At 38.4% G+C, this 144,179-nt stretch overlaps 1 protein-coding gene across 1 annotated transcript; it reads right to left on the bottom strand.

Annotated features, from left to right (window-relative positions):
• Positions 1-69,836: 69,836 nt before the first annotated feature.
• On the bottom strand, positions 69,837-129,108 carry LOC128739619 (ataxin-2 homolog). The gene is given in 4 exon segments (XM_053835114.1): positions 69,837-70,758; positions 92,592-93,283; positions 119,857-120,141; positions 129,097-129,108. Coding segments are annotated over 4 exon segments (1,911 nt in total).
• Between the last annotated feature and the right edge of the window lie 15,071 nt (positions 129,109-144,179).

Below are 144,179 nucleotides of genomic sequence, written 5' to 3'. Positions count from 1 at the left end.
AATCTGAATTTCATTTGTATGGGAGCTCCCCTCTTAAAAGGGGAAGGGGTCGTAATACACCATAGAAAAAGTTTCTGCCATCTAAAACTCCCACATGCCAAATTTGGTTCCATTTGATTGATTAGTTCTCGAGATAAGAGGAAATTTGCATTTCATTTGTATGGAAACCCACTCTCTTAAAGGGGAGATGGGCCATAACTCGCTTTCTAAAGAAGAGAGGGGTCTCAATTCACCATAGAAAAAAATCTTGCGTCCAAAACCACTTACATGTCAAATTTGGTTCCATTTGCTTGATTAGTTCTCGAATTATGAGGAAATTTCTATTTCATTTGTGTAAAAGCACTCCCTCTTAAAGTTGGGAGGGGTCCTAATTCACCATAGAAAACATTCTTGCCTTCGAAAACTTTCACATGCCAAATTTGGATTCATTTGCTTGATTAGCTCTCGAGTTATGAGGAAATTTGTATTTCATTTGTATAGGAGCCCCCCCTCCTAAAGTGAGGAGGGGTTCTAATTCACCATAGAAAATATTCATGCCCTAGAAAACTTTCACATGCCAAATTTGGTTCTATTTGCTTGATTAATTCTCGAGTTATGAGGAAATTTGCATTTCATTTGTATAGGAGCCCCCCTTTCTAAAGTGGGGAGGGGTCCCAATTCATCATGGAAAAAAATTTTGTCTCCAAAAACACCCACGTGCCAAATTTTGTTCCATTTGCTTGATTAGTTCTCGAGTTATGAGGAAATTTGTATTTAGTTTGTATAGGAGCCCCCCCTCTTAAAGTGGGGAGGGGTCCTTATTCACCATAGAAAATATTCTTGCCCTCAAAAACTTTCACATGCCAAATTTTGTTCCATTTGCTTGATTAGTTCTTCAGTTATGAGGAAATTTGTATTTCATGTGTATAGGATCCCCCCCTCCTAAAACGAGGAGGGGTCCCAATTCATCATAGAAAAATTTTTGTCTCCAAAAACACCCACATGCCAAATTTGGTTCCATTTGCTTAATTACTTCTCGAGTTATGCGGAAAATTGTGTTTCTTTGGTACAGGAGCCCCCCCTCTTAAAGTGGGGAGGGGTTCTAATTTACTATAGAAAATATTCTTGCCCTCAAAAACCTTCACATGTCAAATTTGGTTTCATTTGCTTGATTAGTTCTCGAGTTATGAGGAAATTTGTCCCCCCCTTTTAAAGAGGAGAGGAGTTATAATTCCCCTTATAAAGAGGGGAGGGGTCTCAATTTACCATAGAATAAATTCTTGTCACCGAAAACACCCACATGCCAAATTTTGTTCTATTTGCTTGATTAGTTGTCGAGTTATGCAGAAATTTGTGTTTCATTTGTATGGGAGCCCCCCCTCTTAGTGGGGGGAGGAGTTTATAACCATCACTAAAACCTTTCCTGGCCCCAAAAAACCTCTACATGCATATTTTCATGCCGATTGGTTCAGTAGTTTTCGATTCTGTAAGGAACATACGGACAGACAGACAGACAGACAGACAGACAGAAATCCTTCTTTATAGGTATAGATATAAAAATGGATTTCTGTCTGTCTGTCTGTCGGGATGTTCCTTATAGAATCGAAAACTACTGAACCAATCGGCATGAAAATTTGCATGCAGAGATTCTTGGGGCCAGGGAAGGTTCTTATGATGGTTAGAGACCCCTCCCCCCACTACAAGGGGGGGGGGGCTCTCAAACATATGAAACACAAATTTTTGTATAACTCGAGAACTAATCAAGCAAATGGAACAAAATTTGGCATGTGGGTGTTTATGGCGACAAAATTTTTTTCTGTGGCAAATTGAGACCTCTCCCCTCTTTAGAAAGGGAATTATGACTCCTCTCCCCTTTAAAGGGGGGGGGGGGGGCTTCCATACAAATGAAATACAAATTTCCTCATAACTCGAGAATTCATCAATCAAATGGAACCATATTTGGCATGCGGGTGTTTTTGGAGGCAAATTTTTTCTATGATGAATTAGAGAATAACTAGAGAACTAATCAAGCAAATGGAAAGATTGAGCAAAGATTTTCCGTGAAATGGTACATCCCGCGTAAGGTTTTTCGCGAAATGGTATTCTGCAAAACTCTATATTCCGCGTTATAGTCAACCGAGGATTGGTGTTCCGCAAAATGGTATGCGGCGAAATGGTTTGTAATGATGGCGAATGTTTAAATGATATCCGCTTTATTTTATCAGGCTAAGCAATGGGGGGAGTTGTTTTCTACTTTACTGTGAGAAAAATTTGTATATTAAAACACCCATGAAATCAGGAACCCTCAGGAACTTGCAAAACTCGAGATTGTGATAAAGGTCATCCGAAAATCAGGATTTATGTACAACACAGTACAACACAGTGGCAATACGAAGTTTGTCGGGTCAGCTAGTATTCATTTAAATATTATCTTTCGGTAAATATCGGACTGGATGGATTGACATCTTCGGCCATTCAGGCTCCATCATTAAGTAATAATTTCTTTTGCTTTTTAAACCCTAGCTGTCAATGCAATTTTAACATCTAATTCGCTTTTGGGACGAACCAACCACCGGTTGAAAGCCCCATTAAAAAGTAAATAAATAAATAAATCCAGTTCGCCTCATTTAATTCTAAACTGGTTTTAATAAAGATCACAGAGTGCATCCTGCACATTATTGTCGATATCTTTCATGGTGACTTCAAAGCTATTTGAGATGAGTGGTAATCCTTGATAAATTGACATTTGTTCCGCATGCTAACTAGAACCTGATCAAAGGTAGAACAGTAATTGGTATCGCTTAACCTGACTAGTTGCCATATTTGTGTGTTTGTGAATACGCGAATCAAAACACGAGTGAAGTCGTGAGAATTATTGTAGTGAAATTTAATGTAATTCTCTTCTAAATTTCTCGTTGATTCGTGAATTCTATTGAGACATTCGTGCGTTACCCTCGTAGTAACGTTTGACTTATTCTCGTGCGTCGTCTAGGTGCTCAACTGGCCTACGGGTGGGATTTGTACAGGCAGGTTTGACCCAGTTACGACGAAACCTCTTGTTTATCGTTCAGCAAACAATGTCCGTTTTCCTGAACGACTGGATTGAAAATTTTTGTTACAGCAACAACACAGCGGTTGCATAAAAGGGCTGCAACTATGTATCGAGGGTTGAACTTCAAAAAATCATGTTGGACTTGGTAACTCGTTGTATTGTCTGCGCTGATATTTTCGACCAGTAGTTTGCATTCGCCGGTAGTAGGTAGCAGCTACTTTAATTCATTTTTCCTCTGTTTGTTGTTAACAATTATGCGGCTAACAAGGGCGCTGTCTGTCACCTGGAGGAAATTATATGTTGCAATTCGGTCGAAGAAAGGTTCACCGTATTTATCCTCTGCATTCAAAATGAAACCGAAAAAAATCTAATTTACAACTTAATTTCTATGCTGTTATCGAATAGCGGCACAAAACAAAGCAGCACCAACAGCAACCGGTTGACTGATTATGCAATTTTTCGATTTATGCATTCGCATATGTGGACCAATCTTGCCACTCAGTGCTATGAACGCAACGTAAAAGAAGGTGTTGTCTTCGGCCCTGCCGGCACAGGAGTCACCGTTTCGCTCTGACGGCAACCGGCATGTGGTTTATTTTGAAAGGAATCCATAAGGAAATTGTTGCGAATCGGTTCCATACCGCTCTGGAAGCTATTCAGTATTTAAGAAAAGATTGTGTTTTTTGTATAAAAATTACGTACGCACTTTCAGTCTCTATAAGGAACATTTTTCCAGTTGCTGTTGATAATGTGTATGACAGTGCTTTTTTAAATCTTGAAGATCGTGACATATTTATATCTTTCCGAAGTTAAACCAATTCTATTCGGCTCATTGACATAGAGCATTAAAATTGATAAAACTTTTTATGAACCTTTCAATGAATACGTTGAAAAATAAAACATTGCTATTTTCTATTTTATGAGCTGAGTCGTCAATAAGAATTGATGGAACTGACGTTAATTTTAAAACTGAATAGGCTGTTTGTCGCTGTAAAATTTTCATACGCTTGTTACGATACCTGCTTGCTGAAGTGAATTTAACACAACCGCTTTTCCTATTCAGTCACGCAGATGGTAATTGCATCTATATAAATATGATTTTATACCGATTGGAACCGGTTAGCCTAACCCATCTTTTTCCGTTGTGCGCAATTAAAACATTGAAGACGGGGTGGATAAATCAGCAATCAGTGTTCGATCGTGTTGTTCGAAGGTGGTTATCAATTGTATCTAATCGAGCAGGAAATCGAAACATAGCGCTGCGCTGAGGTTGAAGTTAGGTGCTTCCACCTGTAAAAGCTATTTCCAATCATAATAATCAATATTGTTCAGGAAACTTGCCTGTCATTCAATGGTAGAAAAACTACGTTTAGGTCAATTTAGGATCAATAATAAGCCATTTCTATGGGTTATGTAAGAAGTCATGAACAGTGGACAAGCTGAAGTGGTTGAGTGCTTGAGTTTACACAAGAAATTGCAATTGTAGCTAATTCACGTTGTACATCTTTACCATCTTTACTAAGAGACACTTTGTGTCTCTTGTGTCTCTGTGTAGTGGATACAGTAGCATAAGCATTGGCTGCATTCAGTGAAGGGGCTGTGACTGGTTTGCCGGTCATGGGGGCTTCCCCATCATTTGGATTCATGTAACCAGGCATCGCTTGTTTGAAAACCTGTAGGGCAACTAATCTAACTAAGGTTGCGTGGTGTGCTCATCATGTCGAATTAGTAATTATTTGCGGGAGTACTTGCAGCTTCGTTTTTCGAATTTCCAGTATGAGTATCTGGCCTTAGTGTTGATGCAGATTGAGCGAAGAAACGAAATTGATCAGCTGAACTGGCAAAAATAAATCTTCAACTAGTTTATTTTGTACTAGTAAACAATATAACTAGCTCTTATTGTAGTTATTGCATATAGGGAGAGTAAACTAGTTGATTGATAACCTGAACCCTACATTGCACAGTGGTTCAAAGTCGCAAAAACGGCCATTAGCAATTGGGTGAAAAATACATAAGTTTTCAAGGGTTTATCTATGGAAAAGTTTATTTATAAAATATGGTGCTTCTTTCTGCACTATTAAGGTAACGTGAATCCACCTATAAGTGTGATACAACCTTTGTTTTTAAATATGTTAAAAAAAAATTATAAAAAAATGGCGGAGCAGGAACATCGAATGACGGTAATAGCACACGCCGAATTTTTCCCATTCGGAGAAAGTCAACTATGGCCAGACAAAACACTGTAATACATATGTAGGGTCTGTTGCTGCTTCGTCGTAACTGTCTATTCCCGTTTTATCCATCAGAAATTATCACACTTGGGAAAGAATAAACGCTTAATGCGAAAAATATAGATTTGGGCAACTTGATATTAGACCAAAAATAGAGACTTATCGAAGGCGAGAGTCGAACTCACAGCTCTCAATCTCTAGCTGAGCGTGTTGTTTAACCAATTACACCACCAGACCCGACGGAATGGGAACTATCATTTAAAATCGTTACTGATAACTATCAGTCGTTTTCAGTACGCTACTGATAACTATAAGTAAATATCAGCAACTTTACCCATCACGGCATTGAAGCAAATAAATAGGAAATTGTAATGTTATAACTGCGTTATTCATTGTAAGTTGATTTTGTAATTTACCAAGCGAGTTTCATGGGGGCATGCGCAACTACGGACCAGATATTTACCACCCGGCAGAAATGTTGGAAGAAGAGCTTCCCACGCATCACATCTTGATTTTAAAGCAGCATACGATACAGTCGATCAAGACCAACTATGGCACATAATGTACGAACACGGTTTTTCAGATAAACTAACGCGACTGATCAGAGCTATATTGGATCGAGTGATGTGTTTCGTGCGCATATCGGGGATACTCGAGTCCTTTAGAGACGCGGCGAGGATTGGGACAAGGTGACAAGATGATTTTGATATCATAGTCAGGAACTTTGCGACAGCGGAGGCAATCTACGCCAGACTGAAAGCGGAGTCTAGGAGGATCAGGTTGAAAATATATGCGTCGAAGATCAACTACATTCAAGTCTCGTTTTACGTCCACTATTGAAAATAAACGCGTGCCTCCCATGGACGATAACCGTTGACGGCGACGAACTAGAAGTGGTAGATGAGTTCGTGTACTTGAAATCGCTGGTGAGAGCGAGGAACAACACAATATGGAGATCCAGCGGCGTTTGAAGCGGGAAATCGGGCTTACTTTGCCCTACACAAAACGCTGCGGTCAAGAAGAATACGCTGTCGTACGTAGTTAACAATGTACGAAAACTTTTATCACAGACAAACAGACATATAACTTTTGGAAGAAAAATCAACCAAAATTAACGTACCTAACATTTAGCCTGAAGACTAGCACCACCTATGATCGACATTCCCAAATATCAAATAGCAACAGGAGTATTCCTCGAAGTAGCTAGTATTTTTTATGGGGAATTCCCCTTCTTTCATCAAAAAGCGCCACTTTGACCAAAACGAAGACATTCCCAACTAAGCCCAAATTTGAAATGACGGTTTATAATCGGTACGAAGAATGGAAAACGAGTGTTATGTCTGTTTGTCTATGCTTTTATTATGCCAGTAGTTTTTTTATGAACTTGAAGTCGTGAGGCTGCTCACGGAGGACATACGCGCCCTTTGCCGTGTTTGAGCGGAAGGTACCGGGACGATATTTGCTGGAGTGCAAACCGAAAGTGTGGAGTAGCGGAGACTATGAATCACGAATTACAGGCATTGTTTGAAGAGATTCCCATCGTACATTTGGCGAAAGCCAGAAGGCTACGGTGGGCCGGACTCATCGTAAGGATGCCGGACGACAGTGCGATGAGAACAGTTGTCTTCAATGACCCCACCGGCGCTAGGAACAGGGGAGCTCAAGATGGCTCGACCAGGTCGAAAATGAATTATGACTTTTGAGTAGACTGGGAAATTGGCGATAAATGGCCCAAGTTCGAGTTAAATGGAGACGACTACCTGAAATAGCACGAGCCAGCCCGGCTCACAGCGAAACCTTACTGATACTTAGTGATATTATTGTTTACTGATAACTATCAGTAGTTAATGATAGTTTTCCCATACCTAGAAGCGACATACCCCATCAGGTTGGTAATCGTCGAACGTTTATTCACAAACCTATGCTACTATTCCGGAATGGTGTAATAATTGTACCGTAATTAGTTGATTTTATCACCAACGCATGTTTATTCATTAAAATATAAGATATTATTTAACTGTAGATAGACTTAAACTATTTCAATAAAAAAAATTTGGAAACCAAGAGCAACCAATTTGGCAACACTTTCCGTGTGTGTACATGCCAAGGGGTTTTCAACAGGTTATCATTGTTTGCTGATTACCTACAGTCAACCAAAACAGTATTCGGACAGCAGCGCATAAAATTTTCTTTTAGTAATTTTGCACAGTATTTTTGCAAAGAATGGTAACACATATTTTTTAAAACAATGTTTAACTAAAGCATATTTAGATGCACAACAAAAATTCGGAGAAAAGCTTTTCGTTTTAAAGATAGGGTACATATAGTTTGAATTCCTCAAAAATGCAGCCAAAAAGTATTCGGGCAGTTAACTATTAGTTGAAACAAATTTCCTTTCTCGCTCATCTACTACCTCGTAGGACCATTTACAATCTTGATGACCTGTTTTAATCTGTTTGGGATAAAATTAACAATTTTTCAAATATCCCTCTGTGAATTGCTGACCATTTTTTTACAAGAGCTCGGTTTAAGTCATTGTGATAAGAAATCGAATGATTTCTCATTTAGAAATTAAATTATCTAAAAAGATGTTCAAAAGGGTTCAAATCTAGACTGAATGCTGATGTTTCGATAGCTCTAGGACAATTGTATGGTGCCTACCGCTTACAAGTATCGACAGTATGTTTAGTTTCAACATCCCGGTACAATATGTATGTACCGCACAATTACAATTTTGCTTTAATTTCACCTAAAATTGTTCAGATAATTTAGTTTACACTTAGTTCTATCCAAAAATATATATCTTTGCTACCTCGGAGCTTTCCAAGCATCCCAACAAGGTATGACACTAACCGCATTGCTTGTTTACTTGCTGACGAGTGATTTTTCGCTTGTAACCCTTCTCTTTTAGTTATTCTTGCATAAGGGTTGTTGACGTCATACCTTGTTGGGGTGCTTATTTTCTTTTCTTTTGACGTCAGTTGCATAGAAATCGATTGAACAACAATGGAGATAGAGCCGAAAGTGTAACTGCAAGTATCCTTGTTTCTGGTATCGGGACGTAAAGGTTATAACCAATCGATTATTTCGACTAATCGATTATATAGCGCCGATTAATCGATGTCGATTATTGGCCGCCCAAAAAGTAATCGATTATTAGCTAATCGATTAATTGGAAAAATCGGACATCACTACTAACTGTCCGAATACTTTTTTGGCTGCATTTTTGAGGAATTCAAACTGTATGTACCCTATCTTCAAAACGGAAAGCTTTTCCCCGAATTTTTGTTGTGCATATAAATATGCTTTAGTTAAACATTGTTTTAAAAAATATGTGTTACCATTCTTTGCAAAAATACTGTACAAAATTTCTAAAAGAAAATTTTATGCGCTGCTGTCCGAATACTTTTTTGGTTGACTGTATGATTAATACCAGTAATTTTTGATAATTATGCTCTTGCCATTAATAAAAATTAACTAAAAAACCCATTAATATGGATACGAATGATTACTTAACATTATCATTTATCATTATACTAGCTGACCCGACAAACTTCGTATCGCCACAAATTAAACTGTGTTGTACATAAATCGTGAATCTCGGATGACCTTTGTCACAATCTTGAGTTTTGCAAGTATCTGAGGAGTTCATGGGTGTTTAAATATACAAATTTTCCTCACAGTAAAGTAGAAAACAACTCCCCCTATTGCTTAGCCTGATAAAATAAAGCGGATAGCATTTAAATATTCGCCATCATTACAAACCATTTCGCCGAATACTATTTTGCGGAACACCAATTCTCGGTTGACCATAACGCGGAATATAGAATTTCGCAGAATACCATTTCGCGAAAAACCTTACGCGGGATGTACCATTTCACGGAAAATCTTTTCGTAGAAAGTACCATTTCGCAGGGGTGACCCAACTGAAGGAAAGTAATAGAGGTCAGTAGATTTAGGAAAATAAATAAACCTAGATAGAGGTGATCTCTACGGGGGGCTGTCTCCCCGCAGTGGCCGGCGAATTCGACGGCAGGTCGCCGGCAACACTTGCGGCCTGTGGCCGTCTCGCGCTGAATTATATAATGTTACTATTGATAGTTTTTGGTGGTCTTGTTATTGATTAATGTGCTATGAAAAAGTCTAAAATTTCTCGAGTTCGATTAGTTTTTGAGTTACGCAAAAATTTCTGTTTTATTTGTATGATAGTCCTTATCCCCCTACTACAGGGGTGAGGGGTCTCAAACCATCATTAAAAAAATCCTACCTCCAAAACCCCCCACATGCCAAATATGGTTCCATTTGATTAATTAATTCTCGAGTTATGACGAAATTTGTATTTCATTTGTATAGGAGCCCCCCCCTCCTAAAGTAGGGAAAGGTTTCAATACACCATAGAAAAATTCTTGTCTCCAAAAAAACCCACATGTCCCAATTTGGTTCCATTTGCTTGATTAATTCTCGAGTTAAGAGGAAATTTGTATTTCATTTGTATGGGAGCCCCCCCCCCTCCTAAAAAGGTAAGGAGTCCTAATTCATCATAGAAAAAATTCATGCCTCCAAAAACACCCACATGCCAAATATGGTTCCATTCGATTAATTAATTCTCGAGTTATGACGAAATTTGTATTTCATTTGTATAGGAGCCCCCCCTCCTAAAGTGGAGAGAGGTTTCAATTCACCATAGAAAAAATTCTTGTCTCCAAATACACCCACATGTCAAATTTTGTTCCATTTGTTTGATTAGTTCTCGAGTTATGAGGAAATTTGTATTTCATGTGTATGGAAGCCCCTCCTCTTAAAAGGGAGAGGGGTCATTATTCCCCTCCTAAAGAGGGGAGTAGTTTCAATTCACCATAGAAAAAAAATTGCCTGCAAAAACACCCACATACTAAATTTGGTTCCATTTGCTTGATTAGTTCTCGAGTTATAAGGAAATTTGCATTTCATTTGTATGGGAGCCCTCCTAAAAAGGCAAGGGGTCTCAATTCATCATAGAAAAAAATCATGTCTCCAAAAACACCCACATGCCCTATATGGTTCCATTTGATTAATTAGTCTCCGAGTTATGAGGAAATTTGTATTTCGTTTGTATAGGAACTCCCCCTCCTAAAGTGGGGAGAGGTCTCAATTTACCATAGAAAAAATTCTTGTCTCCAAAAACACCCACATGTAAAATTTTGTTCCATTTGCTTGATTAACTCTCGAGTTATGCAGAAATTTGTGTTTCATTTGTATGGGAGCACCTCCTCTTAGTGGGAGGAGGGGTCTCTAACCATCATAAGAACCTTCCCTGGCTCCAAAAACCCCTATATGCAAATTTTCAAGCCGATCGGTTCAGTAGTTTTCGATTTTATAAGGAACATTCGGGTAGACAGACAGAAAGGGAAGGGATCTCTAACCGTCATAAGAACCTTCCCTGGCACCATAAACCCCTACATCCAAATTTTCACTCCGATCGGTTCAATGGTTTTCGATTCTATAAGGAACATAAAGCAGACAGAAATCCATTTTTCAGGCATAAATTTGTATGGGAGCCCCCCCTCTTAGTGGGGGGAGGGGGCTTTTGCCATCGAGAGAACCTTTCGTAGCCCCAAAAACCCCTACATGCAAATTTTCACGCCGATCGGTTCAGTAGTTTTCGATTCAAAAAGGAACATAGGGACAGACAGACAGACAGACAGAAATCCTTTTTTATAAGTATAGATTGATTACCATTGATTTCGTAATTAAGACACAAATGTTTACAAAAATAATCTACGATTATTATGCACTGATATGCCTTATAGAAAACCCCTTGGTGCATGTATTGTCGAGATTTTTGTTTCGGGCGATGAAAAATTTTGATGTATGGATTTCAAAACGGTGCGACGAATTTAAAAATATAGTCAGTTGCGAAATTTCAATAAAATGCATTATAATACTATCTTTTTAGTGAAATTAAAGTGCACGGATTGGAAGGTAATTGTGTTTGAGTCAAACCAGTACAAAAACTTTTGGATTATTCGTTAGAATCCATTCAAAAAATAATGACTATTGAAGAGGCTTTCCTTACTACTAATTGTTGTCTGGTTTGCGCGAAGTTACCCGAAGCTGAAAATTTTTTTTCGAGCATTTTTATAATATTCTATAACTTATTGAATATGCGTCCTAGCGAGTCTTTAGAGAAAATGTTTATTTTAACAGCCTGAATAACTTTGTATGTAGAACATTTGACAGCAATGAAAAAATCATATGCAAAGTTATTCAGCATAATTGATTTTTAATCACTCTTTCTAAGGGGGACTCTACTTTGGAAGGTCGAAAACTAATGAATTTTCGTGATTTTTTTAGATGTTGGAATTGAAGTTAAAAATGGTGGTATTTTGGTCATTTGATTAGATATATTTGTAGAGTAATATTAGAAGAGTAGAGATTATAAACCAAAAAATGACCGATGGGGTTTCGTGATTCATTTCTCGTTTATTGTATTCAAAAAATGCATACGCCAGTTTATGCGAATAAACAGACAGTTTTTGGAACGTTTGTTCTCATAGCTTGGCGTAAAGTCCGTGAAAATCAGATTGCTATGCTAGTTGATTTAACAGAAAATGTATGAAAAAACTGTCAAATTGCCGCAACGTAATAAAATCCGTATGCATATCTGGGCCTTTACGTTAACTATGAGCAACTATGTCGCTCTATTTTCTCAAATATTTTCGAACAAACAAATGTTGTTTGAGTATTGGGCATGTAACACGTAAAAATTTTTTTTGGGGCGAACAAAACCAACGGTTGAACGCCCCATCAAATAGTCAATAAATAATGCAAAATTTTTGCGATGTAACATTAGATCTCGACCTTCCATGTATAACCATTTGGCATGAAAACAAATTTTCAAAATCCCTGATTTCACGTAGGGAAACTGGGGGGAAAATGAACACCCTTAGCAATTTCGCCATTTTCTCCCCCAGGAACCAACCAAATGCTGATCGCACTATATGAATTGAAAGCTGGATTCATATTCCACGTAGCAATATATGAAGATGTTTAAAAAAGGACTATTTGTCATGAAAAATTCCTTTTTTTTCGAAAGCGTCACATTGGCGCCTGATTTTTTTCATGTGGGTAATGAACATGCAAAATGAACATGCAGTGAGGGCAAAATGAACATGCCATAGAAAACTAAAGTTAACATGCAGTTTGGATAAATTAAACATTATTTTACATTATCATTGTTCTACATAAGCCGTAGGTATTTAACAGGGCGGTTGGAATTAAAATGGGAGTCCACAAAGTTAACATAATGTATCTTCGCCACGTTCATACAATGCTTGACTTTTAGCTCGCAGAATTTTTCAGCACTCGGTCATTTTCCGTCATTTTTCGAGAGACTCGATCATTTTTGTTGCTTGAATTGTAATTATTTCGTACCTGCTGATAAATGGAAAGCAAAACATCATGATACACACTGTTCATTTTGCCCCCATAGTGAAGTGTTCATTTTACCCCCAAAACACCAATTGTTTTCAAGTGTTTATTATAAACAAACAGTTGATAAAAATATTTGGAATTTTCGACAGATCCGTAGGATAGTGATAAGTAAACAACACTGAATGATACCAATAGTCGAAATTTAATTTGTTTCGCCAAAATAGCTTATTTACTAATAGTGGAAAATACCATCGGCGTCAGATTTCAGCAAATGTTTTTTACTTTTTCAATTTTTTTTCACATTGAAAAGGTTATGATCACCACATATTGTCTCAAACAGCTTGAAATATTTCTAGGAGAAGATATCTATTGATCTGGAACAGATTTTAATCGGTTTACTGGGAATTTGGCTGCCTGTTCATTTTACCTCCCCTGTTCATTTTTCCCACAGTTCCCCTATGTATTGGTAACTACAATACTGAAACAATATCTCGTTGGCGTTGGTTAGGTAGGTTCAAATTCATACCTCTATTCCTTAAAACCCCTACCTGTCATGCCTACAAAGCGAATCGTTTTACAGAGCCTTCATCATTTCAGTTACGAGTGTCTATCTAGTTTGATCCTAAATCTAGCTAACATGCATTCATCTCGGAGCAGCGAACAGTTTAGCAACTTACCGTTGCACATCTACGAAAATATTTTCGGATATCTGAGAATTTCGGATCAGTTGATTGTTACATTGGTTTGTAAAAGTTGGGAAGCAGCCATATGCCAGTCGCGAAAGTTTACCGATAAGTTATCAGTGAAAGCGTACCGTTTCGACGAGGAGGAAGACCTGGAGCCAATTGATTTGGAAATAATCAAAAATAGTAGACGGGATTACCGGTGCATAACATTCCCGCAATTCGATGATACCACAGAGCTGCTTCGTACAGTCGATCAGCTTCAGTCGCGTTATCGTTTTCAGTCAGCGAAAGTGGAAGAGTTTTCGTTTTATTCCTCGGAGATAGGTGTCCACTTGCCTGATCTGCAGCACTTGGACATGGATGTAAAGTACGACGAGTTTAACCTTGACATGTGGTTGACAACATTCGAGCATCTTTCGACACTCACCTCGCTTACTATGCGGCAGGGTCACGATGCCGTTCTGCTATCACTGCAGCGGCATTGTCGAAAACTGACCAAATTGCACCTGATAAGGTTCGCGCCCACGGCACCTATGAGTTGCCTTCTAAAATTTCCGGAACTCGAAGAATTATTCATCGATCGACTATACCCCCTGCCGTACCTTCTAGTACGAACACCGAATGATACGCTACATCTACCTAAATTAAAGCATCTTTCAGTACAGATAACGCGCAAAATGGTAGGAGTAACTCTACCACTAGCTTATTTTGATTTGCAACTGCATGCTCCTCAGCTTCAAACGATAGACATGACTATCCTTGCACATCAGGCCATCACCATCGTTGGATCAAACGAAATCCAATCGCTAACATTGGATTTTGGTAGAGGTCCTTCGGTAGACATCTACCAATCGTCCTGGCTAGCTGCATTACGGCGAGTTTCGCTGTTGTTTCGAAATTCATCGAGCAACATACCACAACAGTTGGCATTGGTCGAGCAGTACTGCCCGCGGCTTGAACGGCTATCTCTGGACCAGTCGGTGGAACCGAACCACCTAGAGTCCTTGATTAAACGCGGAGTTCAGGTGCAAGTACGCAACCCGCAACGAAATTTTTACGATAGCAGAGCAGAAGCTGCGAGCCAGTCGCACGCCTTTCGAAATTTTCTGTTGCTCCTGACTCCTGATTAGATAAGACTGTTGAATTTTTTATATTAAAATATGTACATTCAATTCGATTATTTTGAGAAAATAAAAGTATAATACAATAAATAACTGTTTTTTCTTTATTTCAAAAAGTTTTTTCTCTTTTCGATGGTGTGCCGGATTGCGTGATGACTTTTAAGGTCACTAGATTTCAGAGACATTTTCGACGTTCAGAGCACCGGAATTGCTTTTTCAATATTTTATCCTTGTGTAATTCATACACATGTGTTATCAAAACTGCGCTTTTGGAAAATATTCTAAAATTGTTACTCATCTTCGTTTTTGTAGCATAATTCGCCAGAACTGAAAATACTGATATTTTCTCTTACTTGTACCGGTGTATTGGTACTACAAAATTAGCCGGTAGTACAGGTTTTCCTAGTTTCGGTATTCCCGCTATTGCAATCCTAGTTCTGATGATCAACTCATTTTATACGGGACAAAACGAAAATTATATGCGAGGCATGCCTTGCGAACGAGCTATACAACCCCATAAGAAAAGTGTAACTACATAGTTTGAAGTAAGGTGGGAAGTGGGCAAGTGGGCAAGTGGGAATACAGGGTAATTCTATTTTGGTCGCAGGCTTTCGTAAAAGGACATGTTTTTCTGAACGTAAGTCAACATAATTAACGTATTAACAAGCTACACACGAAAGCTAGTTGTATAATTTGACTAACGGCATTAAATATATGTGTCGAAGTAAGGGCAGCACTTTAGAGCACCCGTGGCAAGTAATAAGTAAAGTGTTTCAGAACAAAACTTCCTGTCTTAATACATTTTTTAGATATACTACTGAGCATTTTCAGTTCAATTACATCAGTAAAGCTTTAAAATAAAACCGAGAACGACTAAATTATGAGGACCCAAAAAAGAAGTCCATTAGCATGGCTTATGAGGGAGCAAACAGTTTGGACACATTCCAGAGACACCTAATCGATGGAAAGGCAAAGCTAATATAATTAAGATAATTTGCAACTGGAAGTGAAACAAAAAAAACATTATGGTTGTTAGAGCGTAACTATTTCTAACTATAGTTTCACTACTAGCTTTATCGTATTGGGCATGGCAGAACAAACAGATCATAATCATATTTTCGAGCTATTAAATTCAATTAAAACTATTCCGAATTATAATGCGGAGTTTCCACCTATTTAGAGTCTCACGCGAAAATTATTAGCGTGGTTATTTTCTGCGTTTACCACACATGTTTGCAATTTAGCAATTTGAACCATCAGTTTTTCATTATTGCCTCCCCACTGCACCCCTCCTTGCTTGACAAGCATAGTTTCAGTGTATTTAGCAAGTACAGGATAATTATTATTAAAAAACGTATTTTCGTAGGACTCCTAAAATTGCTACAAGGTACGATAGTGGTCTATTGACCATTTTTATAGAAAATGAGTTTTTTGCACAAATCGTACCTTTTTCCATAGATGTACTTTGTCAACAATAAAAATTTCAAAAAAGTAGCCTTCCAACCTGTCTTTTCATGTTGAATTTTTGGTTGGGAACAGAATGACTATTCTGTTTCGAAATATGGTGGACATGACACATGTACATGCGGCCATTTTCAGAAAATCGGAATATCGCCTCCGATAGTGATGGTAACAGAGGTTGACAACTAATTTTGAAGGAAAATTTATACTGGACACCGCATGTATTTAATGCTGCGCAGTATGATGTATGCAGTGTATTGTTTCCACTCTTTCGTTTATCGTAAAAAATAAGACTATCAATAGACAGAATTTTTTCTATCTTACGTTGGCGATAAAAAAAACGAACATCTTTCACTGTCTACATCCCACATGCAACAATTACTGAACTGAAGCATACAACCGTATGATTGCGTGATTCTTACAGCTGTTCTTAAATTTGACGTAAAATCGAACCAGCAAGCCTGGCTCAAACAGCTTCAAGAAAAATGTATGAGAATGACGTTCATGCCAGGGATATGGGTCCATATAAGTAAAAGGGGTTGCGTTAGTTTTGCATTTAGACTGATTGCAATTGTTCAAGTGACTGTGCGAAAAGAGGGTGGTTCCACCGAGAAGGGGTAGGGTAATTTGCCAATTATTGCACAATTCCTAATGTTCGCACCTTTTCACGACGGTTTATTATGTTAAATGTAATTTGACAACAACATCGGCTAGATAATTTCATTATCCACCAGAATGTTACTATTTTCCTAGTAAATCAGCATGATTTTTAAGCGTAATAACAAATTTTCTAACACGTGTCCCAATTTCACATTCACCAAATGATTTTCTTGTCAAAATTATTAAGAAAGTTGATTTACAAAATAAGCTTTCATCAAACGTTAGATGCAAATAAACATGTTCTGTGGGTTTTGTAGCATTGTACTATACTCAATAAATGAGTAAAGTCTTTCTAACATAAACTGACGATAAATTTGTAAGTTCAATTCAAACAAGTACCGAAACTCCTTCCACGCCTGTTTTGCTTGTCCTAATCCGTGTATTTCTGCAACTCTCTGTATCCTAAACTTTGACAGTTCACTTCTCCGCGGTGTTGCTTTTTGTTTATCAACGCAAGTGGTGGGAGCCGTAGTTTTCCGTATTGCGATTTTTCCCGTTTTCGCCGTTTATTGCAATGTTTCCAGGTTTTATGAATGCTAAGGTAATCCTTTGGTAATATTAAAAAATGACTTTCTACCAGACGTGTTCACTATTCCACAAGCTTTCAAAATTGCTATACCATACCTCCTCTCGATTGTTTTTCAATAGTTAAATAGTGCATTTTTATAAACAATTGCAATTTTTTCAAAGTTGGAACTTTTGTTCTCGTTTTTTTTTATTTTAAAATATTTGTTCAAATTTCTCGAAAAAGTATGCAAAATTTGGAAATGGAGAAATGAAAACTCTGGAAGTTATGAGTGTTTATGTCTCAGTGCGTGTATTAATGTGAAGCGAGCGGTGTTGCTCAATCGATGTTCTAACCCACGGGCAGCTTCATAACGAGGCCGCCTTTGATGCTATTAAGTGTAATGTGTCGTTGAAGCACGCGCGTTCGTCCGCTCGTTTGCATTAACGTGCGCACTTCGATATAAAAATTCATAGCTTCTAGTTTTCATTTCTCCATTTCCAAATTTTGCATGCTTTTTCGAGAAAGATTAACAAATATTTTAAAGTAAAAAAAATCGAGAAAAAAAGTTCCAACTTTGAAAAAATTGCAATTGTTTATAAAAATGCACTATTTAACTATTGAAAAACATTCGAGAGGAGGTATGGTATGCCAATTTTGAAAGCTTGTGGCATAGTGAACACATCTGGTAGAAAGTCATTTTTTGATATTACAAACTATGTTTACAATCAGTATTTAAAAAATAGTGATTTTTTCGCATTACAATACTTTAAAAAATCATATCTTACGAATTCCAACAGTAACATCGAAATACAAAAATACGTGTCGATTTTTTTGAACAAAGAACGTAAAAAAATATTCCGAAGAGAAAAAAAATTTTGACTAAATTTCCCGTGGAATGACCCATATACAACATTTACCGAAGAAGACCGCGATCAGGAATATTTCTCATTTATCCCTGAATTTTCTATAGTCATATCTGTCTCTCTACTATCAGAAATTGACGTATTTAAAGCACTCAAAGGCCTTGATGTGTCAAAAGGACCAGGGCCGGACGGAATAGCACCCATATTTCTCAAAAACCTGGCAGAAGAACTTACTACACCATTACAATGCCTATTTAATATGTCTCTGAAAATTCTCGGAAATATGGAAATCTTCGTATTTAGTCCCTATCTTCAAATCAGGAACAAAATCAGACATCCGAAACTACCGTGGAATTGCCATAATCTCTTGCATTCCTAAACTATTTGAATCAATTGTAAATGAAAAAAAATTTCAACAAGTAAAACACAGAATTACAAGTCAGCAACACGGCTTTTTTAAAGGCCGCTCTACTGCCTCAAATCTTCTGGAATTTCTAACTTTTACTCTGAATGCAATGGACAATGGCAACCACGTAGAAGCTATTTACACGGATTTTAGTAAGGCATTTGACAGAATAGTTTTTTTTAGTTTATGTGTCCATGTCCGCCGGTCCGGCAGAACAAAGGGATGAAATCAGAGATCTCCACTGCTGACGGTTACCCGCCATGGCTTTTACCTGTCGCCAGGACAGGTTCTCGCCTACAGCCCGGATGTCGTTGGCTAAGCTCCGTCGCCATGAGCCTCTGTGTCTGCCTCTTCTACGCTGTCCTTGTGGATTCCAGTCGAGTGCTTCTCTGCAAACCTCGTTCGCTCCTTTCCTCAAGGTGTGTCCGATCCACTTCCACCTACGTTCACGAATTTCTGTGGCTATCGGCCGTTGATGACACCGACGATGGAGTTCCTCATTGGATATCCAATTATCAGGCCACCAGGCACGAATGATGTATCGCAGGCACCGGTTAATGAATACCTGCAGTTTTTGCGTTGTCTCCGCTGAGATGCACCACGTTTCGCAGGCATACAGCACTACGGATTTAACGTTTGAATTAAAGATTCGGGTTTTCGTACGTAGAGTGATCTGGTTTGAGCGCCAAATGTTTCGCAAACCTGCAAAGGCACCCCTGGCCTTCCTGATCCGTGTGACTATATCAGTCTTGGTACCACCATCGGGCGTTGTTTGGCTACCAAGCTATTGAAAGGCATCTACCTGCTCTACTTGTTGTCCCGCTACTGTGAAGTTGGTGGCATTGTCAGTGTTCACTACCATAGACTTAGTTTTCGCTACATTGACTGTGAGACTTGGGAGCTCTCGGAGAGGTCATCTAACTTGCTCTGCATATCGTTTCGGCGTTGTGCGAGCAAGACAATGTCGTCGGCTAGGTCGAGGTCATTTAGCTGCTACATCGTTAGAGGATTCCAAGGCAATTCTCGATTTGGTCTACTGTCAATTGTTCCAACTAATATCTCATCCATAACGATGAGAAACAGAAGCGGTGATAAAATGCAGCCCTGTCTCACGCCAGCAGTAACCCTTATGGGGTCGGACAAGACGCCGTCGTGCAAAACCTTGCACGAGAACGCCTCGTACTGAGCCTCGATGAGATGGACTAGCTTATCTGGAACTCCTCTATGCCTCAAGTGCGCCCCAGATGTTTTCGTGATTGAGTCGGTCGAACGCCTTTTCGAAGTCAACGAACACCAGCAGAAGAGAGTCCTGGAATTCGTTGATCTGCTCCAATATAATGCGGAGCGTAGTGATATGGTCTACACATGATCGGCCAGCATGGAATCCAGCTTGCTGCCGCCAGAGTAGCGTCGATCTTCTCCTGGATCCGGTTGAGGATTAGCTTACAGAGTACTTTGAGAGTATACAGAGCAACGTGATGCCACGCCAGTTACCGCATTCAGTTAGATCTCCTTTTTTAGGTACTTTGACCAATATGCCCTGCATCCAGTCCACCGGAAAAGTTGCGGTTTCCCAAATATTTCTGAAAAGCTGATGCATCATCTGGGCTGACAAAGATGGGTCAGCTTTGAGCATTTCGGCTGAAATACGATCTATCCCTGGCGCTCTATTGGATTTCATACTCTTGATGGCTGCTACAATTTCATCCAGCGATGGCGCCTCCGAGTTCACGCGATTTATTCGACGAACTGTAGGCGTCGTACACTGCTGGTTTTGTTGGTTTCTGACATTTGAAACTCGGAAGAGTTGTTCAAAATGTTCAGTCCATCGCTTAAGCTGTTCTGTACGGTCAGTCAATATCTGACCAGCTCTGTCCTTTAGCGGCATCTTTGTATTCATCCTGGCACCACTAAGGTGGCGAGAAATATCCTACAACAAACGGATAGCACCAATGGCGGCGGCGGTTTCTCCTTGTTCGGCTAGGGAGTTAGTCCAGGCTCTCTTGTCCCGCCTACAAACACGTTTAACAGCCCTCTCCAGTTCGGCGTATCGTTGACGGGCAGCTGTCTTAGCCGATCTGGTCCGCGCTCGCTCAATGCCGGCTTTCGTCTCTCCCCAAGTAACACACAAAACAAGTTAGAAAATAATCGTCATGGAAAGTAGTCGTTTAAGAGTACTATAAACGTACTTTGAAAACATGTGTCGTTATTATTAAGGTTTTGAGATGTTTTGTGATAACATGAATTTATTTGACAGCTCATATCAAATGAATAATGTTTGTTTTTGTTAACATGTCAACACGAAGTGTTTATTATGTCTCCATTACTAAATTTAAACTACTGGAAGAACAAGTTGTAGCTTATGCTATAATAACGTTTTAAAATGGTACGAATTAACCTGATACATACTTCTTTCAATTGTTGTTTCATTAGACATCAATTTTTTGCGCTTTTCTGGTAATAGAGAAGTTCTGATGTATGTAATGTTATACTACTGTATAACAAGCTGTGTTGCTTGGGTCTCCGCTCGTCGATCTTCCTCCAAGTTTCATCCGAAATCCACTCCCTCCGCCCACTGCGCGCTTTGCCGAGGGTTTCATCACTGGTCGTGATAAAGGCGTTCTTGATGCCGGTCCTGTTTCTGTTCGGCGCTGTTCAGCTGGCTGTAAAAACTCTCTTTCTCCTGCAGGTCGGCAGCATCTGTTGGCGCATAGCACTGGATTGCCGTAAGGTTCCTAACCCGTGTTCTGAATCTGGCAACGATTATTCGCTCATTTATTGGTTCCCACTTCATCAGGGCCGCATGTGCCCCTGGGCTCAGTAGGAATCCAACTCCTCTTTCTCGAGTAGCATTTTCACCTCGTATGCCAGAGTAGAGCAAGACTTGCCCGGATGATGTCCTGTGTTCGCCAGTACCCGGCCAGCGGACCTCGCTCAGCCCCAGGATTTCAAGCTTCAGGCGGCTAGCTTCCCTTGCAAGTTGAGCCAGCTTGCCCTGCTGGGCAAGGGTCAGTATATTCCATGTTCCGATTCGTGTCCGTGTTTTCATGCTAAAGGTCGTTGCCAATAATCCGGACAGATTTCTTCTTTCATTTTCGGTAACTTTTTGTATGTTCTGGTACAGTAGGCTGTTAACCTAAGGTCCTTTGACAGAATAGACATACCATTATTGGAATAGAACCGAAGCTCTTGAAATGGCTTCAGTCATATTTAACGGAACGCAAACAAATTGTTCGCTTCCATAATGCCCTCTCGGACCCTATTCAAATCACCTTTGGGGTTCCCCAAGATTCCCACTTAGGACCACTTCTTTTAATGTTGCACGTAAATGACATTTCGTTTATACTTAACCACTCAAAAGTACTTTTATATGAAGACGACATGAAAATATATATGGAAATAAAAAATGTCCATGATGTCGCAGTATTTCAGAATGAAGTCAATGTACACTCAAAATAATCCACACGTCCTTTCCACGTGAAAAATCGCGTAAATTTCTCTACAGGGATTTACGCGACTTTCAGGTGATTGTTATTGGAAAAAATAATAACATCTATCTGATTTTCACGCTAACGCATTAGTATGCGTGCAAACTACCTGAAAATCACGTAAATAGTACAGGAAAAGCTGGGTGGAAAATATTCACATAATTTTTCAGGTAACTTCGACGTGAAATATATTTTTAGTGTATTCAACACTGGGCGCACCAAATCTTTACTAAACCTGAACGTAAAAAAATGTAACTCAATAGCATTTAGCAGGAAAATTCAAACTCTCTCTATTGACATATACTTAGGATACAATATTCTATCAAAATGTAAAATTGTAAGGGATCTAGGAGTAATCTTAGACTCAAAACTAACATTTACAGAACATTACAATGCCATTATTAACAAAGCAAATAGAATGCTGGACTTTATCAAATGCTTCAGTCATAATTTAAAAGACCCGGACACAATAAAACTTTTATACATTACATATGTAAGACCTATTCTGGAATATTGCAATATTGTATGGCACCCACACACTGCGTTACACGAAGGACGCATTGAATCTGTTCAGAAACAATTTCTACTATACGCGCTTCGAAAACTAAACTGGACAGTATGTTCCTTCCCATCCTATGAATAACGTTGCATACTCGTCCATATACAAACAAATAAAGAAAACCGCGAACATGTAATGCTTTATTTTCACAATGACATTATTTAACAGTGCATCCAATCAGCCGAATTGCTTTCTCAATTAAACTTTTATGCGCCGGTTCCTTAGCTTTGAATTTAAATATATATTTTTGGAAAATTTATAAAGAATAAATTGCGTGAAAACTGGAAGAGTGACAAGCATGATGCGTTTTTATAATAAAAATTGCGAGAAAAAAAAAGACAAATCCAATTAAAATGCGACCTAGTCATAAGAATAATGTATAGTATGTATTATTGATTGCATAAGCAAATATTACCATCAAAAGTACGCAATCGCTCATAAACGTGTCATTTTAGATTGACTGGTGTCGATGTCTTTGGTGCACTTATTGCTTGGAATATAACGAAAATACCAAGCACCGAAGATACCGCAATGATTCAATCTAAAATAGCACTTTTACGAGCGATTGCGCACTTATGACGGGATAATTTTTCTTGCAAACAACAATAAGCAAACAGTGTAACATCATTATTATTGTATGTCTACTTGACGCAAAAAACATAAAGTAAATTAACTTGAAAGCTGATAAGTAGGAGTTAAAAATAAATTACGCCAATTTAAAAGCAATGTGACATGATTTAGATATGACTGAGAAAATTAGTTCGAGTAAAACAAAATTATAGAAATGGAGCCTGGTTGAAGAGAATTCATGGTATGAAAGTCGTAAAGCAAAGTAACTATGGGGTTAGCGAAGTTTATAGGGAGCGAGCCCTGATCTAGTTGCATATGACATCGACCGGTCAGATGCAAGCCTCTTACTCATAGTAGAGAAGGAAATGCGGAATTAGGTAAATACGCGAGCAACGTCACAATACATCAGAGTGCTGAACTCGGTAATGAGTACACAAAAATAAGCAAAATTTTACGACACAAAATTAAGAAAAGATTAGTTTTAGAGAAAAGTAAATTCCGAGACGAAATTAAGTTGAAACATAAAACATAATATGCATGAACTTTGAGACAGTTGAGAAACCCGAACCGAACCACTTTAAACACGTACACACTACAACAAATGGGCTATGTGTGGGTAAAGGACATTTAGTACTTCATCTTTCGATTAAGGCACGGGCACCGCGGTGGGTCTAAGTGAATAGTAAATCATCTACAGCAAATATGTATAGAGATAGAAGCAAATAGACGAAATTGTAGCAATAATAGGGCATCGTTATATGTAAGTAAACAATAAAAATTTTAATAATTTTTTAGATTTATTTATTATTTCAAGCGATGGGAATATGTATCGCTAGAGATGTATCGATACGCAAAGGAAACCAACAGACTAAAAGTGATGATTATTTTGACTCGCGTTCGATAAAATGAAAAGCAAAGCAAAAGATAATCAAATTTATTCATTATCAAGCATTGTTTTAGCTACGAACGACTGAAAGTAAAACAGTATAGATAAGAAGTAATGAACACAATTATTTCAGCCAAGAGTTGGTTTTGTTTATTTTTACCGTGTACATGATGAAGTTTCCTGCGAGTTTTTCTGAGTGAGAAAATGAGTAATTTTTTATACTGTGAACTGTTGAACCTGTTAGCAGATAACGTACGTTTGTTCTCATGCTCGGTTGTAATTATAACGCAATGAAAAGGTAGAAGCAAGCGGTTGAAATGGATGAAAATTACCGAAGAATAAATAAAAAAATATTACGACTGGTTGGTCGTAAAAAATTTATTTAATTGCGCGATAAAATACAGCGAAGCTGACGTTAGAAGAAGGAATGGACAAATGACTTGTCATTGCCCCAGGGAACAATTTCGCGTTCTTAATAGTATATTTAAAATCATTATACAATAACTTTAATACGCATCAGTTTGATCATTGTACCAGCCCTGTATAGTTTTACTAAGAAACGGTTGTAAAGATTTTGTGCCTTCCTTGGCCTAAGTAAAAGTTTTATGTAACGGATTTTTTAAACTCAATCACAAATAATTTTGGGATGTACATTGCACGTAATCCTTTTCCTAATTGCGAGTTGATCCTTTTAGTTTATCTTGATATAAATTAATGTAAAACAGTAAACGGTTGTCGGTGTTTTAATTCAAAATAAATAAAAATTGAGCTTTCACACTCATCAATTTCCATTGGGACCAAGATTATTTGATTCGAATAAAATCTCTAAACAATGATTATCTTTCTATGTTACCTGTAGTAGAATATAAACATGTTTCATTGGCGATAGTGGAGTAACTAAATTTTATCGTTGCATTCATAGAATACATCGAAACATCAATTGCTAGGCAAAAAAACACTTCCGAACCATAACACCTACACCACAGTAGCATAATTTCATTTGTAAAGTTTCGCCATGGGAACTGATTCGAGCATTCAACAACATCTTCGAGTCACTTTCACTGTTCTATCGGATAACCGTCATTCTCTACCGAACACCATAAAACCATGCACATAGAAAAAGAGAGTAAATCAAACACATGGCGCGTAGCGTGAATCCACCAGTAAACCGCAAACCTGCACATGACGCAATTGCATAATCGCTTATAACATCAGCAAGCGCCCAGTTTCAGTTTCAGATCCTTGATCACTCTAATGGAAAATTTGTCGCAACGCAACGCTTGCACTTTATGCATTCATTTTTTTTGTAATGTGTTTCCATGTGCCATCGGCAAAAAAATTCTTCTCCACACGACATCACCAATTTTGAATGAATTTCTACACGCAATCGACTCTTCTGCTGTTCAACGGGGTTTCAACCACAGGTAGCACGCAATTATTTCAATCTTCATCCTCCAGCTGTCGGTAATTGCACCAGAATGGACACTTTCAGGGACCGGCTAGGTCCTCGGTAAGTGCCAAGAAAAACGACCAATTAACATACCACGATAATCCACTTCATTCTGTATCAACAGTCCATACGGTACTAAGAGGTGCTAAAATGCGGAATAACACTTTTATAAATTGCTTTCAAATCAACGACCCACTCGCGCCTTTCTGGGGTCTTCTGGAAGCGCTCACTCTCACTATCGACTGCTCCACCGTTCGAGCGTGAGGTCTTACTTCTAGCGTCTAGTGGCACTCTCCCGAAGTACCTCCTCGATACTAAACTGTATCAGTGTGTAATGCGCTAGTTCGCAGCTACCGAAATATCGCTTGATTAGCACGTGGAACTCACGACAACCAAGGCACGTGCTTAGTAGATACTACAAGAAACCGAAATGCTACTGACACTAGGGCAGAAGAAAGTACGATCGCACTCTAGCGCCAAGACGGTTCGTTGGCGTCTGGCGTTATGGTGGAATCGACAGCGGCTAGCAAGCATGCTCTGCGGATTCCTACGATGGGGTTCGTTCATACATTTTTCAGGCCTCACTGCTCGCTGGGTGTTTGTGAGAGCGTCGCAATGTTTCGGAGCGCACGACGCATCACGTACCCCCCTAGTTGAGAGTGAAGTGTTTACATTTTCCTGGGAGGGATCTGACAGGAAACTTGAATGCTTCGAAAGCGACAAACTCTCACGATGCCAAAGGAATTGTAGATTTGTTTATTGAACATGCAAAATTGATCAAAAACATTCGATTCTGCCACAATCTCACGATTTCAATGACGTTAGATGTATGCGGTTTCTGCTCAATAGTAAATTTTAAAATTTTCTCTAAAGAAATTTCAGCTTGATTTCTTTGCTTGGCTGTATCTATTCCAAAATTTGTGATTATCTTTTGCTCAAGACATTGTACCTACTCAATTAAAAAATGAAAATAATAAAGGTGTAAAAATTTAAAAGACTTTGTACAAATTAAACTTGAAAAATAAAAAAATAACCACATTAAATTATATGTCACCCAAACCCAATCATTGATGTTAATTTTGAATTTAAATTTACTCCAGATTTCCTTCCCCTGTGAAGCCATAACATAACTGCGTCCATTATGGGAAAAATTTAAATTCAAAATAAACACTCATTAGTTATACAATTTTTTTCAAATTTTGCTTGGCTGATACGGTACTATCAAATGAATTAAAATTGAGTCAAAATGATCGAGCCATCCCTGACTACGAAAGAACACTAGTATAAGTTTTGATATAGATCTGGCAAGGCAACAATGGATGGAAAAATGAAGGAAGGAAAACATACGTTTGTAAACCAACGCTTGGGTAATCAATAAATTCTGCACAGGGAGGCTAAGGAAAAAATAACTTTTTAGAGCGTTGCTTAAGAGTTAATATTGTGCGTGCATTCCGTTACTGGCATTGGCGAAGCCAGAAAATTTCCCTGGGAGTGGCCTAGGGGATGCCTTCCAAAAAAATTTCACTTTGTATTAAACTTTTTCTTGCTTTCGCGCCACGTATTAAAACTATTAAAACTATAAACGCTATCGCCGTCGTTGTCGTCCGCAGCATAGAGCCGGAGTGGCTCGTGCTAAGCAGTCGTCTTCCATTCTTGGGCCACTCGTCGCCAGTCGTCTCAGAAGTTGTAAATCACTTTCGACTTGATCGAGCCATCCTGCAAGTAGAGCCCCGTTGTTCCTGGTGCCGGTGGGGTTGTTGAAGAGAACTATTTTCATCGCATTGTCGTCCGGAATTCTTATATGTCTGGACCACCGTAGCCTACCGACTTTCGTCAGACGTACGATGGGAATCTCTCCAAGCTCGTGATTGTACTCCGCCAAATATCGTCTGCAGCGCTTTCTCGAACTCTTTCTCGAGTTCGAACACGGCAATGGCGCGTATGTCGTCCTCTGTGACCAGCGTCCAGGCTTCAACTCCGTAAAGAACTACCGATCTTATAATGGTTTTGTAGATTGTCAGCTTCGTACGGCGGCGATCGTAGCTTTTCCATCGTAGTGCTTTAGGTCGCAAAGTTGCTGGCTACGAGTTGGCTACCCTTGGTAAAAATTGTGCTTCTCGTTTTGATACCCGCTCGTCGGATTACCCCCTCAAGAGCAACGTAGAACAGCATGCAGGATAAGCCGCCACCTTGACTCAACGCTCGCTGCATCTCGAAGGGACTCGAGGGTGTATCGGAGATGCGCACGAAACACAAACTCGATCCAATGCAACTCTGATCAGTCCCGTCAGTTTATGCGAAAAACCGTGTTCTTGCATCTGCTGAACTCTGGAAGGGGACTGGTCCCCTAGGCACCCCCTCTATCCACACCACACATGATTACTGGACAGGACCGTTCGGAACAGTCCTGTTTTGAACCGTCGTAAAAATGGTCATTTTTGCTTTTGACAGATAAGAGTGCCCAGCTAGCACCAACTCGAATATCAATGTACGAAAACTATCGTAAATATCTCCTAACAAACTCGAAATCGTAACTAAAGCTGGATAAAGTGGGACCAAGTTAATTATTTATCGTATATAACGATAATGACTGACATACATACGATTTTCAGCACAAAATCGTAGAGTAGTACGGAGCGACTCACGCTTAATCGGATATTATCGTATATAAATACTTATATAGTCGTAACGCTCAAAATTATTCGTAATCACGTATATCGCCTCCAAAATAATACGGATATGCCAATTTTGCGCATCAAATACGATTTATTTAGCATGTATATCTGTACGTAATGCTGATTTTTACCTTTTTTATACATATGAAAATGCTAGCTGGGTGTCAAAAATGACAGGCCTTGTCATCGCCACTGTAGAGTTATTTTGCATTATTTTCTAAACATTATCCATCAATCCAAAAATAAAATGTTTTGTCGCGAATTCTCATTAAATTTCATCTTGCAAATATCATTGTTTGTATGGCTACTACTTCCTCAGATTATCACGATTACAGTTACCTACAATCTATAACAAGTCAAAATCCACCGTTAGTTTTTGGATAATCGAATACGAACAAGAAGGAACTGTATCTCACAGGAAACGACAGAGAACCTTCAGGAAGTTTGATGCTGACAAACGAGCCTGGCTTATAAATCAGTACCGGAAAAATCCCATTTTGTATCACGATGAAGCTCGCCAAAAGTGTACCCTACACTTTGGAGTTTCAATTAGCGCATCGTCCATCTGTTATATATTGCGCTCACGTGGAATGACTTGGAAAGTGCTGGAGAGGAGAGCTATTGCAGATACGCCAAAAAGACATTGAAAGATATACTTCAAATGGGATCTTCGTCAACTATTATTTCTTGATGAAGTTTCTTTTGCAAACAGAAAGCTCGTACGAAACCGAGGATATAAAATGAAAGGACAAAACTTAGTGGTTAGAGGTGAATTTTGGCGAAAGCCAAGAGTTTCTTGTCTTTGCTTTTTAGGACAATGCGGCATAGTCGAGTTTTCGAGACAGAGGGCACATTCACATTCACTAGTCAAATATTTTTCGATTGTTGTAGGAAAATGGTGGTCTGTTCAACAATAATGTACGATCATATCCTGGTAAATTTTCTGTATGGGTGATGGATGGTGCTTGCATTCACTGTGATTCAAATATCATACAATATTTGCGTTCCTTATAGGAATAATTCCTCTTTTTTTGCCGGCCTACTGCCCATTTTGTAACCCGAATGAAGTGATTTTCGGATTAAGCATAAGCATAGGATAATCCGATTGAAGTGATTTTCGGAATGGCAAAAAAGTATTTAAAGAGAAATCTTAGAGTATGCGAGGCGATAAAACACCACTTTCAAATATCATTCAAGCAGCACTAACTAATCTTCTGCTAGACTCATTTTCTTCTGGCGGTAAGGATGCTTTCATTGCATCCAATAATGAACGAGGTTCTTTTTGACGTAGGATTACGTCTTTCAGGAAGGTAGCTGGTAGAAGGTAATTCCAAAAAATCAAAAACTGCGGGCGTCACGAAAAATGAAAGATTTTGAGTGCTAATAACTTAGTGGTTTCCAGATCGATTTTAAATATTTTTACGCCAATTGATCGGAAAACCAGCACCTTCTACGCATCCACTCTAATAATGAAACCTATTGATTTTAAAGTATGTACTATTGAAAAATTGAAAATAATGAAGCATTGTCCAACTGGAAATCCTCGCTTCGTGATTGGTTGGAAGATTCTTTACGATGATCTAAACCTATACCAATTTGATATCTGTGCTTGGGAAGTAAGCCACCACAACAAGTGACAAAGCTCCCTCATCTCAACAGGATTTCTTAACACCGCGATTAAACCTAGACTATTTGGTGTCCTTGGTTGGGAAGTACGCCAGAAAGAGTGACAAAGCCCTCTTGTGCCAACAAATTTCTATCGAACGCGATTAAATTTGTCCAATTTGATGTTTGTGTTAGGGAAGTGTGCCAGAAAAAATGACTAAACTTCATTGTATCAACAGATTGCAAATTCTTTACGGCGAGTCGATTAAACCTAGGAGAATTTGATATCTGTGATGGAAAAGTGCGCTACAGCTGATGCACATGTTTGACGTTTCATTGGAAGTGTAGTGAAAAGATGTACAGTTGATAAAATGAGATTGAATTGGTAAAACTCCGTCAACGTGGTGAAACGATTGGTGATAAAATCTTTAATTTCTGTAAGGTAACAGGAAAATATTAGTGTGTGTTCTTGATTTTGTTAAATTGTTTCCAAATGCACATAGAAATAACTCTGAAATATACATCGAGTATTGGACGTATACAATATTACTACTTTGATAAATGTTACATATAACGCATGTAGCATGTATTTATGCTGCATATATCGAATGTTTTCCCGCATGGATACATGCTACTAACACTACAAAGAGACTTTTACGTAGTCCTGCTTTACCTAGATATGCGGTCGTGTTTTGTACACAGCGTGTGTGAAGTAATCGCTACAGAGTGCTAGAAAATGTGTACTTGTACTTCGCTCCCACACCATTTTGATAGTAATTTGCTGTTCTCGCCATTGGCGGAATTAGGCGGGGGGGGGGGGGGGCTAGTCCCTAGAAAATTGGCCGACCAAAAAAAATGGTCGAAAAAAATGCCGGGGACTCTAGCCCCCCCTAGAAATGTGAACTAGTTCCGCCAATCGTCCAGTGTATAAAGCTTTTTTGTTTTTCCATGTTTTAGCAGAATATACTTTCCAATATCGGTCATATCCAGAGTCTGTTTGGTGGCCCATCGTACATGTTTTCCAGTTTCCAGAACATCAAACGATAATTTCACGGGAAACAAAATTTTTGGAATTTTGCCAAATGCACTGGTGTAATTCAGATAATATTCTTCCATATACATCGCGTTTGTATACGTAATCTGACGTATGTCGCTTCCGGAACAAACGAGCGTAAAAAACTCCAACGAAGTGAAACTGATATTTTTTGTAATCCGCCGCTGAAAGTTTGACGGTGATTGTCTTTTGCTAGGATTTATGATTTATCATTTTTGGTTGGTTCTTCAGCTGAATCTGATAATGAATGAGGAATTACATCCATATTCTCATATTATTAGAATGCTCTATTCCAGATGCTCGGTTTCCGACAATGCATCGTTACTTTCATTGTTTTTCTCGTTCGTGCTGTTTCCTTCGGACTCCAAAAATTCAACTTCGCGAAACTAGACCTCGTGTTCAGGAACCTCGATTGGAGCTACATCCATCCTGTAACAATTTTTGTCTTGATCACTACGAGTTTGCAAATGATTGATAATTACTTTGCCTTAGATTTGTAGATTATTAGTTGAATTCGCTGCGATTTGTGGCCTCAACTGGTGATAAATTTTGTTTTGATTCGCATGTTGACGACATTTGAAAAAGTGTTAATAGAGTCTTATTGTATAGAGTTACGCAATGTCGTGAATGACGCTTGAACCAATTGAACCAAAGCGATTACCGCAGACTGACACTATTTACAACCAGCGAAACAAATGCTTGCGGCGATATGTTTACAATTTTAGGCTGCCGATTTTGACAATTGCACTATTACAAAATCTGGAATATTTTTTTATCTGTCAGCCCATAGACGTGGCTACTGAACTGTTGACGGTATTCGTCTTTCTCAGTTTTCTTCCCTTCAAAACAATTCATTCATGAATTGCAGTACTGAATGACTGATCGACAAACCTGTCAGTCAATTTTGTTGCTCTTAACCAGGGATGGCACAATCACTTTGACTCAATTTACATTCATTTGACAGTACCGTCTCAGTCAAGCAGAATTTGAAAAAGTTATACATGGGACGATCGAAGAACAAGTTATTTTCTACAACTTTTCTGAATGAAACTGGGCTGTATCTTTTGTATTTACGTTGCTACAATGCTAGTAGCTCATTAGTAGCCAAGTGAACATTCACTTGTAATTGTAGATAATATCTAATTCTACAAACATCCTATATATAACTTTGTCAAATTTTGCTTGGCAGAGACGGTACTGTCAAATGAATGTGAATTGAGTCAAAGTGATCGTTGCATCCCTGCTCTTAACTGATATTTTTGATCTCAAAGCTTAGTTTTTCAAATTGTCCGCTTCTTAAAATTAACCAAAACCTGGCTGAAGAAAATTAATTAAAGCTTAAGTGATTCCCTTGAATCGTTGGTTTCAGGTTGGCAATGCTGAGTTCATATCATTTGTACTAAAAACAGCAAAAAATGAGCAGCATATTGCCTCAATTCAGGTGTATTGCATAAATTGAATATGAGATTTCTGCGGACTGTCCATAACCATTAACTGATTGCGGCTCAATTGACAGCAACAGGAACATTAACAGTAATCAGTAACAGACGCAGCCGTCTCCATCTTTGAAAAGTAATAACCAACAAGGCCATTGACGGCCTGCTTACTTCTCACTACTTAATTCTAATTGTTACTATTGTTACTATTAATTGTTACTATTCACTTCTTAGTACTTATTTTGCATTAAAAATAAGAAATATAAAATTAAAAAAGAAGAAAACTTATCCAATTTAATTCTACTATGTATATTTTATTCACGACAGATACGTATTTCGCCTACGACTTGCAGGCTTCCTCAGTGTCTGTTTTCGAACTTTAATTTAATTTCATTTTAATTTTAGATATTGCGAGCATGCTTTTTTGAAAGATGAATTGTTCTTGCATAGACCAATTAACTGTCCCGCCTGTTTGCTTGGGGTAATACTGCTAGATTATCGTAATCGATTTGGTTTACACCGTAATAAAATATTCGAAAGAATAAATAATAAATTTTCAACAGTTTCCGTTGTTGTGCAGCATATCCGACTTAAATTTCATCGTGTGTTTTGGATCTTCTTTACATATTCGGTTTTCCTATACCTTTGATCGGTTTGATTCCTATACCTTTATACTATATATTTAGCAAAACGTATAGAAGTCAGAATTGAAGACTCAAATTTAAAATGAATAAATACGAAATCAAATTGTTATGAACAGTTGGAATCCATTTTATGTCAGTTATCATGAACAAGGCAAATTCACCAGAAAATAGAAAAAATTAAAGATTTCAAAAAGCGCATTAAGTATATTATTGGAAATGAAACATTTTGTATTGCCCTAAATCGAGCAATGACAAAATGGAAATCCTACTGTATTAAGATGCAGGTGAAGTTAGGGAAAGTGTGAAAACGAATTTCATCTATTTCCGTTTGAAATGTATGCTTTAATTTTATCTGATGCGTGCAAATATAAAAACTGTTTAACGGTTTGAGCTTTTATTGCTTAAGGCTACGAAAATCAATACAGCTTGCCAAATTTTGCACCATTTATTGAAAAAATTAGGAAAATAATTGAGTGATACGCGTGAAAAAGTATCCATAGCCAAATTATATGCAACACCACGCTGGATTTTTTGCGCTGTCCTCTTGAGGAACGGTCTTATAAATTACCAGTCCGTACGTTAATCGCGGCTGATCGGACGACATATGGACGACCGTATAATATCGGCAAACGTGACACCACCGATTTCGCACGAAACGACTCCGATGATGGCGGTGATGACAGATTTAAAATAATCGCACCAGCGCAGCGGGGAACCCAAAGGCTAACTTAATCGTGATCCGTAGCTTGACTAATGAGCCCTGACGATGTCCGGGAGCCTGTCGAACCGGATAATAGGCCGAGCTCATCACGGTACGATTGCATAATATTGAATGGGTTTCGTCGTCCTGGCCCGAGCGAGCGAAGCATGCACCAGTTTGGCACATTGTGTTCGTTAAGGGTGGTCATCCGGGCACGAACGCAATAATAATCAACGAGAGGCATGATACAGAGCAATCAATTACGCGCTTAGGTGCGTTCCCTGCGCGGGGTCCCACACTGACATCGGTTGTATTACTTACTCTTTCCTACCGTTTTATACCTTACTATAAAAGTAAAATTGCATCAATTTAAAAATCTCGTAAAATCAATACAGCATAATTATCTTTATACCACCAATTCAAATATGTTTAGAGCTGTTACAATAATGACGAACTGCCGCCATTAGAAGGTAATCCCATCTAATTCGCTCCGGTAAAATTTTCAAATTAATTAAAAGTATCAAGACTGTGTATGCGAATGTGTTTTACAACTTACGACAACCTATTCATGGTAGAAAAACATACCATGAATAGGAAAATAAATAATTGAAATGTAAAAAAATACAAAAGTAGTTCGTAAAGCAGACACTTACCCGTAAAGCACCATTAACCGAGATAGCACTTCACGTCGATATGGTGTACTTGCGAGCGATAATATGCCATGCTTTACAATCACTTGCAAAACTGTATTCCGCCCACCTGACGGGCTTCAGAATCCGCGTGCTTATTTTATATAACTTAGTAACAAACTAAGTACCTACTTACTGCCGGTTCCGAAGAAGCCAACAAAAAAGCCAAAAACCGGCCTGCGGCTAAATTAACTGTCAAAAATCATGACCAGCTGGAACGCAACATTGGCGGAGAAGCGTAAAAAAAAGCGACGGGAAACCGCATGACGCTGAAGCACCTACCCGGCTGTGAGTAGTGCTATCAGCTTATCCTTAGTAATGCTGAAAATGATACTTTATCACGCACACTTTTGCGTGACTGATTACCAGTGCCGGACGGTGGGTGGCGTTTAAAGTTTAGCGTAATAAGTGGAAGTGTGTTTAGATGGTTCATTTTCCGGCACATTGCAGTTAATTACTTGTATGCTGAAAAGTTTTACATTCATATTCATCCATATTTTTACAATATTTTACGTATTTGTATATCGTTGACCTTTAGTAGAAAAGGCCCTAGTTGCACATTTCCGTCGTATTCGGCCTGCTTTATGACTGTTTCTGATCATAAATCGGAGGCAGAGACTAAATGAGAAGGAAGTGAGCTACTTGGGGAGCGACCTGTAACATGGTCCGTTATAAAGCAGTATAGTGTAGGCATGGTGCGGGCCAAATCAGATCTCCCTAAGAAAGCTACGGGGTGAAATAGCCATAACTGCTCACGACAAAATGTCAGATATATGGTCTCAACTAATATTTCCCAGGTCTTTCATAGCATTCATCTTTACAACATGCACAAGACATTACGACTAAAGCGGATATCCCTCAGGTATCATCAAATTTAACTTATAATCCCCCTTCACCACTGGCGTGCCCAGCCATAAACAGAAGGTGGGGCATGTTTAAGGCCTAGAAAATTCTAGTAGTCGTAAGTTGCCAGATATATTTTGATGCATTTAGTTAACTTATCGCAAAAATACCGTCTGATTAGAATAAAAATTCAATGTTTCCGAATTACAGAAAAGACTAGCCATGGCACCTCAGTTAGTGATTTAAAATTATACATAAAATTGGAATTGGCCGATTTAGGCTTGTAGACTAAGCTTAAATTAAATCGGAAATTAAACTTTAGATTGAACTGGACTAGAATTAGAATTTTGAATTCAAATTGAAATTAGACAGGATTCATGTCACATGAACTTGAAATAGGAATTGGTCTTAATAAGAGTTATTTTATTTATTACTACAAAAACTTGGACATAGTGGACAAACAAAATGGACTTGTAATTGGATTTGAAATCTCACTTTAAACCGGAGCTGAAATTGGACTTGGAATTAAACACGAACTTTTACTTAAAATTAGATATAAAATCATAAATTTCTGGCAAAGGGATAAAAATTGGTATTTTATTTGAAAATTGAACTTATAGTTGAACTGGCATTTGGAGTAAAACCTAATTTGAAATTGAAATAAAAATGGGATTTGAAATTGGACTTAGAATTAAATTTGAAATTATACCTAAAATTGAAAATGAAATAAGATACGAACGTTGGAAGTTAGACTTTAAATTATCTTATCTTATCTTATCTCACACTAACGCAGCCAATACTTGAAGGCATCCTGGAAAATGCCGATTGCTTAAATCGGACATTTTTCTTGTCAACGGCCAGGCCAACTGCGCAGCATGTACCGCTGAGAGAATTCCAAAGAATTAAGTGGAATTAAAAATGATACTTAATTCCATTCAACTCATTGAAATCAAGGGGAAGGAAGAAAGCGTGGACCTCCCGTACCAAACGCTTCCCTTGAAGATATTGATTAATTTACAGATTACAAATTGTAGTCGTTGGGAGTATCTTTGCTAATAAAGGTTAAGTGATACTCCGGACCCTCGGGGATGAACTTATGGCATTAACCATAGTCTGGCTGCATTAGGCCAAGGTTATAGCGCCTTTTTTTCGCTCTCTGAAAATTGAAAAATTCCGTCTACCTGGCATCATTTTAATTACTTAGTAAAAGAATAAAATTTAGAAATAATAAAATATATGAATGCAGGAAAATCAAATAGATAAACGAGTGAAGTTATGAAACGACCTCACTGGCATTTGTTTCTTCGTCCATTCCATTAAATCCCGCCACTGAACAGCATTTTCGATTAAACTTGAAACAGTTTAAAGTCCTATTCGAAAGCTAGGTTTTGGGTGCCTCCGGGGCAGAACTTCATAAACCGCAAAAGTCACTACCGTATGCACAAGCGTAAATTCGGACCGCTTCCAGTAACAGTTTCCTCCAGTAATTCCGTCTGCATCCAAACATGTAACTAGTTTGTCACTATCTTCAAGGCACATGCTAATTCTATATCTGCTGCCGCTGGCCGAAAAACTAATCTGTTTGATTATTTTAACAACTAATCTGCTTGATTATTTCCAACTTCCCAATTCGTACGGAACCGATAATTCGTTTTATTAAATTTTGTTTTACAAACTCGTTGGAAGTTAGACTTTAAATTAAACATAAAATTGAACTCGAATTTACACTAGAATTTGGTTTTGAATTGAATTTGAAATTGGACATGAAATAGCAGATACTTGAAATGGGATTTAAATTGCAGTTCCATTTCTGCGGAATTTTACTTACAATGAAAAACAAATCTTCCACACGATTGTGAGGAACGTGCTGCTCTAGCCAAAGATGCTGATACAATTGAACTTGAAACTAAACCTGAAATTGAACTCGAAAGTGGACTTGAACTTGAATTTTTTGGCACGAAATTAGCATGAAATTGGACTTTAGCCTGGACCAATTTAATGTTGGTTTTACCTCAAACTAAACTGAAAGTTAGATTTTGAATTAAACTAGAAATTTTTCAAGTCCAAGTTTTTCAAGTTAGATTTGAATTTGGACTGTAAATTCAACGTGAAATATAATTTGAAATGGAACAACCAATTGGACTTAAAATAAATTTATAAACTGAATTCTTATTTTCACTTCAAATTGAAATTGAAATTGATCTTAAAATTGGACAAAAATTGAAAGTTGACTGAAACTGAACATTGCGCTTGAAATAGGACTTAAAATTGGAATTGAACTTAACTTTAAAATTAGACTCGAAATTTTACACAAAACTTTATTTGAAATTAAATTTAAAACTGAAAGTGACATTCGACTTAAATTTTAACATTCGACTTCAAGTTTTATTTCCGGTCGAGTTGGAAGCTGGATTATAAATTGAACTTGTATTGAGATTACGAATTGGACTCAAAATCAGACTTGTAATAGTAGGGGAGATAGCTAAAGATTGAGACAAATTTTGTTTTCGGTCCATAAAACTTCATCAGAATGTTATAATTATGAGTGTTATACATCATTGGAAAAGTCATTTCCGTGAAGGTACTTAAAATTCGCGAAAAAAATTGTTGCTGTAGGTTGAGACATTTTTCGTTTTTACAATAATAAAAACAAAATCCATATTATTTGTACATATGGTATTCCTCGAACATCAAGCATTAAATTTAGACCGATTTCTGTCGAAAATAATGGGCGAGACAAGACAATAGCGACCGGTAAGGATGCCAATGCTTATTTGACCGTCAACTCAGTATAAAGCATAAAAAGGCACAACGCATATTACAAAAACCTTTAACTTACTTATACAGCAGTTTACAATCATAAAAAATGGATAAAACTTTGAAAAACAATTTTCGACTGACCAAAGTTTGGATATCTCAACCTGCAGCACAGTAAAGCCATTTTAACATAATCATTGTAAATCATGTATGTAAATAGTTTTTGATGTTGAAGAGCACTTCAAAATTTATTAAATATCATAAAAATCCCTTAACCTATTCTTAGAGGAAAAGAAAAAAATATTGGCTCGAAAAAGTTTCCAATAATTTTTTTTTGCCATTTTTTATGACCCATTTGGCTTACAAAGAAAATATGCATCTTTTTCTTCAACTTGAACATAAAGGAAGGCTTCCCAAGCAACCAAAAGTTAGGATTTCACTTAAGGAATGAACTCAGAAGTTCATATTTGGTTCAAATTTAGTTCCGCAGGACTTTCTTACTGAACAACATGATACTACATTTCCAAACCGAACTTGATTCCTAATAAAGTATCGTCAATATTTGTAGCAACTTGAAAGTTCATCATGCGACTTGAGAGTTCAACATGCGCCTTCAAAGTTCAACATGCGACTTGAAAGTTCAATATGCGACTTGAATGTTTAACATACGATTTGAAAGTTTGAAATTGAAGCGAAACTTTGACGCAGACACTGAAACAGTGTTGAATAGTGAAATTTATACTCCGGTATTAAAACAAAAAATGGATTTTTCTAAAACAATAAAAAGAAATGGTTTGTTCTATGCCTGCGGTAAAGCAAGTGATGGTTGAATTGGTATAGGTTGTGGCTGCAACGGTGCGGCGTTTGGTGGTAGTGAAGCGACTGGTGGTTCCAGCTTTGCATTTACTGGAGGTAAAGGCAGACCTGCACTATCCAGAACCAGCATGTTTTGAAAGCTCACAGGATTCTGGTTAACCTTTTTCTTGTGTTGCCTGTTGACTGGCCGCGCATCTGATGAGGACTCACCGGAGAGTTCCTCACATAAGCCCATCGCCTCATCGTAGGACCGGATGCCATTCCGCTTGATCGTACTTTTATATTTTAGCCATGCTTTTTAGGGGTGCTGTTGGCTTCCTGAAGCATTTTTTCACATCTTGAACTCGCTGTGAATTGGGACACAGGATAATGTTTCCGGATTTGGAGCTTCGGATCCATTTTTCTGGCACCGCCGAAAGCTCATTGAGGCTCCTTGCGTTCATAGTCTCGATAACGGCAAACGGCATATCTGTAATCAATGAAGCTGTAATTATTTTGCGTCAGTCAATATTGTTTGCATTGCCTACATAATTACTAACCTGGATTTTGCGAAAAATGTTGCTGCAGAAAAAATTACCGCTTGCTGCTGCTGAAACATTCAAAACAAACTGGTGAACTGTCAAACGCAAGTTCACATAAAGCTTCGCGCGTATTTTTTTCGAACCATCCAGTTCGAAAAATGTTTCGCGCGTACTTTTTCTGAACTGTCACGTGCTGGCTGTTAAACGTGCTTGTAGGTGGGACAAGAGAGCCTGGACTAACTCCCTAGCCGAACAAGGAGAAACCGCCGCCGCCAATGGTGATATCCATTTGTTGTACGATATTTCTCGCCGTCTTAGTGTTGCCAGGATGAATACAAAGATGCCGCTAAAGGACAGAGCTGGTCAACTACTGACTGACCGTACAGAACAGTTTAAGTGATGGACCGAACATTTTGAACAACTCTTCCGAGTTTCAAATGTCAGAGACCAACAAAACCAGCAGTGTTACAGCGTTTCTACAGTTCATCGAATTATTCGCGTCAACTCGAAGGCCATCGCTGGATGAAATTGTAGTAGCCATCAAGAGTATGAAATCCAATAGAGCGCCAGAGATAGACTGCATTTCAGCCAAAATGCTCAAAGCTGACCCATCTTTGTCAGCCCAGATAATGCATCAGCTTTTCATCAATATATGGGAAACCGCAATTTTTACGGTGGACTGGATGCAGGGCATATTGGTCAAAGTCGCTAAGAAAGGAGACCTAACTGAATGCGGTAACTGGCGTGGCATCACATTGCGTTGTATTACTCTCAAAGTACTCTGTAAGGTAATCCTCGACCGGATCCAGGAGAAGATCGATGCTACTCTCCGGCGGCAGCAAGCTGGATTCCGTGCAGGCCGATTATGTGTAGATCATATCACAACGCTCCGCATTATATTGAAGCAGATCAACGAATTCCAGGACTCTCTTCTGCTGGTATTCGTTGACTTCGTAAAGGCGTTCGATCGACTCAACCACGAAAATATTTGGGGCGCACTTAGGCGTAGAGGAGTGCCAGATAAGCTAGTCCATCTCATCGAGGCTCAGTACGAGGCGTTCTCATGCAAGGTTTTGCACGACAGTGTCTCCGACCCCATAAGGGTTACTGCTGGCGTGAGACAGGGCTGAATTTTATCACCGCTTCTGTTTCTCATCGTTTTGGATGAGATATTAGTTGGAGCAATTGCCAGTAGACCAAATCGAGGATTGCCTTGGAATCGTCTAACTATGGAACAGCTAAATGACCTCGATCTAGCCGACGACATTGTCTTGCTCGCACTACGCTGAAACGATATGCAGAGCAAATTAGGTGACCGGCCAGATAGCAGGTCTCACAGTTAATGTAGCAAAAATTAAGTCTCTGGTAGCGAACACTGACAATCCCACCAACTTCACAGTAGCGGGACAACAAGTTGAGCAGGTAGATGCCTTTCAATATCTTGGTAGCCAGACAACGCCCGAAGGTGGTACCAAGACTGATATAGCCACACGGATCAGGAAGGCCAGGGGTGCCTTTGCAGGTCTGCGAAACATTTGGCGTTCAGACCAGATCACTCTACGTACGAAAACCCGAATCTTTAATTCAAACGCTAAATCCGACTACTGTATGCCTGCGAAACGTGGTGCGTCTCAGCGGAGACAAGGCAAAAATTGCAGGTATTCATTAACCGGTGCCTGCGATATATCATTCGTGCCTGGTGGCCTGACAACTGGATATCCAATGAGGAACTCGATCGTCGGTGTCATTGTCATCAACGGTCGATAGTCACAGAAATTCGTGAACGTAGGTGGAAGTGGATCGGACACACCTTGAGGAAAGGAGCGAACGAGATCTGCAGAGAAGCACTCGACTGGAATCCACAAGGACAGCGTAGAAGAGGCAGACCCAGAGGCTCATAGCAACGCAGCTTAGCCAACGACATTCGGGCTGTAGACGAGAACCTGTCCTGGCGACAGGTAAAAGCCATGACGGGTAACCAGTGGAGATCTCTGATTTCATCCCTTTGTTCTGCCGGACCGGCGTACATGGACACATAAGTAAGTAAGTAAGCCGGTCCGGCTCTTCGTTAAGTTTGGACCAATTTAAAGTTGAAATTACACTTCATACTGAACTGGAAGTTTGGCTTCAAATTGAACTAGAAAGTTTCCTTGCGATAGGACTTAAAATTGGACGTCAAATTGGGTTTGAATTTGGACAGCAACACGTTGATTTGAGATCTAACATAAAATAAAACTTGAAATAGGACAATTTGTATTTTCACTTGAAATTGCAGATAAAATCATCACTAATCATAAAAATCATAAACATTTACAAATTTCAACAATTTATATCTCATAAACCATTCAAATGTAAATAATTTTTTTTTGCAATCCGGAAAGTTTTTCAAGTCTAAGTGCGCGTGCAAAATATCATGAAATTTGGTCCAAATCTGTATGATAATGTAAAAAACTGGACTTGAGATGTCTGTGAGCTAGTGTAACATCTCGTTTTTTTCAAGCAAATGTAACTTTTTGCAGAAATATTGCAAATCGATCAGGAAATCGCTGAGTTATTAGCGTTTAAACCCTTTTTGAGATGTTTGTATTTTTTGATTAAGTTGAATAATAAATTTTCAATTTTTACTTTTCCATAGTATTGTATTGCACAACAATGTTTAACCTATAACAGTAACAAAAGAATCGTAACAAATATAACAACCAATATCGAGGCCGTACTGATGTTTGCAATTGGAAAACAAACAGCCTAACAATAATCTACTCTCATCAACGACGGTGTAAGCATTCTCCATGCACCGTCTGCATCTGGAAATGAAAGAAGCACTAATTTCTTCCATCCAATAACTGGGGCTTCCTGTTTCATATCAGCATCGTGGATCATCAGAACCTGAACGTCTTTGAAGCAATGTTTTTACGTTTGACAGGTTTCTCCACCGATTCAATAGCAGCCGCTGGTTTGCTCTTGCTTCGATCGATCTGTTCGGCTGGAGCACTAAAAAAATCTATGTTAGTTTTGAAGTTCGGATTTAAATATTACTTAGTTTACCGATTGAAAGCGATTGGTTTTACGACCGAATCTCGCTCAGTTTTCTTCACCAGTCCTAGCTTGTCAAATGTACGAGCATCTCGCTCAGGATGCACGTCCTGCGTCTGGAATGATGATGGAAGATCGATGACTAGCCGCATGGTTTCCTCGGATTGACCGGGGGCCGTGGTCTCCAGTTGTCCATATCCCCAATGTTCCGTGTCTTTCGAGGGATTACGTTTAAAGGGTGTGTGTTTGTGTAGATACTGCGGTCCCTGGCGGAAATCGATTATTTCCGCGCTGGGATTGTCGAAATGAAACCTAACCGGTTCATCACCATGTTTGGCAAATTCAACTGGTTGCAGTTGATGGGTATATGGTTTCTCCGGAAGAATTACTCGTTCGGGGTAATGATTAGGTGCATAATGAGCAGCTCTTGGGAATGGTTTGCTCCTTGGGTAGGGGACCGGATGGTTTGGTTGTCGTATCGCAAGCGGAGCTGGTGGTGGAGGATAGTATGGAGGAGGTAGTATGGGATTAAGAGGTCTTCCAGTAGTTGCTACAATCGCGGGACAATTTTTAACATACTGACGAAAGTCTGAGTTTATATGGTCGATCGGTTGTCTATTGACTCCCACGTTTGACCAGCATGAATCATATTTTGTACGGCTGCACGGTTTCTTGATAGGTCGCATCTGCCAGCTACAACAGGCATTTAAGTCACTTAACGTATCAGCATTACAATGAACACCTGAAGAGTTTCCCAGCAAAAGACATCCAAAATGTGAATCGTTGAACACATTTACGATGTGTGGTTGGCAGTTACACTCTTGACGTCTGCGATCATAACGACAGTTTGATCGTTTACGCTTGACAGACGTTTCACCCGAATAAATTTCTTCTGCAAAATGTTCCACACTGTCAGCAGATTTTCGACACACCATTTGCGCAACTAATTCATTTAGCGTCCCATTTGGAATCGTACTGTCTATCACTTTTTTCAGTAGCATAGGGAACCACCGTTTTGCCATTTCCATTCCATCGCTAGTGTCATTAGACGTCTTATCAGAGTGATTAGTTAAAACTTCCTCACTGAATTCCGCTGTTTTATCACTTTCAGACTTTGTTTGTACTGTTGTCACATCTTGTTCATTGCTTTGCACTGCATAATAATTTTTCTCAAGTTTACGTAACACTTTGGACCAATTTCTTGTCGACACATCACTGGCTCGCGTAACACTTTCTGAAGCAATACGTTTGACTACGTACAGCTTTTCCCCAGGAGGAGGCTTGAAATACTTTTTCGATACCACAGTTTTTCCTTCCTTGTCATAACCGAGATAAAGTTTGGACTCATTCGAATCACCAGTTGAAGTGTCCTTTAAATTATTTTCGTAAATATACTTTCTGTCTTCGTGTGCTATGAACGCCTCAGCTAGTATTGCAACTAGTGCCAGAGGAAGAATCACTTTAAACATTATGACTGTTTACGGAACACCGCTGCCTAGGCCTCGTTAACCAGTAAGCCGTTACTAACTGTATGCTAGGTTTTTTGGTGAGTTTAAATAGACAAAAAAATGACCCAATGACCAACTGCTAGGATGTCACGTACTGAACTGCCTTAGATTATGGACAATCTTCTGCTAAAATGTAGGAACCTGAATTGTTCGTGAATAGTGCGTATAAAATTTATATATAAATGTTATACAAAACGTGTCCAAAATTAAAATAGCCTGTAGTGGAGTAGGTTATTCCCAATTTTCAAAAGTACACGAAAGGAACATAATTTCAAACTTTTAACATGTTCGTCATGTGTTGCAAATTTCGTTGTCATTTAAAAGGATTCAATTAAAGTAAAAGGCAGTGGGTAGCATGCTACTGTGAGCTGTTAGTTTGTTCCGGTTTATATTTCGTGCTATTGTCAGTTTGATAATTGTGGCGTAGTCAAGGATAGTCGTTTCAACTTTACTGAATGAAAAACAGGGAAATTTACATGTAAGGAAAACCGTACAGTGAATGTTTCTGTATGGTCAGTTTTGGTCTAACTCAGTAACGAGAGTACCGAGAAAGTTGAAACAAGACAGGAATTCGATATGAGACGTCCGTCATACTCAAGTTCCTTTACGAAAGGTATTTTCGATTTATTCAGGATAAAGCTAGAATTCAGTTAATTTAAAATTAAATTAAAGATGCATTACTGAGTGAGTAGTAATAACAGTCAGAATAGCAAACGGTCACAAAAATAAGACGTTACATAAATTTTAGTTTTAAGTATATTTCGTGCAAAGTATATCCATTACATTTGCCTATATTAGTCCAATGCAAAACTTTTTCTTTTTGCTTCAATCAGTCGCAAGCGTTGTTGAAAAGCGTTACACTGGCTGGCACACACGATATCCCGAGGCATTTCATACCAAATCTTCTCCAAACGTAGCTTGAAAGTATCCAAAATCACTTCTTTGGTGCTCCCTAGTTTGCCTAGCATGTAACCCCTTACATAGAAGTTGAGAGAATTCAAATCAGGTGAAAAGGCAAGCCACTCTTTCGAAGAAATAAAATCCGGAAAATTGTCCCCACACCAGGCTTATTTAGCTTTCGCCTGGTGAGACGGTGCAGAATCTTGTTCGAAGCAGTATGGTGTAGTGTTTTATGACGATAGGATGGTTCTTCAAAACATTGTAGATGTAATATTGAGTATTGATTTTACCACCAGTTTCAATAAACAGCAATGGAATCTTCAAATTTTTGGAGAAACATCCCCATACTAACACCCTGGAAACATTCCGAAACCTTTAAATAGCCAGTTTGTCGCGAGAAATATTAGAAAGAATATTTCGTTTAGTCCGAGTATCGTCAGCTTTTTTAAAATATCACACGGTCGAAAATTTTGCAAAAACAGACTTATCACAAGTTTCCTTTTTACGTCCATAATCATCACGACTCTTCAATGAATGAAAATTCAAAACGAACTTGCAAGCTGTGTTGACATTTCAATATATTCCAAACGAAAAATATGGCGACACATCTGTGATTTTTAATCATTTTTAATTAAACACGTCCAAAAAACCCGGTATAGCAATAAACTCACCAAACGGATTACCTGTGTGCAGTCAAAGTTATGTCTTGCCACTTCTATAGATCTTTTGTCTTTTTGTGTCCCGTTAGTCTTGTGATTTGATTCCTCGACTATCTTGATGGCTGATTTATTTATTTAGATCAATTTCACGAGGTGTGAAAGATTTTACGACAATGAATTGGAAAACGTTTGACCACCGATGATCTCAAAACCGATTCGAAAGTCGTGGCTTAATTTTTTTAACGGAACCCGAAGTTTGGAACATCAAGAGACGCGGTGAAAATGGCAGAAGTTACGTGATCCTCCCATCCCATAAGAATCAGGTTATAAGCTCAAGTAGTCGTATCACGCTCTGCTGAAAGCAGCAACAAAACCTGTTAAGCTTTAGCTGCTTGACAGCCATCGCAATAATTTAATAAAGCTTTTCGCTCTGGTAAAAGCTAAATAAGTTCGCCAGCTTTATCAACTTGAAAATACATCCGTGAGCAGCAAAGTCAAAGTTTTACTGTCAGATTATTCTGATCGATTTAATTTATAGCGACCATAATAAAATATCCCAAAGAATATTTAATAAATTTTAAGCAATTCCGTTGGTTTGCAGCATGTGTGCATTTAGTTTTATCGTGCATATTGATATGATGGGTCAGGTCAGATCATTCTGATCGATACGGTTTATACCCATAATATTTTCGATAATTCGAGAACTGGAATGCGCAAGGACGCAAGATGCTCATGGCGGTGCAGCTTAGCCAACGACCGTGATGTAGTCGAGAACTTGTCCTGGCGGCAGGTGAAAGCCATGGCGAGTAACCATCGGCAGTGGAGATCTCTGATTTCATCTCTTGGTTTTGCCGAACCGGCGGACATGGACACATAAGTGTGTGACCAATTTTTGCAGTAAATTTCAAATAGCAGTTTTTCATGCTTGCTAAACAATATTCAAATATATCCGGTAGCACCGAATAGCTTATACTGTTGGGTGTCAGATGTAAACAAACAGTGTTGAGTAAACTGAAAGATGTTGAAACAAGAAAATGATCGGACAGCCGTCGACGTTTTATTGCGTGCCAGAGCAGGCGTAAAGGAGACAGTTCGGTCGATAAAAGTGTCGGAAAGAATAGTGTACTATATAGAGAAGGCCATTCCATTACCGCTGAACGGAACAGGGTCAACGAAGTGGAAAGAATGATTAAAAAGAATCCAGCGATGTCATTGGGGTGCATGGCTCAGGAAACCGGGAGTTTGGACTTCTGAATCCGGCGAGTAATAGCCAAAAACCTTAGTTATAAGTCGTATGCACTACGCAAAGGTCAATTTATGAATGCTGCGACCAAACCACGGCGATTGGAGAATGTTAAATAACTTCTGAGTCGGTTGAAGCATTCTCATCATACTGATTCTGTAATCTTTGTCTCTGATGAAAAAAACTTTAGTCAGGATCAAAAGGTGAATCGAAAGAATGACAGGTGGCTTCCACCAGATCGTGGTCAGGTTCCTATCGTCATGTCAACAAAGTTTTCCGACCCATGTGTTGGTTCTAGGCGTAGTCTTCGGCGAGAAGGATGTAATGGCTCCGTATTTCTTTGCACAAGGACTAAAGATTGCCTGAACCTGAACCTGAAGGTTCCGAAGGATGTTGTTGTCCCATGGATGAAGGAGGATGCTGCTGGCCGTCATTTCATCTTCCAACAAGTCGGGGCACCTGCTCATAATGCCAGCAAAACACAAAAATGGCTTGTTAAAAATGTTCCGGAGTTTTGGGAGAATGAAATTTAGGCCCGTAGCAATCTCGATATCAATTCTTTGAATTATATTGTGTGGGGCATCGTCAAGTGGGATGCCAATAGAACGCCTCACATCACGCTTAGGTCGCTCAAATCTAAAATCATCGAGGTGATGACGTCTATGGATCGAAACATGGTAAAACGTGCATGCGGCACTTTTTGGTAGCGTCTATCAGTCATTGAAAACTAAGGTGATTTTTTTGAACGAAATAATTTACAATTCCTATATGGTATGAAAGAAAATAAATCACAAAACATTCCTCGCATACATGACTAATTGGAGATTATGTTCTAAAACGTGTTATTTACTGTAAAAATTCGGCACGCACCCTGTAAGTAAGTAAGACCATATAAAAACATCCCATATGCCATAGTAAATTTTCAGCAATCTCCGTAGTTGTACAGCAAATGCGCATTAAATTTTATCATTTTTTCATATTAATATGACAGACGGATAAAATCAACGCGCCATTGGAATTTTGCTATTTTTAAAAATTAGTTGTTTTAACAAAATAAATATATTCAGCTAGTCAATCTCAATTTCCAACAACATCTTTTCAGATACTTGCTTGACATGAAAAACAATTGATAATTTTTGTTTACAAGCTAAAAAGTTCTAAAATATGGTAATATAGCATCGCAAAAAAAATGATTTCGGTGTTAAATTCTGCAATCTTTTGTCGACAGATAATTCACTCAATGGAGTTTCTGTCGGCTTTGTAGTCTTAAAATTAAGACTGCAAAGCCGAAAGAAACTCCGTTGGTGTTAAATTCTAATATTTTTCATAATGGCAACAATAAATCTGATTGGTCACGGTATTACCGTTTTAATAGCTCTATGAAACTTACAGATTTATTGCGGATTGAAAAGTAACCGTATAAGATAAATTTTGAATGGTGCGCCATATTGTATTGCTACGCCTCACGCACGCTAAGTTTATCCAGCATTTTACGAGCCATAATGGCGGACGTGTTGGTAATATTTGAACAGCATTTTTGACATTTCCCTAATACATCACACGTTTTCTTTCCGCGCGTTCACGGTAAAACTAAAGGAATGTACGGAAAGAAAACGTGCGATGTATTAGGGAAATGTCTAAAATACTGTTCAAATATTACGAACACGTCCGCCACTATGGCTCGTAAAAAGCTGGATAGGACATATGGCGCAGCCAACTAGTTTTATCGTGGTAATATAAGCAACCACAATAAATATGTTATATCAGCAGCTTTATTGTGGTTTTATAGCTAGCTGCAAGTAGTTTTTGACTTGTATTATCTTGGTATTGCGCAATACCCTGATAAATCAAGAGCTAATGATAATACTGTATTAAAACTTTTTTTAAATTCCAATTAAACCAGGCGGATTTAGAATTGTTACTTGGGTCATGTTCTTCTGGTTGTACTGCACCATACCGCGAAGCGAAATTTCTTCATTTCTTGGACGAAAATTTTTGTGTCTCATTTAACGATCGAATGAGGACAGATAACATAGTCGAAATTTTCGAAAACGCCAGTAATCTGCAACTGTGAACTGAAAAAAAACTATTTCGTAACATCTGGAATTATGAACTAGAAAATTACTAAAAACAAGAGCATTTAAGAGAGGTTACTGCATTTAAGAGAGATTAAAAAGGCAAGTTTACTATTCAAATTCGACCAGACAGAGGTACAACGACAATGGCGTCATTATGATTTCCAATTAGTAGAATCCGGTTAATAAACTCGGAGGAGGGTATAACAGAAACTGAAATTCATATTTTATTCAAGAAACTCCAGAGTCGCCGATTCCAGCTGATTGCCGATACGAGAACGGAAATCCGTCAAAAAACAACCACGATATGACCATTTCCGTATTGTCAGTGCCATTAACATCTATCGTTATGGCTATTTTAGGACATGATGCTTACCATATCAATATGAGTATCAAGCTCAAAGGTTTTATGGACCACTGACACTGGAATTTATTTTACGTCCACAGCTTTCCATGGCCACCCTTTGCTAGATGCTAGATACCCCAAACGAATTGACCGTTTTAGGGCTTGTCTAAAACCATATAAATATGGGTGTCAAACTTTAGAATACACCTATATTAGTACAGTTTTCGTATTCGTATTCGTATCTCCAGAATTGGCAGATGACTTTTGTTTTTAGGGAAAATATAAATGTAACTAAAAATCGGTTGTTGATATACTCTCTGATAACACGAAACATCTCTGGTGTCCCCTGATCACTTTAAATCTCAAAATATAAAAAAAAATTAGAAAAAATTTTTTCCTTCGTATGCACTTTATCGCATCTCATAATGTCCAATTTTTGTCTGTCCCGATCATTTTTTATAACTCTTGCAAATTGTTTTTGTTAGGTACGTATATTATTTGGCAATAAGGCATAATTCTATCAACCGGATGAAAAAATGAATGAGCTCTCACGTACCCAGGCTCGTCGGGTGGCTCATACAAACGGAAACACATTGCCGGTAGATACAGGTCAACACGGTTTTTATTTTGACTATTTCACGTTAGACCATTTACCATAACAGACCGTGACATGTAAGCTATCAGCATTAACCCAAACATTGTTTGTTTGGAGACTCCATTGTTAATTATCATTTATTTGTTCAAGACAGGCACGTGCATTAAAATTGTAATTTTAAATTAGTAGCTTACGGAAATAAGCTGGTGTTAGTGGCCTGTGCTAGTCTAAGAGTTAATAATAATTTCAATTTTCTCTACATGTGAATAATAGAAATTTGATTAAAACATCAGAGCTAATGATCAAGTAATTTCATAAGTAAATGATGAAAACTACGATCTGTAGTGGATTGCAGTCAAACTGTTTGCACTACAACAAATTATAATTGAATCCGTCCAACTAGAGAATGCCTCCGCAGATGTTTCGAGCGATAAGTTAATGGATAGTGGATAATAAAAAATGGTAATAAAAAGATGAAATGCACTTTTTGCGTCAATGTAATCTGCCACCGAAAACCATGTACCAGTCAGGCAGTGCGAATGCGAACTGCATTATGCATCATCATCATCTATCACCACCGGGCACCGTTGTTCGGATGGCCAAGGGGCAACGGAGAACCAGTGCGCGTGGCTCGTCGCGGTCAACTCTGTTGAATGCATCGAAATTGTTAATGGCAAATCGGGCTCATTCATTTGATGAGCTGCGACTATTGCGGCCGCTGTTTCACTGTGGGAAAGTGCACCACGGTGGCCGATCGGTGACGATGTGATGCGATGAGATGCACCTTTCGAAACCGGTGTTGTAGCGGATTGCGCGTGGATGGCGTATAATTGCGGCATCTCGCTCGACCCGGACGATATGGACCGGCCTTTTCCATCGGGTGGTCAATCGCGATTTACCGTATAAACTGAGCGATACACGTTGATCTGAAAGTTGCTCTGCGTTCCCGGGCGGGAGGCTTATGCTAAGACCGTTGTATTAGCCTGATTTCGATCGACAGTGGTTTTTGCTTTACCCAGGCAGATTGCAGATTGTGACTGTACTTTTGCTGCACATCGTTACATTGGTTAATGGGATGATTCGTAGCATTATTACGTCGTTAGTTTCTACAAATGACTTGGTACAACAAATATATTTCTATTTCTCACGATGAACCCCCATTATTAATTTAATGTAGGTTCAAAGTTTGCTCTAACACACATAAGTCTCGTAAAAATTTTTATAACTTCTAGTAAAATGATTATTTAGTCACGCAATTTTTGCATTTAGCACTAATTTATAAAATTCTCTTACTGTACTGTGTCGTTAGACAAGCTTTAATTATTGAAACATGATTTGGTATTTGTTAACCTTTTTATATTCGTTCATCGTTTTGAGTTTTGACACTTTCCAGAATTTAAGTTGATTCTTTAATTGAAAAAGGCTAAAGTATATTCTGTGCAGGGTAATCAATCTTGCCATTTGAATTTAAATATTACATAATTAAACTAAGGATATTACTTCGAAAGCGTTTTAATTGTATGCTATTATTGCAATTATTTGTGAGAAATTTACTATAGTTCAACGGTGCTCGAGACATCTTCGATGTTTTAACAGGTTCAAATTATATAAAAAGTACTGACATTTCTCTGCTGCTCGTCAGCAAAATAATTGGATCATTCCGTTTTTTATTGAGCTGCGCTTTTCCTCCTTTCATTCTGAGTCGCTTTTTCCTGCTCGGTTTCACGTTCCCAACAACGATCAAGATGTACCGAACTTTTGGCACACTCTTTTTACTCTTCGTCGACGTGGTCGTAGTCGGTTGGACAAGTAAGTCAAGAAAAACAGTAAACTTTACACATCAATCTGGTACCGCCTCGTGATGGTGCTAGCAGCCTGCGAGATGCCCCAGCGACATTATGCAACCGTGGCGAAACTTGTTGCAAATATTACACCGGTTTCATGGTAAGAGGCCCCGGCACATGGGAAGTCCAAACTTATTCAGATACAACTGAGAGTCAAATCCTTCGTCTCATCGGCTTGTAACTTGAACTAATTAACATTTCCACAACTTTTAGTGAAAAATCACACCTTCAGCAGCCAAGGTTAAAGTAGCGGAAAGTAGTTCAAGACAACAATAAAAAGTAGTCAATAAACATTAACAAAGTAGTTGGTATGTTATTGACAGACAATTGACCATAAAAAGGTTCTGTTATTTAATTGTACGTGCGCTCGCCACAGTTGCAAACATTGCATCGCCAATCAAACAGCAGGTGACCATTCCGAAATAATTACCTACTTTGGCAATCACCCTCGGATGGCTTTGAGAGCTGCCAAATGCTCTGGTTGCCCAAACATGGGAGAAGCGGTTCCTTTTCGAATAAGTATAACGATGGATTTGGCATTCCAGCAAATCACGTTGTTTGCATTTCGAAGTGTTAACCGCGGTTTTTTTTGGAAAGATGTGATGGGACGGAGTGATGAAATAAATACATTGTTTCAACTTGATGAAGCAGTTTTCGATCGAATCGAATTAACATATGAATAGCCTATCAAACACATGCTTTGAAAGATTGTTATGGTGGAATCAAATAACCACTATATGAACTTCATTAATTCGAGAGTCCAATTTTTATATAATATTGGAACTCGCGCATCATTTTGCGTTCACTCTCATATGGTATGGGATTATAAAAGAAGTAATCCATATACACTCATTCATCTATGCAATAAAGTAAACTAGTATACTAGTTTCAATCATTGTAAAATTGTCTGACCATGAACCTATTCCACTGTTTGATTAAGGTTAAGGTTTTCGGTGAGCAAAGAAAAACTGTCCATAAAATTATAATAATTTGGGTTAAGGTTTTATATAGTGTTTTATTTACGTTATATAGTGGTCCCCGTAGCTTTGTGGTAAGTGGAGTAAATCAGTCAGCTCTCACAGTAGTGACGTCGGGTTCGATTCGCGATCAGGTTGAGGATAAGATATATCGTTCGTTGTGCTAATTCCTCGACATGAAAAATGCACCAAATAAACGATACAGATTTTTTTTTCTACTATAACTATTAGTTGATCGAGACCATATTAAGTCCCTGGTCTATGCCCACGAAAGATAACAGGTTCTGCTCAATCTCACAAGTAAATTGAATATTGGGATTATAATCATTGAAAGTGTTCACTACGAGATTCAGTTGATCCAGGGGAATAGCTGTAACCAAGTTTTACTTTCACATGTTTGAAAATGCAGTCTAGTAGAAACTCGGTTATAAGATCCACTATTTTAAGGCGGAACAGGGATGGCACGATCACTTTGACTCGATTTATATTCATTTGACAGTACCGTCTCAGTCAAGCAGAATTTGAAAAAGTTATATATGGGACGATTGGAAAACTAGTTATAATCTACAACTTTTGTGAATAAAGTTTTGCTGTATACTTTCTAGTTACGGTGATACAATGCTAGTAGCTCATTAGTAGAACGTTCACTTGGCTACTAATGAGCTACTAGCATTGTAGCACCGTAAATACAAAACATACAGCCCAACTTTATTCACAAAAGTTGTAGATAATAGCTAGTTTTTCAATCGTCCCATATAGGGCTAAGTCCCCCAGTATCGGGCACCTAAGGATTTTGACATATGTAAAATCAACACTTAGCCTTACTTTAGTTTTTATTAACTGGAAGAGTAATTTAGAAGACTATTTTCCAATAAAAATAGGTTACACGTACTTGCATCACTAGTCAACCATTTTAGAAACCAAATGAGAAATAAATAAAAATCATTACTTAACAATTGTGTCTCTCAGTACCGGACACTTGAAAGACATCATAAAATAATCCAATTCAGGGCATATAGTTCTGAATAATACATGTCAAAATATTTAAAATCTCTTATTGCTTGCATACTTGTTGACTAAAGATGTTTGAAAAATTGCTTTGCATAAAAATCAATAGTTTTTCACGCACTACATCGAAGCTCTTCTGTTTTCTTCGAAAAATTGATCATTGACTGGTTTTCTTGTTATTTTTCATATTTAAAAATGCCGGTTCGGTATAAATGGTATTCTTTCTGCTCAATTTCTTTTTTTTTTGCAAAATCTTGATTTCCTTTAAGAATTGGACTGAACCTAGCAAAGCATTTGGCTGTCCGGTATTTAAGGACTGCTTGGTGTCCGGTACTGGGTGACGGGAATCATTGAGTACAATTTATATTTTTAACGAATTGAATATCTTTGTGGAAAAATGAGCTACGGAGCTAGGAAAATATTTAATGAGAGATATTTTATACATGAAAAACGAAATTTTATGCTACCGAATAATACTGTAATGCTGATCCGAAAATTAGCCGAAGCATAACAATTCGATCGGCGGTAGATAAAAACAATCTCTGTTTTCATGAATGACTCTGACCTATAAAATCACACATGCTGATTTTTTGTTCTTTTTATTGATTTTATCATATTAGCTGCTAAGGTGCACCATTTGAACTATGAAGTCGGAAGTGTCCGATATTGGGAGCTGTCCGGCGCTGGGGGATTATAACTTTTTCAAATTCTGATTGACTAAAACGGTACTGTCAAATGAATGTAAATTGAGTCAAAGTGATTGTGCCATACCTGAGGTGGAAACGGGTTGCTCATAGTTGTACTAAAACTCTGCTTGTAAAAGTGAACATTGCACTTGAAGAAATTTGCGTCGACACAGAATTCTTAAATTAAGTGTATATTCTTCGAGGTTTACCTGTCCCGAAAAAAGCAAGCGAATCTTCCGAGTAGTATCCGCCTTGGAAGACATGCTTCATTTTCAGTTTTTTGCTCAGTAAATGCTCATTTGAGTGCAGCGCCTCAACACAACAGAATTCGAAAAAGTTGCGTAAAAGACAATTGTAGAGTTAATTATTATCTACATTTGGCTTAAAAACGAAAAGATTGATTCCTTGTAGTGTTCCTATTGTGCATGTAAACGACTCTTAGATGAGCAGGACTAAAATACAATGCGTCAATTATCAAGAAAAGCATATTTTATAAAGCAGTTAGTCAAATAAACAAAAACAACTTAGCCATAAACTTTAAACACATTTCGATCAAGCTTACACGGATTTAGATTCAAAATTATGCGGAATATAATTGATTTTTAACATGGTGTACGGATTTTGAGTCACAGGTGTACGGATTTTGAATCAGGCATAAAAAAGTGTACGGATTTTAAATCAAGAGCTGCACATTTTGATCTCAATTTTTTATAACTAGGATTGATTTTAGCTTCTTGTTATTCCAAATAATGTTAAAATAAGCATTACACTGTCAAAAGAAAATATGACGAATTGCTTATTACAATATCATAATTTTATATTGACCATTTAAAATTGTCTAGTTCTTAGGTGTACGGATTTCGATACGGCACGGTATATGAGACTAACCTTGACATTCGAAAATTTTCTTGTAAAGCCAATAATTACGAAAATAAGATACACTCAAGTCGCTTTTTACGCGAAGGATACGTCCCGCGTAAATCAAAACCGCGTAAATTCCGAAATTCGCGTAAAAAAGCCGCGTAAATTCCGAAAATCGCGTAAAAACCGCGAAAATTCCGAAATCGCGACGTAAAAAGCGACTTCAGTGTATAATATTTTTTTATAAATTCAATATAGGTAATGGTAATGGAACTCACAAGCAGCCAAAATTTGTAAATTTACAGCGGTATTTTTCGCATTTTGTGCACATGCGAGATTTCTAATGGTTCGAAAACCATGTGATAACTTAAATTTAGTCTACCTGAAAATAAAAATCAGGCATAATGAAACGAGCTAATATATTTCCTAAGTTGATAAGCATTTCCTCTTACCAACGCTAATACCCAAGTAACAATTTGGGTTTTATTACACTCTTATAATGGCATTTAAGACCAAAATTAGTCTTCAAGACCACCATCAGAGTACAATAAAACTCACATTGTTGCTTGGGTATGCAGAGACATAGCGCTCTACACGCTAAACGGGGTTGCAATCGCATAGCGTCGTAAATACAAAAGATAAAACTATTCTTTCTTCAATAATAATGTAGATAATAATTAGCTCTATAATTGCCCTTTACACTACTTTTTCGAATTTTGTTTCGCTGAGGTGCTGCAGTCAAATGAGCATCTACTGAGAAACAAACTGAGAGTGAAGCCTGGATGAAAGTCGAATAACGACGACACTTGATTAAAGGCCGGCTGCAGACCACCGATAGCGCCGTTCATACTGTAATTAGTGCGACAAGGTGGAAATCTCGGCATTGTATTGTTCAGCAGCGCTCGTGGTTGAACATTTATGTTAATCTGTCCCAAGTCCCAACAGTGCGGGGCAGTCAATGCTCCCCTGTATGCTATCCGCAACAAACAGTGCTCCAGTGGTAACCCTGCGAACACGGACAGGTTCTAGATCGATCAGTTGACTTTCATAGTTGGGAAGATGGAACGGGTTTCTTCATGGCAACTTTCGCAAGCAAATCTAAGAAATCGACGCTGAACGGACTTAATTCTTTCAGCGCTGTTCTTGTGGTTAGGATTCCAAACAGACGAACAGTATTGCAGAACTGACCGCACCAACGAACAGTATAGCGATGTGAGGCAGTATATGCCAGAGATATTTTGGCGATCCTAAAGATAAAGCCTAAGGACCTGAGGCCTTAGCCTTGATGATTGTACGTTAACTGCGAATCTAAGATAACACCCAAGTCTTTAATATGCGAAACACGTTCAATTACTGTGCCTTCGAGCTCATAACAAAACAGGATCGGTTACTTCTTTCGGGAAAATGTGATTGCCAAGCGCTTGTCCAGGTTCACAGTACATGTTGCACCAAGTGGCAAAGGCCTAGAGCTTGTTTTGAAGAAAGTAACAGCCGTCAGTCGAGCGGATCCGGAAGTACATTTTTAGATCATCTGCATACGAGAGTCGTGGGCCCTTAACGGCCAAATTAACGTCGCTCAAATAAAGCAACAAAAATCAGAGGTCCTAGGTGGCTTCCTTGAGGTATACCTAACGAAGCTGGAGCGCTATCGGACCGATAATTTTCAACGGCAACCATCAACTGTCGATCGGTGAGATGTGAGCCAAATCATTGCAAAAGGTTATCGCTAACACCTAGTCTATGTAGTTTTGTAATTGTGATGGCGTGGTTTATCTTGCCGAAGGCTCCCGACAGGTCGGTGTATTAAACATCTGTTTGTGCACGTTGATACATACCTTCCGTTATGTATGATGTCAGGCGTCGCAGATTAGTAGTGGTAGTGGTAGGAAGTGAAACTATTACTTACAGTGAGAAAACAGAGGTTCCATGACTCAAATAGTTTCGAGACTGCACTCAGCAATGTGATACCTCGATAGTTGTTTATATCCAGGCTCCAGAAAGACTTCGGGTGATCCCTCTTCTGTTGGATACACTTGCCACTGCGACCAGTAAATTGAACGATTGTGGAATGTCCCGTTTATTTCTTTTTCTGTACGCTTCAAGCATATTTATGACTTATTGAGCAAGTGATAGGCTGGTAGCTGGAGCGAGATAGGTGCCAATCACGGATGACTTGGTTTATAAACCTTGTTACCCTGTTCGGCGACGCAAACCAGATCTCCCTAGGCTCTAGTAGGCCCTTTTTGAGATAATGCAGTCTGCGTCCTATTTGTGCTCCACAATTGCAGAGCAGATGTTCTGAGGTTAAATATCATCTCGTACGAAACCGAGACTCCGAAGATGATATTTACTTGGACAATGTCGTGTCACAAGACAGGTAATTTTTTTTTTTGATTGTTTGAGCGATTGTACGGCCATCTAATTGGGCATGACTGTTCGGCTCTCCCATTGTTTCAGCTCACCATTCAGCACACAGTCAGAGATTCGGCAGAATGAATCTGGACCCGTGAATGGAGAGTTAGAGCCGCATCCTCGTCTGTCGACTCACAACGAGTCGGCGTGTTGAAGATAGACGATGAACAGGACTGAACTTCTGCTAGCGCATCATTCAGGTCCTGTTTCTCCCCTATTCTAATCTCCGCCCCCTTCATTTCTTTGTTTTCCAGCAGAGAGAGGCTGCCCGGTAAGAAATGATCCCCGCAAAAACAAATTACTGTGGAGGGTGTCCTGGTACTCCACAGGTTCCGTTGCGACTAAGTATTTATAAAACCCCCTCCACCATTCATCCCTTGGCACGGGTCGCGTCACACCTTGAATTAGGGGTTTATCAGTTCAGGTCATTACATAACAGCCATGGATAACAGCTATTAAAACCATTCTCTTTTTAGGGGCTTTGGACCCTCTGCTCTGTTTCCTAGTAGCTTCAGGTTCGTTCGAATATGCCTCTACAGAGATGCGTCATTTGCAGGTGGTGTTTAAGACGGGTGATGCTTCAATCTTTGTTGAATACTGCGTTGATACCGCGAAAAGCTTTCTTTTCGGTACATGTCGATCTGCGCAGCAGCTTCAACGTCGTCAGGATCTTGTGTGTTTACCCAGTCAATACTGGACAACAAATCATTGATGCTCTGTTAATCAGCTTTACGGCTTTCCAAGAGATATCTGAAAGATTGAAGTTGCCCAATATGATTATCTCGTCAAACGGTGAATTAAGTAAACTGACTGGCAATGAGCTTCAATTAGATAGTTGTCGCGAACACGATCAGGTGGGATGTATAAGGCACATAACAAAGTAACCGATCACTCAGCTTGATGGCCATCGAAACCTGCTCTACGCAGTTCCATGAGTCATTCTGGATGGCTCTCGCATCCAATCCAATTGTACATTGTCAGCTTCGTACGGCGGCGTATTCTTCATGGTCGTAGCGTTTTGCGAAGGGCAAAGTAGACCCGTTTTCCCCCTTGAATGCACCACTAGATCTCTTTTCTAGTGTTGTCATCAAAATAGAGTCAAAGTGATCGAACCATCCCTGTCGGTGAAATAAGAACGTTATGTTTTATTGTTTATTGTTGTTTATTTATTGTTTTCTCCATCGGATCTAGAGTCTAAATGAAGATTTCAAATGTGAATGGGAAAAGCCGGTTTGAGTTGAGATTTTACTCATTCTCAAATCGGCATAAAAACCCATTATCTTTCCGATTAAAATAGTAACATACATAAGGACAAACTTAAATAAACATAAAACATAAATTTCACATTAAAATGCATTAGCCCTTATCCTATTCTTAAATGTACTCGTCGATATAGAAAAGCCAAATTGTTCATATGCGTCATTACATAAACAGCACATTACCTGATTGGTTCGTGTTGTCCATATTGTGTGCGATGAAAAGCCGGCCGAAGAAATCCTCGGTATCTAAGTGCCCGAGGTATAACATTTATATCTATCATACCCAGAAGTTCAGGTGCATCTATCTCCTATTTCAGAAGTTGGGCTACAAAAACGGCTCTGGATACGTTTCTCCTTCTACATAGGGTTTCCATATTTAGCAGTTTACAGCGGTTCTCTTAAGGTGGGAGATTTTGATGGTCGGACCACGGGAGATGTCTTAACGCGTGTCTAATAAATATCCGTTGCACGGTTTCGATTGTTGCAGACCAACTATGAGTGAATGGACTCGATACCACGGAAGCCGTCACGAGAATAGAGCGCACCACCGAAAAGTAGAGAATTCGCAAACAGTATGGATCACGAAAGACACAAAAGACGATCATTAAGACTGTCGCAGTGGCCTTTTAACCCAATGCCCTTCTGGCATACAAAAAAAAAAATGGATCACGAAAGTCTTTGGCCATGCGCATGATAAAACCCAGATTGCGATTCGCTTTTGAAATGATGTTTGAGTAATGGTTGTTGAAAGTCATTTTAGTATCCAAGTCGACTCCTAGGTCCTTAACAACGCTGACCCGTTCAAGACTAGACACGTCGATTTTATAATTATATAAAATAGGTGTTTTGCTTCGAGTGAAGGTGATGACAGTGCACTTGGAAATACTGATGGTCAGGTTATTTAGGCAACACCACTTTGTTAATTGGCCAATATAGCATTGTAGTAGCTTACAGTCCTCAACAGACCGTACAGAGAGAAATATTTTTAGATCATCAGCGTTCAGCGTTTTTTGCTACGTGATACGTCTCAGTCTACTGAATTCTTTCGACCTTCACGTTTGATTTCTTTCAGTATTCTATTCTCAACAGATTCACGAATTTACCGAAAAGAATAAAAAAAATCCCAAATCATAAATTTATTTGCCATAATTCTGCTAGGCATAACGTTGTTTGCCATAAAAATATTGGTATAAACATTGGGGACCATTTTGCAGAAAAACACTTGGCATAACGACTACTTAGTATATTTCCGTAAAAATATTTTATAACTTTTCCTAAATGATTCAGGATGATACGGCATGCTCCCGCTGCGCGGGGCAGCTCTCATATGCATGCAATTGCCTAGATTTATTCCTTAGTTGTGGCCGAACAAGCGGTTGCGAGCAGGACATTTGAGCAGGTCGAAGGTTATTTTGTATGACATTCGACCATTTGTAATTCGGCCGTATGTGTTTCAGCCATTCGTGGTTCGGCCATTCGCGTTTCGGATATTCCGATTCGGCCATTAGACCTACTACGCCATTTGTTATTTCGTTCGCTTGAGTTTCGACCATTTGTGTTTAGGCCATTTATGCTTCGGTCATTCTTGTTTCGGTCATTTGTAAGTAATCCGACTCACTCTATATGCAGTGTACTGACGTTGATGCGATTACACCGCTTGCAAGATAATGGCAGATTGTCTAACGTCCATTATGCCGAACGTCCGTATGCATAATGGGGTACACTCCAACTTTATAATCCGTCAAAATATACTGGATTACGTAATCTGCACTTGATTAGTATTTTTTCATACTAAACATGATTTTATCATCATTTTCCACACTTTTTCAATGAAAATAAATAAATTTTCAAGCGTTCTGCTTGAATAAATAAAATTATCTAAAATAGCGTCGAATATTTTGCTTGGGATAAAGTTGCAGCATAGCTTAAGCGCCCGGGTTGTGAATCAAAGCAGAATTTCACTTGTGATATTTTATATTTTAACCCTCTAACGGGCAACATCGTAAAAACTATGCGGTCAAGCTAAAGACTGTTTTATCATGAAAGTACACTCAAAAGTTCTCATTTTCATGCAAAAATAATTATCTGGAGGAGCACCAGGTTAGAAAAAGTCCAATTTCTCTTTTTCGTTTTTCATGTCTAACGCTCTACCCAGATATTTTTTTCAATTCAAATACATTGCAAAATTGATATAAAGCATGAAATTTACTCATAGAAAAATTTTATGGTCAATCATTTCGTTCTAGATGTGCTTTTTCATCAAAAGTAAAAAAGGAAATATTCCTGCATTAATTATTTTCGAAATTTTTCGGAATTTTTGTTTTTGAAAAATGATAACTTTTGAATGCATAGTCAGAATGTTGTGACATTAATATCAAAATGTCAAGAAATCTGTTCTGAACACATTTTGCATATTGTCAATTTAAAACAAATCTCATATGCGGCTCTGGAGCTCCAAAAGCGAAGGCCGTCTACAGACGGCCTTACCCGTTAGAGGGTTAAACTCCAGGAAGTATCATCCAATTGTGCAAAATTTGTATTGATTCTACTTGATTAAAGCATATTATAAATGCTTGTTGATTGATTTTATGATGACCAGATAAAGATACTTATACATAAAGTTAATGATAATAACTAAGTTTTATTAAAGTTCAATTCAATCAATTCAGGTATAAAAAGTAAAAAGAAAAAATAAAGGCAAAGTGCGACTGAGAACAAATAAAGTGCAGGACGACACATAAACTACAGCAGCAGAGACATAAATAAAAAAGTCATAAATTTTGATCATACGTAATTGAAACTAAGAGTAAAATGAAACAAAATTAAATTGGTATTGGGAGATAAATGAAAGAAAAAACAGTAAAATGTAAATAAGATGTCAATATAAATTTAAATCGTTTGAGTTTAAGACATGGTAACGTCTGTTCGAGTATTTGATTTGTTTATATTGTGATTTTAGACGAATTTCTATTTAGCTTCCAGAGATTTATTGCCATACTTTCGATTTCACTTATGCTTAAATTTTAATTTGATTTAACTCATTACTGTAAAATGTTTCAACAACATTTATTGTCCGTTGAGTAACAGGTTGTAATATGTGGGTTCTGTAATTCTTGGAAGAGCTGATTGCAACATCAAAAACCTTAATCGGTCACCAGTAATGATCAATCATTAAACGATGTTTAAAAATAATATTCAAATATTCTACTGATTGGTGTGCAATAAACGTGCATGTAGTTGAAGCAATGAATAACGATACACTATACTCGATTTGTCAGCATTAGATAATTTATTGTTAAGCATGCTTAACGCCGAAACGCCGACATAATCATGTGAAGGCCAATATTTTACGACTTACGAGATTCCTATATTGGATTCGTTTCATGCGTTTAATCGTTCCAGATATCCTGTGATCGAATGTTGTGCAAGCCAATATATTGATCTGCATGCTACCAGATAATATCTGTTCGAGATAAATTTATTGCAGTCATCATCGTGAGACGGTTTTCAATAGAAATCCCCTTACCCAGTTACCCATGCAAATGGTGTATGCAGCACCGGCTTTAATGTTGACAAATTATATCCACTTATTGTGCCCCCGGTTGGATTGTGGTCCCAAAGCTTCGGGGCAGGCGACAACGATTAATGATTGCTCCAAAATGCTACCCGCAAAACGTGGTACGCCCATTGTTACCGAAACAGCATGGCGGTTTCCCAACCGATCATTCCAAACCCGCAAGCGTCATCCATCGTAAACCACCTGTCATCTACGTTGAATAAAACAAATTGATTTACGCCGGTTACAGGAACTGGGGCTAAGCAATAAAGTGTAATAGATTGTGGAACAAACTCTGGCTATGTTCGATGTTTGCTATTTGTCCATTTGATTTGCAAACTTATCATTGACATGGAATTTGTGTTCCTTGCTCCAATTCACGGATGACTGGTTCTCTTGGCTTTGGTTGAAAGAAGAGTTACTAGCTCGTAAAAGTGGGCAACATTATAATCAATTTGAATTCTGGCACGAGTCTCTGATTGAATTTAAAAAACCTAAGCGCAAAGCACTCCAACAATCACAATCACAAAGTTGTGATAGTATTATGGCATCGACAGTTAAGAAACTAAGTTTGTTAATGGCTGTTACCGCAGAAACTGATTTATTCAGCGAGCGTAAAGTTCATTGACTTTCAGTTCAAACTACATGTCTGCAGCGTTAAAGAAAACGATCGTCTTGACAAGACCTTGGCTTTAAGTTGGGCCTACACTAATAATGTCGACCATGTCGACGTATGGTTTGCATAAATCCGCAGAAAACCGGTGTTACAAGGGCCGTTACGACATATTCTAATCCCACGATTTAATTCTAGATACTGCTACTATCACCCTTTGAGTGTTTTTATTATTGTGCTCTTAATAAGCTGGCGGAGATTGCCTGGTACTTTGTAGGTAGCTATTCTATCGGCATGCTGGAGGCGTCTGCAAGCCTGCTTGCCTGAATGCATTAAAGTAGGCCAATTTAATTAGTTTATTTTTTTTTTCTGGCGGCATTCTGAGAGCATCAATTAAATCGGTTCGATGCACGATCGGATCCGGTCGGCCTTGATCAATTGCTGTCGTCGCTCTGTGCTGCGTCTATTGCTTTGCGGCTCGTACGCATATTCAGGAAAACGTAAACTTATAGCTGGCATACGAGCGGCAATATTACTTCACGTTACTGTAAAGTGTGCGTACTGAAGGCTGTTTGTACAGCCAAGGGCAGGTTGTGCTATCATCAACAAAAATTATGATGTTGCTATTATTCGCTAATAACTTTGAATGTGCTTGGTATTTATGAGATGTTCATTAGTTGTTCTGCAGGTATTTATTTATAAGTATTTGACCGCGTTTTAATAGAAAGCTATAAATGTATAGATCAAAACAACGTAACAAGTGTTGTATTTAGAGTTATAGTAACGGTTAAATGTTTACAGTATGTCTAAATAAAAAAAAGTTTTTATTAGGAGGAAAATTAGCACAAGAAAATGAAAATGAAATGAAGAAAATATTAGAAAATGAAAAAATCTTACAAAAAGAAGTAGAATAATAGTAATAAAAATAGCCATTTTTCCATTTCTATACATGGCTCTTCAACTACAACTTTAAACTAAACGAAAAGCAGTAGAAGGGATTGGCTCTTATTTTTGCATACAAATTGATAGAGATAGTACACAGGGAAAATTTAGTTGCAATGGTTTTTTTGACATTTAGTTAGTTTAGAAAAAAGAAATATTCAAAACATAAGTTCAATTACTAGGTGCAATTTTCTTCGGTTTAATCGCAACTTTAAACAACACTGAAGAGTTAAGCCAACAATCAGAAGGCGCCTAGGTAAAATATCCTAAAATGTCTTTCGGGCAATTAACACAGACAGTTGCGCAATACTTACAAAAATAAAGTCTACAAAAAAGCGCATGCGTGGAATGCACGGACGGTACCAATATCCGGACACCTTCACTAATTTATCCTTATTAAGTAATAATATATGCAATTTATGAGGTGTAGCTATGTGAATTACTTTGCAAATATATCTAAGGACATTTAAACATAATCGGTGGTTAAGTAGGCTGCGCGAAATAACTTAAATAAATCCAAACGTAACGTTGGTGTCAGACAGTGTCTTTTTTCGGCGAGATTTTTCATTTAAGGTTTTGGGAACTTATTATTCACGGAAACCAATTTTTTAAACTTAACATCGACAAAGAAGGTAAATTTTAATTAATTGAGACGGTGTCATTTATTAATGTGTTGAAATAAAGTGAATTTTTATAAATAACTAGCTGACTCGACAAACCTCGTATTGCCATAAATTAAACTGTGTTGTACATAAATCGTGAATCTCGGATGACCTTTGTCATAATCTTGAGTTTTGCAAGTTTCTCAGGAGATCATGGGTGTTTTACTGTTTTAACATACAAATTTTCCTCACAGTAAAGTAGAAAACTACGCCCCCCATTGCTTAGCCTGATAAAATAAAGCGGATAGCATTTAAATATTCGCCATTATTACAAACTATTTCGCCGAATACCATTTTGCGGAACACCAATTCTCGGTTGACCATAATGCGGAATATAGAGTTTCGCAGAATACCATTTCGCGAAAAACCTTACGCGGGATGTACCATTTCACGGCAATCTTTTCGTAGAAAGTACCATTTAGCAGGGGTGACCCAACTGAAGGAAAGTAATAGAGGTCAGTAGATCTAGGAAAAGAAATAAACCTAGATAGAGGTGATCTCTACGGATGGCTGCCCCCCCCCCTCCGCAGTGGCCGGCGCTTCCGACGGCAGGTTGTCGACAACACTCGTGGCTTGTGTCTGTCTTGCCCTGAATCATCTAATGTTATTATCGATAGTTTCTAGTGGTCTTGTTATTGTGGTCGATTAGTGTTCGAGTTACGCAAAAATTATATATGTATGTATGAGAGTCCTTATCCCCCTACCACAGGGGTGAGGGGTTTCAAACCATCATAAGAAAATCCTGCCTCCAAAACCCCCCACATGCTAAATTTGGTTCCATTTGAATGATTAGTTCTCGAAATATAAGGAAATTTGTATTTCATTTGTATAGGAGCGCCCCCCCCCTCCTAAAGTGAGGAGGGGTCCTAATCCACCATAGAAAAAAATCTTGCTTCCAAAAACTTTCACATGCCACATTTGGTTCCATTTGTTTGATTCCATAGTTCTGGAGTTATGAGGAAATTTGTATTTCATTTGTATGGGAGCCCCCCCTCCTAAAAAGGTAAGGAGTCTTAATTCATCATAGAAAAAATTCTTGCCTCCAAAAACACCCACATGCCAAATATGGTACCATTTGATTGATTAGTTCTCGAGTCATGAGGAAATTTGTATTTTATTTGTATAGGAGCCCTCCTTCTAAAGTGGAGAGGGGACCTAATTCACCATAATTCATCTCGTGGTACCAACCGGGTGAAGATCGGGTAACCAATTGATGATAGAGTAACAGGGAAGGAGGGCTCTTTCGAACTTCGTTGGCCTTCCGGCGAGACAAGGAGTTGGTGTCGCAAGCATTGCAAGTCGTCACCATAAGAAATCAACAAACACCACCATCAATGAGCGAGAAACAAGAAAATTCGAATTACAACGATCGGAAACGCCCAACCCTATGAAAACGGACTCTGGATTGAAAACCCGGGATGTTGAATTGACGATTTCTTAACTTCCAAGCACTCAAGTACTCTCCCAACTCCGATGTATTGAAGTACCTCAACGGTACGTATGTTCAGGGATGACTATATCATCTTCCAGATCTGCGGCAACTTTCGTAGTGGTGGGATGCACCTCGGATTAACCGATGACGATAAACGCGCAGTTGGAGCGTAAATACGACTACTGATCAAAACATAACATAAAGACCTCATCGGGGATTTCAACGGTCAGATTAGCCAGGAGGAGGAACACAAATCGGACGAAATGGGTCTAAGACACATCGACTTTAAGCTTCTTCCAGCAGTAGCTCTTCTATAAATACACCTCACTACACTACAAGGTCACTAAATCAAAAAAAGAAAACAAAGATCGACCAGATCTACCAAAGTACTAATGTTGACTCGGACTACTTCTTATTGATGGTTAAGATGCGCTGAAAACTCTCCGTTGTGAACAACATTCGGTTCTGACGCCAACCTCCGTCAAATCTCACGCAGCGAGAGCAGCTTGTAAGCGACAAATACTTTGCCGCGATCTGTACAGATTATGTCAAATCTCATAACAGATCATGTTGATCACTTGATCGCGTTGAGAAATATAACAGATAAGGACGATCGGTTGGTGAAAGGCTGGATAATGCGTAAAACAGACACTATGTCCTTAGCCTCTATCCAGCAACACCTATCCTTACCTCCTCGTTGTACGAGCCGGAATACGAGCAACCTTAACGGAGATCGGGTAACCAACCCCGGTGGAAGCTAAGGTTATTTACTAACAGGAAAGGAGTCACAGTGTTGTCTCGGCACTATAACATGGCAGCCCCATCACGAAATTCGGTAGCGTGACCCTAGTATGGCAACATATCTTAATTCTACACAAAACGTCACACAATCCTACACAATACACACACGTATTGTGTAGGATTTGGATAGGATGGCGCCCAGCCAGCAGCAACTCGTATATCAATGTACAAAAACTATCGTAAATAACTCTTAACAAATTCGGATTCGTAAATAAAGCCTAATAAAGCGCGCTCAAGTTGATATTCTATCGTCTATAATGCTTTATAGTATGCTTTATAGTTATAGTTTATAGTCCCTGACAAACATATGATTTTCAGCACAAAGTCGTATAGCTGCATGCAGCTGGCCGCGCTTAATCGAATCTTATCGTATTGAAACACCTATATAAGTGTATCGCTCAAAACTATTCCTCAGCGCGTATATCGCCTCCAAAATTGTACGGATAAGCGGCTTTTGCGCGTCGAATACGATTTTGTTGCATACATATCAGAACGTAACTCTTATTTGCAATCTAATTATACATATGAAAATGCTGACTGGGCGTACTAGGGCCACGTTAGCAAGTCTCGTGATGGGGCTGTAAAGTAAATTCGGAACACTCAGCATGGACAAAGGCGACAAAATAAGGACATGGAACGGAAACTTGGTGCCTGCAACTGGTGGTCGCTAAATTTCGGGGGATGGCGACAGGCTGCTTCTCGATCAGCTATAACTCCGAAAGTTCGGCATCTTGGCACTGCAGAAGATCTGCAAGAGCGGTGGAGCGACCAACGAGCCGGGAATGGGCATCATAGCGATGGGTAGAGTTCAGGATCACATAATGCAATGGAAACTTTGAGGATAAAACGCCGTTTCTCCAACTAAACCATCATAAAGGTGCATTGTTCACACAAAGGTAGACTCGAGGACGAGAAGGAAACGTACTATGCGCAACTGGAGGCAATGTACGACAGCTGCTCGCCACGGGACATCAAGTTCGTCATCGGGGATATGAAACCCAGGTCACCATGTATAGACCGGTGATCAGGCCTCATAGCCTGCACACTGACACGAACGGTAGAGGCCAGCGATGCATCAACTTTGCAGCTTCCCGAGATCAAAGAAGCACTCTCTTTGCCCGCAAAGATATCCACATAAAACCTTGGATGTCACCTGACCAACGAATCTTGAACCAAATTGACCATATTCTCATCGATGGCCAGTTTTTCTCGAACATCACCAACGTACGCTCCCTACGGGGTGCGGATATCAACTCGGACTATTACCTAGTAGCAGTACATGTGCGCTCAAAATTATCGACAGTTTGGACCTCATGACAAAGCGGTCATCCTCGGTTAAACATTCGCCAATTAGACAACCCGTGAGTTGGAGGGGAATACGCCTACTGGATAAAGTTCTTCCTCTGTGGAGCTAGATGATTCGACCCTCTAAGACAGATGGAGCAGAATACGCTTATTCGCCAACGGCAATGCAAGGTGAGGAAGCCGCAACCGCAGTGCAATGTGAGGAAACCTCCAGCGCACGAAATGCACGGGAAATGCCAACAAGCGATGGAGAGGAAAAAAAAGCGCTTGGAAAAACTATCTAAGCATTGTCACGAGGGAGAATTTGGCCAAGTATCGACGAGCGTGGAATGACTTGACCACGACCTTGAGGAGGAAAAAGCCCCAGAAGGAGGACGGAGATCTTGAATCTGTGATCTTGATCTTGTTAATGGCTCGCGCAAGTTTTACGAGAAGGTTAACCAAACTCGTAAGGGCTACACATCTAAACTTGACCTGTGTAGAGACTATGGAGGGGGTCTAACGAGCGCGAGGTGGTCGACATCTACGGATTTTTGTGTATGCTTAAATTTGGGACCCACTCTTTTACTCGAGATCAGAGTAATTATCCAGTCTAAACTTGTTCATAATATGAAGATTATATGAAGTATCGTTTGTTTGAAGTCTGCTGCTCTATTCTAAACTCACAGAAATTGAGAAAATTGAAGGGCTTCAAATTTAAGCATACACAAAAATCCGAAGATCTGACATCGCTGGTTCTTCGATGAGCATTTCAACGGCGATATAGCAGAAGGAGACGCAATGGAAGTTAACCTACAAACGACCTGCAAATGTGCCGGCTCCCGATCTCGAGAAGATTCGGCGAGAAATCGGTCAGCTGAAGAATAACAGAGCCGTCGGAAAGGAGCGACTCCTGGCAGAGCTCTATTAAAATGGATAAAAACCGCTAACAACGCCACTTTACTGGATAATTCCAAGGATTTGGGAGGAGGGAAAACTACCGGAAGAGTGGATGGAAGGTGTGGTTTGTCCCATCTACCAAAGGGGTGACCGGCTAGATTGCTGTAATTATCGCGACATCACGCAGTTCAACGCGGCCTACAAGGTACTCTCCAAGATTTGGTTTTGTCGTCTATCCCCAATAGCAAAAGAATTAGCAAAAACACTTGGGTACCAACCGAGAGAGTGTGATTGGGAGTCCCATCTGCCATTGAACCACTCAATATATTTTTGACCTTCATATCGAAATTTCCCTGTTTCATCGAGTTTATCATTCTTTGCAACACAAACTCTTTCATTTTACAAAAAAAAAGCTTACGTTGCTCGCTTCTAATACACTACAGTTAACAACAGTCTATCTTCGCGGGGTTGAAGCAATCATATTTTCATGAAGGTGGCTATGACTTTTTGTTGGTTACAAATGTTTTGAAATTTACCGATCTTTATGTTAACAATCAGATTTGACGAGTTTGTATACGTGTCGCGTTTCAGATTGGTACACCATTTTTACAGTTTATGCGGATTTTACAGATCCGTCAATTTTTACAGAAATCCGTCAATTTTACGAATAATTTGATAGAACAATTAATTCGGGGATTTGGGAGACACTCTGTCGTGGGTATTTCGGAGCATTAAATAGTTTATTGTTAAATATTGAAATATTTGCTGTTTACAAGTTGTCATCTGCATTTTAATTACTTATACGTAGAAATCTGCAAAGTTTGTTGCAAAAAGTAAATAAAACAATTCGATAAAAATGTGATCTATATTTATATCTTTTAGTTCGTTATTATTTACAGATAAAAGCACGCAATCACATAACAATAACCTAACCTAATCTTACATCCTATCTTTCACTACTGAACAACTAATCTGTTGGCGAAGGGTAACCTTGTGACACGTGTCTCTCCTGGTGAAATTTGCTTGCATTGGTGAGGAATCTTTGCATTGAACATTACTCATTGTTGGCGTAAGATAAAACGTTCACCCGATTCACCATGTTTAGTATAAAAGCAAAAACTTTAGCAGTTAAAAAGGGCTTCTCTATTTACTCGCTCCAATCGAGTGCTACGTAAGCTTGCCGGCTGGTTGCAGTTTAGTGATGGCACCATTGAAAGAAATCTGACCAGCAGCTGCGCCCGGCTGCGTCACTGCTCGCGGGTTAGAATATTTTACGCCGGCCATAGTTTCCAGCATCGGTGACCGCTTGAATTGGGAAACGGTTTTGGTGTGTGTCAAAGGGACCGAGTAAGCGATGGTATTGTAGGCGGCAGCAGTCGGAAGCGGCACACTTGCAGCAGCTGTTGGTTGGACTGGTGTTTGATAAACTGGATAGGTCGAATGTGACACGGGATAGGACGGTTGGTAGAACAGTTGAGGCTGTTGATAATGATGGTAATGTTGGAGTGGATATTCGGAATAATGGCGGAAGTAATGGTTGGAGTGTAATGCTGGATAAGGTTTAGTTGGATACTGGATAGCTTTGACGGGTGAGAGCTGTAAAGAACTTGGGACGTATGAATCGAGCAGACTTAGAGGTTGTTTATTTTGCACCCCGAGATAGTTAAGGATGCCATTGTTTGGGTGGGTTAACGAAGGGTAGGACGTATGAGTTTCGTGATGAATTTGGATGGCAGGACGTGCTGGTGAATGACTGTACTGAATTGCGGAGGGAAGATGTTCATTCGGAGATAGAAATACTGGGGGCTCAACACTTTTTACGACGGAAAATTCAGCAGACGGAGATTGATGTCGAACCGGTGCGGGCGTTGATGAAGGAGCAGCATAGACCACACCGTGAGTTTTGGCGGGAGGCTCCGGTGCTGACGGACCGCTAGCTGGCTGCTGTAGTGGACTGCTTTGGCCGGTTTCGCCATGCGAATAGGTCTCCACGTGGTTGTCCGGGTCGTTGACATATGCGGCATACTGCTGTGCTGAATGGGGCTGCTGTTGCTGCTGGTAGTAAGTAGTCGGTACCATGATATAAGCTCTGCAAGCGGCGACACGAAAAAGAAATAAACAGAAAATCAGATCTCCGATTAGCTCATCTTTGCATAACAATTTTTCGCAAATAGTGTGGCTGTGGACATGGAATAGACAAGATAAAATTTAAAACAAAGAATCAAGTGAAAGTGGTTTCTTTTACCACCGACTGTTTTATCTGGTTGCAGTAGAGTATATATTTGAACGGAAACTAAATGGATTTCATTCTTTCACTATTATCGTTTAAATAGTTGTAAAATCTGCATTGATCTGCCGACTAATTGGCTTCGTCCGCATCGTATTTGTTGACCTCAACGCCATCAGTTCAGAATTGCTTATGCTTATTTGGAACATTATTGGGGGTATCTATTAATAGCAGATCTCTCACCAGTGCCAAGAATCGTGCACGCCGTTAATTGGCAAAAAATTGACTGCCGAAAAGCTTCTCACCAATATTGATGAATCATGATGCAAGTGGTGGAAGGTCGCACTGCCCACCACGTATCGTCAATGATCAGCGGCAGTTGCGTTACTCCGCGTGAATTTTTTCCCTTCATTCAGAAGACGATTCAGTGCTACATAGGTTTATGACTATAGATAATAAGTATACCCTGTTTGAGCCATCGCTATGGTTGAGGTTCAAAATACGAACATCTTCATCGGTGTTATTTAATTTTTAGCAATCTATCATTAACTGAGCAGCGACAAACGGTCGAGCGGATAAATTATGTGAGAAAATGTTTCTGCTTAATGAAATGCGAAATTGGGTGCAATTTCAGTAAACGGTTTTTCGGTGCTTTTCATTGCAGTACCAACACAGATAAACAAACGTATTGCTTCCAATCTGCTGTGTTCTCTTCGCCTAACAATGCTAACCTTGATTTTTTTTTCAAACATAATGAACCAGTCTTAAACCACCAGGTTGCCAATCTGCTTGTCTTTGGCCAGAAGATTACTGGTTGCTGGCCGCAATCAAAACCATTGATGTTGACAAATCAACTCGAGAGTACAAGGTCTGTCTTTTACACTCTTTGTCACTGATGAAACTTTTACAGTAATCAGACAATGTAATATTGGTTTTATGTTTTTTTAACAAATAAATGTACACCGGTCGATTGTACAAGTGACGACAATTGAAAGGGTAGCATTATATTGTCAGCCATAAATGTAAAGGGTGTCCACGTTAAAATTCGTCTCCGTTTTCGAATGCCCGTACTTTAGCCTTAACCCACCCCATGAAATATTGCACAACCTCAAAATCGACATATTTTGCATATTTAGCCATGCTTTCTTCATTTCATCAACTGTTTTGACTACTTTAGGATGTTTCAGCAGATTCTGCATTATAATAGCCCAGTATTTCTCGATTGGCCGCTGCATCGGTGTATTTGAGGGGTTAGGATCTTTTGGCACGAAATCGACATTACTTGCCTTATGCCACTTCGGCACGGCCTTTCCGTAATGGTATGAAGCCAAATTTAGCAGGAGATCGTAGGACAGTTATGAGACTTCAGAAGAGGAAGAAGACGCTTTTGGAGACACTCTTTCAAATACACCGATCCACCGGACCGGTTTGTCCACATGAACAAATTGCTTGCCATATCAAGAATTTCTTGGCAATGTTCGACATATTCTATTTTCGGAGGTTCTCTGGAACATCAAACTTATCCTTTGCAGTGCAATACTGGTTCCCCGGAATCTGGTTGAAGTCTGCTTTCACGTAGGTATCAACGTCCATAACGCAGCAATGAGGTTTCGTTAGATTTTGATCGTATTGATCTTCTGGGTACGGCTTTTCGCGACCGTATTCCTTTGGGGTCTTCTGAGCCTTGAATGTACGTAATTCAGCTCGAGTTTTAGCCATCTGCACGAAACTTTTGCTCAGATTCAGTTGTTTTTGCTACCTCTAGAACGGAGAAGGTTTGGTTTCCCGTCGAAGGTCCCAACTACGCGGGTGTAATCCTCAACAGTATACGGTCGGCTTTTTTTTCTCCACATCTTAACTCACGATAGACAGTCAGATGTTCTTCGAACCGTTTTATGACACGAGAAACCGTAGAAATCGGGATTACCAACTTTTTACCAATGGCACGATGTAATAGATTCTTATTTTCAATGTATGTACTTGTGCAGATTTTTTTTCGCAAACGAGCTGTTCTTTCGACTCCATTTTTCATATCTTTACGCACCTGATAAAAAAGATTCACACAGTATAAACAATGCACTTTAAGTTTTCTCCATGCGAAGTATCAATTAATTTCACTCAACGGTACAAAAGTTAAAGCACTTTGAGTGTGTTGCAATATTATCGTGGACACCCTTTATCGTAAATCGTACAAAAACGCAAAATGAACAATGTCAAATAGCTGTATTAATTTCGATTTTGTTAGCATCTGGTCAGCTCTATATTTAGCAGTCTACCTATCGTCTAATAGCTTTACTATAAACTGATTTTAACTCTCTAACGAGTTTTTGGTCCACCGGCAAGACAGGGGGTTGGAGGCGCAAGTCACCACGAAAAACTATCAAGCAACCAATTAAGTACAAGGAAATTCAAACTGGAACAATTGAATAGACCCACACAACGATAAAGGACTATGCATTGGAAACTCGGGACGTGGAACTGCTGATCTCTCAAGTTCCAAGTGAGCACTCGAGTGCTCTCCAATGTATTGAAGAGCCATAAGTTCGACCTCGTAGCGCTGTAGGAGGTTTGCTGGAAGAGCTCAACGGGACGTATGATCAGAGATGGACATGCCATCTACCAGGGCTAAGGTAGCACACACGAGCTGGGTGCAGCTTGCATAGAGATGAGAGAGATGCGGATACGGGTGATTCGGATTAAGGCCTATCAATCCTCGAGTGTGCAGGTTGAGAATCAAGAGCCGGCTTTTCAACATAAGCATCACCAACGTGCATACCTCTAACCTCAGAAGTACCGACGACAACAAGGAGGAATTCTACGGGCAGCTGGAGCGTGGATACGACCGCTGCCCAAGACATGATATCAAGACAAGATCGTCATCGGAGATTTCAATGCTCAGGTCGACCAGGAAGAGCACACAAACCAGTGATTGGAAGGTTCAGCGCACATCCGCTGACCAATGAAATGGACATACGATTTATCGACTTCGCGCCTCCAAGAACATGGCCATACATAGTACCGTCGATTCGGGCGAAATTGATCAGTCGGGTGAAATTGATCAGCTTGGACTAACAAGTAAAAAACTCTTTATTCTACGTTTATACTGATTCATAAAGCTGAATATGCACCCATCCATATAAAGATTGAGTTACAGGTCAAAGTCACTTGGCTTTCAGCAAGATTGATCTTGTAAATGGCTTGATTTTTTAAAATTTACTATTTTGATCGAATCGCAATTTTCAACATGCCCGATAAAACTCATTGCTGTTAACACAAATTTCGTTGCAGAAGGAAATTTTGATAGAACTAATTCGATTCTCTAATTATCTGGCTGTGCTTTGATAATTTCCATGAATAAAATTATGCGACAGAAATTGTTTGATTTGACCTTTTACGAAATAAAACGATTGATAACATCATGAACTGAGGCAACATAGATTTCTAGATCGCTATGGGTGCGAAATGGAGCTGCCACCTGCGAAAGTTTATTCTTTCTGTAAAGCAGAATGGAGATTTATAAAAGGGTGCAAAAGACAGACAATACTTCGCACAAATTTTACAAACGCTCCATATGGCAGTTGCATGAGAGTGCAAGAGATCGGTTTGTGCTTACATAGCGAAATGCAACTACACATTCAAAGAGACAGTCAAGCTCCCGTATATGAGGAGAATTAAATTATTTGTTTCACTAGATTGGTGAAGATTGTATACGAAAATCGTACATTTACACATATATACAGCAATGTTTAAACAAAAACAAACGATTACGATGCTAAAATTGGCTTAATATCTTTTCTATCGTTCATATTTATTTAGCAGATGCATCAACCATGCTAATGTAGAGCTGACTGTTTGATTTTTGTGCTAGTTGCTGTACGCGACATTGTTGCCTACATACAGGCAATATCTCGATTACGCCAGATTTTATACTGCGCGTTAGGTTATTGCTGTCAGAGCGTATGGTTTAATAGCAATATCGTCTTGATTTCTACGTGATCAATTTCACCCGTTATTTGTAAATTTTCAATTTCACGATTACATTAAGTTTTATCTAAAATAAAACTATTTATATAAGATATAGATGATACTGTCGTGTAGCCAGCACTACAGTACTTATTTTAAAATTGAATAATCTTCCTAAATATGTTTCTATTCAAAGATATTTAAAAAATACTCGAAAAAGTGATCAATTTCACCCGAATTCACGGTACCTTTTTCCAGCATAGACTCCTACTCACGTACACCTGCAAGTCACCAAATCAGACAGAGTCACAGATCGACCAACAAGGTTTGGTCGACTGTCGGCACTTCTCAGACACTATCGACGTCAGATCCTATGGAAGCGCTAACGTTGGACGTTTGGAAAATCCATTGTGGTGTGCATCTAGGCTAGCTAAACAGCTGAAATTGCCCAGAAATACCGTATGGCGCGTTATCAAACGGTATAAGGAAACATTGACGACGATTCGGAAGCCTCAAGCTAATCATCGGAGTGGAACTGTCGACCGAAAACTGCGTAGTAAGATTTTGAAGACCATCAAGAGGAATCCCAATCTGTCGGACCGTGATTTGGTCAGAAAATTCGGTGCTGCCCATAATACCGTGAGGAGAATTCGACTCCGGGAAGCTATTAAGTCGTATCGAGCTAGCAAACAGCCAAACCGAACCATAAAACAGAATAGTGTGGTCAAAATCCGTGCTCGAAAGATATAAGACCGGGTGCTAACCAAGTTCGACGGGTGTTTTCTGATGGATGAATCATTTCAAGGCTGACTACGGGTTAATGCCAGGTCAAAAATTTTATTTGGCAACGGCTCGGGGGGATATTCCAAACAAATTTAAATTTGTTTTTGCCGACAAATTTGCACGAAAATTTATGATTTGGCAGGGCATTTGCAGCTGTGGCGAAAAACGAAAGTATTCGATACTAATAAGACAATGGCGTCGGAACTGTACCAAAAGAAGTGTCTCCAAAAACGAATTTTGCCGTTCATTCGATCCCAGCACCATCCCGTAATGTTTTGGCCAGATTTGGCAAGCTGTCATTACAGCAAAGGCTTTCAAGAATGGTATAGAGAAAAAGGTCCAGTTTGTTGCGAAAGACCTTAATCCACCCAATTGCCCCCAATTCCGCCCTATTGAGAAATACTGGGCAACCATGAAGAGGAGACTCAACGCAAAGGGAAGAGTTATTAAAGACATCAATTAGATAAAGACCTGGTGGGATAAGTTAGCCGATGGACGAAGAAAGTGTGCGCCGCCCTATGAGCCATATTACAGAAAAAGTTCGAGAATTCCTTCGAAACCGTGACGAATAATTTTATCCGTATTTTTTCTTAAAAGTATGAAGAAAATGCTACATTTGTGTAAGGAAAGATCTTGAATCCAATCCAGGCAATTGTTTTTGCTCCAAAACTATCTGAGCTTTACCTACCTACATACTAGAGTATGGTGGGGCATAAGTGCGCTGTTTGAAGTTGTCATCAATTTTCGTGAGATATAAAGAAGGACAACAACATAATATATTTTATAGTGATGCAGTAACTCAATGTCTTCACATTCAACTATAAATCATCTGCGGTAATAGTGTTTTACAAAATAAATTCTTCTTTCTTCTGATCAAGTGCAAATTCGCACTTTTACCCCACTAACAGGGCAAAAGTGCGAATACCACGGGGCAAAAATTCGAAGCTAGAATCCATGAAATTAGCACAGCAGTAGCTAACAAAACCATATTATCTTCAATCTGCGTTATGTTTTGGTAAGAAATATTCTCAATTTGCGCCTTTTCCATTTTGCGCCGGTGTATTACAGCCTCCGTTAGATCGAAACTTTTCTAAACGTTTGTTTTTTGTTTCATCAGCGGAAACACATTGTTTTTCTTCGGCCAACATCCTTAGAGCACACAGTTTTCTGCAGATCTTTCATTTCTAGTATCTGTAATATAGTGCCTAAAGCTGTATATAATTAGCTATACATTTTTGCCTCGTCCATGAATCGCACTTTTGCCCCGTCCGTGAATCGAACTTTTACCCCGCTAGGCGCTTGACGGGGCTAGATTAAATTACGAAAAAGCGAAATATATTTTGTAAATTATTTTCGCAATATTTTCAAAACAGATATGTGAGTAATATAAAACGCTACTACAAATTTTCAACAAGTAATATCCTCCTGTTGATATCGTATTTGCCGTATAATGAAAAATTACTTCAAAACCACCCTAAAATAACATTTGCACATAACTCAGCAACTATGCTACGTAAGCAACCAAAGTTTACATTAGATTCAAGCTGTCAAAGTAGTCACCCATCCATGCCAATGTAGAAAATTTACTCGGAATCTGCTTCCATAAATCATTGCATCGCACTTTTACCCGCATCGCACTTTTACCCCTCCTTACTCTAATGGTTATGATGCGCCGAAAACTCTCTGTTGTGAACAACATTCGGTACTGCAGCGGCAGCATCTGCTAAATCTCGCGCGGCTGAAGCAACCAGAGGTCACCGCAAACTATACGCACTCACTCGAAGCTGCGCTACCGGAAGAGGACGGAGCCCCTCTCGAGGACTGTTGGAACACCATTAAAACAGCCATCAGCAGTGTAGCGGAGAGCTCCATCGGACATGTGACCCGGAATCAACGAAACGATTGGTTTGGCGATGCATGATAGAAGAGTGATGGATGAGGAGTACGCTGCGCGGGCGGCCAAGTTGCGCAATGCCACACGTCAGCACGTGAAAAGACACAAACAGAAGAAGTTGCAGCGAAACAAAATCTTCCGGGAGAAAAAGCGCTGCCTGGAAGAGCAGGAATATGCAGAATTGGAGCGGCTGCACCGTTCTCAGGAAACGCGAAGGTTCTACCAGAAACTAAACGGAATCCGCAAAAATTTTGTGCCGCCAGCGGAAATTTGTCGGGATAAAAATTGTAGTATTTCGACGAACGATCGCGAGGTGAACGAAAGGTGGAAGCAGCACTTCGACGAACACATGAATTATGCCCAGGCGAAGAACCATGGCGGTGGGGAAAGTAATTTCGATGTTGCGACAAACGGAGAAGAAGTGCCAGCATCAACGATAGGCGAAGTTATAGAAGCCACCATGCAGCTAAAGAACAATAAATCGCCCGAAAGATGGTATTGGAGCGGAACTAATGAAAATGAGACCAGAACAGCTGACCAGTTGTCTACACCGGCTAATTGTTAGGCTTTGGGAGACAGAGCAGATACCCGAGGAGTGGCAAGATGAGGTTGTCTTCCCGATCTACAAAAGGACGACAGGTTGGACTGTGAGAACTATCGAGTGATCTCCGTTTTCAATACCGCTTACAAAGTGCTGTCCCAAATTATTTTCCGCCGTCTATCACCATTTACTTTGTTGGCCTAACGTCTTATGACAAGGCTTGCGTAGCATAATTTCTCCATCTAATTCGGTCCATGGCAGATGGTCTTCAGTTCCGCGGGCACCCAGTGCTCACCAGATCTCGCTCCACCTGGTCTTGCCACCTCGTTCGCTGTGCCCCTCTTCGTCTACCGTTCCTACCGGATTCGATGCGAAATCCATTTTTGCAAAATAGTAGTCCGGCATTCTAGCAACATGTCCTACCCAACGTATTCGTTCAACTTTCACCACTTCTTGAATATTGGGTTCGCCGTAGAGATGCGCGAGCTCGCGGTTCATTCTTCGCCTCCATACACCGTTCTCTTGCACGCAGCCAAAGATGGTTCTTGGCACTCACTGTACGAAAACTCCGAGTGCTCGTAGGTCCTCTTCTAGCAGTGTACTTTGTACTTTGTACGGGGGCTCAGATTGTTCGACTGCAAGTGTTTCTGGAGTCCGTAGTAGGCCCGGGTTCCGCTGATAATACGCTTTTTAATCTCACGGCTGGTATTGTTATCTTCTGTTGCGAGCGAGCAAATGTATACGAATTCGTCGACTACCTCAAACTCGTCCCCGTCGATTACCATGGTATTGCTTATCGCACTCGATCGTTTGGTTTTAGACGTATTTATCTACAACCAAATCTTCTCTGCTTCGCATTATAGTCTGGTGTACTGATCTTCCACCGCCTCAAATGTTCTGCTGACAGCATCCACGTCGTCAGCAATCATTAATTGCGAACAGATTTATGGGAATTTAACAAGCCGGCTTCGTTGCACGGTGGTCAACAACCGATCAAATATTTATAATGTAGCAAGCCCTCCAAAAGGGCAGGGAATACAAAGTTTAAACGCACCATTTGTTTGTAGACTTCAAAGCCGCATATGACACCATCGACCGAAAAGACTAAAAAAGACTTAGTCGCGAGGCAGAAAAGATTGGGTTAAAGGTAAATATGTCTGAAAAAAAATACATGCTAGCCGGCGGAACCGATGACGATTGACGCCTCTTGGCCAGTAATGTAATGATCGACGGCGCTGAGTTTGAGGTAGTCGATGAATTTATCTACCTTGGCTCACTGGTAATGCCGGACAATGACGAAAAACAATCTTCGTCGACGTACAGGAGAACGGAGTATGGAGGCGGAGGATGAACCATGAACCCACACAGCTCTATTTTTTTTGTATGCCAGAAGGGCATTGGGTTAAAAGGCCACTGCGACAGTCTTAATGATCGTCTTTTGTGGCAGGCCCCGATTGCTGTACACACAGCTCTATGGCGAACCCAGTATCCAAAAGGTGGCGAAAGCTGAATGGATACAATGGACAGAGCGTGTTGTAAAATGCCGGACAACTACTTTGCAGCAATGTTGTTCGGTTCAAATCCGGTAGGAACAAGAGGTGACCAGGGGCACAGCGAGCAAGATGATTAGACCAGGTGAAGCGAACTCTGGCGGAGAGTATGCGGTGTCTAAGGAATTGGAGAGCGGTAGCCCTCAACCGAGTAAATTAAAGAAACTTTGTTCATCAGGCTTTGTCACAGGATGGCAAGCCCACTAAGTAAATTACAGACAAAAAATTCGCTTGTGTCGCTGTCGGATGACGCCAGTGCGACAATTCTTACCGGGTAGAAATAATAATAATTGGCGTTACCGGCAGTGAAAGAAATTTCAAAAGACTTCGCAATTACACGAAGTTTCATAAGTAAATATAACCGTAATTGTGCGAGTAATCATAATAGCTAAGACACTTTTATGCTTTATTTTCTTACGTAAAACGAACATAAAGTCCAACATATTTAAAAATATACGATTTCAACCTTTTTATGTTCTACGTCGCAATTTGGTAAAGGTCAGAACCATTTAGACACCGAGTAAGATGGCTTTCCTTTAATTTCGCGTTATATGGATTGAAGTTTACACATATTATGTTGAAAATAAATAAAAAGAAAACTAGAAATTAAATAAAAATACATATTATGTTGTTAGTTCTAATTCTACTGTTTGAGGTGTGCTCCCGTTCTTCTGAATAATACAAACAGTGGGCCCAACGGCAAAAACTAAACAGAATCAACAAGCGACACATGTTGCGATTCGCAGTGGCAAGAGTCGTAAAACAACTGTAAACCAATCAACAACCAACGGAATAATGGCACCAAAATATCGTATAACAGTTTCAGTGTCTTTTGACTCAACGATGCGTGTAAATTTTAACGCCTCCTGAAAACTGGAGTTTCTCAGCGTCGTGAAAACAAACAACTTAAACCCCAACCGGAGACTATGAAATGAATAGTCGATTTATTCTGCGATAAATTCTGTTGCAATTGTGGACACATAAAGTCAATAATTGCACATTGAAACGTAATTATTTCCACCCAGCTTGAACGCAGCGGCCGTCGGGTGATGGCATCCCGAATAAAAAAGTATAGCGAAAAAACATTAAATTTCACTGTTACAAACATTGAAAAACTTCGAAAAACCACATTGAAACAGTGAAAAACTTTGTAAAAGTTACACTGAAGTTACCGTGAATACCGCTGTTTTCACAGTAAATTTTAATGGAAACCGCCAATTTTACAGCGAATAAGGGGGTGATTAAGTGATGTAACACTAAATTTTTCGGCTTTTTCCCATACAAATAAAAACCAAAAACAGTAAAATTTGTGGTACATTCACTATAAGTTTTACACTGTTTTACAACGAAGTTACAATGAAATTTAAGGTGAGTTCTGCAAAAAAAATTGTAGGCTTTCGGATTATTAGGACAAAATAAAACCGGCTGATTAATTACCGTATTTCATGTTTTTGAAAAGATATGATGACAATGAATTTGATAGACTTCGAACTATTATGATTTTCGAGCCGCATTCATCGCTCATATTAGGAAAGTATTAGAGGTCAGTACACCTACATAAACAAATCCGCTCTTTCCCATTCACGTCTTATCTCAACCTGTTAGATCCTATCGACTTTTTGTTTCATTACTGTCTTCTATCGTTCCGTCTGTCAATTGTAAAATCTACCGTTATAAAAACTTAATAATATGCCTGACACTCATTCGATGTCAAGACGTAGAAACAACGAGGTTGGTCTATTCCATAGGAACGGAGCCTTTCCCCGAACACCCGCGTTAAGAATCGCGGCTAATATGTTGACAGACGAACAAGTAAGTCGTAAGCGCCTGCATAGTGCCGTCGTCCCGTCAGTAAAACGAATCAGATTAAACTTCTCAACCGGTGGTTTCTACAGTAGACGGAGGAAGAGACACAATTTGTGTCTACAAATAACTCAACCTGCCAAGGATTGGACCTTAGAGATTATTTCCTGCTTCAAAACAATTTGCATTGTTGCCGAATTATATGAAAAATTTTCCAAGAACAGTACAGTGAAGTTACAGCATAAAGTGTGTAAACAGTAAAATTCACTGTAATCGAAAAGTTTTTACATTAATATGAATACATTATATGAAAATTTTTCCAAGAACGGTACAGTGAAGTTACAGCATAAAGTGTTGTAAACAGTAAAATTCATAGTAACCGTAATGTTTTTACATTAATATTCGTTATGCATTTCTATGCGGGATGGCACCAGCGAGCAATGCGGCTACAATAAACATTAAGTGTGAATCCATTAAACTCGCGTGCTTACACATCTACTGCACTCTATCGGTCATCAAAATGTAAACTAGCGAGACTAGCTAACACACATTTTGGGATTACCGCCGAGGTCTACAACAAGCCTGTGCACACTTGCGTAAGTGCATAATCGCTGTACAGCCATTTACCTATAGTACATGCAGTAATTAGCGCAAATGCAGTGAACTAGGATATTGCCTGAGTAATTTTTACAATGTAACGATACAGCATAATTTACCGAATTAAATATGTCTGAATCACTTTAGTTTTAATAACACGCATTTCCCTGTTAGAACTGCATAATAACGAAAACAACCAGAAAACTTCTTCAACATTGCTAGAAATTGGAAACAATATCCGTAAACTTTTTTGCGTTCAACGGTAGGTATAGATGGGAACGGCACGCTCCCATGAACATGAACTAGTCTTACCACGGACGGACGGTCCGTCTTCATAAGCTAGCTACGATGGCGAGCGATTAGATTCACAATCGCATTGTTATTAGTTTAATAATATTTTTATTGGATTCCTTCACTATGAATTCCCTCGTTTGTTATGAAAATGGGCTCAAAGCTTTTTGTTAATGGACCTGTCCGAGCCACAGTTTCAATGAACTATGATGATGCCCGCCGTAGTCATCTTCGATGCGGTTATACAACTGCCCCGTTAGCGACCGCATAGTACGGCCACTGGCTGACTGGCTGGACGTCCGAGCTTCATCGCCCGAGAGTAGCGTTGGGGAGGTTTTGTTTTGATAAATTTTGCAACCCCGTGAGAGGATGACTTCTCATAGGCCGCGGCGTCTGCCAGTAGGGCTGCAATTGATCCAGTTTTTTTGGGAGCTTTGAAACAGCACTGCATATTGTATTGAAAATGAATATTTATGGATAAACATCACCCAGATAATATGTGCAACACAATATGAGGGCCATCATAGGCCGGTTATGTTGCATAAAAGAGACAGACACAAATGTGATAATAGTGTTTCTGTGGTCGGCAACATATGACTGATATGGAAGAAATGTAAAAGGCAATGCAATTGAAATACACTTCTAGCAAAACGAAAAATGAAATTGAACACCTTTCGTTTTATGTCAGTTTTTAATTGTATGATAATTATTAGGTGGAACGAAAGCATTTCCGAGTTGTTCTTACTATTCTCATTCATGAGATTATACGCGGAAAACATAAATTTCCCATAATTTATCAATCTAAGAATGATTTAACTTATTTAAACTGCGTCTTGAAAGCAGTTTGATTTTTAATTTCTAAGTTGGAATAGCTTTAATGAATAAACATCAATAAGAATTTGATTGAATTGATTCTGAGATGTGTACACTCTACTGAGAATTGTTGTTACCATAGACGTGAGAGGTGGAAATATTTCTATAAAGTCAATAATTTTGATTAGTCTTAGCGAACATACGTTTAACTATGGAGTCTATAAAAAGTAGCGTATATCAATTCGAGAAATCGGACATTGATGCAGTGAACAAAAAGCTATTAGAATTTTTCAGATACTTGTACAACGATCAATCAAAAACCAATGTCAAATAGGCTTCAAATTCTATCAACTCTCTATCGGAAATGAAGACTACAGTGAATCTAATGGCTGTCCAGTGTCCACTTAAAAATGAAAATAGTTCCAATACTTTTCTAACAAAACAAAAACATTCGCAGACAAGTGTCCCCTTGGATGAATGAATCCTTATATCCTACAGGAAATTGCCGCACAATATTTTATTCTAACATGTCTGGTTGTGTTCAGAATGCCGTCGAAACAGGAAGAACTGCGCGCATATATTATGCAATTCTTTCAAGCCAACGGAAATCGTGGAACAAAGAACACGGTGGATTATTTTAAGAGGGAAAAGGTTCCATATACAGTATTTTGGAAAAGATATAGCCATTGCCGTGCCATGGCTGGGGCACGTTCTTTGTAAAATTTAATGTAAAAGTAAGTAATTCCTGTATCCCAGAAGGCCGCAGCTTGAACTGACCGGTGGTGTAAGGGTATCGCACTCGACGCGAAATCCGCAGTTTTAAATTTATCCGGTAACTGTTTTTCAAGTTCAGTTATGATTTAAATTTCAAAACGAGTTTCAAACCTTATTTAAGCTCAATTTCAAGTTGAAACACAATAGCTATTTCAAGTCAAGTTTCAAGTTCAATTTCAAATACAATTTAAGTCAAATTTCAATTCCAATTTTAACTTAAATTTGAAGTCAAATTCCATGTTCATTTCCAAGTCCAATTTATAATTGCTTCTGAGTTATGGCTGAAAAACTCGGTTTTCCTGAGTGCTGAGTACCTAATTCAAAAATTTATATCTCGCGAAGAGCACAACGTAGAGCAAACAGTTTCTTATGAAAATATTAGTAAATTGTGTTAGCAAATTCACAGTTGAATTCTTGATGGCTCTAGAGGGGGTCGTCTCCTGCTGATCTACAGAAAGAGAAGCAGAGAAGTAAAACTGAGACAGAAGGAGAAAAAACGGATAAGAACACAAAGGAAAATGTGACATAAAACGATGAAAAAAAGAAAAACGTAATTGAGAGAAAAAAAATACAAACTGGCTCGAAAACGTTACATGGGAATGGGAGGCTAAACGGAACATAAAAAGTGAATAAAAAGATGTAAAAGAAGAGAAAGGGGAAATAAAATGAGGAAAAACAAGGCAAAATAGGGGATACTGGGCAGAAAATGACGGAACATAGAAAAAAAGTAGAGAAATGTCAGAAAAACGAGAAAGACAATGAGAAAAATCGAGACAAAAAAGGAGAAAAAACGCGATAGAACGGAATAGATAAAAACCAGGGAAAGAAAAAGAGGAAATGCGGGAGCATGAAAATAGAGAAACGAGAACCGAAAAAGACGAAAACTGGGACAGAAAAAGGAAAAAATCTTGCGATAAAAAATGAAAACAGAAAGCAGAAGCGATATAACGAAAAGAAAAACAGAACGTGACAGAAAAAGAAGAAAACAGAACAGGAGTTAAAAAGTGAAAAAAGACAAAAGAAAAAATCGAAAAGGAGCGGAGAAAGGGGAAACGGCAGACAGTAAAAGGGAAACAAGAGAGAGAGAGAGAGAGAGAGAGAGAGAGAGAGCAAACGAGACGGAAATGTGCACGTAACAAAAATTACGTAGATTTTTCCAACAGTCTAAGCCGTTTTCATAGATATATTTTACATTAAGCCAAATGTAATAAATGGAGTGCTACATCCAATTGCATGACGGAAAAAACACTGTCGAAAATTATCTAGTAGACCGATCCTTTTCAAACTTTCAGATAATAAAATATAGTACCCCACGGTACTATACACGGTACTCGAAACACCCACTAGTAAACTTTTACTTACTTACCCAAGTAACAAATTCAATTTTAAGATGCACTTGAAGAGGTTTCCAGCATTTGCTCCTTAAAACCGAATATAAAACCTGCAATTCTACAAATCTGCGATAAAACAGCCATAAAACCCTTATAAATCTGGGGAGGCCCACACTAAAGAAGGTGGTTCTCAAGAATATTTCTAAAGGTCCTTTTAAAACTTGTAATTCTTATCGATATGTATTTATAATGACTTCCAAGAGTCGGTTTAAACTAAAAGAAAACCATGATGATTTTATGGTTGTCGTCTCAAAGAACACTTGCAAGACATCATACACTTTTCACAGTCTTAATTTTTTTAAATTGACTAAAAGCTATAAGAGAAAAAGCATTCACAGATATTGCTTTTCCAAAATGGATATAAATGAAAATTGAAAATAAAAGCAGCTGCTTTGTTGTCAATCAATGAGAAATTTTTCATGTCACGCTCAGTTTGTCGATGTTTTGTGACATGAAAATTAGAAATTTTTAACGCGCCGGTTATTTTCGCTAGATTATTAAAAAATTTAATTAATAAAAAAAAATTCAATAATATCATGAAGAAGTTGATAGCTACCAAATTTTTAACAAATTGCGGCAAAAAGTCTTTTAAGTGTCCGAACATTTATTTAAAAATATAAGATCACTTATGGTATTGCATAACAACATATTTATAAACGCCCATATGCAATTGGCTAGAATTTCAAAAGTAATCAAAACAGTCCTGTTCGCCATATGTTCAATGGTTTTATCTAAATCAACCTAAAAGCGCTTATTAGACTAACATTTCTTGCACAAGACAAAGAAAAATTTTCCAAGAGGTCGATAAGTTCATCTATACTTATTGTATTCTTGACGAAGACAAGTTGTGCTTGAACAAGAATTGTTTGAATTACTTAAGGGGACCAAGTTTTTTGCAAGATAATCATTCTCGTATAAACAAAAAAAACGTCAACAAAGTGTCAATGCAAGATGTTTTTGTGCTGGAGGTTCACCTACTTATATTGAGTTTACTGCTTCAACCTCTTCGAACATTTTCCCAACACCGGCTAAAGACCTTTATATTCAGTTTAAAAAATACAAACAACTCTACAAACCGGCACCGGCACCGCCTCCGCCAAAATACAATCGAACCAAATTTTCTAATAACATACAAATCTATCATTGATGCATCATCACCGGCATAGTCCTTCCTCAGCTCATTTGGAAATCTTCATTGTTTTTTGATTTCGCTGATTTTTCATATGAAATCTTGCTAAAGTTTCGATTAAAAGATCCATATTTGTTCAATTTTCTCCTGGTTCAGATGCCCATTTTGACAGATCAGTTGTTTACGCTCGAATGTTCTTTCTTCAGAGTATGATTTCTCTTACAAGAATATACGGTTTTAAGACGGTTTTATGGTAGCATTGTTAAGACAAACCAATCTTGCAGAAGAATGTCATAAATTTTTGTCAAAACTATTGCTAGGTTTTAAGGAGCGTCGTTTTTGAGCAGAAATCAAGTATCCTTTAAAACCACTTATAAGGTTAATTACACTTATTGATATTTCAGTTTTATGCATGTTTCTTCAAGTCTCCTTCAATCATACTTCAGAAATGTTAATCAAACAAGATAACATTCATTTGAGGAAAAACATTATAAAACCTGATAGATTTTGCAATGCTCTGATAAAACTACTATAAGAAATGCATAAGACCAATTTGCTATTGGATTGTTACTTGGGTACTTATTCAGCCGAGAGCCGGGGTGGCTCTTGTCGTATCAAGAATTCCTCTCCATTATACTCGGTCCTGGACTACTCGTCGCCAATTCGTTGCGCGTTTCGACACACGCAAGTCGGCTTCCACCTGGTTGAGCCATCTAGCACGTTGAGCCCCTCTATTCCTGGTGCCGGTGGGGTTCTTGAAGAGAACGGATTTCACTACACAGTTGTCCGGCATTCTTGCGACGTGGCCGTAGTCTTCCAACTTTCGCCAGGTGTACGATGGGGTTCTCTCCAAGCAGTGCCTGTAGCTCGTGATTCATACGTCTCCGCCACTCTCCGCTTTCCGTCTGTACTCCGCCAAAAATAGTCCGCAACACCTTTCGTTCAAAAACGGCAAGTGCACGTATGTCTTCTGTAAGTAAAGTTACTGTCTCAAGTCCGTAGAGGACTACCGGTCTGATTAGCGTTTTGTACATCGTCAGCTTTGTGCCGCGGCGTATGCTCGTTGATCGAAACGTCTTGCGAAGGGAAAAGTAGGCTCGATTTCCAGCTTGAATGGGTCGTTGGATCTCCTTTGATTATTGTAGTAGTAAGTAAGTAGTAAGTAAGCTTTTGGCGTACTTATTTCATTCAACTTCAATATTAAAACCGTAGGTTCGCACCTTCCGAACAAATATTTTTGTTTAAGAGTAGCTTGTTCAACTATTGTACAGCTAAAACCAATGGAACAAGCGCTTGATAAGCTGTTATAAAACAAAAAGGTTCCTTAGGTTGCGCTTAACTGAACTCATAAGGTTCTGTTCAGCATCTGGCTGTAGCTTCTTCTGTACGGAAACCTACCTTTTCTTCATGTCTTCCTCAGATTTGACCTCCCAAGGATGCTTCCGTAGTGCCTGCTTCATAATACCCCAGTATTTTTCGATGGGCTTTCAACGGGACTCCATGATATCCTTTGAATAGAACCACGAAGCTAGGACTGCCCGTTTACAGTTCCGGTAGTCGCTTACCAAATCATATATTTCTTAGCAAACTTTGAACGTCTCTGCTTTCTTACTTCCCCCAGAACATCAAACTTGTGCTGAGCGGTGAAGACCGGTAGCCCCGGAATCTGCCGGAAGTCCGCCTTAACGTAAGTCTCATCATCCATGATGAGACAATCAGGCTTCGTCAGCATTTGGGAGTACAGTTTCCGGGCCCGTGAATTTCCCACCGTATTTTGCGGATCATCACGATTTGGAGCCTTCTGCACTTTGTATTTATGCAGCCCCCCCCCGGTTCTGGGCTCTCTGAACGAAAGACTTGGATAGATTCTACTTTTTGGCCACATCCCTGACCGAAGCATTGGGACTCCGCTTAAATGCTTTCACGACACGTGTTGCCACGAATCTGGCAACGCTGGCCTTTTCGACAAAAGCCCTTCGGAATATTCTGACTCGGACCAGCGACAGAAGCGATGTCAGTGAAATGTCAATAGAAGAAATAAGTTGCGGAAGACGACTGAGACTTTACTAATTAATAACCTACATTAATTACTAAAATTCTGATGCTCGCGCACGTGTAACTGTTTTCCGATATGCCGATGAGAGAGTTGCAGGGGTTTGCGCAAAATTAATTCGCAGCTTTGCTTTTTGGGTGACGCCATTTTTTCCAATTTCGAAAAACTAACAGCAGTAAAAATACAGTGTAATGAATACACTGTAAACTTCTTCTGTTCAAATTTTTAAAGAGAAAATACCCAATGAGAAATTTTCTGCAACGTTTTTTCCGTGATGCAATTTGATGAGGGACATCCTTCAAATAAGCCTACATGTATGCACGTGATTTTATATGATTTACGATGTTAAGATAACGGAATGTAGCACCTAGGCTTTGCTTCTTTTTTGCTTTGCTTTGTTCCATTTATGTGCATGTCAATAGACGTAAATGTACGGGATTTTTTTCGAAGGTTGCATTTTGCACAACTAAAGACAGAGCTAATCTTTCCTTCACCCAGAGGTGGGCACCGCTAACCGAAATTTCAGCTTCGCTAACAGCTAATCCGTTAAATCAAAACGTTAGCTTCAATCAACCAACAATTTAGCGGAAGCTAACGCTAACCGCTAACAGCTAAATTTGTTCGCACTGTAGAATCAACATTACTTTGATAAGCGCTGATTTCGGCAATAACAGAAAATTTTTGTTTCAAAGGTCTAAGAACAAATACCTGAGTTAATTCCGTGCCAAGAATTGCAGGCATTCATGAAACATGTTCAAAGAACATTATCGCTCACTATATTAGCACATTAAAAGGGTATAAAACATTTCCATGTTCCATGACATACATATATTTTTTTTTGAGTGGTTTTAACCCAAAGGGTCATTCACCATGACATATATTTCTCGATTATTTATTGGAGTTTTCCATCGCTGTGAAAATTTTTGTAAAAGCTTTCCAAATAATATTTTCTCTGGATTGCTTAGTAAAAAGTTACTTACATTTTGTTAGGTTTACACTTGCGCATTACTACCGGTAAGCGAACCAGTAGTGGCGCATTTAGTAATACAATTTCAAGTTTTTAGTAAAAATACAATGAAATTCTCGAAGGAATCAGAATCAGAAGGTAGAAAATTAGTATAAAAATATTTTGTAGATAATAATTTTCCTTGGTTTTTGTGAAAACTTTATTGCGTTGATACTTGGCCCAACACTTATGAATTTATAAAACGAGTGATGCCCGAGAAAATCGAAAAATCTCCCTTAATGTTTTCAGTGAATAGGTATAGGAGGCCTCGAATTTTTTAAATAACGATTTATTTAAGTCCGCGTGCAAAAGTAGTCCTCTACGGACTTGAGACAGCAAGTTTGTTTACGGAAGTGCACTTGCCGTATTTGAACGAAAGGTGTTGCGGACTATTTTTGGCGGAGTACAAACGGATAGCGGAGAGTTGCATAGGCGTATGAACCATGAGTTGTAGTCACTATTTGGAAAAAGTTGGGAGACTACGGTGGGCCGGCCATATCTCAAGGATACCGAAGGACTGTGCAGTAAAGTTCGTTCTCTTCAAGAGCCACACTGGCACCAGGAATAGAGGGGCCAAACGAGTTAGATGACTTGACCAGGTTGAAACCGACTTGAATGTGCCGAGACGCGTAACGAGTAGGAAACGAGTGTCTCCCAGTTGACTTCGAGGTATGACGCTGGTCTAATAAGCCAGTCGTCGTGTGTTCAAATCTGAACTGGGAGAGGCTGTTAGAGTCAATAGGATCGTAGCAACTGCCCCTGAAATTATCCTGTACTCTCACAGTTGGCTGTGAAGTCTGTCATATGGAAACAGAAGGTCAAGTTTCGATAACGGAATGTAGCAGCTAGGCTTTACTTTGCTTTGCTTATCCCAGGACCCAGAAGTACAATGGAGAGGACTTCTTGATACGGCCCCGGCTCTTGACTGGTAAAGTACACACAAAAGTTTGGAATTTGGAAGCCTTCGACCGAAGCCTGTCCGACATTTCTCACAAATTTTCCTTCTGCCAAAAAAGTTAGCGGTTTATTTAGCGGCACATATATTTAGCGGAAGCTAACAAAAACGCTAACGGTTATAAAAATTAGCGAAAACGCTAACCGCTAACCAAAATGTTAGCTGAGCTAATTAGCTGTTAGCGGATTAGCGGAATTGTGCCCACCTCTGCCTTCACCCATTGGAGGCTAAAGACTATTTGCTCTGTATGATAAAAAGAATATGGGACAAGCCATTAGGCCGTATGAATAAAACAGTTTACTTTGCTTTTCCCGTTTAAATCGTATGGGAGCATTTGCTCTAACACTTTTATGCATACGGCCTATTATGCGTACACGAGAGATTTGCTCTGAGACCTTGAGACCTTGCATTCGATAGTAGCGTGAACGCAGGTAATTCCGATCAGTTCCTAATTGCGATCACTCAACTAAAGTAACAGATTTTTAAAAGATTAAATTGAAATTTATAGCTTTGCTCATGAGGATTCCCATAAACTATGGTTTTTGATTTTATCTTCTAAAAATCGACTACTTTAGTTGAATGATCGGAATTAGGAGCTGATCGGAATTACCCGCGTTCACTTTGGCAGAATAAGAATTTTTTACTTACGAGCGAGGAGCGTTTGGTGGGAAGAATGGTAGACTGGATGAAACTGCGAAACTTCGACGTGGGTCCAAAAATATATTGCGTAGTTCAATTGCTAAGTGCGACTCTAGGCCACACTCTCTCGGTTTGTGCTCAAGTGTTTTGACTGTTAAACTACCAGCACAGTCTATCCATTCGTACGCACACACATACGCTCCAGCCGCCGACGGTAATTATTTTTTGTATGATTGAGAACAAGAAAGATGAAACAAAATTGAGGCTCATTAGTGGGCAAAACAGAAGTGAAGCAAAAAAAGCCTTGGGCTTAAACATCTTTCTAAGACTTGACCCTTCTTTATCGACAGACTTCGCAGCCGGCTGTTAGAGTACAGGACAATTAGGGGGCTAGTGCAACAATCCTGCGGACTCTATCCAGCAGCACCGTCTAGCCGAGATTCGAACATACGACAACTGGCTTGTTAGACCAGCAAAGCGGTAAAGCAGCAAAGCATTGACAATAAAAATGCTCTTGGCTTTTCGGTAAAGGTAGCTTTTGACAGAGATAAAGAGCAGTTCAACTCTCCACTCGAGTAACAAGTCAAAAGGTCCAATGTGCAAATGAGAGATTCTCTTCGAGTCTGTTTATTCCGCTGATGCAAATGTATTTGAATGCAGCTGTTTAGCATGCAACGGTTGCTGGCGTTATTGACTAACTAATCTATAAGATAAATTGTCAATACGAACTGGTATTTTTCACTTTGAAATTAGATAGAACTTTTCATTAATATATGCGCTAAATTCTCCATAAAAATCTGCAAAATGACGATGAAAAGACGTCAAAATTGTAGCAAAAACGGCAAAAACCGCCGAAAACATGCATGCAAAGATGAAAAGACAGCAAATAAATGGCAAAAAAGCAGTGAAAAGACAGGGAAAAGACGACGGAAATATGACGAGGAAGTGAAAATAAGTAGGCGAAAAGACGATGAAGTAATACGAAAGACAACAAAACAGGGACAAAAATGCTAAAAAACAATATAAAATGACGAAAAGGCTGCCATAAAATGCCATAAAGACAAAAAAACAATGACAAGAAATACCATTATGTTGTACATTGCAATGTCCAATACGAGTATTTCGAAGCCGTGGTTCAAACCGAAAGATATTGACATTTGTTCTAACATAAATATAATTTGCATGGTGTGAACCCGTGATACAAAACCTTTACATCCTAACGTCAAACAAACATCAAACAATCTTGTTTCGAGCAAAAAAATTTTACGCATGTTTGTTTGTCAAGGGGAACCAACCGAGAGGTTGTGCAAAATGCGTGATGCAAAGCTACAGTTTGTAGCTAATTCTCTCTCTTAAATTATAGACATTAACCAATTACACCGAAGCGAACAGTCAGCCACTCAAATGCACGCCGCCGAGTAATTATGCGTAAGCACCTCAGCATACCTATATTGAAGTGTTTGAATCCACTCGTGATGATCGGTTTTACGGTGCCAATATGGGTCGTACTTACTGTGGATTCTGTGGGAGAATATGTAGCAGCGATTGCGGCAAATTAAGGTTTGCATATTGTGGCTGGCTCGGTTGTGGCTGTGGTTGCGTTTGCTGTTGTGGTTGAGCCTGTACATACACGTACTGGGGTTGTGGGGTGAGAAATTTGTGTGCGGGAGCGCTTCCTCCGATGATAGGTTGTATCAGCGACTGTCGAGACGGAACGGTGTAAGTCGAATGGTCCTCGTGCACCTGCGGTACTTTTGGTTGATATTGTGGAGGACGGTTTTCTAAAATGTAACAAATTTTGGGTGATTATTTAAAACTTGTACCTAAGTTGTTGAGCATATTACCTTTGGCGTATACTATGCCAGGACCGGACGGCAGCGGTGTAACATAGTTTATGCCAACATGATTAGCCGCTCCACTGGGATGATGTTCAATCTGTATTGTATAATGATTGCTGCTTTGCGATGATGATGCCGCTGTTGATCGATAAGGTTGTTGCTGTTGTGGTTGTAGTTGAGGTTGTTGCTGTTGTTGTTGTTGTTGTTGTTGAGGATGTATCGCTTCTTTCTTGAAAGCCAAATGTCGTTCCGTTTTGAGATTGTCCCGCTCAATATCCTCTAAGTCAATTGGCCGATTCGGGGGGACCTCCGGTTCTGCCGAAAGTTGTAATAGTAGACACGACCATATCACAAAACTGACAAAAAACTGAAATGAAGAAATAAATTTTAATATAACAGCTTTAGCTCTATAAATGCTAAATTCAGAAATCAACGTGTCTCTTGCATGCAATGTTGTATAACCGTCAAACGATATTAGCCATTTCGTATGAACCGGTTCGAAATTTCAACTGGTTGCCTACCGTAAGGCGTCTTCAGAGAGCCACAATTAATCAAACTCACGATATATATAAACAACCTGTTTGTCAACCCGCGTCAAGCGAACGCGCGGTGCACTCAGCTGTTGACGTGTTTGATGGGGCGGCATGCGCTTTACCACTTGCTATCTCTCGTTTGTGACTCCAGGCAATCTTTGCATAAAAACTTTGACGGAATCGTTCGAGATTGGAACAATTTTTAGCGCGGGAACCGGTCAGGTTAGGCTCTGTCGTTATTATTGAACCCCGTTCCAGGCCGGCTGGCTGATTGACTCGAAAGAAAGTCGCAACGAAATTAAATCACACACCAAGATGCGGTAATATCTCGTGGGTATAAATGAGATAATTTTTCCTTGGCCTGAAGTGCGCTCGCGATGCGTGACATGGAAAATGAAACTGGAACTTGAACGGTTTTTCTTTTTTTCTTGTAGAAGCCAACGCATTGCGTCTATGCTTTGTGCTATGCCTCGGGTGACTCTCGTCGAGGAGGAAATGGAGCTGTCAATTGGGATTGAAGAAGTGGAACTTGCTGTGCGTAAACCGCCAACCTACGATATGGACGTTGATGGTACGACGTTATGTTTATGCGGAAGTCAATAAATAAAGTAGAGCAAAACGTCTGCAGATGAAGGAACTGCTGTCGTGTTGTGTTTTATTAGTCAGCCCGATTCTATATATAATAATTGTACAGCAAACAACATAACAAAACAATTGAGGGGTTAACTGTGAGAAAACAGTTCCCGACAAACATTTTTTAAAGTAGTTTCAACCACTATATAGGTAATTTCCAGTAAAAACGTACTTGACCAACTTGAAAATGTTTGTTGGGTTACTATTTAATTTACTATTTCGATTTCCAGTCAACAATGGTCCCAATTACTTAAGAGAATTTCACTGTCCTTTTTGAATCATTAATTAAAAAATTAAAAATCGATAGTAAAATCTCGATCAGAATGAAATATTAAAACTATAACAGTATAGAACATGGGGCTCTGTGGCCGCAAGGATTTTCCTAAATTAAAAGCGCAAGCTTAGAAAATAGATTTAAAAATAAATGCGATGAAGACTAAAGCTAGAGCAGAAGATAAGTTCGAGCAATTAAACGACGCATTCAAACAGGAAATCGGACCCTCTGCTGTATGAACTCATGATGTACGAAACGCTCACGTCAAAATTGGTTAAATTTTCTTCTCAAAATTTGAGTGTGTACACTTTAAGGCCATTTAAACCAAGTCTTAATTAAATCCGACCTAGTATTTAAGGGTGAGATCTATCAGGCTATTGCTTCTTTGAAAAATAATCGAGTTATCAGGTAAGATTCGATATCAAGTCAAGCCAATATTGTTATCGCATTCGATGTTTTGTGACATGGTTGTTGAAAATTTTTTAGTTTAGTTGTCGATGAAATGTGCAATAACACCTTTACCCACCATGATTGTAGTACACGGAACCGTTTTATGTTTGCAGATCAGTAGAATTTTTGTTTTCTGCTATGCAGCTTAAACATTATGATTTTAATCCCTTCGATCTTACAGTCATAACTTCACTGTTATCACTGTTATATATCAGCGATAAATTTTAGTACTTAGTACGATAAAATTTAGTATGAATTTTAGTATCGTTTTATCTGCGTAATGCAATGGCTGTAAATGGCCACACAATTAGTACGAGACTTCCATTCTGTGGTTGCGCATTGTAAACTATGTTGAATTTGTACTATCGCATAGTAAGGATTCCTCAAAAGACATAAAAAATCAATATTAATAATAGCCAGTCGTGCGCCATCGTTAACCGTTAAGTTTTCCACTCAGCAATAAAACATACCGTTCTGATTCAAACGATTAAGCTATGCTGTAACATTATTCAAAGAGAATTGTTCGAAGATTAGGTATTTTACTACCTAAAATGTTTTAATCGCTTTAAGTGTTTAACCGTTTTAAGTCTTAAAATTAAGTATAACAGAGTAATTGCACCGCAAATAAAATATGATTAGTGATTATTTTTCAAGTAGGTAAACATAGATAAGTGAGAAATTTTGATTTACTAGGGGAGATGCATTAGCCTTCGCCCCCTCCCCAATCTTTCGCCCCTAAGTAAAAGTTGCTTTTAATACATATCTCAACCTTTAGGCATTGTAAAAAAATGTATTTCTCGTTTCAAAACATCAAATCTATTTTCATTTTACATTAATTACGTAGAATTTTAAAAACTGAGCTTATTTTGAAATGCTGGGGTATAGTATAAATTAATACTATTTATTATACGTTTTATCTGTGTTATTTTTAAAAATAGGACAAAAACATTTTAAAGTGCATTTACTTGTAATAATGGTGAATTTCAGAGAGATTTTATTGTTTTTAAAAGGGGGCGAAAAATAGCACACAAAAATTCGATGTTTTAGTCTTTCGTCCCTGTGTTTAAATCATAGTAAAGGGTGTCCCACATCAAATTGCATCACGGAAGAAACGCTGTAGAAAATTACTCATTGGGTATTTTCTCTTGAAAGTTTGAGTAGTTTAGTGTGTATCGTTTACACTCTATTTTTGTAGTGGTCGGTTTTTCGAAAATTGGAGAAAATAGAGTCACCAGAAAAGCAACGTCGCGAATTTATTTTGCGCAAGCACCTGGAAAATCCTCAACTCTCTCATCACGAATGATAAGGCTTACGTCAAGGCGGACTTCCGGCAACTTCCGGGGCTACTATATTTCACCGCCTAGCACAAGTTTGATGTACCGGAGGAAGTAAGGATGCAGAAACTCTCAAAGTTTGCCAAGAAATGCATGATTTGACAAGCGATCTGCTCATGCGTCAAACGTAGTGCACCGTTCGTGACTACCGAGACTGTAAACGGGAAGCGTCTACTACCTCTGTCGATGCAACACGAGGGCCCTATGATCTTCTGGCCGGTTCTAGCTTCGTGCCACTGTTCAAAAGATGTCTTGGAGTGATACGAAGCCAACGGGGTCACTTTCGTACCCAAGGACATGAACCCCACCAACATACCGAAACTAAGGTCCATCGAAAAATACTATGCTTATCAAGCAGACATTACGGAAACATTCCAAGGAAGTTAAATCTGAGGACATGAAGAAAAGGTGGGTTTCCGTACAGATAAAGCTGCAGCCAGGTTGTACAAAACATTTTGAGTGGAGTTAAGCGTAAGGTGCGAGTATACGCTTATGCTATTGAAGTCGAATGAAATAAATAGGCCAAGAGCTCACTAATGGGTTATATTTTATTGTCTGAAAGTTTGAAAAGGATCGGTCAATTAGATAATTTTCTACAGCGTTTCTTTTGTAGTGCAATTTGATGTGGGACACCCTTTAAAACATTGGTGACTGCCTATAATTAGTTGGATTTTAAGTTTTATCGCCTATTTTATATGTTAGTAATGCAAATGCAAGTAAATATTCAAAATAACTAAATTTCTGCGAGTGATAATTTCACAAAATCGTATAGGTTATTCCATTACAAATGACCCAGGAAATATGCAACCTGATGCTGTGATAACGACAAGCCCTGGAAATGTATGGTAGGGATGTGCGATATTTTATCGATACGGGAGGTATCGATATTTTCATTCGATATATCGAGTATCCGGCAACGATATTTTACAATGCGATATTATCGGATATCGATACTTTTTCATCCGATATTATAGGTATCGAAAGCTACAAAAAGGCCAGCTCTTCACGCATAACTTTTTGTCAAATTATCGAACTCGCGTTTTTCAGTTCTCAAGCTTCCAAACAGGCATGCCTAAAAGCTGAACCATACTGCAGGCGGCAGTTGAAAAATGCTACAAAGTTTATTTGGGGCGGTACGCTGCTGCCGTGCCTGATGAAATGAACTGCACGCTCAAAAAAGCAACCGCAACCCGTTTCGGTGTTGTCTTTCAGACGCCGGTTTTTAACATTTCGATAACACTCGGGATTGCGTGTGCTCGTAAAAGATCCTCGGATATATGCTAGATGTGTGTCTTTTTGCTAGCGCTAGGTTTTCGTATTCCCTTATCTATTTCATTGACTCACACGGCCAACTGAAATAAATATGAAGCACCTCCATGTGTGTTTTTGCAAACTTGTATGGTGGATCTTCTATGGTGGATGCCGATATCAACGGACTGTTAGGTTAATTGTTTCCTGAAGCCACTACCGAACATTGTATCGCTGCAAGCGCAGATTGATTTGCAAGAACCGTTTATATTGTGAACTGTGAAGCGAGCTGCGTATGATAATTTGCGTTAAACCGATCCTGCTCCTGATTAATTATATTCTTAGCCTAAATATGCGAATCTCATAATTCAGCCATGTCTTGTGTCACTCAAAATATTTCAGAAAATCGAAAAACTTTTTTTATTATTTAACACCGTTTTATTAGATGTTTCTTGATATATAGGGCTTTACAGAAATTAGCTGAAAGGAGAGCTGTCAACTTGGACCCCAGGAGCAAACATTTCGGTTTCACTCAAAGCAGATGGCAGTCTTGCCAGCGCGTTAGCCGATATCAATTAACTCGGAAATGTGTTAACCGGATGCATTGAAAACTGGTGCTAAAAGTATTACGAATTCAACACCACTGATAAATTCCTAGCCACACTTCGTGTTTATTTGCATGTATGAAAAAGAGATGTACTTGGTTGCGTCGTTTTAGGAAACGGTAACGACTGTATAAGCTACGCTCGGTGTTTTGCCAATGTCTGATTCTAATTTTGAATTTTATTTCTTGAGATGTGGATTATCTCTAATATTTTCTCCCCAAAAATAACACAATGTGAATAAATAATGTGAGAAAGTAAACTTATGCGAATCTAAATTACATCTAACACTTTTCTGATTATAGGAGTTAATGTAAGCATTTATGATGCTGCTTCTGTTGAAAAATAACAAAATATGCAGTAAATCACCGGGTTTTTCAAAACAAAATCTTGCCAGGATATTTTGTTGCATTTTGGACGAATCTATTGAAAAATTGTTTGAAACTGATCAGTTTCAATCATCAGTTTAAAAGCACCCGCCTAACCAATAAATCTGCTGCGAACAACCGAACATTGTCGAGTGGAACGTATACGGTATCTTGGAGGTGCGGAGATGCCGGCGACATAAACGAGGCAAGTGGCCGCATCGCAAGCTCGTGACGGATCGTATCTGAAAACTTTCTGAATATTTCGGGTTTCGATATCGATATCGGTGAAAATCGAAGTATCGATATTTTGGTTGCGATATACTCATTACTCAGTATCGGATCGGTCCGATATATTGCGATACCAGATATCGATACTTTGGCTATCGATTCCCAAATTGTATGGAAGCACTAATTCAATTGTGCAAAAATCGAATAATATCGAAAAAAGAAAAGGCGAGTTTATTCATTCATATTAAGGTCCTGAAATTCTCAAAATAAGGCCATTACAAATATTTTATAAAATTTTTGTATTTCCGGTGTTCGGCCGCCGAAGGGGGGGGGGGGTCAAAAAAAAACAAAGTGAATTTTTTTATCGAGCCAAAAAAACATGGATTTTAAGAATTTTTATTTAAGGTTTAAACGTGAAAACCGAATCTATTCTTGCTTATAATATATACGTTATTATTTTCTATGCAAAAATCTACGAAAAAAGACAAAAATGAAGGAAAACGGACGATTTTCGGAAATTCCATTATTCGAATTTCCATTTCTGTTTCGTGCTAGAAGCGTAAATTCAACTCGGAGACTCATTTTTCGAGTTTTTCAGACTGTAGAGCCCACAGACAATTGATTTTATAAAAAGAAATTTGACTCATATCCTACAAATTATTTATTATTTCCAAGGGGGGGTGACAAAAACTTTAAATATGATTTGCAATGGCCTAATTAAATTTGAATATTTCTATGTAAAAACGGCTTACAACGCGTCTTTCCGCATGGGGGCGAAAATTAGTACATACGGAGGACCAAAATTGAATCCCCCCCCATATTCGAAGATTAAATTATTTTAATCGGGGGGTATTTTAGACGGGGGGGGTAGAAGATTAAATTATTTCTGAAGATTTTAAATGCCCAATCCAATAATAAAATGTAACCGATTAATGATAAAAATCATAAATTCTTGTAGAGAAAACGTTGATTGACCATAATTGGTTACATAAATTTGAAAAAATCCAAACTAAGCTAGCTAAACTCTCAAAGTTAATTGAAAATTAGGTTTTAGGGGGCGAAATAGAATACATTTACCCTACCACTAGAAAGCGCCATCTCTTGAAAAGCAATGGTTCGTATGGTGTCCTTTAATTGAAAATTGAAACGCATTTTTTGCAACCTAAGGCTGAACAGTTGTGGTCCAAGCTTGGAAAAAATATCTACTTTTAAAATGTAATTCATCCAAAGTTGGTCATAAATATTGTACAGCAGGGGCCCAAGCCCCATAGAATGCTCGTATTAGATAAGATAAGATGCAGCGAGCCCAAATCTTCTGGAAGGAAAAACAGGAGTATGTGGAGCAGCTTCATCGTTCTCAGGACACGTATAAGGTCTATCAGCAACTTAACGCATCCCGCAATAGCTTTGTGCTGCGAGTCGAAATGTATCAGACTCAGGATAAAAATAGCAGTACAGCCCGGACTCGATTATCCGGGTGCTCATTTTTATTTTCAGCCCGGATAATCGAATCATCATTTTTGGTACAAATTTTTTTTTTGTATGTCAAGTTTTTTGACTTTTAGGTATCAGAAATGTTTTATTTATTATTGATCTATCTTCCCAAAAGTCAGAAAAATCCTTTCTTACGACTTTTTCCACTGATTTTTTTTGGTACAATATTATTTTTTGTATGTTATGTTTTTCAATATTTAGGTATTATAAATGTTTTTTTATTATTGATCAATCTCCCCTAAAGTCATAAAATTCTTTTTTTGCAATTTTTTTACTGGTGATGATGATAATGATGATGGTGATGATGATTTTTAAGTAAAAAAATTGATTTCATCATCGCAGGATTTATTTTTGTTTTGTTCGCCGATAAACGGGATATAAGAAAGAAATTTTGTAGCTTTAGGGAGGTGAATCAATGCTTGTCTAGTTGTAATCATCATGTAGCATGAAAACTATAACATTTGGGTTTATAATAAATCAGCGAAAAAAAAAATTATTTTTTTTCACCCGGATAATCGAATCCCCGGATAATCGAATCCCCGGTTAATCGAATCCCCGGATAATCGAGTCCGGCCTGTATCTTGAACGTCGATCGTGAGGTAACCAAAAAATGGAAGCAGAACTTCGATGAACCTTTTTCTGGCTTACTTCCCAAGCACAGATATCAAATTGGTATAGGTTTAGATCATCGTAAAGTATCTTCCAACCAATCACGAAGCGAGAATTCTGGTAAAACATAGGTTCATTATTTTCGATTTTTCAATAGTTCAACATCAAGAATCCATACTTTTCTTCATTTGGGTCAATTCTTAGAAGATTTTCCGATCGATTGGTGTAAGAATATTGAAAATCGATCGAAAAACCGCTGAGCTATTAGCGCTCAAAACCTATCATTTTTCGTGACGCTCGCATTTTTCGATTTTTTGGAATGACACCCTATCTCAAAGCTTGCCGTAAGACGTAGTCCTACGTCAAAAATTGAACATTATTTTGTCACCAAACCAATGCAATTGGAGCTGTTAAAATTTAAGCTTCGTTCCGTTGGCAATCAACGATCAGTCAAGAAAACGTAACCATAGTGAGTAGAAGTCAAAATAAATTTTTATGTTCAATGTGTTAAAGTTATATCCTGTTATTAAAATATATAAACTATTGCAGTTACCTTTGAAAAAGGCCAAAACCAAAGGTCGAAACGTCAGGCAGTATAAAAAAGCCGTTTTCAATATAAAACTGACTGGAAAGCCGAAAATCCGCAATACAATATATGTACCTCAGTCGATCTTAACAGCATTAAAATTAAATTTTTACAAAATAGTCAAAAATAGATAAACAACTATTAAGAATTAAGCTAAATTCGGATTTCTTAACCTGACCTTTTTTTTATTCGAAAGACTATCATCCTTCTTTACAAATTGAATTTCATAACATAGCAAAGCCTTTAGCGGTGCGTTAAATAGAGTTTTTATGAATGAAGACAAATATTAAAAATAAACAAAGTTGGTGCCCTTTTACTGTTGCACACCGAATTATAGCTTCCAGTTCATCTAGCATGTCCTATGCGAATATGGACATGTAACCGAGAACGGTTGAAGAGAGACCTGTACAAATTGCTGACAGATCTGACCTCATCGATGATGAATAATAATTTCACACTTCGTGTGCGGTGAACGTTAATATAGCTCGTGTTGCAGATCTATAAATTCTTTGCTGAATGTAAAATCGAATACATAATGAAATGCAAATAGCATTTTTAACGCATTAGGTGCTGCAAATCTATTAGTTTTTTCTAGTGTTTTAATAAAAATAAAAAGAATGGCAACTTGTGGTTGATATGTATATGGTTGTGGAGGTCAAAGGTAATTGGATAGAATCGTGAACATTGCATAATTAAAAAATTGTTTATTTTTGCTGATGGACACAATAATCAAAATGATGTAGGAATATGAATTTAACAACTAGTAAAATGTTTCGAAAATAGCATCCAAAGAAATGGCACGGAGAATTTATCCTTTAAATCGCAATTTGTACACAGATAAAGCTATGAATTATCTTACGTAACATCAACAATCAAAGAGGAAACCGAAACTACACCTTTCTCGACAGGTTGTAGAGCAACTTACAATTTCTCCAACAACAGCATTCATAATTCTAAATCCACTACTTCTCAAGGCTGTTTGCAATCGACGACGGCAACCATTCATCAACTTTCAATTTCGCGCTGATTCAACACGAACCTCAAAAATTTCCCTCTTACATAAGCCCGGATTCATGCCCAAAAAGCACGGGTGAAGAATTCGATCAAAGCACCAACTGTTGTCTACCTACAGTAGAAGAAGGCATTAAGGCAAGTGGCTGGCACAGCAAAGCCGTCGACAATTGCTCCCAAAAACCCAGCCTCGTGTTTCCTTTTTCTTTTATCCACTCCATTTCGTTTGGAGCCGTGTGGGCCACCCGGCCTGCCCGGCAGCGAAAGGCGTTTCTTACCTGCCGCCTAACTGTGTCACATTCGAAAAATTAACCACAACAATCCGACCGAGCCAATCTGTCGGATCGCCGCATTGTTCGGAGAAAGGCAGCTGGAGGGATTACTATTTTAACCGCGGTGTTGTCGTTACCTTTCCTCTATGAGACCGCTAAACGAGCTACCGAGATAGGTTTTCTCCGAAATGACACCCTTCTAGAAACCATGTCGCTGCTGGTATAATTGGCTGTTGAACTTAACCGGACTTGACAGTAAGGAGGTGAAATATAGCTTCAAGATCATTGAGTTAACAGATAGTGACCGTTTGTTGATTTTACAAAAAATGATTTATTGAAATCTATTGGATTGTTTATGTTGTTTTCGCAGTATGCAAAATTTACCGAAAATTAACATCAAAGTCTCGGTAATTATCGTACGGTTGATCGAAAGCACAATCGGTCTAATCGTCCAAACCCATGTACAGGAACTGTCGTTGGACGACACTTGACTGTGAACCACCAGCTACAACGATTATGACATACCAGACATGTTGCAGTCCACTCAAGCCCAAGTCCGGAACGACATCAACCGTGATGGGCAGTATTAGTGACAGTGCTGGTTGCGCCCGGCTCCTCGAGTCGACTGTAATCGCTTAAACAAAATTACGGAGTGCTGCTAAAATGCGGATAACCGACCGCCCATTAAGGCCGCCAGCAAGTGTGTAGTGTTACTATAACATCTCGCATCGGTACGTGGCGATGCCTGCGATACGGGCCAACTGGATGGCTGCGCAGTCTTCAAATGGCCAGCGATGCTTCGAAAGAATTCAAGATCAAACTCGAATCACTTTCACTTACGGAACTAAAATGCACTTTTATTACCTTCATTTAATCGCTGCATAGGGTAGGCAGCCCGATAATGATCCCGCGCTTGAGCCACTAAACCAGATGATAAACCTTAAGGCCAACATCGGAAAAGTGAACACACTATGGGAAAGCCCTTATTACGATCGATCCAAAAGTGACCGGAATCTTTGCCTTATTTTTTTTTTGTTTTTGTTTTATACCGATAAAACCTCGTTGGTCGGTCGGTTGTTTTCATTTTTCTACCCTTGCTGTGCGAATCGTTGTGCCCATTCCGGCTCTCGGCGACGGCACCGGGTGAACCGGTTCAACGTCGGAAGAGGTGTAGTCCAGTTAGCATGTATTACAGCGGGTACACTTTTTCTGCAGTTTCTGTCTGTGCGGCTTTTGCTAAGTTGTGCAATCTCTTGTTTACTCTATAAAACTGGTGGTCTTTTCATGACCAACACAAGAGGTTTTGTTTTTTTGCTGTCATCTGACATTTTTGCGAAATATAAATGGACACTTGCATGGTAGTGTTCTCGGTGCGATGAACATGTTAGGATTCATCATCAACCATGGCATGGGGAATGAGGATGACTTTGTCCGCATTGGAGGTGCTTAACCAGAAAATACTATTGAGGACGATTGAAATTCATTTTCTCTAGACATATTATTCGCAGTGTTATACCCGATTTTGGAACCAATTTTCGGCTCCCATCTAATTAATTTTGCTGTTTATACCATAGTAATCGTTCTAGCAATATAACTGAAAAATAAAAGCAGACTTCTAATCTTTCAAATCAGTCATCCAGCGAGTTCAAGAATGAATTTATCAATTCATTCAATCAATCACGTTCGTTGTGACGTCACACAGTGTTATTACATAAAAAAGTGTTTTTGAACTTAATTTTTAACGAAAATCATAAATTTTTGTAAAAAATTTACTAATCTATTGTAACCTAGTGATATTTAAGATTGATGAACATTTGATAAAATTATTCAGAAAATCTATGGCAAGTCTGAAAAATTCCGTGACGTTACAACTAGAATTTACCTCAAGTAACTTCGATTCGGTTTTCAAAGCTGCCATGATTATGTTTCAATTTCTTATGTCGAATTTGTTTATTCAATCCGGGTTGAAACTGGATGAATTTTATCTGTCAGATAGGAGCAAATGAACACAAAAAATTCATCCAGTTCCAATCCGGATTGAATAAACAAATTCGACATTAAACTGCCCATCTCATTCTTGCTATTATCTAATACCTGTATTTTCTTAGTTTTATGTGAGTGATTTCTACTGAGCTTAATGTTAATTAACGTTTATCTTAATTTAGTAAAAAATTTCTATGAAGTAGAACTACTTCAGGTTTTCTTGACTTTATCACTTTTTACCCAAAACTATTGGTCTTATCTAATATAAAGTATGTTTGTTTTGTATATCAATTCATTTTTGTTTAATTTTGCATGAGTTTTACTCAATCTTATTTAAATCAAATTGGGTCGAACCAACTACCGATCGAAAACCCCATTAAAAAAGTATATAAACAAATAAAGTTTGAATAAAATACTGAACTGTCGGTTTTGTTCAGGTTTTCAAGTTTAAAGCATATTTTCCGTATTTCCTAAATCTTAAATTACTTGAATCATACTAAACATTGTACTAGTTTTGGACTTTACACCCTCAAATTATGCTTTAATATATGTATCAATTTTTATTCACTTAGTTTTATTACTTGAACGTAAAACTGACTCCTGATAAGGCTAACAATAGTAAACCATTAAGAATTACAGAAGTGTGGTTTCACGAAATTTTTAAATGCTAAATTTAAAAAATAATCGAAAGCAAATTTCAAGCAAAGTTTAACTGAAACAAACTTTAACAAAGCTTCCATTATGATTCTGTTGAAAAAATCTTAGTGTTGATTTGAAAATAATAAAAGTCAAGTCAAGTTCATTTTTATTTGGCCAAAAAGATTAACAGACCTAAAGATCTATTAAGCATAAGCATAAGCATAAGCATAGGATACCGCCCGTGTGCTGCTACTCCGTTATTGACCAGGACCGATGAATATTGCAAAATGATGGCTGGAAAAAGCATACTTGGGCCAGCACGCTATTCCTCATTGTGCAATCTTATTAGGTCCCTGCATGCTGATCAATACCGACGCCGGCCACGTCCGAATGCGGGTCCTGGTGGGATGAGAAGGAATGTTAGTCCAATACTTGTTGCTACTAAAGACCAGGGAATCCTCTGCATCTTCACAAGTATTTTGGGAAAGGAATTGTTGTTAGTAGATGAGGGGAGCTAGATGGATGAGGTAAGTATGTAAGCACCAGTTATATGAGACTAACCTGGATATTAGAAAATGTTCTTATAAAGCCAGTAATTACGAAAATTAAGATATAAACAATACCTTTTAGCAAATTTAACATAATGCCAATGGTGCTCATATACAACCATAATTTAATTTACATCGAAAAATACTATGCACATGCGAGATTTACGGCTCGAAAACTACGTGACAACTTGAACTTATAACCTATACCTGAAAATAAAAATCAGGGATAACGAAATGAGCCGATATAGTCCCTAAGTTGATAAGCATTTCCTCCTATCAACACTAATATGCAGAGATATAGCGCCCTACACGCTTATTAACAGACCTAAAGATCTATTGAGTAAAAACTAATCATCATAATCAACTATCAATTTATGGCAAAGACTAATTATGCATTAGTAATACTTTTTTATCCCTTTTTTGTATTGTTTCGTGGGGTTTACCTCATTAAGCATACGGATGTTAGGTATACCGACGTTATGCATAAATACATCAGACATAATGGACAATATGCGATGCCTATAGGGTGAGTCGTATTACCTACGAATAGCCGGAACACAAATGGCCGTATCACAAATGACGGAAACGCGCATGATCGAATCACGGATGGAAGAATATCATAGAAATTATTCGCGGCGGGCTGGTACCGAATGGCCGAAACACAAACGGCCGAATAACAAATAGCCGAAATTCAAATGGATGAATTTCAAAAAAACCGTCACAGAAGACCGAACTTATATTTGAAAGGCCGAACCTGTATGTGCCTGAGTCTCGAAAGGTTCAACTTGAAAAGACGAATTTTCTACAGTAATACCTGCATTTGAAACAAGTTTATTTTTATTTTCGTTACGTTATATCGAAGTTACGTTATATCGAAGGAAAAACGAAATTTATTGCTTTTCAAACGAAGTTCATTGCAAACGAAAGGGGAGCCTTTCAAACCATTCACTTTCAATTTTAATGATGATTGGTCTTGTAGTTTGAACGATACATTAAGATATACTAAGAAGCGAAGAGTGTGTAGAGATTTTGTTTATATGAAATTCGAAATCTAAATCTAAATTCAGGCATACAGGAATACCTCGATTGAAAACAACCTCGGTATAACACAACCTCGTTATAACACAACCTCGAAATAAGACAATTTTTACCTCGATATAAGACAAATAGGGGAAATGTGTATAATGTGCCCCCCCTAAGAATAAATGGATATATCTCCGTTATACTTCCCCAAATTAACGTTACAACTACGTGTATATGTTGGTATTTGAGCTGACAACCAATTGCAATTGTTTATTTCATTTAGTATTGTGGAATAAACATGCTAGGAATTATTTAATAAAAGCACCTAAATGTTGTGTTTCTCGTCTGCGCGGGGTAAAATGCCCTACCTGCGGTATGATATGCCCAATGCGGTAATTTGAGTATTTCTACCAGTGACAGACCAACTCTATTTTGTAGAAAGTAAAACTATATCCTTTGTTTTGCAAAATATCGTTATTCTATGTAGAATAAACCTAGTTTCGGCCTTCTGGTGCATTTTTTCTTTTCTGCATGGGGCACATTATCCTGCACCTGTGGCGTTTTGTACCGGGTAGTTGAATTACCTAGAATTTGGACGTTGGTAATAAATTATTCCCACCACGGTTGCTCTACAATACTAATTGAATTAAATAATGGCAATCGGCTTCAACTTAGATCTGTTTACCTATGTTTATAGCCATATTTGCAAGGGGGGCAAATTGCACCACCGCAAGTGGGGCATTTTGGCCTGCTTTTACTTATTTGAAAAAATATTAAATGCTAAAGCAAATCAAGCGTTTCATACCGTTATTTTTGGCAGGGATGTCTTTTTGAAGTTCACTTTACGCAATCGAATCGCAACAACCGGTTATTTACAGATTTTGACAAGAAAATAGCTTATGGAAATGACGCCAAAAGTTACATCGGAAGCTGCTCAAAAACAAATTTATTTTTGTTTTGTTTTTACAGCATGTGACAACTGTCATACTTGCATAGTAGGCTAGTTCCATCAAACACTATGGTTTCTGGGTGGTTTTGCATTTTGATTTTGCTTGTTTAGCGAAAAACGAAGGGGGGGCACATTGGCCAGGGGGGGCACGTTATACACAATTCCCCTACCTTCGACATAGCTGGTAACGACATTAGAGCTAATATTCCGTTCGAAAAGCGCAGCTATGAAGATGTTCAATATCTATCCGAAAACCAGGTCTCTGACAGGACGTCATAAGAGATTTATCGGCAACTTAAAACAGGTCCCTGACAGGACGTCAAGCTTTCGTAGCAATGGGTTGTATTCTCAGTCACCCCATTGGTCGACTGTTGGACTGCTCGATTGCTCAACTGGTTGACTAGACTGCTCGACTGGACTGGTCGTTTAAAGAGACTGCTCGATTTGATTGGTAAATTGGACTGCTTAACTGAACTGGTCGACTGAACTGTTCGATTCGACTGCTCGACTCAACTGCTTGATTGGACAGATCGACTTGACTACTTGACTGGACAGCTCGATTTAAGTGCTCGAGTGGACTACTCGACTTAACTATACGATTCAACTGCTTGACACATTTGCTTGACTCACTACTCGACCCGAGTGCTCGACTTAACTGATTGAACTGCTCGACTGGACTGTTCGATTCGACTGCTCGACTGGATAGCATCATTCATCTGCTCGACTAGACTGCTTGACTCAACTCAACTGCTTGATTCAACTACTCGATTGGACTATTCAAATCGGCTGCTCGACTCAACTGCTCAACCCGATTGACCGATTCAACTGCTCGACTAGACTACTCTATTTGATTGCTCGACTCAACTGACAGCTTGATTCAACCGCTTGACTAGACTGCTGGCTTAACTGCGCTACTTAGCCACTCAACCCGACTGCTCGACTCAACTGCTTGACTTAACTGTTTGGTTCAAATGCTCGACTGGACTACTCGACTGATCTGCTCGCCTCAACTGTTCGATTTACCTGCTCGACTCAACTGTTCGACTTAACTGCTCGACTGAACCGCTTGACACGACTGCTCGACTAGACTGCTTGACTAAACTGCTCGATTCGAGTGCTCGACTCAGCTGCTCAACTAGACTACTCGATTCAACTGCTCGCCTGGACTACTCGACTTAACTGCTCGATTCAACTGCTAGACTCAATTGCTTGACTTCTGTTTGAATCGACAACTCGACTTAACTGCTCGACTGGACTACTCGACTCAACTACTCGACTTGACCGCTCGAATGAACTGCTCGACTCAACTGTTCGACTTAACCGCTTGACCCGACTGCTTGACTAAACCATTCGATTCGACTGCTCGACTCAAGTGCTTGATTAGAGTATTCGATTCAACTGCTCGACTGGACTACTTGACTCAACTGCTTGATTAAACTGCTCGATTGGACTGCTCGACTCGACCACTCGATTCAACTGCTTGACTCGACTGCTCAACTCAACTGCTTGACCGAACAACTTGACTGAACAACTTGATTTAACTGCTCGACCAGACTGCTCGATTTGACTGCTCGACTTGACTGTTAGACTCGATTGCTCGACCCAACTGCTTGACTGGACTGCTCAACTCGATTGCTTGTCGCGATATCATATCGTCGGTGTTAAATCAGACCGGACCAAGATGCAAAATTTTAAAAAATGAGTTAATGATAGCAAACGATCAAGAATTTTCTAAACAACATTTTACTCTAATCAGACTACATAAATGTTGCAAACAGCCAGATGTCTTTATTCAGTTAAATAAAATCCAATACGACCTTAAAAAAAATTGTTTCAGTCTCCGGCTATGACTCTTTAATATATATTAGCTATATTATTATGTATTTGAGCTATATTACGCAATATGAGAACTGAAAGAACTAAACATCTTCGCAAACACTGCCCAATGGAATGTATCCGCAGTTTTCCGCAGACATTTGTATTTTCCGGATCGTAAGATTCGGGCTCAACTAGTTTCAAGATAATCTAGCAAATTGTAAATAACTAATAGCTCAAACAATAATAAATAGTTCGAAAAACGTAAACACAGAGCAAACTGTCAGTTCAAACATTTTTTGAAGAAATTATGTTTCGATATTGCGGATTCCACCTTTTTAGACTCTCACGCGAAAATTATTAACGTGGTTATTTTCTGCGTGTCTCACACATGCTTGCATTTGAACCATCAGTTTTTTGTTATTGACTACTCACTGCACAACTCCTTGCTTGACAAACATATTTTCAATGTATTTGGTAAGTATAGGATAATTATTATTAAAATATGAATTCGCGTAGGACTCGTAAAATTGCTGCAAGGCACAATATTGAAGTTGCTTTTAATCGAGGCTGCCTTATATCGAGGTATTACTGTATTCAATAAAAAACAGGAGTTAACAAATAACTTCAATGGTATAGAAAAATATCAAAATAAGCAACACAACTCTTTATTACACTACTACTGCATAACAAAGCTTCCAGTCTTGCACTTAATCGTACCTTTATCAATGGAAGCAATAATTATTGTTCCTCTGCTAAAGGGACTCTCAAGGCATAAGAGGTGTGCGGTAATAGATGCAGCTTTCTTTAGACTAGAGATCTTTGAAAAAAAAAGCAAACCTTTATGAAACATTTTCGCTTGGAATTTTATGCATTTTATACTTATTCCAATTATTTACGAACCCTACGAAAACAACCAATGCTCTAGTAATACCGATTTTCTTTTCCGGGTTAGTTTGTGCCAATACCGTGTACATTGCCGGGAATAAACCAGGCGAGACTTTACTGAATTTTTATGGATTTTAACTGAAAAGGCACCATATTCGAGTCAATACTGTTGACACGAATTCACGGGTTTTAACGCACAGGTAAGCATGCTTTATACGTTGGCATTATTTTTGCCTGCTGTCTTGATTTGGTCATGAAAAGTGTTTTTATTTTGCATGGTAACCAATAACGCTTGTTTAACGTTACTATGTAAGCTGTTGAATAGTGAGACAAATGAATGTTTGTGAAGGGACCGTGAGTGATTTAGTCATGTCCTTTCTGTGTAAGTTCTTTTTAAAGTCAATAGTTAACAAAAATCAGTATTATAAATGTGCTGCTTGTAAATATTTGAATACGTTGTGAGTAGTTAAATGTTAAATGTTAGACTTGTATAACTTTGTAAAATTTTGTAAATCAATAGCTGTCCAGCTGTCCTGAGGATGAAGCGATACCCTTCGAAACGTCGACTTTAAACGAAATATAAATATTTTCGCACGGAACCCGTGACCAAAAGCCAGTACCATATCTTAAACAAAACAAACGGTCGTTTTTATTATCGCCAAAAGTTGATGAAACCGATAATTTTTCTACTATTCCTGCAAATTTGTTGCAAAAGGAAAACTGAACATTATAGAGATTAAACTCGACAACTCAATTTACTTTGATTGAGTTAAATCAACCCCATAAAATTGTCTATTTCTCGCAATAAAACATAATGATCTTCATAAAACAATTATACATAACTGGAAGTGCTCATAAAAAATGAAGCAATTATCGGGCTGTGATTTGTTTACCGGCTTGATGAACTCTCTTCGTTCGGCGAGGTGCTTATTATCGTCGTCTGAAGCAACAAGGTAGAGATATACATATAATCGCTCTACTAGACCATAGTTTGATCAATGAGCGGGAGCGACCCCGTGAGACCTACTTGATACCCCGTCCGAGGCTCTTGAAACGTAGGCACCTATGGAGCCCCTTCAGCGCGGTCGTAAAACAAACTTTACCCATGGTGGTTGGGTGTGGTTCAAATACCTTCCACCAGGCAGCTGGAGTAGGTGTCGCTTTTAATGGCACCCTTAGCCACGGCGTTGGCTGTCGGGTGGTTACACGTTCAACAATCACTTTTCCGCTCGCTTAACCACGTGCATAATTTCACTATCTGAGGTGAGGTCGAACGTTCAGGTGGACACTGGACGGTTACACTAAAGTGCTTGTTTCGTGACGCCGGGCAAGGTTTTTGTTTGATTTTTTGTGGTGGTTATTATTCAGACTACCTTCGACTGGCGTTTACTTGATACCGATTGAATGAATTCCGATTCTATTCAAATGTAACAAATTCTGAAGCCTATGTTCGGCTATTTTAAAAAATGAAAGAAGTATGCATTGACTAGTGATTGATAGTGATTTATTTATTATGACTTGCTTAAGCAAGTTGAAACCAAGCCTTGGTGTTACATTATTCTTTCGGAACTTGACCTTATTGTATTCTATATTCAACTGTTAGACTACAGCGTAATTGCCTGTCGCAGTAACAATTTCTCCCATCTGGAAACGGATATATAGCTGAGTTTTCAGCGACGATTGGCTTTTCAGATAGGATCCTACCTTGAGGAATTTATTACAGCATACAGTTATAAAAGCTTGTGGTCGTATTCCACCAAACCAATCCCTCTCCCATCAACGGTATTAAGTGACAACCAACAGCGAGCATGTGTCTTAAACAACAACCAAAAGTTGTCCATTTTTCATCGATATTACTCGGCTTGTGGTTACCAACAGCGGAAGTGTAGACACCGGTGGTGGTGGTGGAATGATTATCACTTTAAATACCTACTACCTCTGTGCTGGCCGGACGCTGCAGAATGATATTTTTTCCTCCTATCGTCTGTTGCAACTTTTATGTGGTTTACATTTACATGATTTACAATTTAGGATATGCGTTTGTGGTTCAATTTCCTGTTTAGAAAGATTTGATCTAATTAAATACCTTATTGTTACTCCACCAGCTTACGGAACTCATTTTATTGGTGGTGAAAAATCACCGTAAAAATTATTTACAACTAATGGGTTTTCCAAACATAGGCGACATCCATTTAGTACGTCACGCAAATTTTGACCAAAATCAAACCCCCTCCTCCCCCTTGTCACATTTTGTCACACATTCATGACCCCCTCTGAGAAAGTACGTCACGTCACGGCAACCCCCCCCCTTCTCCCCCCCTCCCCCTTCCACTTCATAACAAAAAAATTAAATTTACATTCCAACCTTTTTATTCCAAGCTATCAATAATATTCACTACAATCAATTCATCAAATAACAGAAATGAACTTCAGCAAATAAAAAAAGGAAAATTTTCGAGCTTATAATTCATCGATTCACGGATTTTGAAGATGATTTCCAATTGCTGCGATCGGATACGCTTCAGAAGTCGCTACTGTGTTATCGATTAATGTTTCGCGCATATTTACGTCCTTAACATCCATCCGTTCAAATTCGTCTGATCTAGCTAAAAGAATCAGGACTTTTTGCTGACGTCTTGCAGTAACACGCCTTGGAAGAACTTTTCTGATGGATTTTGTCATTTTGTGTATTTTTGCAATCATTCAATATTATCTTAGATGCGAAATTCAATCCGCAAGTGATATAAACTCTATCCTTCAGGGAGCTTTTGAGTAAGGGGCAGTAGAGTAAGGAGGGGTAAAAGTGCGATTCAATGATTTATCGGTGCAGATTCCGAGTAAATTTTCTACATTGGCATGGATCGGTGACTACTTTGACAGCTTGGATCTAACGTAAACTTTGGTTGCTTACGAAGCATAGTTGCTGAGTTATGTGCAAATGTTATTTTAGGGCGGTTTTGATGTAATTTTTCGTTATACGGCAAATACAATATCAACAGGAGGATATTACTTGTTGAAAATTTGTAGCAGCGTTTTACATTACTCACATATCTGTTTTGAAAATACGGCGAAAATAATTTACAAAATATATTTCGCTTTTCCGTAATTTAATCTAATTCCGTCAAGCGCCTAGCGGGGTGAAAGTTCGATTCACGGACGGGGCAAAAGTGCGATTCATGGACGAGGCAAAAATGTATAGCTAATTATATACAGCTTTAGGCACTATATTACAGATACTAGAAATGAAAGATCTGCAGAAAACGGTGTGCTCTACAGATGTTGGCCGAAGAAAAACAATGTGTTTCCGCTGATGAAACAAAAAACAAACGTTTGGAAAAGTTCCGATCTAACGGAGGCTGCAATACACCAGCGCATAGTAGAAAAGGTGCAAATTGAGATTATTCCTTACCGAAACATAACGCAGATTGAAGATAATATAGTTTTGTTAGCTACTGCTGGGCTAATTTCATGGATTCTAACTTCGAACTTTTGCCCCGCGGTATTCGTACTTTTGCCCCGTTACCCGAGCAGGAGCGAAGAGCAAAATAATATGAAAACAATATCAAACTGTGTTATAATGGTATATTTTGTTATTGAAGAGATATGGAGATACATTGATAACACATTTTGTTATTGAGTAGATATTTCAAACGGTGGTTGTAAGATGAGTTTAATAACTGATTTTGTTATCATATCTTATTTTGGTCTTAAAATGACATTCAATGTATTTCATAAAAAATTTTTTATTGATTAAAAAGATTTTTGATTATAAACATTGTATAAAACGATTCTTTAATATCTCATATACTACTGCATTTTTTATTCAATACCTTAATAATACTAAAATATGCTATTCTAAACTCTGAATACACTCATGTTATTGCATTGTTATTCGAATAACACAAGCAGTTATTCTTTTGACCTTAAAGGAGTAAAATTTTGATATTATTTTTTGTAATTTTACCAACTATGTCAGCCAAAACAAGACCAAATTTTGATATGAGTTATTCGATTTCCAATAACACATTTTGATATAATTTTGCTCTTTGCTCCTGCTCGGGTAGTGTGGTAAAAGTGCGAATCTGCACTTGATCAGAAGAAAGAAGTATTTATTTTGCAAAACACTATTACCGCAGATGATTTATAGTTGAATGTGAAGACATTGAGTAACTGCATCACTATAAAATATATTATGTTGTTGTCCTTCTTTATATCTCACGAAAATTGATGACAACTTCAAACATCGCACTTATGCCCCGCCCTACTCTATAGGTTATACGGAAGAACCTTAAAACCAGCCGTGGAACTTCGGTATGAGTATGTTTATCGATTGAGTTCAGCACGAATATCAAGGGGAAACATTGCCATTGGTCTCTGGCAGCACCCCGTAGCGCCTCAGGAATTTATGCGACTGCTATTTGCGGTTGCAAAAATCTTTTAGGCAGGACTTTACTCAAGGAGCCTTCAGTTGTGTACAGAATATTCTGTAAAATCTGAATGGAGAGTTCATACTAGAAGAATAAATTGAGTCCTGTTCGCACATATATGTTAAAAAAAGTTATCATTCAAAAAATTAAACTATTTGTTTTATAGTCTATCAGTACGTTAATTTTAGTAAATTATAATTTCCTGAATAAATTTTTCATTTGAAATTTTTTTCGCGTGACGTCACATAACTTTAAACCCCGCCTCCCCCCTCGATTAGGTCAACCCCCCCTCCCCCCTATAAGCGTGACGTACTTTATGGATGGCCCCATAAATGCATAGTAAAAAAAACTCTTTTTCTTAAATTAGTGAGAAATCTTATTTTTGTGGTGCAAATTGTTATAGACTAGTGGAATATATAAAACTCTGATTATTTTTCATATTACTCCTTTTTCGAAAAATAGTTAGGGTCAGTTATTTGAAAATGCATTATGATTTTTTTTAACAAAATTAAATGCATGGAAATTCGATAAAATCGAATCAAATTTTGATCAAAGTTTGATAAATTTAAGATATATTTCGAATGAAAATCTACTTTTAAAAAATTATTTAACTGTGAACTTTACGCATCATATTGAACAAAGAAATTATCCAGCAAACAGTGCCAAACAGACCTGAGTTTAATGGGGACTTTTTTTTAAAAAAAAGAACGTTTTTCTCAACATCTTTTTATGCCGCTGAGATAAATTCAATCTTTTAATGCCAAATAAATGTTATTTTTATGTAAATCTTGCTTCAGATAGTATTGGAACAAAAACCATCGCGTGCATTTCAGTTGTTTATTTTTGAATTCAAGATCTTTTCTTACACAAATGTGGCGTTTTCTTTATACTTTTAAGATAAAATACGGATAAAATTAGTCGTCACGATTTCGAAGGAATTGTCGATCTTTTTCTGTAATGTGACTCATTGGGCGGCGCACACTTTCTTCGTTTATCGTTTTGGCTATCTTATTCCACCAGGTCTTCATCTGATTGATGTCTTTGACAACTTTTACCTTTGCCTTGTGTCTCCTCTTCATGATTGCCCAGTATTTCTCAATAGGGCGGAACTGGAAGCAATTGGGTGGGTTAAGGTCTTTCGGAACAAACTGGACCCCTTTCTCTACATATCATTCCTGAACGACTTTGCTGTAGTGACAGCTTGCCAACTCTGGCCAAAACATCACGGGATGGTGGTGGGATCGAATGAACGGCAAAATTCGTTTTTGGAGACACTCCTTTCGGTACAGTTCCGACGTCATTGTCCTATTTGTTACGAAAACTTTCGTTTTTCTGCCACTGCTGCAAATTCCCTGCCAAATCATGAATTTTCGTGCAAATTTGTTGGCAAAAACAAATTTAAATTTGCTTGGAACATCTCCCGAGCCGTTGCCAAGTAAAATTTTTGACCTGGCATTTGCCCGGAGTCAGCCTTGACATAGGTTTCAACGTCCATCAGAAGACACCCGTCGAAGTTGGTTAGCACCCGGTCGTATAGCTTTCGAGCACGAATTTTGGCCACACTATTTTGTTTTATGGTTCGGTCTGGCTGTTTGCTAGCACGATACGACTTGATTCCTTCTCGGAGTCGAATTCTCCTTACGGTATCATGGGCAGCACCGAATTTTCTGGCCAAATCACGGTCCGACAGATTGAAGGGTATGAAATGGGGAAGGCAAACGAGAAAGCGACCAACATAGCTTTTGCCCCCAAGCTCCTACCTACCGCCTCCACGCGGCCATACCCGGTAATACTCTATTGACTAGCTTAGCTAGGAGGTGCGATGCTGAGATTTTGGATAGACGGCTGAATCACAAGGACTTGGTAGCAGGTAAGCGTGATATGTTATTTTAATTATTTGTTTCGTTTTAGCTCATCAAGTATCTCCTACACACTTAATAAAAAGCCCCGAGTTCGGTAAAATTTTGCCGAAATCTAAACAGCTGAACGTTCGGTAAATTTTTTTATGATGCCAAACATTACTAATGCTCCGTAAACGTCGATATGCACCACCAAAATTTTTACCGAACGTTCGGCTGTTTAGATTTCGGTAAATTTTACCGAATTGGCTAAGTGTGTACTGTACAATGAAAACTTTGGTCGTAACAAGTTTAAATAATGCACATGGATATCAGAACGAAAAATTATTGGATATTAGATGCACTGATGGAAACTCAAATGACGCAATTATATTTCACTCGATGGATTGCTGGTGAGATTGTTCTATTTTTGCCCATATGTACTCCAAATATACTATATATACATACTTTATCATTGAATCCTCATGATCCTTATTGTTTACCTTGCCCTACTAACACGAATACCTCTATTTTCCTGTAATATCTATGAAAGTAGTATGGGTTCCCTGCACTTAACTAGATGCTATCACTAACATTCCTACCCACTTCCCCTGTGGTTGTTCGGATGTAGCCAGGTATATAATGCGATTATACAACCATTTACGATGTGTGTAACCTCATATGCTAATGCTTATGCTAATGCTAAATCACGGTCCGACAGATTGAGATTCCTCTTGACGGTCTTCTTCTAACCACGCAGTTTCCGGTCGACAGTTCCGCTCCGATGATTAGCTTGGGGCTTCTGAATCGTCATCAATGTTTCCTTATATCGTTTGATAACGCGCCATACGGTATTTCTGGGCAATTTCAACTGTTTAGCTAGCCTAGATGCAGACCACAATGGATTTTCTAAATAACTGTGCCCAATTTTTTCCCTAATTTTGGCTTCCATGTTGTTTTTTTACGAAATACAATCGATTTGCAGAACGTCAAAAATACATAGGTGAAGCTAACAAAATCTCCGCCACGTGGGCACTAAGAACTTCCCAATCCGTCCACCAAGAGCGCCACAATATGAGCAAAAGTTAGACCATTTTACGAACTAACAACATTGCTGATATTGATATTGCTTTTCCGTGGGGTCATCTGTGGACAGTCAAAGTACCAGCAGGGAAAGTGCAACATCAATATCAGCACGTTACCTTGTCGCTTGTCATATAAAATGGTCTATTGCAGCGTGTTTGTTTGCGACGCATGGTTGTTTTTGATGTTCTTATTAAATGAAAATTTGTGTTGATAAAATGGTAAATTACCCTAATTTGCTCAATGAAAGCAATCATTGGATTCCGCTGGGTTAAATTCAATAGTTTATCATCAATCAAGTATCTCATATTTCTTATGTTTTATATGAATTCCAACAGTTTGACATTTGTTTGGAGCACCCCTCTGTTTCTTATAGCTCAAAACACAAGATAATTTTACGCAAATTTTCACAGAATAATTATCAAGGAAAAAAGTAGGTTGAATACCCTTTGCTTGACCAAAACTGCAAACGTATGCGCGCCGTGAAGAAACTCTATACCGTTGAAATTCTTATAATTTTCTTTTGGAAACAAAAAATATGTATCTAGTCCAGCTTGAAGATATTGAGATGACAGTCTTTTTTCGAAAAAAAAATCACTATGGTGGTTAGTGGTTCAACAGATGATTTTCAAAAGATGGTAAAGATGATGATTTTTTGGACCCTATCTGAACAGAGGACACCCTAACAGTCAATATAAAAGCAGTTAATTGAAAGAAAAACTTGTTTCGAAATAATTCAATTCTCTATAAACGAGTCAATTAACCGAAAACATTTTACGCATTATCGAATTTGACACGCATTTTCAGCTTGGTTTGTCTCTAAGCGCCACAACTGCCATGTCAATCCTTAAAACCGACCCAGTGTTTCAAAAGTTATGCTTTTCAAAGCTTGGAAGGTAGGTAAAATTCGCGTTTCTAGGGCCACCCTAACTCTGAAATTAGGATTTTATATCCTTAGAAACCAAATAAAAAATTCTAATAATATTCAAATGGGAAAATCGGAGCAAATTTTTTTTCGGCAAAATTTTTGTGTGGAATTACTGAATGATATCGTCCAGGTGGTTTTCTGTATTCCGCACTTTGTCTTTTCGCAGTATAACTGTTGAATAAGCCTGCTTATTATTATTCACATATTCGGTGTTCTACTAAGACTCCCAGGTATTTTTCGATTATTTGAAAAATTAGCATTTTTCCTCAATATGTCCTGAAGGCGTTTGTATGCAAGAACACGTCATCATTTTCATAGCGATCTTAAGTCAACTTATAAACAGAACTCTTCTTATACGGACTCATCAACACACGCTTCGGAATTATTAATAAAACAACGGTAACGTAACTTGGTTGAACACAAATTCTTGATACAATTGCGAGGAACGTGCCGCTCGAGTCATAAATGCTGAACCTTTGGGAACGAATATTAACTTAAGTGACACTTAATCGTTCTAATCCGCTGTGCTGATGACAGTTTTTAATTTTCAACTGAGCACCGCATGCTTTCAATTTTTACATTCTGTCATTGTTTATTTTTAATTTTTGGCAGAATTATTGTTTCACTTTTCACGCCCATTTTGGTCAATTGATACGGCAAATCATACAGTTCAACTACAGTCCTGCTGTCTTTAAAAAGCTACTGAACTTTGAAGCAGACTTTAATCACTCACCATTTTCATGCTGTTTGAGCAATTTCACTTTCCACTTAGTTTCACACTCCACCTATTCTAACTATGCTTCGGTAGAATAGTTTTTCTCTTCCTAATTCACCAAAAAATCACCGACATCCGCTTCGGTCAATTAATCCTTCAAAGTCCGTTAGTTTACAATTACCAGCTTCATAACTCGAACGTGTACTTCTTCCAGTAACCAGATCAACAACACGACGATCCTTTCGCAGAATCAACCCGTCAAACGCGCGCGCGCTCACTTTTATCACGCCCAACCTTCGATGCCGGACTGAAACGGTCCGATAGGGTGTTTAAGCAATTTATATCCGTTCATTTTTGACGGTTATGTTTCAGCCGGCGGCAACCGGCTGGTAAGAGGCTGTGCGCGCACATGTTTGTAGCAAACAGCACAGCGCGCGCGATAAGTACGCTCTCCGTACATACCCGCCACGGTTGGTGCGACGCCGACAACCGACGACCGATGGCAGGTTGATCGCATTTCTCTCTCTCGTCGCAATGTTGTTTGTTTATGTTGTTGCCATTGACGCGCATAGTGCGCTGGAAAATGTTTATATCCAGACAAGAGCAACACGTGAGTGAGCAAGAGTTGTCACGCGAATGTTGCCTATCTGGCCGGTATCCGGAGCTTGTTGCATCGCGTTGCAAAGTGTACACCGCCTCTTGTATCGGTTCTATTGCAACAGCTGCTGTTGTTGTTTTGTATCGATTCTAGAAAAAAATAAGGTGGTTTGAACCTGATTTTCCGAAAGCCTATAATCCTGATAAGTACTGGCATGCACAAGGGAGGCAATCTGCGGTACGCACCCTATATTCAAATTGACCCTCAAACGGGCACTTCGTACCGTGCTATCAAGCTCAAACGATGCTATCAAGCTGATACACTCAATGACGCCCAAATTCTGATTTTCATGCAAAAATAACTGTCTGAACGAGCGCCTGGTAAGATACAGGCAGCATTCTTTTTTGTTTTCATGTATTCAACGGCTCTATCCAGCTATTTTTCCAAGTCAGCAATATTAAAAAACTTAGCAGTTACCCGAAAAAAAATAACCATGGCACGAAGATAAAAAATATAGTAACAGTAAGATACAAAATACACTAAAAACAATAAAACTTATCGTCAGAAACGATAACCAAACCATAAAAAAAATTTACAATAAATTTTGTAGTAGAAACAATTCATCTACAACAGTTTTTATTGTGGACATTGGAACTTATGGTAAAGTCATTGTAAAAGTTCTTAAATTCAAATTTTTTTTCGTATTTTCGTTTCATATTTTAAGCAATAGAACTGGTCATATTTCATTACAAATTTACTGCCTTTTTTAATTATATTTTGTATTTTGCTTAAAAAAATTATTAGATACTTAACAACCCGTCATTTTTATGGTAGAATCTTCCAAAGCCATAAAAGTTATGGTGGACTACAATAAGTTTGATGGTTTGGTTATCTTTTCTGACGATAAGTTTTATTGTTTTCCTGTATTTTGTATCTTACTGTTACTATAATTTTTATCTTCGTGCTATGGTTATTTTTTTTCGGGTTTAACTCATGTTTTTCGTCGATCTGCTAATCAAATATTTCGCTAATCACTAAACGCTAATCGCTAAATATAAATTACCCAAAACGTACCCCATTTTTGATTGAACATATACCATATAGCGCAAATAATTGTCGACAATTGCTAATTTTCGGACATAATAAATGCATAAAAAATGAACTGATTCTAGCGATTATTCATGAGATAACCCAGCCAATTAGTGATAAATCCACCGCCAATAGCAGTAACCCTATTGTGTACAGGAATCATATCACAGCGTTAACAATTGCAGTAGCTATGAAGAAAACAGTCAAACAATTACTCGATGCTTTCTTCGTACTGGCAGCTGCAGCCCAGAGTGAAGAAGTGGGACATTGTGAGGCACTTCGTGTTTGCCGGATGTAGCCGATCCGACACATACAACATCCTCTACCTTCTGGAAAAAAGTTTAAACGTAGTAGAAAAGGGACACCGATAGCAAGGTGCCCTCATCCTTCCGTACCTTTGGGAAGTCGGAGCCAATCGATGAAGAAGTACCTCGCCAAAATGAACATTGTTATGTGAATGCGCCAGTCGAAATCGACCATATCTGAACAGCGGGCAATTATGGTTGAAGACCTCGGTGCATTATGTCAAAAGATCACTGGAGGATATGGACCTGCTAAAGATAATCGTTGTACTGACTACCGCCGACCCTCCCAGCGTCATCCAACTGCAAACAATAGAACATATTTGGACGAATAATTTCGTACCGATATGTCCCAAGTAACAATTTTAAGTTTTATTACGTTCCACTAGTGCTCTTATTTTGTTAGATTATAGTCACTTTAACAGCTTGGGTCGTGACTTCTGCGGGGTTGGGATTTGAACCCAGGTCCTCGGCGTAAGAGGCGTGAATGCTAACCACTACGCCGGAACTGAACCCTAGTGGTTTTGATGATCAATTCCATAAAACCGCTAATAAAACTATGGCCTGCACCAGAACGTTTTGATGATCGCTATAAAACTGTCATCTGACCAAGTGGCTCATTCTTCAGAAGCTTTTCATAACCTCTATAAGAATCAGGTCATAAGCTGAAGTAGGCTTATCACGCTCCGCTGAAAGCAGCAATAAAACCGATTGTGCTTTTCGCTGCTTGACAGCTACCGCCATAATTTGATGAAGCTTTTCGCTACAAAGGTTTAAAGCTAAATCAGTTCGCCAACTTTGTTAACTTGAAAATACATTTGTGAGCAGAAAAGTTAAAGTTTTAGTCTCAGATCATCCTGACCGATTAATAAAATATCCCATAGAATAATTGATAAATTTCAGCAGTTTACATTGGTTTGCAACACCTGCGCATTAAATTTTATCGTGCATATTGATATAATAGGTGGATAAAATCAACGCGCCATAGAAATTATGCAATTTTCAAAAACTGGTTGGTTTAACAAAATAAATATATCAAGTTAGTCGATCTCAGTTTCTAGCTAAATCAATTTAGTTGCTTCCTGTGACAGGAAAACCAATTAATAATAACTTTTTTTCTGCAAAACACTTTGCTTTGATAAAATTTTCTTTGCTAACTAAAACAGAATACCGTGCTGTATCGAAATCCGTACACCTAAGAACTAGACAATTTTAAATGGTCAATATAAAATTATGATATTGTAATAAGCAATTCGTCATATTTTCTTTTGACAGTATAATGCTTATTTTAACGTTATTTGGAATAACAGGAAGCTAAAATTAATCCTAGTTATAAAAAATCGAGAACAAAATGTGCAGCTTTTGATTCAAAATCCGTACACTTTTCTATGCCTGATTCAAAATCCGTACACTATGTTAAAAATCTATTAAAGTCCACATAATTTTGTGTCTAAATCCCTGAAAGCTTGATCGAAATGAGTTTAAAGTTTGTGGCTAAGTTGTTTTTCTTTATTTGACTAATTGCTTTATAAAATATGCTTTTCTCGATAATTGACGCATTGTATTTTAGTCCTGCTCATCTAAGAGTCGTTCACACGCACAGTAAGAACACTACAAGGAATCAATCTTTTTGTTGTTAAGCCAAATTATGGGTAATTGTTCATTTTCGGTCGGAAAGTAAAAATATCAGGTTTGGTACTGATTAAATATTGCCTCTATCCATGGGATCACCCACTTGTAACAAAACCTCGTTTGTGTTAAATGTTCTTACATTCTTTTCCTTATGCCTCAGGAAATATTAGGCTTAGAAACAAACTTTTTTAACATTTTAAAGTAAATTAACCTCACTTATAAACAATATATAACATTTTTTCTTGAATTTTGTTGCAAATTATACGGAAAGCTGAAAAATTGCAGAAGAGACTCCGGTATTTCGAGAGTACCAATTCAATATAGTAGCTCTTATCGTAGTGTCCGGAGCTTAAACTATCTCGATGCTTTATTAAAGGATTATCCACCATATATTATGGTAATTACCATCTTCCAGTTTATCGACATATATTTAGCTTTAGTTGTTTCCATTTTGTTTGGCAAAACATAGAATAGAGTTGGATCGCTAAGGATACTGCACAGGTGTACGGATTTAGATTCAACTAATAAAACTGAATCAAAATCCGTACAGTACTAATTATGATGAATAAATATAATTTCAATGCTATAATGAATGAAATTAAGCTGTAGAACGCTAAACACCCTTAGTTCAAATTGATTTTCGGGATTTGAAATAGAAAAATCACTTCAAGTACGCTTTACTATTCATTTTATTGGAAGTTATTTTCTTAGCAAATTGCTAACAACACAGCCAATTTAGAAGGAAATCTGATAGGCATTAACGTTTTAATTTTTATTACTTGTATTTCGTGGCCTACTACCTATATTTTGACATTGACGTAATGCTAATAAACCACGGGTCTAGGCCTATTATTAATATTTTGCATTTAGACTGTTTAATACATATAATCAAGCAAATTGTATTAGGTGTACGGATTTCGAAGCTGTACGGAATTCGATACCGCATGGTACTAGAATATGGCAATATGGCCTCGCATAAAAAATGATTTCGGTGTTGAACTCTAATATTCTTCATAATAGCAGCTATAAATCTGATTGGTCATATTGGTCATGGTGTTACCGTTTTAATAGCTCTATATAACTAACAGATTTTTTGCGGTTTGACAAGCAACCATAATAAGATCAATTTCAATTGGTGTGTATATTGTATTGCAGCGTCACACGTATGTTAAGTTTATAAGAGACGTGGTGCAGCCAATTTGTTTTATCGTGGTAATATAAGCAACCACAATAAATTTGCTTTATTGACAGTTTTATTATGATTTTATAGCTAACTAGCTGACCCGACAAACTTCGTATTGCCACAAATTAACCTGTGTTGTACATAATCATGAATCTCGGATGATCTTTGTCACAATCTCGAGTTTTGCAAGCCCCCCAGTGGACGGCGCTTCCGACGGCGGATCACCGGCAACACTCGCGACCGTCTCGTCCTGAATGATCTAGTGTTACTATAGATAGTTTTTGTGGTCTTGTATTGACTAATGTTTTATGGAAGAGTCTCGAATTTCTCGAGTTCAATTAGTTTTTGAGTTTCGCAAAAATTTCTGTTTCATTTGTATGAGAGTCCATCCCCCTACCACAGGGGTGAGAGGTCTCTAACTATCGTAAAATAAATTCAAGACTCCAAAATCTCCCACATGCCAAATTTGGTTCCATTTGCTTGATTAGTTCTCAAGTTATAAGGAAATTTGAATTTCATATGTATGGGAGCTCCCCTCTTAAAAGGGGAAGGGGTCGTAATTCACCATAGAAAAAATTTCTGCCATCTAAAACTCCCACATGCCAAATTTGGTTCCATTTGATTGATTAGTTCTCGAGTTATGAGGAAATTTGTATTTCGTTTGTATAGGAGCCCCCCCTCTTAAGGTTGGGAGGGGTCCTAATTCACCATAGAAAATATTCTTGCCCTCGAAAACTTTCACATGCCAAATTTGGTTTTATTTGCTTGATTAGCTCTCGAGTTATGAGGAAATTTGTATTTCATTTGTATAGGAGCCCCCCTTCCTAAAGTGAGGAGGGGTCCCAATTCATCATAGAAAAAAATTTTTTCTCCAAAAACACCCACGTGCCAAATTTTGTTCCATTTGCTTGATTAGTTCTTCAGTTATGAGGAAATTTGTATTTCATGTGTATAGGATCCCCCCCCTCCTAAAACGGGGAGGGGTCCCAATTCATCATAGAAAAAAATTTTGTCTCCAAAAACACCCACATGCCAAATTTGGTTCCATTTGCTTGATTAGTTCTCGAGTTATGAGGAAATTTGTATGGAAGCCCCCCCTTTTAAAGAGGAGAGGAGTTATAATTCCCCATATAAAGAGGGGAGGGGTCTCAATTTACCATAGAATAAATTCTTGTCAGCGAAAACACGCACATGCCAAATTTTGTTCTATTTGCTTGATTAGTTGTCGAGTTATGCAGAAATTTGTGTTTCATTTGTATGGGAGCCCCCCCTCTTAGTGAGTGGAGGGGTTTCTAACCATCACTAAAACCTTTCCTGGCCCCAAAAAACCTCTACATGCATATTTTCATGCCGATTGGTTCAGTAGTTTTCGATTCTATAAGGAACATACGGACAGACAGACAGACAGACAGACAGACAGACAGACAGACAGACAGAAATCCTTCTTAATAGGTATAGATTACAAATGTATTTTGACTCGTATTGCGTAATACCATAGTAAAACCAGAGGTAATACCGTGACATATTTGCCATACAGCATTATTGTCTGTTCGCCTTTAATTTTAGTCTAATTTTAGATGCTGCAAATACAGTTTACATAAAAAATGAAAATAAATTAACTTAAGGGGGTATAGTACCTTTTTTCAAACATAAACACAGATATTTTAAAATCAGATATTTTTTATTGATTAAGCCATTGCAAATCATTTTAAAAGTTTTTGACAACCACCCCCCGCCCCCCCCCCCCCTTAGAAATTGGCTTGAAAAATTGGGGGGCAAAAAAATAATTTGTAGGATATGAGTTAATTTTTTTTATAAAATCAATTGTCTGTGGGTTCTACAGCCTGAAAACTTGAAAAATGAGTGTACGAGTTGAGTTTAGCGCTTAAACGCTTTTAGCATGAAATAGAAATGGAAATTCAAACAGCGGAATTTCCGAAAATCGGCCAAAAAATTTTGTTTGGTTTTTGTCTTTATTTCGTAGACTTTTACATGGAAATTAACAACGTATATATTAAAAGCAAGAATAGATTTGGGTTTCACGTTTAAACTTAAAATAAAAATGCCTAAAATCCATTTTGTTGCTCGATTAAAAAATTCTCTTTGTTTTGTTTTGCCTACCCCTCCCCCCTTCAGTGGCCCAACACCGGAGGGACAAAAACTTTTTAAAATATTTGTAATGGCCTTATTTCGAAAGATTAATATTTTAACTATATGTATTTGGCGTCGTTTGGATGAATTCCAAAAATTGACAAAGTTACAGCTATTTATACCGCGCATGTCTGGAGCGATTACACAGCGAATGAAAACTTTATTGCGGATTTTCTGGAAACCAGGTTTTGAAAGTCGATACCGTGAACGTACTGTATTCTGCGCAGCTCCTAATTCTGCGCATTTTTCTTTATATATGTATTTTTCAACATTGTGCATAACTATGGCCATTGTGTTATTTTTTTATAAATCTCTGTTGAATATTACGCCATTATTCACAAAAGGGCCATAATATTTGACAGCGAAATAAATTAAAGTGAAACTGAAAGTATTTTATATGTCAGAAAACAACGTCGTTAGCGCCAACGCTAAAACTGTCCTTCTAGAAAATTAACAAAATTATGATCGAAATTCTTTGCAATGATCAAATTACCCAGCATAATTAGAAAGAATAATTAGTTTTAGTCATGTTTTAGGCAAAAAGAGTGATTGCATGCCTTGTTTTCGTTGGAAAAATGCGATGCAGTAGTGCGCAGATTTAGGCACAGATTTTTTATTCATGTTCCAAATTCTGCGCAGTAATGTATCCTATGAAGAAATCGCGAAAAAATACGCAACTTCTCCCAAATGGCTGAGGTATAGAGGCATAGAAATTCAAGTAGAACCTTTAACTTGCATTGATTGCAATCCTGCGTTACGGCTCGGGGTCCAAACCTACGAACGCCAATGACACATTCCAGCGTTACGAGACACCATGAGCAACCGTTTTTTCGTAGCAAAATTGTTCATATTTTACCAACAGCCTGACGAAAATCTTTCAAAATAGGTGTTTTGAGCTGCTATTTAGTAGTACTTTCTCAATACGAGGGCGAAATATTTATTATAATAAGCATCATTGAATAGTGGCGGAATACTTTTCGTTACGGGACACCATCGCAGAAAATGCGTATTCTGAACATGATTCAAACATTTGCAAAACTCTGCTCTGTTTCAAGTTTTTCAAAGTCGACATGTTCCAAAAATTTTTAGCTGAAGGCAGCCTGAAACTCAAAATGTAAAGGTATATTCAGGTTTTGTGTTTAGTTTTTAAGATATAATAAAAATCATTTCGTTACGGGACACCATGCGCTGTTGGGCAAACGGTATTCTGCAAATGGTGTCCCGTAACGAAAAAAGTAAACTGCATTATATGGTTTATTTTCTCTAGATTTCTGTTCAGGCCGTCATATTTTCTGTATCTGGTCTATATTCGCTATATTTTGTAACAATAGTGTACTGATTTGGTGTGTTATAGTCTGGTAATAAGACATACGTAACGAAGTATATGTAAGGTAAAGTTTACTTTCAGGTAAAAAGAAATACCCATGGGAGGACTATAATACTGAAGTATCATAATGAAATGCTTGCCTAATCTTAGGGTTTGGACACATTAGTAATTAAAATGTAGGGGCTGTGCATTAATTATGTAACGAGTTTTCCCCATTGTTGACTAATCGCCCCCTCCCCCTATGTAAGATTTTGCATGATTTTGGCCAAAATAACAAAATTCAAAAATTTTATTTGAAAAAATTTAAAACGGTAAATAAGGTTCGTCTTGATGCGAAAGGTATGCTTTATTTGCGCTGCATGCCAAAATAGTATTAAATAGCAAATATTCGAAAAATTAGGTATTTTGTTTTACTTCCGACGTATCAGTTAACGTATCATAACGCATAAATTTAAAAGTTTTTAAGCAACTCTACTATTTCATGCAACATTAACAACTCATGATGCGAACTATAACGATAACATAAGTTGCTATAAAAGACTAAGTTTGCCTATTCTTTAAAATAACTTTGTTGATACCTTGCAAATTATTATACAGTCATAAAACAGTTAAATAAAATATAAAAAAAAAATAAAACAGTTGAAAAGGGTCATGATAACTTTCAAAAAAGAAACGCTATAAAAAGTAGCTGAAAATGATGCCGTTCGAAGTACGACACTTACTATGCATCTTGCAAGCTAAAAATTGTTCTCTGGGCTAGGCTTTCTTGCTAGTGTGCTTAGCGAAACCACTATAATTGCTAAAAAAGCTGACTAAACAACTTTCAGAAACGGAATTCCAAATTTTTAGACTATTCAAGTATTTTAATGATAAAGTATTGAAGTAAGTCGAAATCGGCGTTAGGTATAAATATCTTTAAGGCTTAACCCTTCTTCTTTATCGAGAGACTTTCTTTCTTTTTTTTTTGTTTTCGGGTACAGTGGGTTGTTAGCCTCAGGTCCCTATCTCACTGACGTGGCTGCCACCTTAAGTTGGGAGGAAGCCACTCTGTCCCCTTCACTGTTAGCCTACAGCAACCGAGATTGCGTACCCCAGCCGGCAACACGTGGACGTAGGATTAGAAGTTAGTAAACAGAGGTTATGGAATGCACATGTTCACCCTTTGCCTGGAGCTACCCTTTGTCGAGCAGCTAGTTATTAGAGTACAAAACAATTAGGTTGATTTGTCTATTTTGGATAGGCTTTACGCGTACTTTATTCTGGTCACTTCTATTTGATTTTGCCGTAAATGTCCAAAATAACGTACGCGCAACGTCTGCCCAAAATAGATAAATCACTCTACGGGGCTTGTTCAACGATTCTACTGACTTTGGCAGCACCATCCAGTCGAGATTCGAACATACGACGACTGGTATCATACCTTGTTAGCCATTACTCATCAGGCATTACACCTTTTTTTGCGGTGTCCACCTTTCATATAATGTGTCCGTTTTTCTGTACAATGTCTAAAAAATATGATTACTAGGTAATTTTTTTGATGTCAAAGCATAAGTTTTGAACAAAATTTAGTAGTATATGGCTATATCAAACAGAGATACTTGTGATGATATTGAATTTTAATCTTGAGGTGCCCGTCTTTACCGCACATTCTTTAATATTACAATATATTATTATATTGTAATAATATTTATACATACTTATAATAAATACATATTTACTTGCATTTGGTCATCAAAATAATAGATTTGTTATCGTCGATAAAGATTAGTTGAAATATGATGTGATAAGTGCTTTTTCATTCAATTACTTTTTGCGTTAAACAAAACGTTACGGGACACCATTTTGAAGCACCTATTTTATTTTTCATAGAAATGCTTATCAAAAGTCAAGCACAGCGCGATTTTGATTGTACATATATGATTAAAGAAAATCCATAGTTTCAAAAAATTCGGAATTATAATCTCTGGTATATGGAAATAAATGCAAAATTTTCGTTACGGGACACCATTATAAAAGTATCTGTTTTTAAAGGCCGCTTATCTGGAAAATGCTTTCATTTTTTAAAAAACTCTGTATGAACAAAATGTTACCCTAGTAATGAAACATGTTTTGACGATATACAGTTTTAAATTATTTTGGCTTAAAACTATTGACAGAGAATTAATTGCAGCCTTGCCTAAATGATGAAAAAATCTATATTGTTAACCTCCCACTTGTAAGGTGCATTTTAGCATGAATTGTCAATAAACAGTATGACAATTCAGGATTTTTGTAAGCTTTATAGTATGTTTGAACATACTACATACAAATATTTTTAATATTACTACTTTCAAAATTTGCTCTCATGGGATAGATGCGCTTGGAATGTGTCCAATTCATGGAACCATGTCTTCTGATTTTTTTTGACAGTCGAACTTCATTGAGCTGTCAGGGAGTGGGGAAGTGGTTTCTATATGAAAACACAATTGTTAATATTAGTCTAAAGTATAATGTTCAGTATAGAGAAAACCCGAATGAACTCGCCCTTCACGTTATCGACAATAAAATATTTAAAATAAGCCAATCCAAATGATAATAATGTTCCTGTGCAACCTGGACAGCACAAGAAGGCCAGATCATGGATTTAATCATGGTAATGGCTAATGTCGGATTTTTGACGTGCTTTTAGCGTATAAAGACATAAACTACATGGCATGAATGTTTATTGCTACTTTTTAGGTGCGCAGAATTAGGAACAAACATGCGCAGAATTAGGAACATGGGCAAGAGAGTGCGCAGAATTAGGCACAGTGGATAAGTTTACAAAACGAAAGATATACTCAATTGTTGGTCGACTTTTAATTCCCATGTTTTTTACCATATATTATAGACCGTAGCACTACATGTTGCTGCTATCAACGTTATCAATTTAACTCTAGAATACTTATAATAGCGGAGGAATCATACAAATGTCTTAACTGCGCAGAATATGGTACGTTCACGGTACCATAAATATCCCAAGAACGGCTCAAGCAATTCTCATGATTTTTTTTTCGTTTCAAAGCCAACAAAATTATCTAGTGTTTGTCCCATCCTCTTTTGGATATTGCCATTTTTATAGTTTTAGAAATGTTTAAAGTCAATTTTTTCGACTAAAAACCTTACATTTATGTGTAAATGTCCGCCATTTTGTAATGCGTTCGAATTTGAAAGGATGGGTCAAACACGAGATAATTTATGATACTTTCATGTCGTTTTGGAATTTTTCAATTCGGATAAGCCCCCCACCGCCAATCCATGGTACCGCCGTTCATTTTTTTTTTGAATGACTATCTTGAAGAAGCCCTAAGGAAAAGGGGAAGAGGTTCCCATATGAAAACAAAATTGTAAATATTAGTAAAAAATGCAATATTTTGAATGCAAAAAACCCTATTCTATTAGCCTTTCGCGTTATCTAGAAAAAAAATTTGAAATAAGGCAAAAAATATGGTGTGAAAGGTACTATGCCCCCTTAATTGGTCATAACAAGAAGGATTATGTACAAATCTTGCCGAGAAAAGTCGAAAGAGCACAAAAGTACTGCAATTATTGCCATAGTTAAATCAGCCCATTTATTGGACATACTGCCTCTAATCGACTAAAGTTCTTATCTGTTACATGAGCCCAACTCAGAGCCACTGCCTAGTTTATAATGTTTGTAGTTTATTGATTGCCTGACATTACTAGCGACATTTAATTGGTCTCCGCCGTCAATTTAAAAGGTGCCCTCATTACCATCGGGCCGGCTAAGCGAAAACAGAACCATTAACAGCAATCATTCCGCTACAATTACAATAAATCATATTTACTGCCACACATGTTTAACCAGCACACCTCCGAAAACGATGGGCTTCCCTTAGAGTTAGAGCAATCAAACTAACCACTCACAGCATCAGGACTGTCACGAAACCTGCGTTCATTATCCTCTTGTGGCACAGATTGTTGCGTAAGACTTGCAACAGAAAAAAACGGCAACTGTTCGATTTGCCCACATTCAACCGACTCGAGAAGAAAGTTAACCTCACCTCACGAGAGTTGAACTCATTTCACAGCCAGGCAGATTTGTTTAAGTCACCCTACAGTGATTACAAGCTGTGTTTGGTTTGCATACGCAACTACACAGATTAATAAAATCTGAACCACTGAACTGAACTGTGCCAGCTCGAGTTGAAGAAGTAGATTTCGATCTACCTAAGGCTGAAGAAATGCGAAACGCAGTATTTGAAATTTATGCATCGGACGAGAAAGAGAGCTGATATCGGATGTGGCAAACTAAACTAGACAAAACAAGAAAGGTGCACTTTTTATTATGCAGGATAATTTACACTTTTTCTTTTACGCAACAAGTGGATCATTGATAGTGGACTAGTATTGAAGATTGATAAAATCAGTTGACTTATTTATTTACCCCAGTCACCCAACCGGCTTATAGTTAGTCTAAATTTCGGTTAACACCCAAAAACCGCAGCAACCGGCAATCAACGGTCGTTTGGAACATTTTTCGAACTGCACCGATTCCCATCAGACCAGCCAGCACCGGGGGAGATTATATTGGCAAAGCAATAAATGCTAGAGGTGGCGTAGGATCGGCATTAATACTATTATTAGCATGGAAGAAGAAGCCGTGCCCCCGTCATTTACACAGCTACTTGTTGGAGAATGATTTTATTTTTCGAAAGGAACAGTGAATGTTGTCCCCGGTGAAATGTGCATCCAGTGGCTTTTGAACGGCCGTTGTTTTTAAAAGTACTTTTAGTAAATGATGGGAAGAAATGGCAAAAAAAATATTCGTCGAGTACGGTAGATATTTTTATACGGATTACGAGAAGCGATGTATGCAGCCAAACATTCTCCTTGTATCTTTATCTTTTTTACCATGTACTTTTCTGCATTTTAGTCTTTTTCCATGTTTCGTTTTTCACCTTTTTACTTTTAAAATTTTTGCCTATTCATTCCTTTTTTAACAGTTTGAATTATATCATTGTGACCCACCTATAGGATAAATCGAGTAGTGAGATATACGCTAAAACTGGTTCACCGCTCAGCAGTAAGCCAGATCGCTGAACTGAAATTAAATGATTCGATCAATCATTTGCCTTTTAATATCACCTTTCTCTCTCTCTTGTGGTGTCGATTGTCACTGGCATTTTACTTCACATATTTTGATTGATATTACGACACCTACCTACTCCGAAGTTGCGCTCAACTGAAAGCCTTCGGGCCGCAGCGGCACAATAATAACATGTATTTGTCCATTTGACTGCAAAACAAATCGACACTAAAACACATCCGATGCAGCTTTACGATCGTAGAGGATTTGCACTTGTTCTCCCCCTCACAATGTACAGTGCCTTTCGGGGCGCATTCAGCGGCACCATAGTTTGAAGTTTGTTGTTTTTATTTCTCAACGAAATCGTTTCACTCCATACCTACCTGAAGAACTGCAGCGGGTGAATAAATCGATTACTCACTCACTGTACCGGCCTTCTAGTGGCTACGTATGGATATATCAAACGAAAAAGAAATGAAGCAACTATACGAAACAAGAGGTCTTCGATAGGGACCACTCAAATGTGAGTTGGAACTATCACGGGAGGCAACTTTTGAATAGTAGGTATTATTTATTGTAAGATTACTTGACCATGGGTCCTCTCACGATTCATTAAAATAAATAGGCAGCAAGCCAATTTGTGAATTTGTAAAATCGGTGTGCCCTATTAGATTGTAGCACAAACATTGTAGCAGCTTGGGTCTACATTTAACCTTCCTAGCGTATTGAGGTCGTTTTCGACCCATCGGCATACTTACAAAGCTTGAAACTCAGTAACGGAACGAGCTAGAGACTTTTCCTAACTTTGGAAAACTAGCATTGTGGGGGAGTTTCAACTTTCAGCGACTTCTAGAAGAGCCACAGCAAAAAAAAAATTACATATTATGCATTGAGGTTGAAAACAACCCAAGCTTTGAAATTGCTCTCATTCATCAATTTTCAAACCGAATTTCGTTTTCTCTACCTTGTTTGAAAGGTCCAAAACCTGGCACCCAAGGTACATTAGGGAATATTTGTTGACTAATGGCCACTTCTGCATCGGTTCCGGACAGAGCTGCCGTAAATGAAGATATTTGTGCATGCATAAATTTGGAACTCTACCGTTTTCTCCGGAGTATTTTATTTTCTCGGTTTAATCTTTTAAAAAACATAAATAGTTTATGGAATACTTTAAAATTCAGAAACATTAGTAGAAACGGTGGTTCTACAATTGATGGAGAGACGGTAGGGGAAATTTGGATCCCGGATCCCAGATTTTGGGGACATTTTTGTATTTTAGGATAACTCTTCTTGCGACATATCAAATCACATCGGCTTAATAAAATATGACTGATGGAAGTAAAACAGTGTCATTTAGAAACCAAATGGCAACTTTATTATCGGTTCTGGAACATCCGGTGCCAGTTTCGGAGGACATTCAGAGGATTTTGAAATAATTCACCTTGCGGCACCTCAAATCACATCGCGTTGATAAAATAGCAATAATGGAAGTACAATGGGGCGTCAGTCGCATATAATCTGGTACCCAGTATTTATAATAAACCGTGAAACGGGGTATCTAAGGGCAGATGAATTACCATGCAGTTTAAAAATGTCCCCAAAAACCGGTAACCGTGTAGTCCAGAACCGATGGTGAAATGATAATTTTGGCTCCAAAATTTTTCCATTGTACTTCCAGTAGTGTTATTTTATCAAGCCAATGTGATTTGATGTGCCGCATGATGAATTATCCCATCCAAAAATGTTCTCATAAACCGTGCACCCGATGTTCCGAAACCGATGTTAAAATGACCATTTGGCTTCAAATTGTCTTCATACCTCTTGTAACTGTCTTATTTGATCAAGGTGTTGTGATTTGATGTGCCGCAAGATTAATTATTTCAAAATCCAAAAATGTCCCGCGGAACCAGGTTCCGGATGTTCCGGAACCGATGATAAAAAGGCAATTTGGCTTCTAAATGACCTTATTTTACTTCCATCAGTCTTATTTAATCAAACCGATGTGATTTGATGTGTCGCAAGATGAGTTATCCTAAAATACAAAAATAGCCCCAATCATTAGAGATGCCAATACCGGGAGGTATTTTGAAAACCGGTTTTTCGGTATTGATAAATTCAATACCGGTAAAACCGGTAAAAAACCGGTAAAAGTAAACTCTTGAAAACTATATTTAAAAATCATATGATTTGAAGAAGATCCTTCCATAATCAACGATTTTCAATTTCTGTCGCATAGTTAATTGACTAGTTCATTAAAAAATAATATTTAACAATGCGAAGAGAATTTACCTTGTCATCTTTTAAACGAGAACAAATTTCAATGGAAAACTTCCGGAGGCAGAGAATCTTCATTCGGTCTCCACAGAGAAAGAAAGAATAATTCCTAGTGATAAATTAGAAATGTAGCGTAGGAAAACCCTTGTTCAAGAGCTTTTAATAAGCTGCTTAGATACTGACATTTATGATAAATTATAACTGAAGGTTCAGTTGATTTGGTTCCTCTGTCTGCTCGGTTTCTGAGTTTATTCCGTTGACTTTTAAAGTAATAAAACTTTTTTTATTTTATTATTAAAACATCCTTGATGCCTTGAAGAATATTATAAAGTCATTGCACATAGTGCGGCTAATTATAAAACGAATAAATTTAAATATACGAACTCTCTCTGAAATTCTATCAATACAGTAACTCGAACAGCAGTTGTGCGATACTTGAAAGGTGTTCCGAGAGTAGTTTTAGAGTTCGTAGTTCGTAGAGTTTGTAATTTTTCCGGTACAGCAATTCGAAAGAAGCCAAGGCTGGTTCTAGCACTGCGAAAATTTCTTATTTCTACATGAATTCCTCATCGCTTAAGTGAAGCGTATCCTTGTTTCTCAGCAACGAAAACAGTTCTCTTCAACGACCCCATCGACACCAGTAACAGAGGAGCTCAACATGCAAGATGGCATGATCAGATCGATAGTGATTTGCGATTTCTGAGACGACTGAGAAATTGGGGACGAGTAGCCCATGGATTGGAACGAGTTGAATGGGGAAGACTGCTTAAAAAGCATGAGGCACTCCGGCTCTAAGCTAACAGCGGTGAGGTATTTCAGGGTTTTCCCTATGGTAGAACTACATAATTGAGTTATTATTTGTAGAACCTTCAATCATGAATTTAGGTTTCCCCGTGCTTTAAAAGTTTTACCAGCGCTTCAGGCTTCTTGAGTTGTTATTTGATCATGCAAAACAATACCGAAAGTACCGGTTTTTTGTCTTGGAAAAACCGGTAATTCGGTATTGGAAAATAGCCCGGTAATACCGGTAAAACCGGTTTCAGTAAAACCGGTATAGCATCCCTACCAATCATCAATGCTGATGTGGCCATTTCCCTTGAAAATGTTTTTATTTTACTTTCAATAGTCTTATGTTATCAAGCTGATTTAATTTGACGTGTCGCAGGATAAATCATATTAAAATTCAAAATTGTCCTCAAAAACCGGGTACCGGATGTTCCGGAACCGATGAGGAAGTGGTCGTTTGGGTCCAAAATGTCCTCAATGTACTTCCTTTAATCTTATTTTATCAAGCCAATGTGATTTGATGTACCGCAAAATGAACTATCTCCAAAAATATAAAAATGTCTCCCGGGACCTGGTTGTGGGTGTTCCGGAACCGACGCAGAAGTGGCCACAAGTCAACAAATATTCCCTAACATACCTTGGGTAAAGAGGAACGTTATACATACTTAATAAGCGTTACTTCAATGACCCTCCCTTGCCTAATTTTCCGCTTTTTCCTCTTCATATCTTGTCTCACCTTGGAGACACTATCAAAATCTTTGTTTTATAACTTTCTTCTACTGTTACCGTTACCCTTTATATATTGAAAAGATCAGCGTGAAAAATCTTTTTCTAGATTATAATTTTGGTCCAAATGAACACTTTAAAATGAATAAATACTAGCATTGCAATGTGAAGTACAAGAATTCGTTGGTGGTAGCAAGATGGTTTGTCAAAATTAAAATGGTTTAGTAAAACAGTTAAATTGGGTGTTTTAGTGGTATATATTTTTTCGTATACAGTAGGATTTCGAATTTGGCAACAAATGCGTGTCGTCTATGTTGTCAAAATCGAAACCGTGCCAAAGTCGAGACCCTTTTTCGATATGAAAAAATTGATTGTAAATGCTTTAGAAATTGACTTATTATCATTATTCAACGATTGCAACCATTTTAAGTTTAAAACGTCCGCGAAGAGCTATACGTCCGGTGCAAATAAGTTATTGATACCCTGCGATAAGACGTAGTCCTACGGCAATAAAAATATTATTGTTCAAAACCATATAACTTTTTTTCATGAACATACTAAGGGCATCATTTTTTTCCTCATTTAAAGCATATATGCGAAAACTGATGGATATTTAAGCACATTTTTGGAAGTGAAATATTTTGTGTTGCCAAAAACGAATACTTTTGTTGCAAAAATCGAACCATGCTAAATTCGAAATCCCACTGTATTCTGAAAGTACAGTGGTTAGACAAAATGATCGGAACAGGCAAAATTTTATCAAAACACGGCCATAACTTCTATAAAATAAGATATTTTTAAATGAAACCTGTTGCATTCGACGGGCAATGTTTTCTAATTTTTCTAAAATATTTCAAAATTTGCAGTGGTCAATGGACACCGGAGATTTTCTGGGTTGTAAGACGGGGGAGGGGGGCTCCTATGCAAATGAGACACAAATTTCCTCATAACTCTAGATCTAATCAAGCAAAAATGGAACCGAATTTGGCATGTGGGTGTTTTAGAAGGCAGGGTTTTTTCTATGGTGCACTGAAACCCATCCTTTTCAACAAGGGGGAGGCTCATATACAAACGAAACACAAATTTTCTCATAACTCAAGAATTAATTAAGCAAATGGAACCAATTTAGCATGTGGGGTTTTTTGGAGGCAGGATTTTTTCCTTCTTTAAGAAGGGGGGATTCCATACAAATGTAATACAAATTTCCTCATAACTCGAGTACTAATCAAGCAAATGGAACCAAATTTGGCCTTTTGGATGCAGGAATTTATTTTATAATGATTTGAGGCCCCTCACCCCTATGGTAGAAGGATAATGATTCTCAAACAAATAAAACAGAATTTTTTGAGTATGTGCCATATTTTCTGCTATGTAACAAGCGGTAAGCTGTGAAAGTAAACTAGTAAATCCTTCTCGGAGCAAAAAACAGTGAAACGACGCCGCTAACTTACATGCCTGTTCGTCATATTTGCGATGAACGTGCTTCGGCTTTAATATGAGGGGGTGAGAAGGAAAAAGGTGTAAGTGACAAAATTGAAAAAATCGAGTTAATGGTAGCAAACGATACTTTGAGCATGGTTTTATGCATGCTAGAAAATTCACGTCAAAATTTTACCGTTTGATGACGTTTTTAGAAACATAAAAAAAATCAGCAAAATAAAAGCTGGTTTTCGCTTGGAAAGAAAGGGGTGTAAGTGCCCTATATGAGCAATGCCAGCTCAACTAACAAATGGTTTGTCTCGAATATTTTTTAATGGGATGATATTTAGCTGATATGTTGGACGCTACGCAAGGATTCATTTTCCATGAAACATAATTATTTTTGTCTGGAGTAACTTTTCAAAAATGCGTATTTATATATATATATATATATATCTATACCTATAAAGAAGGATTTCTGTCTGTCTGTCTGTCTGTCTGTCTGTCTGTCTGTCTGTCTGTCTGTCTGTCTGTCTGTCTGTCTGTCTGTCTGTTTTGTGTTCCTTATAGAATCAAAAACTACTGAACCAATCGGCGTGAAAATTTGCATGTAGAGGTTTTTAGGGCCAGGAAAGGTTTTAGTGATGGTTAGAGACCCCTCCCCCCACTAAGAGGGGGGGCTCCCATACAAATGAAACACAAATTTCTGCATAATTCGAGAACTAATTAAGCAAATAGAACCAAATTTGGCATGTGGGTGTTTTCGGTGACAAGAATTAATTCTAGGGTAATTTGAGACCCCTCCCCTCTTTATAAGGGGAATTATAACTCCTCTCTCCTTTAAGAAGGGGGGTTTCCATACCAATTTCCTCATAACTCGAGAACTAATCAAGCAAATGGAACCAAATTTGGCATGTGAAGGTTTTCGAGGGCAAGAAAATTTTCTATGTTGAATTAGGACCCCTCCTCACTTTAAGAGGGGGGGCTCCTGTACAAATGAAATACCAATTTCCTCATAACTCGAGAACTAATCAAGCAAATGGAACCAAATTTGGCATGTGTGTGTTTTTGAAGACAAAATTTTTTTCTATGATGAATTGGGACCCCTCCCCACTTTAAGAGGGGGGGGGGGCTCCTATACAAACGAAATACAAATTTCCTTATAACTCGAGAGCTAATCCAGCAAATGGAACCAAATTTGGCATGTAGGTGTTTTTGGAGGCAAGAATGTTTTCTATGATGAATAAGAACCTCTCCCCACTTTAGGAGGGGGGGCTCCTATACAAATGAAATACAAATTTCCTCATAACTCGAGAACTAATCAAGCAAATGGAACCAACTTTGGCATGTGAAGGTTTTCGAGGGCAAGAAAATTTTCTACGGTGAATTAGGACCCCTCCCCACTCTAAGAGGGGGGGCTCCTGTACAAATGAAATACAAATTTCCTCCTAACTCGAGAACTAATCAAGCAAATAGAACAACATTTGGCATGTGGGTGTTTTTTTTGGTGACAAGAATTTATTCTATGGTGAATTGAGACCCCTCCCCTCTTTATAAGAGGAATTATAACTCCTCTCCCCTTTAAGAGGGGGGACTTCCATACAAATTTCCTCATAACTCGAGAACTAATCAAGCAAATGCAACCAAATTTGGCATGTGAAGGTTTTCGAGAGCAAGAAAATTTTCTATGGTGAATTAGGACCCCTCCCCACTTTAAGAGGAGGGGCTCCTGTACAAATGAAATACCAATTTCCTCATAACTCGAGAACTAATCAAGCGAATTGAACCAAATTTGGCATGTGTGTGTTTTTGGAGACAATTTTTTTTTTCAATGATGAATTGGGACCCCTCCCCACTTTAGGAGGGGGGGTCCTGTACAAACGAGATACAAATTTCCTCATAACTCGAGAACTAATCCAGCAAATGGAACCAAATTTGGCATGTAGGTGTTTTTGGAGGCAAGATTTTTTTCTGTGATGAATTAGGACCTCTTCCCACATTAGGAGGGGGAGCTCCAATACAAATGAAATACAAATTTCCCCATAACTCGAGAACTAATCAAGCAAATGGAACCAACTTTGGCATGTGAAGGTTTTCGAGGGCAAGAAAATTTTCTACGGTGAATTAGGACCCCTCCCCACTCTAAGAGGGAGGGCTCCTGTACAAATGAAATACAAATTTCCTCCTAACTCGAGAACTAATCAAGCAAATAGAACAACATTTGGCATGTGGGTGTTTTTGGAGGCAACCATTTTTCCCATGATGAATTAGGACTTCTTACCTTTTTAGGAGGGGGGGGGGCTCCCATTCAAACGAAATACAAATTTGCTCATAACTTTAGAACTAATCAAGTAAATGGAACCAAATTTGGCATGTGAGAGTTTTAAATGGCAGAATTTTTTTTCTGTGGTGTATTACGACCCCTTTCCCTTTTAAGAGGGTGGGCTTCCATACAAATGAAATACAAATTTCCTTATAATTTGAGTACTAATCAAGCAAATGGAACCAAATTTAGCATGTAGGAGATTTTTGAGTCTTGAATTTATTTTATGATAGTTAGAGACCTCTCACCCCTGTGGTAGGGGGATATGGACTCTCATACAAATAAAACAGAAATTTTGGCGAAACTCAAAAACTAATCCAACTCGAGAAATTCGAGACTCTTCCATAAAACATTAATCAATAACAAGACCACAAAAACTATCTATAGTAACACTAGATCATTCAGGACGAGCCGGTCGCGAGTGTTGCCGGTGACCCGCCGTCGGAAGCGCCGCCCACTGGGGGACTTGCAAAACTCGAGAAGTGATAAAGATCATCCGAGATTCATGATTTATGTACAACACAGGTTAATTTGTGGCAATACGAAGTTTGTCGGGTCAGCTAGTATATATATATATATATATATATATATATATATATATATATATATATATATACTAGCTGACCCGACAAACTTCGTATTGCCACAAATTAACCTGTGTTGTACATAAATCATGAATCTCGGATGATCTTTGTCACTTCTCGAATTTTGCAAGCCCCCCAGTGGGCGGCGCTTCCGACGGCGGGTCACCGGCAACACTCGCGACCGGCTCGTCCTGAATGATCTAGTGTTACTATAGATAGTTTTTGTGGTCTTGTTATTGATTAATGTTTTATGGAAGAGTCTCGAATTTCTCGAGTTGGATTAGTTTTTGAGTTTCGCAAAAATTTCTGTTTTATTTGTATGAGAGTCCATATCCCCCTACCACAGGGGTGAGAGGTCTCTAACTATCATAAAATAAATTCAAGACTCAAAAATCTCCTACATGCTAAATTTGGTTCCATTTGCTTGATTAGTACTTAAATTATAAGGAAATTTGTATTTCATTTGTATGGGAGCCCACCCTCTTAAAAGGGAAAGGGGTCGTAATACACCACAGAAAAAAAATTCTGCCATCTAAAACTCTCACATGCCAAATTTGGTTCCATTTGCTTGATTAGTTCTAAAGTTATGAGCAAATTTGTATTTCGTTTGAATGGGAGCCCCCCCCCCTCCTAAAAAGGTAAGAAGTCCTAATTCATCATGGGAAAAATGGTTGCCTCCAAAAACACCCACATGCCAAATATGGTTCCATTTGCTTGATTAGTTCTCGAATTATGAGGAAATTTGTATTTCATTTGTGTAGAAGCCCCTCCTCTTGAAGTGTGGAAGGATCCTAATTCACCGTAGAAAATATTTTTGCCTCCAAAAACCTCCACATGCCGAATTTGGTTCTATTTGCTTGATTAGTTCTCGAGTTATGGGGAAATTTGTATTTCATTTGTATTGGAGCCCCTCCTAATGTGGGAAGAGGTCCTAATTCATCACAGAAAAAATTCTTGCCTCCAAAAACACCTACACGCCAAATTTGGTTCCATTTGCTGGATTAGTTCTCGAGTTATGAGGAAATTTGTATTTCGTTTGTATAGGACCCCCCCTCCTAAAGTGGGGAGGGGTCCCAATTCATCATTGAAAAAAAGATTGTCTCCAAAAACACACACATGCCAAATTTGGTTCAATTCGCTTGATTAGTTCTCGAGTTATGAGGAAATTTGTATTTCATTTGTACAGGAGCCCCTCCTCTTAAAGTGGGGAGGGGTCCTAATTCACCATAGAAAATTTTCTTGCTCTCGAAAACCTTCACATGCCAAATTTGGTTGCATTTGCTTGATTAGTTCTCGAGTTATGAGGAAATTTGTATGGAAGTCCCCCCTCTTAAAGGGGAGAGGAGTTATAATTCCTCTTATAAAGAGGGGAGGGGTCTCAATTCACCATAGAATAAATTCTTGTCACCAAAAAAAACACCCACATGCCAAATGTTGTTCTATTTGCTTGATTAGTTCTCGAGTTAGGAGGAAATTTGTATTTCATTTGTACAGGAGCCCCCCCTCTTAGAGTGGGGAGGGGTCCTAATTCACCGTAGAAAATTTTCTTGCCCTCGAAAACCTTCACATGCCAAAGTTGGTTCCATTTGCTTGATTAGTTCTTGAGTTATGAGGAAATTTGTATGGAAGCCCCCCCTCTTAAAGGGGAGAGGAGTTACAATTCCCCTTATAAAGAGGGAGGGGTCTCAATTTACCATAGAATAAATTCTTGTCACCGAAAACACCCACATGCCAAATTTGGTTCTATTTGCTTGATTAGTTCTCGAGTTATGAGGAAATTTGTATTTCATTTGTATAGGAGCCCCCCCTCCTAAAGTGGGGAGAGGTTCTTATTCATCATAGAAAACATTCTTGCCTCCAAAAACACCTACATGCCAAATTTGGTTCCATTTGCTGGATTAGCTCTCGAGTTATAAGGAAATTTGTATTTCGTTTGTATAGGAGCCCCCCCCCCTCTTAAAGTGGGGAGGGGTCCCAATTCATCATAGAAAAAAATTTTGTCTTCAAAAACACACACATGCCAAATTTGGTTCCATTTGCTTGATTAGTTCTCGAGTTATGAGGAAATTGGTATTTCATTTGTACAGGAGCCCCCCCTCTTAAAGTGAGGAGGGGTCCTAATTCAACATAGAAAATGTTCTTGCCCTCGAAAACCTTCACATGCCAAATTTGGTTCCATTGGCTTGATTAGTTCTCGAGTTATGAGGAAATTTGTATGGAAACCCCCCCTCTTAAAGGGGAGAGGAGTTATAATTCCCCTTATAAAGAGGGGAGGGGTTTCAAATTACCCTAGAATAAATTCTTGTCACCGAAAACACCCACATGCCAAATTTGGTTCTATTTGCTTGATTAGTTCTCGAGTTATACAGAAATTTGTGTTTCATTTGTATGGGAGCCCCCCCTCTTAGTGGGGGGAGGGGTCTCTAACCATCACTAAAACCTTTCCTGGCCCCAAAAACCTCTACATGCAAATTTTCACGCCGATTGGTTCAGTAGTTTTTGATTCTATAAGGAACACAGGACAGACAGACAGACAGACAGACAGACAGACAGACAGACAGACAGACAGAAATCCTTCTTTATAGGTATAGATATATATATATATTTTTTACAAAATATCTTGAAAACTACTTTATTTGTTAAAAATGACGTCAACGGAAAAGTTGAAGGAAATTAAGTGTATTTTCGAAAAAAAATACGCCCAAAGAAAAAACTTAGCAAAATCAAAATAAAAAGAATAAAACATGAATTATCTCAAAACATGTCCCCTCTGATTCGTCTCATCTTTATTAATGATAAGTTAAAACATGTTCTAAAATCTGGCGAAGAGCTACTAATGGGCACTCTATCGGATTTTTTGTTTTATTTTGACAATTTTTCAAAAATTTCCAAATTTTACTCATTTTTGTAAAATTAAAAAAAAATCAAATTTTTCGCATAACAAAATGAACAAATTAGAGTGCTCTAAGCAGGCTACCACTATAGCCGAGAATAATTGAACAAATTACGTCATATAAACTTATTTCTTACTATTATACTATTATACTTCTGTACTATTTTCCCTACTATCAGCAAGGGGGCATCAGCATTTCCGAGATGACAGTCATTTGAACAACTTTCCCGAAGACTGCAACTTTCTAAATAGTCAGTAGCGTAAGATACAGCCTATACAAGAATAATACCTCTGCACTAGCGCCACGTAGCGAGAAAATTCTGAACTACTGCTGCCTGCCCGCTAATCTACCTTTCAATGAAGACGATTGTAATATGATTCCAAGATTTGCACTTGCACCCTTTTCACTCCAAGTAGTAATTCCTTATAA

The sequence above is a fragment of the Sabethes cyaneus genome, chromosome 3 (genome assembly GCF_943734655.1).
Source record: "Sabethes cyaneus chromosome 3, idSabCyanKW18_F2, whole genome shotgun sequence".
NCBI classification, from domain to species: domain Eukaryota; kingdom Metazoa; phylum Arthropoda; class Insecta; order Diptera; family Culicidae; genus Sabethes; species Sabethes cyaneus.
This window is presented reverse-complemented; position numbering and strand designations above follow the sequence as displayed.